Here is a 144,179-nt window from a genome sequence, read left to right on the forward strand (position 1 = left end):
CCAAGCTAATCCAAATTTTTTCAGGACAACCAGTAATGTTACATAAAGGCCTTCCAAAGAATAACAAGAGTGCAAGGCACAATATACTGGAATCTCCTGATAAGGGGGACAATTCTGCTGTTATTTACAACAGCATAAATCCACAGTCACTCTGCCAGTGGGTTGACCACGCAGGACCAGCCCCCTGGAAACCAATTTACTTCTCAGCTTTGCTGGGTTTAATCTATATTTGCTACTCAAACTGAGATTTAGGTTTAAAATGTTAATTTTTAATAAGGCAGCAGATTTTAGAAGCCTCCAGGAACTGGTTCTGGTTTGTGTTCATTGCAGATCTTTATAGCTTTCTCAGGATCTCTCTAGACCTTCCATATGCATTTTCGATGTACCTTTCTACTCAGTCTGTGCTGTATTATGTTTGACCTCCAAAGAGTGAAATTAGGGACTTCTTCTGATTCAAAAGAAGACACTGGATAAAAAAGAGGTGGAAAGACCCTTAAGTGGAAAGAAAGATCCATAAGTGGAAATGAATTTCTGGGTTGTGCTACCAATCCTTAAATATCACAAGTAAAAATCTGTTTAAGGCTGGCAGACAAAGCCCCCTGGCTTGAAGCCAAAGATGGAAAAATCAAAACTGGAAATAAGAGGTAAACTTTATTAACTGAACAGCTTCCCAAGGGACACGACAGTCTCCATTGCTTGAACTCTGGTCTTACTGCCTGTTAAAATTTTCCTCACATGACTTTCTTCTCCAGCTAACCCTCCAAAACGTTAGCTCTCCCACAGGGTTAAAATCTGATCACGTTCTTCAGCTCCTCAGATGTCAATCACTCTATTTGCTTAGACTAATAAGATGACTGACATAATTGCACCACGCAGAGAAGGTTTTCTCAGCGTGCCTTGGGCTTGATGTTGACTGCTTCTACAAGGGCTTTTGTGCCCCAAAACATCTCCATTGTTTTACAAGAATGTTTGATCTGATGAAGAAGCTTCTCCTCTCCTCACAGATGTGCCTCTTCAAATCATGTCTTCTGAAAAATACGTTCAGTGCCTCAGCCACGTGTTGTTGAGCTCGGTGCAGAAACGATTGACTTGAGTGAAGAGTAGGGCAGTCTCCTTTTTTCCTGTGTTCCCTGGGGCCTTCGAAATGGGCAACTCTTCACTGTGTGTCAGTACCGATCTGTAAGACTGAGTTGGGAAAGTCTTTATGGTAAGGTTTCCCCCAATGCCTTAAGCACTGGACTATGTTTCTGCTTCTTTGTCGTCAGAAAAACACCTGGGCAAAAGCGATGTCCAGTCTGAGCTGTTTCGGGTTTGGTTGTTGGGCTCTACGTTCCTGGATGGTGGATGCAGTGACACGTTATGCTTGTGAGCCAGCTTTTCTGAGCTGCAGCTGCTTTCCAGGACTTTCATTATGTGCTGCAGGTGTTCTGCATTATAACTCATTTTTCACTCTCACGGCTGTAAGAAGATAGGGCAGTCCTGCTTATTATTGTCTTTTTTTTTTTTTACAAATCATCTGTACTGGTGTTTGCTGTTCGCTGATGGCTCATTTGTACTGTGAATGGTCTGATATGTCTTGTAATATGACCCAGCAGATTTACTGCACGATTGGCAACATTAGAGCACCCTGAGACATCAGCCAAAAGCGTACGAGGTCCAGAATAGATTAGGTAGATTGCAATTGCAGATACAATATACTTCTACAACATCATTCTCAGGGTTCATTTGGATACTGTTAAGTGCGTTTGGCTATGAAACATAAATCTGCTTCCAACTGCATTTATTTACCTTGCAGCATGTATTTGCTGTTTGAGTGTGCATGTACATCTGTGCGTGCACATGTGCCTGTGTGTTCGTATATATGAGCTTATATACACATATATGTATGCATTTACCACCGAAATATTTTTCGGTTCAAGAACCTCTCCCATGTCATTCCATCTGTTCCCTTTTACTGATTTAAAAGACGTGTCTACTGAAAACAGTTAATTTTCCCTTACTCCCTTTCCTGAAGATGTGCTGTTGGTCTGCAAGAGTAAGAGAATGTAATAAAAATGACTATTTATATGATGGAGACACGACTGAAGAAATGTAGCATAGATTTTGCAAATGGGAATTAGTGATGTGTGGAGCTGATAAAACATTGGGCAAGATTTTTCTGCAGAAGATGTGATGAAAACAAAGTTTCCATTAAGAGCAACGTACTGGCAGGAACTAATACATAAAATTTGCACTTTTCAGCAGATGTATTTCAGTGCCCAGGTTTTCCTTTTTCCAGTGAAAAGACAAAGTTTTTAGCAGAAGGAAAGCACTGTCCATGAATTTCTTTTAGTTGGAACAACAATTTTCCACAGAAAAAAACAGGTTTGATTTTTTTTTTTTTTTTTAAAGAAGGCCTAGCTGTGTGGTTTTCTGGCTTCAGACAGTAATTCCAGAACTGGCTTAAACTAATATCTGGCGAGATGAACAAACCTCAGTTAGATTTAGGTCATATGTTGAACATTCATGTCCCAAATTATTGCCTTGTGGCCTGTATGACTTCATAATGTTTCACCAGCATAATCTGATCCCTTTGTCAGACTGCTAAACAACTCAGTAGGTCATGCTGCCATCTTCTTAGTGGGCTGATCCCTTTTTCTGGTCAAAAACCAGCTCCCCCCACTTGTGATAAGCAGAGGACTCACCTCATTGATTAGTTATGAAAGTAGTGAGTTTGTGCAGCCATCACATAACCCCTGTTCCAATGGTTGCACAATAACATGGCACAGTTATGATATGATTATAGGCTGAGAAACCCCATATTTTTGTCTGGGACTTGATTTTGCCAAGTACATTCCACAAGGTGATCTGTGCAAACCCAGTGGCTGCTGGTGCAGGTTTTTTGGGCAGCCAGTGGTTGCTGTAGTCCTGAAAAGACAGTGTAAATGCATTAAAGGAGGACAGGTTGAGGTCAAAAAAAAGAATTAAAATGCCCACATTCCCAGTGGTAAATATCTGTGTCATTGTCACTCCCTTCTCTAAACTGTACCCATGGGGAGGTTTTCCCAAAACCAAAATACCTACGGTTATGGGTTTCTTTTTTCCTGGCTGCAAAAGACCTGGCCTTGTGCAAAGAGCAGTGAAAGAGTTTCGGCAAAAGTAATTGCTCTGCCTTTTACCAGAGTTACATTTCCAAGAACACAGTCCCCAAGGAAAAGGAAAAGCAACTTATTCTTTTAATTTTAAACTGAAAACTGAGATTCTACTTCACGTTTCTGGATCTCCTGTGCCAAGAAAAAAAGTTAGAAAGGCCAGTGGCTTTGCAGACCTACAAAATTCACCCCGAGCTGTTCTGAAAATAAACAGCATCAAAACTAGATAGTTTTGCTGAAATATAACCCTGCAGTAATAAAACAAATGACTAACTTTCTATTCGTCTGTGTAGCATAGTACATGAAACATACATGTAAGCAAGTCGAGATGGATGAGTCATCTTGGCTTAATAAAGCTTACAAATACTTGCTAAATATTTGAGAAGTCACATGCCAGGAGCCTTCATCACTTGTTTTGTTAGACTCCTGCTTTGCCAAGTCAAAACAGTCAGAAATCATAAAAAATAATCCACGCAATCTGTCTGAAAATGCAGTTTTCTAGCATTGTTTTTCTTGGTTTACAGCACCAAGTTCTTCATTCTGCCATCAAAATTTTGCAATAGAGAGCATGACTTCCTCTTCTCATAAGGTAAGCAAATGTTTTGCATTTATCAAGTTCCCAGAGTCTAAGTGGAGATAGGGAGTCAGCAGACCTCACATGTTTATGTTTCTGTACTGGAAATGAGCCACGGGAAGTTGCAGTTAAAAGGCTGCGATGTCTCGGGGTTCAAGGGACACAACAAACTTCAATGACTTTGACATAACTGAACATCTGAAGCTCCATTTGCCTTAAATATGAGCTGTAAGTGCTCAGAACCTCCGTGAACAGGGCTAGAAACCAGAAACCTGCATTTATTTGTGAAGCCCACTGCTAGATCATGTTGGATTACAACCTTGTTTTCCTATTAAAAAAAATACTAATTGCCCCCACCCCTCCCAATCTAAACCCCATCCAATCTAGAGCTACTCCTACATCTGCATTTCCCTGGACACATTCTTCTTTTGCTCCTGGAAATTTTGTCTGAGTGTAATTTGGAGATGATTTTATTTTTTTTTTTTTAAATTTTAGGGGTGGATATCCAGATGTTTGGCAATCCAACTGGGTTATTGTGCCAGTTAAGCTGCTGGCCACCCTGAAATTTCAGCTCTGTCCATTGCCTGCAATTAGATCAAAGCACTCACAAATGTGCAGTGAGAGAAGTGCTTTGGGGATAGCCAGAGCTACTGCTCAGGAGCCGCGGGCACAGTCTGGGCTAGTGATAAACACGATGTGTTCAAGCCATGGTGAGCTTACTGTGCCAGCGCACCCGCAGGAGGACTGGGTCTTCTCAGAAAAGTCCTAAAACCCAAAAAAAAAACCCCTAAAATCGAAAACACTCAGCTGGTGTCTGGAAATAAATACTACAAGATAACCCAGCAGTGCACGAAAAGTCCACGCAGGCAATAAGAAAAACTTGTTACTTTGAACAAAAGCAGGAAACACAACTGGGCAGGTGGAGGGATGGAAGTTTCAGGTGCCAATTTCCCTCCAAGTTACTGGTGCAGGTTGAACCTGTTACTCACTAAACAGAAATGTAATAATCAACAGTCAAACAGGCTGCTCTTCCTTTGCAACTGTGCTCCATAAATCAGAACTCAGGTGTGGCCCCTTGGCAACAGAGATAAATAAGTGATTGAATGTCAGTGGAACAAAACAAGCGATGGAAAGGGCTAAATATTATTCACTGAGTTGCTGGGGAATTAAATTAGCTTAATTGACCACGGACGGATAAAATTTCTCTTGTTATCTGACAGTTGTGTTACATTTGCCATCTAAAGGCTTAATGCAGATTTAGCTCTCTGCTGTGCATATGCTCGGTGTCTGGGAGGAGTTGGTCCACCGCTGAGCCAGAGTTCTGCAGTTATAAACAGGAAGAAATATTGTATGGCTCTTACCGTAAAATTTGTGTCCCACAGCCTTCCTCCCATCAGAATTCATCATTTTTCTCCCACACAGAGAAGGAGCTGCAACATGACTGGATAAAGGACAAAAGTTGCTCCTTTTTGGACGTGGTCTCTCTCCTGTTCAGCCTTTGTACCTTGCATCAGCCGTTTGCTGAACTCCAAGTCAGTTGTAACTAGAAAAGTCAAATTTCTAACTGATGGGTCAGCTTTCCCACAAATGTACCTGACAATAATATGTTAATCACCTTTAAACATGCAGATGGTGGTTTGTCCCTCATGGTGCACCTTTTTTGCCTTCTGCAAGTGAAGGTGGCATGTGCTCTACAGACAACCTTGTGCAAAAAAATTCATTAGGAGTGTGGACGTATATTATTTTGGAGGGCTTGTCTGAGCAGTGTAGAGGGCAATACTGGAGCCCTGATGAGAAATCATACTACCAAACCCCTTATCTGCAGAGAGCAAATTATATTTTTAACTATATTTATTTACTACTGAAGTGTTGCTGCACTCAACATCTTCTGTCCATTTGGTTTGGGTCCTAAAGGATGCCGCTGATTGTGAATTATAATAATTATAATTCCCTGTGTCCAGCTCTTCCTGGTGCACACACAGAGAAGATGCACAAAGTTAAACAGCTTCTACCTGGAAGAAAATGTAGTGACCAACTGAAATATTTTTTAGCGTATTTTTAGCACATTAGGGCCACGTTTTCCTGTGGAGCTACAGGGTTGCTTTGACTGCTGTCCATGACTGTTCTGATCTGCTCCAGCAGTTCAAAGGCTGTTTTCAAACATATTTTCTTTAAACAGTCAATGACCACTATACACAAAGCCACTTCATTATTTACATTTTGATACGTTTTAGACTCTGAAGGAAGAAATATAAATTTGTGGACATTTTTTTTCTTTTTTTTTTTTAATTTTTGGTCAAACCCAGAGTATTAGGGATGCAAAGAGGACAGCCCTTTCCGGATGGTCTTTTTCCGTTGCAGAACCTCAGTCCCCAGCACCTTGCACCTTTCAGTGCATACAAGGTCTTTAGTGCACAAATTAGCTTTTTATTGAGGGGTTGCTGACTGTCTTCTTTGGAAGAGATGGCTAATGATACAGAGATCTCTATTAGTCGCACCTATACAAAAAACAATGGTATTGGAGGCAATTCTGTCTGGTGTATCTGTGGAAAATGCACAGTTTTAAACATAATTCTTGGGAAAGGAATGCAAATGCACAGTACACATTAAAAACCACCTTTGCCTTAATTGGTGGTTGGCTCTTAAGTGAAGTCTTTTTCCCTGCTAGTGTCTGAGTTACTGCTACCTTCCCAAATCATTGCCTCAGGTCCTTTAAAAATTCATGTTTCTGTATCAGCGGCTGAATGTTGTATCATCTCCTTTTAGTTGTAAAATTTCATAGGTGGGAACGCAAAGGAAATGGAAACCTAGCAGTTAAGCACTTTTGCTTCCTCCAGTGGAGGAAGGTGATTTAAACGATTGTGTATGTGAAATGAAAACAGCACAAAGCTCTTTCACAACCTATTAAAACGACTGAGTTTTAATTTTAATTAAAACAGATCTTGGGGAGGAGGGGAAATAGGCATCATTAAATCACCGCTGTACTGTAAATATCTGTGGTGGCAACACTGGTTGATTTTTCACAAAGTTTGCAAAAAATATTATGATGTAAAGGTTGCTTGTGTATCGGTGCACGTTCACGAAACGTCTAGAAGAGGTAGAGATTTCATTACCTGTACAAAATTCATATGAGCACGAACAGGGATTTTAGCAGCAGACAGAGAAAAAAAGGACAGATTTTGTATAAGATCTACCAGCTAACTGGGATCAGCTGGAACACGCATAGGGCACTTTTGGAACAGAAAGACTTGCCATTGAAGTATTTCTATTTGTCCTCAGGAAAATTTGTATTTCCCAACAAAACGGTACTGCTTGTGTGAGGAAAGGAAAAAACCCAACGATTTGACCTCTTGGAGAGAAAAGAAAGTGTAAAATGTGTTCTTACTTATTCCAGTCTCTGCTGTTCAACAGTTAGGGATACCAATTCCACTAACTTTGTCAGTTATTTTTAAAAAGCTGATGTGGAGAATACGCAGACAGTTATTAAGTCATTTGTCTGTTGCAACAGAAGATTAGGGAGGGTTTGATCTTCACCCGTGTAAGGGCATTGTCTTTACTCATAAAAGCTTTCCTTTGAACATGCAGGGGTTCCCCCCCTGGGGCTGGCTCGCACCCCCACCTTTCCCCTATTAAATCCTGGGGGAGGTTTTCCCTGCGGATTTTCCCATACATCATCCAGCCAAGAGGACTGGATCCACCTCCATCATTTTTTCCTCCCTCATCGACTAAGCTATGGTTCAGAAGCTCCAGGGAGCCCCTGGGATCCAGAAAGACCTGGTTGCTCCCAGGGGAGATCTTTTCCTCCAGATCACCTCCAGAGATTTGACACTGTTGCTGCCCAACATCATCTCCCTTTGGAGCTGACTGCCAGAGACTGCTCCCTGGTCCACCTGGAGGATTCTCTTTCCACCCTGGAGATGGACAGACAATAGATGCCCATGTGGTAAGGTGGAAATGCACACCTCCTCTTGGGAATTCCGTCTGGGAATTTTTCAGGAATACCAAATAGCTAAACAGTTGTGAAAAACAAGCAATATAACCCTATAGCAAAGCAAACTCAACACAGGGATTTATAAACATAGGTTTTGGATTTTTTTTGTATTCTTTGGCTGCTTTCAAGGAAATCACTCGGTAACAGATATCAATGACAATAACTTGAGTCAATTTATTATGTTTTCAACTACTGAAATTCAGTGGCCAAACCACGGAGAGTGAGTTTAACACAATTAGTTATTTATTAGTGCTGGAATTTTAATGAATAAGGCTCTCCTTCTGTTACTGGAATACTAAAATGGAATGATGTTTTCCCTTTTTGATTGTATCGCCTTAGTGTCTCCTTCACTTCATAAATTGGGACACATCAAAGATTTTATACTACCGTAAAATAGTCTGAATTGTATTAATGCACAGTGCTCCTATACGCCTGCTTTCCTACGATTTTCAGAATGTGGAACTTATTTTCATTTCTGAGTATCTTAAAGGACTTTGCACCCCTTCCTTTTTAGTGATCTTCTTTGTGTTTGCTATGCACTATGTTCCCCCTAATAAAACAAAATATTCAGACTCCCATTTTACAAGCTTTTAAAAGAACACCAGACTCCAGTGACTTGGTAAAATCTCTTTTCTACCAAAGCTTAAAAAAAAAAAAAAAAAGGAGTAGATAACTTGGGAATGTGTGGCATTCTTATTTGCTTTGAAAGCCTTTGATTTGACAGTATTTGCAACCACGTTTTGTACATGCAGTTGTTCAAGACAAGCAGTAACTGGGTTTGCTTATCTTGGGTCTGAGGCTCCTTGGTGGGAATAACCCTCTTTACATACAATTTAAGACATTTCTTTAGCAAAATGAGCCTTTGCTCCTATTGTTTAATTGCACTCCAAAAGCTAAGTAACTCTGGCACTTTTTATATAACAGTGGTGGGAACGGTATATTTTTAATTCAGTGTTAATGTTTTCGTGGTGTGTGTTTGTGAGAAAGATCTTTAGTCGGGCCTGAAGGGAGAACATTTTGTCAGTACAGCATTATTCCTTGTAATAGCAGAGATTCAGTTTTTTACTTCAAATTCATTTAAGTCTAACCTACTTACAGCTTTGCAAGTCTTTAAGATGACCTCGGAGCATTCTGAATCAGACCCCTAAAATGCTTCAAAGTAACTGGAAATACAATATCAAGCAAAAAGAGACACAACGGAAGGCTAGCCAGAAAATTCTGCAAAACCCCATGACTACATGACACTGAAAGTACATTTCCCATTTTCAAAAATCCTTTTCAGCCGTTTCTAAAATCTTTGTTTTATTTTCTTCTTTGAGTGTTTGATTTCTACAAACTAAAATGAGCAATTTCAAAATATGGGAGTCATTGATTATTTTCCCACAGAGATTTCCTCAGATTCTACATTTCTTAAGTCAGTAAAAATAAAAAGATCGAGCTTTGCTGATTACTTTTATCTTATTTATTCTGCATGTAGAAACCCCCTACAAACAAATAGGCTTTATTTTTATAACAAAAAAAAAATGGAAAGCGGTTTTGAGCTAAGGAAATGTGTTTTGTATGCATCAGCAGAAATAACAGACAGGGAAACAGCTTAAATATCAGTGGTGGATCATAAAACCCTTCTCATGTTAATCTGCGCAGCTGAACTATATGATAGCAGCTTGTTAGGCTACAGGTTTTTATTGAAATGCCTATTGAGTAAAACATAATTCATGCTGCTGTTCACCCTTAAAACAGGAAATAATATACCCATTTAACTTAATCACAATTTATATTACATGTGCATATTTCTAAACAAGTGCTGTAGATGGAGAGTTTGGTAGCAATAATATTTATGAATTACACTTTTAGTTAGCAAAGGAAAATGTGTGACCTCTTACATTTTGTTTGACATTTGAATTTGGTATCCCGTATATGTGACACGGGTGATGGATGCTTATTAACACAGTGTATAAACAGGAAATGCTTCTAAGCTGACCATTTATTAGCACAGTATGTGTTCAAACTAAAATTTGAATTTTAGCTGCAGTATTCTTCTCTGGTGACTGCAGAGCTGAAATATAAGGCGGGTTTCTTTTTTTTTTTCTTGCTTGCTTTCCTGTACCGAATGGACGGATTTAATGGAGTATAATTTTTATATCTAAATCAGTCTTCCATATGGAGCCTGAGTAAGTATATGAACACAAAGGCTTTCCTACGAATTGTACAAAAATAGAGTCATAGAAAATGTAGCCAGTGGAAGGATTTTGTAGAATTCATAGTTAATTTTCCTGGGTTAAATACATAAATATATGCACCCACATTCCCCTTCGCATCCTGACGTATGCAGTGAGCCATTTCCCTCTTTACTTCATTACTGCAGAAATGAGGGAAGATGTATCATTGACTTCACCAGAGCTTTGACAGCTGATCCACTTTTGATCTGTCTTTGCAGGACTGGAGACACAATAATTTTTCATTCATGCTTAATTGCTTTTTTTAAAAAAAAACAACTTTAAATTCCTGACAAATATCTGAAAAGCTTTTTCAGTGAAAGTTTCAACACTCCATCTTATCAAAGCAGAAGTGAAAACCTCCACGTATTTAGAAGGATTCTTCCAGCAGAGAACAAGAATATATTTTCTCTAAAAAGCAACCCCTCCTCTCCAGTTTTCCTGATAGTTTACTGGGGAAAATACAGAACAATACAGAGAATCTCTTTCCCTTTCTGCACCACACTTAAAGCCGTCCCTCAGGAGAGACAACGGGAATCTGCTTTTCCTAAGCACAGGCTTAATATTCCAAAGCATTTGGATAAAAATTATTTGTTTAACAGAAGAACTGAGATGACCTGGAAAGCATCTCGAAGGGAATATTTTAATTTAAATATCTCTTTCCAAAGAGTTCTACTATATTGTACAGTGTAGGTCAAGGAAATTATTCTTTATTTAAAAAGTCAGTAGAGAACCTCCATCTAGCTATTATAAGTAGCAGGTATAAAACCATCCTGACTGTTGCTATTAATATTAAATACCTTTACTAAGTACACAGCTTTCCACATTTCAGGACCCAATCACAGGAAGGTTAGCAACCTGGAAATTGAAACTGGCAGATCTTTAATCTAACATTCTGCTTTTCAGTGGAAAAAAAAGTAACGTCTTTATAGATGAGAGTCAAAGGTTAAATTTAGTTTGTATCAAATTACAAAAATATGCTTTTGGTGAGGTTAGATTCTCATGCTCAGAGCAATTCGAACTGTAATGAAAGCAAACATTGAAAGAGATAATCCCATTAAAGATGAACTATTCACTTTAACCTCAAATATTTGGTAACTAAAATAAAACTATCCTAGTAGGAGGATGAAGTTCAGCTCTTAAGGGAAAGTGGAACTCAATATTATACCTCAGACTGCAGGAGAAAAATAATAGCGCTCCTGTTTCTAAAAGAAAACCTTATTTCGGGAGAACAAATTAATTCATGTTCTTCTCTTGAGGTCTACACAAACCAGCGGTGACCCTTTTGATGGTGGGTGCTTGTACACTGCAGGGTAAATCATGCTTTTCTCCAAACAGTAGCTCTTCCAGAAATAGTGAAACCCTCGTGGTGCTGTCGTACAGCGGAAAGTCAGGAGCAGGGGATGAATGTCTGCAGCTGCGAGCTGGCTCAGGCTCACGCGTGACATCCCATAGTGAAGGTCTGTGCCTACTCTTCCTCCACGCCTTCCAACACCAGCAACATTAGGATGTCTTTCTGTTGTGTCAGTCCCCTCGGTCATGCATCTGGTTTCTGAGAGGGAACTAGTTCTGCTAAAAACCTCAAGTCTGAGCTCAGAATAAAATCTCAAACAAACCTGCTCTCAGTTATCCCAGTCTGTCCCCTGTGCCAGCGCAGGCTGGCACAAGGAGGGAGTGTAGTGGGACTGCTTACTGGGGCTTCGTCAAGGTACTGAGTGTGGTTGGGAGGTCCTGGCAGTTTAAAATTATCCACTTTTCTGAACAAAAAGGAGAGCAAGAAATATTTTTAAAGCCCCATTGCTAAAGAATTGAGCTCTTTCATATAACATGACAAAGCTTTTGGCTTTCAAGAAATACCAGAAAGTGTCTTTAATCCCTGAACTTCTGATACCCCAATGAAAACTCACCCCTAAACGCAGCCACAGCCGGAGTCTTTCTTCGTTCCCAGAGGCCTCGATGCTGATTTAAAGAATTTGGGAAGAGTCTCATATTCTTCCGTTTTACAACTGAAAATAGACTGAAGAGATTGGGTTTTTTTTTAACGCTTAAGAAAAAAAAAAAGAAAAGAAAAAAACAATCATCATAGACTGATATTTCTTTTTTATGCCAAGTTTCAGCCTGGAGAAAATTTTATGGCTGAGTTCTAATCCACCCCAAACCCTGGTTTATAACAGAAATGCTGACACAATGATAACTACAGCGTTACGAATGCTGGCGCTATGATATTTATTGCTCCCTAGTGCCAGCAGGGGTTAATCCTTATTAAATGCATTCATTTTCTGGCCTTGTGGAGAACAGATCATTTAGTGATCAGGCGGAGTGTGGGTCCTTGGTAGCGTTAATGGAAGATATCACACAGGACACGGTAAGTGAGGAGTCTTTAAGGGGGCTACTGTAGGTGTTTCTGAGGATTAAGTGGCCTTCTCTGGGGGCTCGAGTTCAAATCCAGAGTGTCTATATCCAAGAAGTGGCTTTGCTGCAACAGCACAGCTCACACGGAGAATTTTGTTCTTCCTTTCAGCTTCCAGGAAGAGCACGAAAGGAAACGTGACATTATCATGTATTTCCGCAATCAGCAGTGGAGCAGATCCCACAGATGAGGAATTATCAATCTCTCTCACATGTGGATATCCAAAATCCTCTTCTCCGTTGAGCTGTCCTGTTTAATAACGTTGGAAGAGTGAAGGAATAACAAGATCCTTGTTAAATGTCTCCCAGCTGATCCTTCTATTATTACCAGAGAAAGTGAAATTTACAGTTTAATTGCATTCAAGTTTTTTGCATCCTGTCCTCATAAACATGTATTTTAGCAACACTAGGAACTGAAAATCTCACAAAATTTTCTCCATAAAGCTAGGTGGGATGATGGGTAGGTTTTTTCCAGACTTTCACATGCCAACGTGGTGCTTGCTGTATTGATATGATACACTGGACAAACTTGAAGGAAAGTTTCAGATTTGGTTTAGAAAAGAGTAGGATGCAGCAGGCATTTTTGCATTTTTCTCTTGCTCTGGGTTCTCCAGAACGAGCCTGATATCACCTGCCAAGCTCTCAGCCTTAGAAGTCAGACTGCAGGCTTTAAGCAAGGGGGTTGCTTGCTATGAAAAAAAATCTCAGGACAAAAGGAGTGAGCATGCGTGCAAAGTTCACGACAAGTTCAGTGAATGATCATATTTTCCCCACAATAATAAATACTTCTATAATTTATAAATGCCTTGAAAGGCTGAGATATGTGGGGGATGCAGAATCAAAGTGTCTTGACAGGAGAGAGACAAAGGAATGAGCCAGAGAGTGGACTGACTACTAAAATTCCTCGTCTCTGATTTGTTTCTTTTAGAACTTGTCCCCAGAGAAAAAGCTGCACTTTCTAGAGAGGCTTAAAAAATAAAAATAAATCCTCTGGGCTTGTGAACAGCCAAGGAGAATTTAAAAAACCTTCAATCTGAGACAGAGCTGAAGAGCAATATTCAAGATTTTCTCCTCTTCTATTTGATAATTGTTTTTTAAAATATGAGCAATGAGACAGAGAAAAAAGTAAGGCTTTTTATAAAAAGATTAAAAGCAGAGACTAGTTTTCTTCATTTCAAGGCAATGTTCTGCCTTGCTACATGGAAGCTCTCTAGTAAAAGAGAACCAAGGTAATTTTCATCAGAACTACTCAAAAACAAGAGTGTTCGAGAGAACAGAAAGCCATGTCTTCAGCATTGAGAAAAACGTGTTTTAATTAAAAAGTAATTTTGAAAGCAAGAGGGCTAATATACATTCCCTTGACATTCAGAGAAACTGGAAATGAAAATAAAAATAGCTTTATTTTTGTTTGAAATTTCCACAGGGCAAAATACAATGTCATGACCTCCTCTAGGAGACAGAAAATAGAAAAACGCTCATGTAAAGGAAACAGTCACTGGAACAATCAGAAAGGTACCTTCAACAAGGAGGCAGAAAAGTCTCATTTCTGTTTGTCCTTCTGTCAGGTACAAAGGTTTTGTGTCGAACCACGGACTCCAGGGACGCAGGGCAGACCGAGCACAGGACTGCAAGGTCCTGAGCATCCCCAAAGCCTACTGATTTTTAATGGGAGAAGGGAGGGGCGAGTGCATGGCAGGACTATTTAGAATCAGCAGGATGGAGCTGTGGAAGGACAGCCAGGGTCAGACACTGTCGCTTCACATCTGGCCTGTCCACAGCACCATCCAAAGGAAAAGATGGTTTGAACAAAGACGGGCACTATGCAGTTGACTTGAGTTTGGTAGCCCGCTTCCAGGAGTTCATGAAACTTCTGGCACAAAGTAATTATTAAAAGGCGAAAAGAACAATATTAAATCCCATTGAAATATTTGCAGGGATGCCAAGAGCTTTCATGGCCTTCTCTGCACGGTGGTGGAGAAAATTCAGAGGTTCGATCCTTACTTCGAGGGTTTCTTAGCCTCACTTGGCCGCTAACTTGTTCTCTGCCTTCATTTTGTAGAAAGATTGAGCTCTACAACTGGCAGAAATGTTTTCTCACCCATTAGCCATTTGACACAGAGATAGATTCTCACAGAAATCAGACACAGCCTCTTATTATCTGCCCCACCAGCATAGACTGGTCCAACGCAGCTTTGTACATCTTTGAAGTCAGCAGCGTAAGTGAGCCAGGTCTTTTATAAGGTTGCATGTGAAATTGTCAGAAGAATGAAACCATTTGCAGATGGTGGAGTGATAAAGATGGTACAGTATCTCACTTGTATTTGCCCCTCATTTCCTTGGGAAGAGAAGAAAGGAAAAGAGAAGGAGGGGGGGGGGGAAAGGTGGAAGGAAAGAGAAACTCCAACAAATGAAATTCTTTTGACAACACAGTGTTGAAGGAGTAAGTGAGATTTCTGGCAAAACCACCAGGACTCTGAAGACAAGCTGACTGCTGCAAAATTTATTACTTTACTTTGATGAAACCTCTGACATCAAGGACTTTCTTAGTGACTGATTTTTGTCAGAATAATGCTGCAGGAACTGGAAGTGACAGATGATTTTTTTGGACATGAAGCCTGTACATAATGGCATGAGAAAGAGGACATAAAAAAGTCTGCCCTGAAGCAGCTTAATGCGGCCCTGGAGAAAAGAGCTGTTATCACTGCTTACTGATGCAGTCACAGCAGGAGAAACTGTTACCAAAAAAACGGATCCTGAAGTCAGACAGTTCAGCATGGGGCAGATTTTCAAAGAGTTGCACTCCCCTATCACAGCCTCGTGGAGGCTGGGACTGGCAGGAGGAAATGGGGCCGAGGAATGTACCTCCAGAAACAAAATAGTGATTGGTTTTGTTGTGCCAGGTCTGTCCCCTGCGTTGCAGTGCTGCAGGACCACATGCAGCAATTATAGATGTGTTGAGCTTGATGCATGCTACTGGAGCTTGTGACACCTCCTGTTGCAGAATGCAACATCCCTCTGCTTCCTCTGCTGTATTTCTGAGCACAGGGCGTGGAGCACTGTGATGTGCCTGCAGTGCAGTCACTTTGAATCTTCACAGAAACACGAAACTTCTAGAAAAAATATTTCTGGAGTAGCCATAGTATCATATAAGCTTGTGTGCAGCCAACTTTCCAAATAGTAGTTAGTATCTAATTATTACAGAGCATCGAGGACTATGTGAATATAGAAAAGTTGGAGAATAATTTAAGATATAGTCTAGAGTAGTGGAGGATATTTTCAAAGTAAGTAATTGATTAAAATATTAACCACCCTTTTCTCAAGTTCACAGGTCTTTGAGACGGTAGTCTTGGAGGAACCTGCAGGTTAATCTTTGGCTTAGGGGAGATACCTGTTCTGCTTTTCTTCCCATCTGAAGGTTCCCATCTGAAGGTTCCATCTGAAAATCAGAGTCACAGCGCTCTGGAGCAGAACTGCTATTTTTAAACCTAGCGGCCAGTGTGGCAGCAAGATACCATAATCTTCTCTGGCTGTCCCAGTCCATTTCGCTGTGCTGTACAAACATACCTTTCTGCTTTGATTACGCCTCGTGCAGTGTAATCATGCTTGCTTTCAGTGGGAATATTGTGAGCTGGATAGTGGGTGTTTAAATATTTCGGTGGAAAAAAAGGCAAAATCTTTTCAGACCCCAAAGTATGTATTTATTAAAATCAGATTTTGTTTTGACTTGCCTAATATTGGCTGTACATTGAGATGTGAGCTTTATTCATGGAATAAATCTGCCTGAATAAAAACCAGATCAAATGCTTTATATTTACTTACATTGGAAGTGTAGAAGAATATCTTCCCGAATGGCAAACACAACTCTTACTGACACAGGGAAGTACCGTCACTATCGGGCAAGAGATTCTTTGTGAATGTGCTGCAACTCCTTTTGTCTTTTTCGTTACAGAAAAAAGGGAAAATAAGCAACTACCAACCCTCGAAACATCTGTATGTGTGAGGCCTTTAGTGGGAATTTATAATTCATACATTCTCAAAGAATGTGACAGGATTTCCAAGCACTGAAATGGCTGGCAGAGATGCTGTAAATTAACCCACATGTGAAACCGCCGACTCTGTCATTTCTGTTCATTGACTCATTTCAGCTGAACTGGCAAGGCAGGATTTCTCCCTGGATCTTGGAACATTACATTCACCTGTCAAGCAGAAGCTTCAAGCCAGCCCTGGGGGAACATCTTTACAAGACACTCCTGCAATACCAATGAACTCTCCATCCGTTGGCAGTCTGTTTCCTTCAAGGGGTCATCGATTCGAGAACGCACCGACCAAACCACTGCGATTTGCACAGACCGCTCTCTAGGGCAGAGCATGATGATATCCAGGTTTGGATCTGCACTTCTTCTTGCACCCCCACAAGTGAGGGTAGGTCTCAGCAGAAGCCAACGGGCACTGCCCTGGAGCAGAAGTGGTGTGAAGAGAGGGCAAGGTCCCCTCGCCAGGTGAGTGTGTTCGCACCAGTACGTTGGCCTGAGGGAAGCGGTAAGAGCGCTCTGAAGGAACTCTGGCTTTCAGTTATACAAAGCTCTGAGTCACTAAGATTTTACAGCAACTCTCCCGAGTGTTGCTCGTACCTCCTGGACAAGGCTGTGGTGTTCTGGCCCCACGGCTCGGCTAAGACCTGGCTGTACAGAGCGCAGCTGCAAGCCCCGTTCCCCTGAGCTGCCATGAACAGCCTGCAGGTTGCTCCAAGCAACTGGTCCCCTGACATCTTTCTCCCAGAGAACCCTTTAGGGTCTGGCAACTTTTCAGATGTGAACTTGCCTGACCCATAGCAGGGGATACACCAGGGTTCCAGGGACTCCATTTCATAACTGCTGCTTCGAGTCAGGCCAGCTTTTCCTGGGCATGGTGTGAGTAACGAGGGCACAGGGAGCTCCTGCAAGAGGTTGGCATGTTCAGCAGGGTCCAGGGGAGACCTGCTCCTCTCCTCCAGAGATGTGGAGTCACTGGGTCTGCACATGTACCTCTCTAAATCCCGTATGCCTGTTCAGGAATGTGGATACCAGCTCAGCTGTGGGCTAATAAAGCAGACAAATTGTTGCCCTGCGCTTCAGAAAGAACATCTTAACCCCAGCAGGACTTTGCTGACTGCTTTTATGCAAAACCTCTTGTTTTGCTTTGTACAAGATGGGAGGATTCGGCTAACAGTTTAAACTAGGCTAAAATGTGTCACTGAATTTTTTTCTTTTTTATTGTATTTTTGCAGTGTATGCTGGCTCATAAATTTCAGAACTATTTTTAAAGGACTCCTTACAAAAATAAGCATATTTGGGCAGTTCAAATTTGTTCTTAATAAGTGGAAAGATTTACTAAAACAGGCCTGATGTGATGACTTGGGAGGGATTATTCACCATTGATGCCAATATATTCCAGACAGCCTGAAGAATTAAGCACTCTGTGTGTCGAAAGCAATTTGAATATCACTTAAAACTCGTGCTGAACGGAGCTCTTGTCTGCAAGGGGTGAAGGTGTCAGGAATCCAGTGCGAGTCAAGGGACTGCACGGCGGGTGAAGGCAGGTGAGATCTAACTTTGCATTTTTATGTGAGCTTCTTAGATGGTGATGTAGCCAAACTCTGCAAAGAAATCTGTCCTATAAAGCTATGAGGCAAAGCATAGCTTTGATAAATGGTGTGCTTCACAATTGCATTCCTACCAAGTGCTGCTGTCACTCACTAAGCAAATTTATCGTATTTTATTCCAAAGTGTGTCGGACTCCAGGTGTTAGGAATTTTCCCCTGACCCTCTTATCCTGCTTGTGGTTTCACTTTCCTTTAAGGAAACAGATTTAACTACTTATAAACAGAATTTGCTAACAGTTTTTAATGACAGTCTCTTAGAGGGGAAAAGAATCCCAAGGAATCGCAGGGTGTCCCAATGGATCAGCGCATGCAGGTAGCACTGGCGTAAGTCGAAGCAGAGTCCTGGCAGGATGGCACATCCTGTGAGAAGGGCTCTCCAGTGAGATTGTTCAGGCATTGGCGTGGTGAGAAGTAGACAAAGGGAACGCCAGAAATTATTCCACAGGATGAAGTATGGCCAAAGATAACGTTGGTGTAGGATGTTTTTTTTTGTAAAATAGGCAGGCTCAGCTCCATTTGCTGTATCTGCTTGTACAAGTCTCGGTGTTCTGCAGAAGGCAGATGTGTCAACTTATAACATGTCCATGTTCTGTCTCTGATAGATTTTTTCTGAGTATTTTCCCAGATCACAGTCCATGGACAGCTGGCAAGCAGCAGGAAGCTTATTGTCCAGTCATGCTGGCTTTCTTCCTCATGTCCACCTGTTATAATGGAATATAGACTGTTAAATACCTATTTAAAGGTGAGCTTGATGTATTGCTTTTGCTGTAATAGCTACAAGGATGTTATATTATTGTGAATGGAAAGAGAAAAAGCTCGTTTAATTGAAAATGAATAGACTCATGTAATGACAGAGCCTTGAACATCCTTTTTAGACCCAGTGTGGATGTGAGTTTATTTTATTTGTGCTGGAAATAATCCTGTACATACCCAACTCTTTGTCTACACATGAGCTTGTGTGGGTTTCTGGTTAATGTCTTTGATTAAGTGGTGTTGCCATTCCAGACCACGAATGACCTCCACTATGAGAGCAATGGCACAAATTGCACTAATCCTTCAGTTCATCCCACTTGTGCTAAAGTCATTACCAAAAATTACAGACGCTCTGCTGGCAGTATAAAGGTGCCTGGATTCACTTTTTTTACTGTAGCATTTTGCATGTTTTGCTAATAAGCAGGTGAAAGCCTATGCTTCAGGAACCAGACTTGGATGATCACTAAAATATTTGTCTCCCAATAAATGAGTGGGCAATAACAGGCTGCAGAAATGTGAGTTGGAGCATTACCTGGACTTACAACCAAGGCCACTCCAATTGACTGCACCATGAACAGGCTATGTGATGAGACTGAGGTACCAAACATCTCCAACAGAGCTTCTAGTCACATTGTTTCTTTTTTTTTATTTTCTTAACTACAGAAATCAGCAAGTCTGAAATGTGCCAGACTGAGGTCCAGATCCTTATGTCATCTGTAGAAGGGTGTTTGCTAAGGAGACTGTGGAAAATTCCACTTGGCATGTCTTCTTGTATGACATAGTTTGTGATCAAAGCACAAATTCCCAAATCAGTTTAACATCTTTTCTTCCACAGTTATAAAAAGTGAGAACAGCATGAGGTGCTAGAGGTCTTACCCCAGGAAAGAAGATAAGTTCTTTAAACCAAAAGCATGGATTATTGGTTTTGGTTTGTTTCTTTGTTTGTTTTTTTGGCTAGTGAGCTTGTGAGGAGTAATTCAAAGACAGCTTGACTACAATGCCCAAGAGCTAACTGCAAGACAGAAAGCACTTTGATATAATGTGTTTTATTTCTGGTTTTCCCTATCAGATAGTCACCTTTGAAACCAAGACCTGGAAAGTTTCAGCTAGAGAAATGGTGCCATTTCCAAGTCTGGAATCTCCCTTTTGCTACACACACAGTTCCACCTGTTCTAAGTTAGGGGCTTGCTTGGACTTCCCTACAGCTAAACGCTAGCCAGGAAAGTAGGGATCCAGACACCCATTGGTATTACACACAGTTATTGTCATCGCTATACAGCATACAAGGATGTTGAGATCCCAATTTACAGTCTGGAGGGCAGGTACAGCTGATATAAGCCCCCATTCCCAGTGCTCCCCATTGGCAATGCAGTCTCATGTTGCATGGTGGAAGACAGGCTGTTGGGGTCAGGACCTTTGTGCGTAGGTGTGTAAGGACTCCTGCTTTGGGAACTAAACACTGCAATGGGAGCTGGGTCTGGCCGGAATCCTTGGATCTTCGTCTCTCATTCTCTTGTGAACATTAAAAATCTTTATTAGCTTTTCTTACCAGCCAAATTACTTTATCCTACATTATTTCTTCATAAGAAGTTATTCCACTTAGAAGATCTGATTCACATTTGTCCAGTATGTAAAGCATCTCAAAAGGGAAGTAAATTGTACAGCTATTTTAAAGCCCCTGGTGGTAAGAGATGATCAGTCTCTGCCCTCTGCCCCAGTCCTTAGGTATTCCTGCAACCATTTCGTTGCAGGAAAATGAATTGGCTAGATCCACATGAAGCAATTCTAGCAGGGGAAACCACACTCAGCTGAAAGACACATTTTAGTCTTTTGGAAATAGTTTCAACCTTCAAGATAACTATTCCTTTGAGGGGCTCTAACTATAAATCCCAAAGTGCCTGCAAGCAGTTGGGTAGCAGCCAAAAATGCCAAGTCAGGGGAAAATAATTGTTTTCAAATGGTGACAAACCTGCAAGGTCGGCAGAGAACAGAGGAACCGTGTTGCTCAACGGAGATAGCCATGTAACCCAGGACTGTGAGCTCTGTACACTAAACAGAGCCTGACATCTCCACAGGGTGTTTAGCTGCTGCAAAGGCAGAAGGCAACTGGTCTGCACTGGTCTACCTCACAGGGCAGAAATGATATTGAAAGAGAATCTAAAGACATCAGGCTTAGACAGAGCGTGCACTACTAATGCTTTGGCTTGTTCTGGTTTTGTTTCCCAGAGGTGAAGAAATGACAGGTTTTGTATTTTTAAAATTATTGCAATGAAAACAATTTGACAGCTTGGTCTGGAGATTCCTGCGTCATTATGAAACGTTGTTTGAAATTGTGCAAGACAATACAATAATTATGCAGTCAAGCATGTCTAAGGATGAACGATACTTCGAGTGGAGGCTGGGAGCTTGCCACTGGTGTCAGTCTGGGTTCCTTTGCAGCCTGGACAGATGCCTGTGCAGTGTGGGAACACGCTGCGAGGGGTGCCGAAGCTTCAGGAACAGCATTGCTTTTGAAAACACGGTTGCAAGTCGTCCGGAGTCAGCTTGAGGGAGCCTGGTGATTACTTTCTAAGGATATCCACGTATGAAAAAAGAATGCCTGGTGGTATAAATCAGCATAGCTCTGCTGACTGCAGCGTAGCTGCATCCGTCTACTCCAGCTGAGGATCTGGACGAAAGTACTTAGGCAACACTGAGGGCTGAAAACTACCAGAACACCTTTAAAGCTAATGTGCCAGCAAGCAAGAGAGGCATTCAGCTGTGTGGAGTAGACTTCTTTCATCTGGGGTAGTTAAAGCAGAAAAGTGAACTTTAGATTCTCACAATTTTACTACATCTGTTAAAGCAGTATTGGCTTTCAACAATGAAATGAGTATTCAGGCCAAGTGTCTCTGCAGAATTTCGGGCACTCCATGAACGGATAAAATTTCAATTGCAGAAACAAGAGAAAGTACCAGACACAAATGCACCACGTATTACATTTAAGGAAAGACAGTGGAGCAGGCAGGTTATACCGTGGGAATAGGCAGCAGCTGGTGGCTGACCCCGGTGTTATGACTAAGTCACCGACGAGGCCACAAAAAATTAAGAAAATTAGTAAGTAAGGGCAGCCTGCCTTAAAGGAATCCAGAAGGGCTGGTCTGCGGGCTAGCAGCAGGGAATGGCTACGATCTGGGCTCGGGCTCCAAGCCGGGTCCCTTGTTCCCAGGCAGACAGAGTTGGCAACAGCCAGTATCACTCTCTGGTGGCCCCTCGGGCCAGAAAAAGGAGGTATGTTGGCAGCCCAGCGAGGGAACGGCCGCCAGCTCCCCTTGCCAGAAATCAGGTTGCTACATCGACGGTGAGAAAAAGGCTAAAACGGGGCCCCTTCGGTGCAAGGGGCACGGGGCTTGCACGGAGACACGTGGAAAAGACCAGTGACCGTGCCATTGGGATGCACAGCTTGCAAAGCCCAGGCCAGGTGGGACTCACCGGTCAGATGCCCGCACCGTCCTGCGGCGAGCGGTCCCGGGCGCCGGGCGCTGCCGGGCGGTCCTCGCTGGCTGGCGTGCGGCAGAGCCGGGCTCTGGCGTGGCCTCGGAAGTGACTCACTCTCCCACCTGGCCAAAGCTCTTGGAGGCTCAGCGTGGAGATTTCCTGGAGACATCTGTGCTTCGGCAGCTCCTGCGGCTGGAACAGGCAGCGGCTCTGGTTTCCCCATGCACGGGGCTCTCTGCATGTGTCTTTTCTCTTTCCACTGCTGCTCTGGACAGGCCTCCCGCTCATCCTTTCACTTCATTAAAAGGGTTTTGGCCCCTCCTCCAGCATCTTAAAAATCAGTACTGGGAAAGTCAGCAGTGACAGGCAGAACTGGAGTAACTACTGCACCCTTTTACTTAAAACCCCTGCAATTACCTTCTTTCTAGGTGGGAATCTCTCCCAGTGATTATCTGGCTCTTCTGATTTTCATCAGCTGGAGAGCTGCATCTCTGGGATTATCCTCTCAGCATCCTTGCCTACCCCTTAATGTCACAGGCTTTGGCCAGTTAGTCCAGTTATAGCTTCTCTCAATTCCAGCCTCATCCTCCTGCAAGAGTAACTCACAAATAAAGCAAAGTGGGAGTTTCCATGTTAATGTGCTTTCCTCGAGCCCTCAGGGAAAGGTCCTGAACATGATTCTTCCGCTTGGATGGAAAGAAGAATTTCTGTTAGAGCCTCCACGAAATTACAGTCATCTTTTTTTTTTTTTTTATGAAATGTAAAACGAAGTAAATATTACCTTAGAGTCTCTTATTCGTGTTGCAATAAAATGAGACACTTCCTTGGAAATAAGTTTTAAGACACAAGTCTTGTAATGTTCATATTTATTGGAGTGGAGTTCACAGCTGACCTGAGGTCTGGAGGGTTTGGAAGCAATAGTCTATGTGAACTTCCAATTCTTTCTCTCCTTCTCCAGCACGAGGTGCAAAACTGGTCAGTTATTCAGAGACTTCCCCACCCTTCGTAAGCTCGTGTGCTCATATATCTCTCCTGGTACATAAAGAATGACATATTGCAGTGAATCTGCTGAGAATAGCTTGTAAAATACATCATTATATGAATCAGCCTCATTAGAAGTCTCCTTCTCTTGTGATTTAAAACAGACACAGTACTTGCAGGAGTGGAAACCACTTCATTTTTTTTTCTTTCCTGCTGGCATGTTGTGCTCAATGAAATGTTGAACCAGAAGAAAATCATTCTCTGAACTCAAGGCCAGAAGTAGAAAGCAAGTAGTGCATTACTCCAATGCCTCTCTGGCATAATTAAGGTCTTGGGTGTTTCCCTGCTTATATGACTTTCCAGCTTCATTAATAAAAGATTATTTTGCTCTTCTAAAAAGCACAAAGCTGCATTCTTTGTGTACTCCAAATTCCCTGACTCAGGACCCTATAACACCTCACATTCAGCATCCTTAGCCATTCCAGGCTTTTCTCCCACAGCTGCTGCTGTGTCTGTGAAGGGGATTATACGACATGGTGCCTGTGATAGCAGGAGACAAGGCTCAGTGGCCCAGGAGGCCTCTCTCAGTCCTATTTTATGCAAGGACTGGTGCACCAGGTGCCACGGCTGCATGACTCAGACCTTGTTCCAGTTGCTTGTACGTTGGTGCAACCACTTGCCAATGAACTCAATGAAGTTAGTGTTTTACCTTGGACAAGACTACAGCAGATGCAATCCGAATGACACACCACGGCTCGCAGCAGCTCTGGGCTAGGGGCCATGTCATGCAGGACTCATGGTAGAAAAGGGCTGGCTCTTTGCTCCAAGACAATGAAGTAAACTCTTTCACCCCATTTCCTCTTGGCATATTGTAGAGCTCACTGACAAACTGCAGGTACAGCAACTATTTACTGTTCCTCTCTTGTCACTTCAGCATCAGAGAATGTAGTGTTTCTTGCTGTTATTTCTTTTAAACCATCCCAACACACACCCTCCACACCATGTTTTGGATTATAAGCCTCTGGCTGCACTCTTCTGAAACACTGAATTTTTAATCAACTGTGATAAGCACAATTACTCAGCTATCCTGGTTGTTCTGGTCTCCTAATGCTTCCAGTCATTCACTTTTTTTATCCATAACTAACTATTTTACAAGACCTATTGCGTTTTAGCCGTGCTTTACGCCTCGGGACCGGGCATCCCTTGCACTGCAAGTCTTGCCTCCTGCCCCTCGGATTTGATGGGGAGGATCTGGTTCCCAAAGCTGGGATTTCACAGCTGTGGTCTGACTGGCTTCCTACCGGAGCATACAAAAGAAGGGAGCACACAGAAACAGCTAAATACCCACTTCAAACTTCAGACTTCTCAGCTGGAACAACTGTTGCGGTTCGAAGTTGTTTTGTTAACTTCTTTGGCTAATTAATAGCATCTGCATCTCACCACCCTTCCTTGCATCTCGAGCTACTTCCAAATAGATCGAATAGATAATACTGGGGCAGACCTCAGTTTCTGTATTGGTGATATACCATTACGCTTTCGGAAAATTGTATGAGGACTGGGGGGTGTCTTCAAATAATGCCTCCTTTATCAAGGTTTCTTTCACACAGTAGCAGAAGCAAACACAGAGACACTACCAAAACCTCATGTTATTTATTTGGCTTTTCTCTTGTGATCATGTTCAGATAAAAGAACTTTTGATTTCACACTTCTTCCTCTGTTTTTTCCCTACCAAACTTTCTAAGTTTGAAATTCATATTTGGTCTTTAAAATATTAGAATTAGTTTTTATTTTTGATTACTTTTCATTTTCTTTGTGTTACAATAGGTGGATCAGGAACTGGTATACGTGATATTTTAGTAAATAAAATCCATGTATTCAGGATCACCAAGTCTGGTAATACACAGTGACACCATATAGGTCCCAAGGAGACATTATGGTTGTAATGGAAATATCATATATCTCATATCCCAGGTCTGATATATCAGCTCAGCAATAAAAAGAAACAGGATATTTGCAACTATACTTTAACAGGGATTTTGCTGTTACCATGAGAACATGGATTACCTCGAAATTTTGGTGAGAAAACTCTTTAATGGTTTCATCAATGCCTAACCCCAGGAGATTTCAGTTCTTTCACTGCTATTGAAATAGCTGTTAATGCAGTGAAAATCAGAAACGTGTGTTTCATCAGTATCTTACTGTACATCTCAGACACAAGTCTCAGTACAGGTCAGATGGTCCCTTCCATGATTTTCCAGGCTTCCCAAGATCAGATCTGTGTTATGTTGAGAGACATGTGTCCACTATGAACTCTCCACAGCTTGACATCTTTCCAGTTTTGGCTGGGGAGAGGTTCCCTCCTGCACCTCCCTCTTGCTGTTGGGATGGTTGGTGCTGTTACTGAGCAAGGCCTAGAGACCTCTGCAGCCCCTGTGATGTGCAGGGAACTGACGTAAGTCAAGACTCAAAGGCTTGACGTTGCTCAGCCAGCCAGGAGAACCTCATGAATTTCCTTGTAAAAAGAATTTCTTAGGATTCAGGGAGACTTGTGTTACATAATCCTTTGAAAACAGTATTTTGACACAGGATAGGGTTATCCCCTTTATGAAGTCCCCAACAGAACCTGCAAGATGCCATGAGCACTATTATTATTGCAATGCTTTTATTTTGTGCCATTTCAGCACCACTAGCATCTACAAAAGAAGTCAGATAAAATCCCAAATACAGATCTCTCATAACTTCACCTAACGCAAGCTCAACACATTTGGTCTTAATCTGAGTGCCTGGACTGGGATGAGTTCTGCAGGGCTGTAATAAAATAAATATTTTGCTGCACTGAGAATGGCTCAGTGAAAGGTTCAGTGTCAGGTCAGCACAGCGAGCTCTTTAACCATGTTTTGCTAGACATGGACCATGTCTTCACCTAAGAAATTGTCACAGCTCCATAGGGACTGGTGGAGTGGAAGTGATTTAAATTGTTCACCTCTTGCTCCTTTTAAATGTTGGCTTTGGTCACCATCTGAGGAAAGCTGGCTAGTGGCTACAGTTCTATCTTCCAGAAATAAAAATGTTTCTAACAGAAAAATAAATAAGAAAAATGAATGAGGGACTTTGTGCAGCATTCCCGCTCCTGCTCTGCCCTGCTCAAATTGGATTACTTACAGAAACAAAGGGAACAAGCAGCCCTGTTGCAGCAGACTAGTCCCAGGTGAGTAAGTGTGAGCTACTTAACAATTGGCAATGTAGTGAGAGCTCTTTTAATTGTTTTTTCAAATAAACCTGAACCACCTGTTCTGTCATTTTCTTACAGGAACCACAGGAAATGTGATTCACAGGTGCATTATAAAAGGGAAGGCAGAGATGCTGGGGAAGGAAACTTGCCTCTTTGCTGCAGTGTGACACAGAGCTTGAAAAATTCAGTGGTTGAATGTTTTGTGTCATTGCACAATTAAGGCAGGAATAGCCTGAACATCAGAAGAATTTGCCAAGGTTAGTAGCTTTCTATTCCTTTGCAATCATGTTGTCTATCAGTTTACCGTAGATGAGCAAGCCAGCCTATATCCCTGCCAGGTTGTTCCAAAAGCTGTTCCTAAAGAGAATGTCACTGTACTGAAACTGTTAGTAACCATATATTTATTTTTGTCACCTTTCTTACAGCTGGGTGCTGCTGCAGAATCAACAGAGTTCCCTTTCAATTTAGTGGGAATTGATTATGAACTCTAGAGATAAAATTCAGCTGTCTAGATGGTGAATCCTTAAATGAAACTGATTTATTGCGTAACTTTTCTAAAACCTGATACTTTCCTAGTTTCAGAAGTGGGTAATGTTCTGCCTAACTGTGCATTTAGTTATTTAATGCTAGCTCTGTTGTACCAGACAGAAGCATTTTTCTCATTTCCAGACTCATACCAGCCCATACAAAGAACTCAAAGGCTTGATCAAATTCATAAAGAGGACTATGAAGAGAGCTGGAAACGAATGCAGGAGTTCTGGTTCCAGGTCTTGTACCTCTGACTAATTAATTATTCACTGATGTGAATCAGTCTTCAGAAAGATCAGCCATATGTGCCACAGATTATCTAAGCTTAAAGCAAAGGTATCGGATGCACACTTGCAGACCTGGGTCAGCAAGAAAACCATCATGTGGTCATAACAGAATTGGATGATGCTCTGCACCTGGGCCTAGAAGTTTTACTACTCGTTTAAATTCAGCAGATGCATTTGATGTAATCTCATACCTCTTGGTAGAACCTAGCTCTCCTTGTTCAATGAAATAGTTCTTTACTGAGATATTGCAGAGGCCACTCTAGGAAGAGATGATGTCTCTCTTGGTTAGACTTACTGCAAAAGTCTTTGTGATGTACTTTCAGGAGATGACTTTTAAGGAAAGGTTGATCCAAGTATGTGATGTTTGTTCACTGGCTGCCAGTAGAGAGGTTGATATGTTCTGTCTTTCTAGAAGCTGGTTAAGTGAAAGTATTTCTTTATGGCCATTGCCATTTAGCCTTTCATTTTGGAGCAGCACTAATCTCTCTCCTTTTAGGGTATGTCAGTACATTTACAGACTATAATATGTTGCCCTGTATTGAAGGGTTTACAACCCTATGTATATTTTTTGATTTTTTGGGACGCATATAGATCATGTTAAAAACCAGAAGTCCATTGTTCAATCAATCAAGTTAATCCTAGTGCTCCTTGATAACTATAGCTATCACGTTTCAGAGTGATTTTACTGGATATTACTGGGATTACTTGTAGTAGCCACTCAGTCTAGACAGGGGTTTCTATTACAGTGAACACAGACAAAAGGGTAAGAAATATTAATGCCCAACATCCATTAACCATGCACAAACTGCATATCAGAGAGTGGATCCTGTTCACTAGGCTGTGGTTCCCCTTCTCTTTCGTTTATCTCTCAGGAGGGCACTGACTTTTTTAATTAAAAAGAAACAGGTTGTCTTGATGAAGAGGGGATGGGGTGATGGTGGTGAAGAAAAGAGCTGCTTGAAAACTTTGCCGTTTAAAGGGAAGTTAGAGATCTTTTGAACTGTTTCAACATGGAAAGGTCCAAGTATTTTGGCCCATTAGCTGTCTTCAGGATGGCTTTGTCTTCTGATCTTTCTGCAAGATGGTAGCAGTCATGGTGATCTTGCTGAAGTGAACGGCTTAGAAACTTGGAACTCTGAGAATCCGTCATCATGAGAAATATGGCAACGTGGATCTCAAGACTGTCCTCAGGGCTGGATGAAACTATACTACCCGTTGTTTTTGAAACAAAGCCATTTAGAATGACAAGCGCTCCAGGAATGCTGCTTCTTGAATAAATGTAATGTGGCAGTGACATGTAGTTCCCACCATCCTCTAGAAGACAATTCTGCTGCAACTAAATTAGTTGGCTGATCAAAATCATGCCTAGTTAACAAGGCACTGAGCGAGGTAATAAAGTTAAACTCTAAAGCATTTCAAATTCTCATTTTATGCTGCTCCACATGTTGAAACTCATAACACATGGGCAAACGTTGTGTTTGCTGCCTGGACCGTTTGCTGCATCACAGATTTTATTTTGGATATGTCATATTTCAGATTGCTGTCAAATTGCCCATCACAACTGAAGCTCCACCAGGTCTTCCAAAGCATGTTAGGAATTAGGGTAACAGTAGAAATGCGTAAACGCTTTGCATGTTTGTCTTGCTGTCCTGTATTCATTCACCTAAAGACCCTGATATCCTTTTATTCTTGACATGCTTTTAAGACTTTGGGAATCAAAAGCTAATTAACCTGCTGTTGGAAGGGTGTGCAGATCCCGTGGAAGCAGAAATTTCCAAAACAATTTTTTTTTTTTGAGGGGTGGAGAGAAGGAGGAACTAAAAACCAAACAAAACAACAACCCCAATTATATAAGAAGTTTGCAGTTATTTCAAGATTCCCTTAATCACTGGGTGGCGAGGTCAATTTGACACTATATGGACACATAAATCAAGATTTCCCTGCTAAACTCTAGCTTGGTATAGACTTGGAGAACATACTCTGCATGCCAATGCTCTGAAACCCCTTTTATATCTGACAGCTGATTTGGTATGTTTGAACATGATATGGAAGGTGTTGGGAGTCTGCATCACTGCTGCTCTCGCAATACCTGTCGCTCGGTTTCTAAGGCTGGGCACTGTCCATCTCCAATCTTCCACAGCAAATTTGCTCATGACCAGAAGTCTTGTCTGTTGGTTGGCACAGCTCGACAGTGGGTTTGGTGGCTCCCAGGCCTTCCCTCCAGGCACAGGGGAATAAGTAATATGGTGGGGTTTCTTCTTTTTTTTTTTTCTGTGAGGCAAGAGTTGTGTTTATATCCCTATTTTACAAAATGGAAACGCAGGTCTGTGTGCCTTGATACGTCTCCTTCCTTGAATTATCATTTCATGGTAATAAAATAGGAGTTTTTAGGGTATTTCTCACTTCAGTGTCAGAAAGAAGAGGACAGCATAAATTTCTGCCCTTATTTCCAGGAAGATCATCATGGCTGGTGTTTTTTTGTACCCATATTTTGAAAGCGAAGCCTTTCACATAAGCCCTTTTGAAGCAGTCCATGGATAGGCATAGACTATTGCTTGAAGAGTAAACCCCATTCCTCCTTGGAATATGTTTCCTTATTTTCTTGCAGGTGTGTGGATGAGAAGTGGTGATTCTCGCCATATTCTGGTGTAAGGAAGGTGTAGGGTGATCCAAGAAAGCATATGGTATGCTGATAGAGTCTGAGAAAAACAAGATCAGAAAATCTCCCCTATGGAAACATTGCCTTTGTCGGGGTGTTTTGCCAGGCAGCACAACCTGACTCTATTGAAAGGGTTGAATTATTGTTATACAGCTTTAAAAACACAGTATCAAACTGCTCACATAATTTGAGGCTGTTTTTAATAAGCATTTTCTGCAGCCTGTGGTTCCCTCCGGTTTAAATGTTCTCAACCTTTTGGTCAAATAAATAACAGCCTAGAGAACAGTATTTTTAGGAAAAGATGATGCTTGGTGATGGCTGGGGATTCTGTGGCTTTCACCACCCCTCAAAAAGTTTGGGCTAATTTGTATGCTTTCCAGGAAAAGGAAAAAATCCAATAACTTGGGAAAGTTTTAGCTGACACACCATTGAAGACAACTTGCAACTTTTCCTTTGATTGTGTTAGCTGATGTGGGGGGTTTTCTGTGTTTTTCTGAATGTAACTGGACTGTCTGAATCTCTGTACACCTACCCCTAGTTTTTCTTTCCTTCTTTATTTTTTCATGTTTTCCTCTGTTTTTTTCTTCCTCCTTGTTGCTCATTCATTCTTTCAATTCTCTGTGTGTCTCCCACTATTTATTCCTATTTTGCTGCTTCCCTTCCCAGTTGTTCTGCAGTTCAAAATTACCTTGTCTTGAACTGTTCCAACCAGTCCTGGCAAAAGTTATCCCCTTGTCAAGGTCAAATTATGCTCTTAATCTAATGTTGGGACCACATCTAATCCCAAATATGCATAGATTAAAAACCGGAAACTTTATAGGAAGACTGGAGAATAGGAGGTGGCACGAAAGCTTGGAGAAGTGTGCCATGGGAAGTCCCAGGCTTTAGTTTATTTTGATTCAGGCTCCTTTCCACAGGGTTATCAACAGCCAACGAAGGCTGACGAGGTGTGAACAAGAGCTGGAAGAAACTGTGCAGAAAACAGCCCGATGACTCAAATCTAGAAACAGAAGATGAGTTTGCATGCTTTGATCTTGTAGAATGTACCAACTCAAGGCCTGGATTTTATTACTTGAATTTTCTTAAGACATAGCTTGGGGTGGGGAATTGACTGTCCTGCTGAAGGTAGTACCAAAGAGGTCCTTACCAAGGAGTATCTGAAAGTTTTTGACTGATTCTCACTGGCTTGTGGATGAGATACTGTGGTTCCAGTGCCTGATAAGAACTACTCACAGGGATGTAGGATTAACCGTTGTGAAGGATGTCTAAAGTCCTGAGACTGCCTCTTTGCCTGTTCTGCCCAATTTATGGTTCTTAACAAATCCACCACTTGACTGTGCTGTCACCTCCCCTCAGTCCCCACTTCCTGGCTGCATCGCACAGGCCTGGAGTTTTGGGAAGCAAAATGTCCTTCACTGTCTTTAGGTCTGAAGAGCTGCATTGGCTTATGTGGGCTGAGATAATGGCCTCAGGCTGTCCTTTGGGCTCTTCTGTATTTCTTTCATTACTTTCCAAATGCCACTCAGGTTCCTGCAAACGGAGCAATCGATGGTACTATACCAACGCCATTAACTTTGGGTTAAACCTTTTTTCTTAAACTTTGTCAGTGATGTGGACGTTTTAGAAGTTCCAGGCTATGAAGGAGATAATTGTCTGTGGGAAGGACTGGCCGATGCTATTTCAATAACCATCTGGCTGGGGGATCCTGATTGTACTACTTCAGATGGTTTTTGAAAGACTGTTGAAGATGTAGATATTTAAATGATAATTAATAACAGTATTCATCTCGGTCATTCTCTTGGCAAAACTCTTGCTTTAACATTAGCTTTCAATAAAGCTCTGCCGTTTTAAACTTTCATTTTAAACAGAAAAATGCTTTTAAAGTTTCAGTTTTAGAAGCTTTTACAGAGCTTAATAAAAATTCACTTTTTGGGCAAAGTGCAGTTGACAGCTGTATTGGTACTGGTGGTTTCTATTTAAAACCATGTTCCTTTTGTTGGCTGTATCTTGCAGCTGCTGAGGTTCTTTGTCTTCCTCTAAGTGTCTCTTACTGTCTCACAGGCATCAGAGAAGGGGGCCAAGTGCCTTCAACACCACCAATGGAGAGAACTTGATTTTAATCTCTCACATTACTTGGCTCTTTGTATTGATGTGAGAAGGATTTGAACAAGTACCAGAGATGTGGGGAGAAGATGTACTGTAACACACAGTAGGTGGGATGGTCAAACTCTCCACCATGCTTTACAAACTGTGTAACTACTAGATATGTAGGTGGCAGGATGGCCAAGTGCACACAAGAGAAATACACCCTTATGCCTCACCCCTGCTCTCTGACCATCCTACCAGGTAACTGGGCAAAGTATTCCAATATAAACTTGGTGGGATAGAGGTGACTTGTGATTTTTATTGTATTGAACAAGAAGATCTTATAGAAACAGTGATGACTGAGCTGTGAGATTCCTCCTAAATGCTGTTGGTTTTGGACATACAAGCAGCACCAGAACAATAACCAGAGTAAGATGGACTATTCCAAGAGAATAATTTGGGGAAAAAAAATGCATATAGGTATCTAATGGGTAAAACATCTGCGTGGAGGGTCTGTGATCTGGCTCATCCTGCTGTCACGTTCCTGGATGCCCCTTGCTTCTAGGAAGAAGTTAGCAAAGTGAAGAACAGGAAATCAAAAAGTTCATCTCTTGCCTAACTAGTAGCTGTATCTCTTTACCAGCTTAGCACTTCTGGGCCGTATATCCATGTAGGAACCCCAGTTGTACTTCTTTTTATGTGTATTGACTTAGTGGAGTGCAAACATGTTAAAAAGTTCACTTTCTCCTTTATACGAGTCTATAAAAAAGCTCTTAAAATGGAGTCATAGGGTTTCAATGAGACAAATGAATGATCAGCTGAGACCTAACAGTCCTTCCCGATGGATTAGGTGCTTTAGTGTGAGAAATTTTAAGGTGCTAATCAGCCTGGAGAGTTTTCATGTCTCCAGCACTATGCAAGGACACAAAATATTGTGATGCCTTAAAGTTATAATGGAAAAGGCGAGCAGGATGCAGTAATAGGTATCACTCATGATATTTGATTCCAGTTAAAAGTATGTTTTCAAACGTCTCTGGGCAGCAGAGATTTTTTTTGTGCATTTATGGGAATTTGAATAAAACTGAACATATACACACGAGCTTGGAAATTTTTCTAACAGTTATTTGGACACAGTAATGCGCAGAAATAATCATAAACACATGCACAGTGTGTGTTTTCAGTGTCTGCTTTTAGGAGAAATAACACATTAACATATTTTCTGAATTTTGCAAATGCACTGCAAAACTGCAGCTCAATAAACTTAACTTTATATGTTCTTCTAAACTGATGACACCAGTATAATATCAAGCTGTTTTCCAGTTGGGATTTGGGAAGCTGTAAGACATGACAGAAGTGTTCATAATAGGACATTTCAGCACAAATTTTAACTCACACGGAGTTGATAAAAAAAAAAAAAAAATCAGCTCTCCAGCAAGGAATGTATCTGTTTACAACAGTTTCTGTGGAAGGGATCGATCCCACTACCAGAGTAGTAAAACACATTTGCTGCAATAGCACAGAAGCAGGTCGCAGTTTACCAGAAGGAATCGTTTACTGTGCAGAGCTGTTGTGTTTTATTTCTGTACATTTGGAAATTGGGAGTTATGTCCTGTCACTTCCATTTGCAGACAAGAAAGTGCTGTGTCTGTATTCCATGTTGATCACTGAGATCACAAACATCAGTCACTGAGGAAAAAAAAAAAAATTGAGCAGGATATTTCATCTGCTTTTTTTTTATCTAGGAGTGGTGGTATTGTTTTGGGAGAGAGAGAGCAAAACTGAAGTGTTTGAAAACAGTTCCCGGAATAGCTCTTTCTATGGGTTCACTGAACATCAAAAGGATGCACCTGAGCTAGTGCTGAAATGGTTAACTGATAGCACGAGGCTAGGAAATCAGCATTCATCCCTGGCACAACTGCTTCAGGAATTGTGCCAGGAACCAGTAGCTGAAGGCCTTACTAAAAACAACAGGACAAAACTATTAAATGCCTGGGGTCTTAAATGCTTAGTAGCTTGTCAAGGTGACACGCTCGTGGTCTTTACTGAAGTGAAAGCTGGGAGATGTCTCTGTTATTTATAGAAATGTGTAACCAATGCAGTTTGTGAGCATTTATGTTGCCATTACAAGAACAAAACGTTATCTGCATAATTACAAAGTTATATTCTGATAGGGATTCTTATTTAAGCCTTTTACATGCTCCAGCAAAGCAGAAAATCCCTTACTGAGCACCGTTAATAATGGAGCATTAAGAATACGCTGTTTTCTTTTCTTGCTTTATGTACATACATTTATTTTTAAAACAACTGTTTTTTGGTGCTTTCTAGGATTTCTCCCTGGGTGCTGGAGAGATCTTTTCCCTGGACCTGGCTACAAGAAGGAATGTCTCTACAACCATTCTGGTAATGTTCCCTATGCCATGCTGGGACCAGCCCTCTCCCTCCCACTGCAGTCTGCAGCAGGGCCTGGGACAAGGATGATGGAGGGGAGCTTCCCAGCTCTTGGGAAAGCACATGGCCCAGGAGAGGCTGACAACATTCAGAGATTCCTTTCTGTAAGGATTAAACTGAACTTTTTTTGTGAACATTCATTATATGATGCCAGAGAACTAAAATACCCCTAATTTCCCCCCAACGATCTTATTACTAGAGTTCAGTGGGGTGGGCATGTCCCAAGCATAGACTCCCACTTAGGCAGTGATGGTGGGGATCTCCTGGGAGGAGCTGAGAGGGCTTTGCAGGCTGTGCTGATGTGAGCAGTCCTTGCTGCTGATGGTGAGCAGCTGCTTGAGGGGCTTCTCCAGCAATATCTGATGGCCTCAGCCACCGGAGCTTGTGCTGGGCTGCTGGGCTGCAGGCCTGCCCTCTCCAAACCCAGGGAGTAAAGGGGCAGTAGCCTCGTGTACAGACCTGCAAGGAGTTTGGGAAATACGTAATAACACCTTGAAATGAAAAGGGAAGGGAAGGAATGTGAGCCCCAGAAAAGACAGTAGGTGAGAAGGGCAGATGGAGTTATCTCCTGGCAGTTCTACTCAGGCAGAACCTGCCCTGCTGTTTCTTCTGCTGCTTGTCCACAACAGATGCACTGGCAGAACAAACAGCCAATGATGATAAAGATGGCCACTATCAATCAGGCTTTGCTTGTTCAGCCACTGGGAATTGGTATCTGGAAAGGTTGTGGAACTGGTCCTCCATTTACCGCTGTGTCTGGCTGAGATGCCATGGTTGGACAGCTAAGAGGGGAGCATTCCGAGGAACCTGGTTTCCTACACTGCAGAGCCCTGTAGCTGGAGGATAGTTTAGCAGGCTAACTCGTACCTACTCCACTTTGTATAATTTGCTGCTAGGATTCATGGATGCATCTCCACATGCTGTGGGAAATGAGCTTCTCTCTCCAGCTTCTTAAGACACAGCAGTAAACCAAGCAGTGGAAAAAGAACAGAGAATCAAACCCTTTTCTGGGCTGGGCACTTGCCGAACCGGTAAGTGTAACATGAGCATTATGTGGCTTTATCATGCACACGTGCACGCTTGGATTTAAAGGCCAGTGGCTAGACTGAGCAAACATTTAGTGTGGATGGGAGGAGGGAAAGCACCTATTTTCTTGTGCCAGTACAAAGGATGACTAATTACCCCAGGAACAGCTGCAGTGCACTTGAAACTATAGAAGACCAGCTGATTCCTACCATGCTTCCCCAGCCAACTGGCAACACCTGAGACCTGCCAGGTAAAAACCAGGCTCTGTGCTTTGTCCAAGTCATTAGAGCTCCACTTGGAGAGAAGTGAGCAAGGAACAGGCTTTGCTTCACTGCTTACAGAGTTACTAAAAAAGAAAAAAACAATACCTGGAAGAAATATTTCAGTCCAAAGTAATATTTACTTGGGTGCTTAAAACTTTGTAAAATGCCCCGAAGGTCACAAGCCATTCATCCTGCTGTGTATTTCTCTTTAAGAAGGTGCTTGTAAGTACTACTGGAACACATGTGTGATGAGGGGTTGCCATGGCAAACAGGTTTTGGCACTATTTAAGACAGAGTTTTATTGCACAGCAGAATAAATAAGCATGTTAAAGCCACATACAGTAACTTGTTGGCACATACATTAATGCTCCCAAGGGCTGCAATAACTTAAGCACCCTCCCTTTAAACATTTTTCAGCGTTTTTTCTCTTTTATTGACTACATGCATTTAGTATTAGGGCTAGGAATGTCCCATTTCCACCCCCTTTTGAAGTGAGTAATTGAGGCAAAAAAGGAGGACTGTCTAATAAATCATAAAGGGGCATTGTGCACAGACAAGAGGGGCAATTTTCCCTTTCCTAACGTACATGAGGACAAGCCAGCGTGAGACCTGGCTGTGTACTAAATCCTGACTCGCTCCCTTTAGACATGGGAGTAGATTGATGTGTTTATATTTCTGATGGAGCCTGAATAATCAGGAATAGTTTCACACCACTTTCTGCTGTTTCTGTCTTGCTCTGTTGTGCCAAGCCAGTCTTCTACCACATCGCAGCAGCAAGCTAGTTACTGCAGCCTTAGTCATTTATGAACCACCTGTTCTGTTTCCAGTTTGGCTCCCAGTTCACACCAGTGAGTCCCTTCAGGTCTGGAAACGCTCCCAGCTTCGAGGAAGTGCTGCAGGGAGGCAAGAGGCAAATCTGTGCCTATAAGAGGGCTCAGGTTTGCGGTGCTCTTAAAGGTGAACATAAATTACACTTTATAATGAAAGCTCTGGTTTAAGAAGAGTTATTAGTGTATTAGGCTGGGCTTTATTAGCTCAGAGGTTTCGAGCCATGTGGGAGGTGTGACACTGGCTCCCTCTTCTGTGGGAAGCAGTAACTTTTCTGGTTTGGAGAACTATGAAGCTGCCCAAAGCGGGGGAAGCCCACAAAATCTCCTGTCCCCTCCCACCGGAGACATAACAGCCCAATTAGTGCAGAGGTGATCAAGTAACGCCCGGCTCTGAGGCAAGTGGCACAGTTGTCTCCTTCCCTGGGGGGTGAAGGATGGCCGAGGTGTTCAGCCACAGCTGGCAGTAGTTTTTTCTTGTTAAAACCTGGGGAATTGGTGTGTGCGATGGACCCAATTCTCTTTATTTTATCGATGTGTATGGAAGTTAGTGGGGAAGAGAACAGAAAGTACATCTCACCCTAAAAGAAGACTGCAGTCAGTGCTGGTTCCTGTAATAGAAGAAAAATCTGCTTTACGTATTCCCTATGATTTTAGGATGAAAGCTGTGATGTATTTTACTCTTAGGGCCCTTTTAGCCTCTTGCCCCGTTGCTAAGATGACCTCACAGCCTTCAGCAAGGCTTGGGCCCATCATCAGAGCTACTTTTCTCTCCTAAACTTTCCTGTACGCTCAGCAATTGCTGAAGCGTGCTCAAGCCTCATGAAATGGGAGAGGAAAGAGTTGATTATTTTATGGAACGTACATGTGTGTAATATCGCATACTGATAGGTTCATTATGAATTACAATTTGCTGAATAAGAGAATTCATGAGGGAGGAATAGTGCACGGAGAGAGAAGCAAGTAAAAAGGAGAGGGGTGATTTTTATGCCTGTAAAGGTGTCTCCTGGGCATAACCAGAGTTGGAGACCTACCATTTCCTTTTAGCCTTTTGAATTTGCTTGCAATTAAAGGCTAGTGAAGCTGTCAGGGGCTGTTGACAAATATATTATAACCAACTCAGGGTAAGCGAAAGTTACTTAAAACTAATCCATCCCTGCACAATACTCCTGTTTCACTTCAGAAGAATGTGCCAGGAGGAAGAAGTACAATCCTGACCATGTTCGGAGAACCTCCTCAAGGTGGAAATTTGCAAATAGGGCTACTGTAGTATGTAATGAGAAGCTGCAGGGCTTTCAATTATCCCACATAGTCTGTCTCTTTGCAACTTGACTGACAGCTAATTATGCTGGTGCCATTTTTTTGGCAGTGGAATTTAATCTCCCAGATGGAAAGCAAATCAATCTGCCCATCGCTGCAGCTGAGGCATACTTTGGCTCAACTTTAATTTATTCTCCTAAGCCTGAGAAGGCTAGTCATTTCAAGGTACAAAAATATCAAATTTCTTCTGTTAACCAGGCTGGTGGAAAAAGTGTGGAAGAGTTGGGATTTCATGGGCTATGCTGTGAAACGTTGTCGGTCCTTCCTTTGTATTAGGAAACAGCAGCATCATCTCCCCGTGATTCCTGTTCGTGGAATCTGACAAGGAAGAAGCATTTATGAGTGGGTTGCTAGTGATAATGGTTAAACATGAGTTGTGGAGGCATTAAGTAGGATTCTATGGAGGAATGAACTAAATCTCTGAAGAACTCAACACAGAAAGGAATCGGTGGCAATTTTCAAGCACTTTAGCCAGTGTGCAATAGCCCGGTTCCCACTGGGTTTCACACCAGGGATATAAATACAATCCTTCTACTTACCTGCACTCTTCAGGCCTATCAATTATGCTGCTTCCTCTGAGTTGCTGGTACAACTTTTTAGGTATTACTGTCCTCTGGAAAACCATGGGAGAGCAGAGTATGTGACTAGTTACCACAGGCTATGGACCTGATCTTCAAGCACCCAGGCACCTGCAGCTCCTGTCAAGGCTGTTTTTCAATTTTAGCGAGGCTCAAGGGGAAGGGAGCTCACAAACCTTGTGTTAATGGATACTGGAAAACCAGAGCCCTGTTTTTCTGCAAACTTTCTCCTGTTTGGCCAACACTGTTTCAGCCTGCGTATGGTACCTATGTTTTGTCTGTGTTGTGTTATCTTCCTTTTTGGGGGTACTTTTTCTGAATTCTTAATCTCTTAGATTATTGGATGTGTGTACTCTGTTTTTGGAAAGTTTACAAATGGAAAGGTTCTTGATTCCCCTTTTTACTAAAAAAAACATTTCTAAAAGTGCTTTGCTTACACCTAATGAGTCCAATTCGTCTTCCTCCCACTTGTACAAACATGTTTGACTCTTCCTTAGTATGTTTGAAGGCTGAAAGATTACAAGCTCTCCTATCCAGCTATTAATACCTATCTTTCTGTGCTTTCATATTATGCTTACAGTTATATTGATGCTGCTCCTAATGAGCCCTTGAATGACATTTCGGAATTATGAAATCTTGTACATGGAAGCATTTGTTCCTGACAAATCTCTGGAAAACAGATGTTCTGACCCTGTCCCATCAGTGCATTTGTTACCGTGCTGCACGTTGTATTTCTGCAATGTGATGGTTAAGAGAGGGCCTATGCGGAGAAGAGATACTGTTCAATAGATGATCAGAGTGCTAATTAATCTAATCTGTGGGAAGAATGATCAATACCTGAGGAAAAACAGTGCAGGAGCAACTCAGCATGAGCTTGGGAAGTAACATCCTGTGTGTCTTGTAGCTGATGTTTGAGTTGTAATGCCAGTTAAAAGCGCTAGCTGCAGGCGATTCTTTGAAAATGTACATGTAGCAAATGGAAATCCAACATAATCTGGAAATAACCAGCTAAATGGAGCATTACGAGGAAGCCCACCATTCTCATGAGATGTCAGACCTCTCTTTGTAAAGTGCTGTAAAATATTGATGGGTCCTAATGGCCAGAAAATGAGATCTTTTCCTGTGTAACCTTTCCAGCAGTTTGCTTTACCCCGGGGAGGGGTTTCGGAGCACAGTTGTAACAGCAAGGTGGAAGGATGGACACCTCGGGGCTGGGGTGTGGGGCAGCCAGCGAGGCTCTTGGGACTCTTTAGCTGGAAGCGATGGTCTGAACCCAGTACCTGCTGACAACCAGCACGGCCCACAGGGCAATGGAGAAGTACGCTAGTGGGGAGGGACCGTAGTTGGTACACAGGCAGCTGCTGCAGTAGAGGTCAGCTTCCAGGTGGTTCATTAATCGAAAATTATTTTTAAAAATAAACCCGTAATTTATTAGTCTTAAACAATTAGAACAATTACTTGTTTGTAATTATCCTAGAAGTTTAAATGCTGATGATAAAATGCACAGTGGAAGACCAAAGACCTTGGAGCCAAATGCAAGGGCTGTAGAGCAATCCTGTCACTTGCCTGCAAGTGGGGGGCACGGGGGTCCCTGGGCTGCACAGAGGGATCAGAATGGGCAAAATCTTAATGATATTTCCATACTTCCCATCAGGGCTGGTCCTTGCTGGGCCACTTTACTTCTACTGATGCCTCAATCACCGTTGCAGGGTGATGTACCTCTGAATTTGCCAAAACGCTAAATCCAAACTTCCAGAAAGCTGACATCCAGAATGGAGCTGGAGGAAATGCTGGAAGGTTTGCTACCGAATCTGAAATGAATTGTGAAGCATGGAGGGCTGACTTCAGCAGAATGTAACATGAGACTGAAAGTCTAACCTGTCCAGCAGTGCACTGATCATCCAGAAGAGACATCCGCAGTAAAGGTTATACAAACATTGTCATTTATTGCTCCCATTTTTCAGGACTCAAAAAAAAATGGGCTTCAGGAAACAAAGATTCAAAGAGGTGGATGAGCTCCAGTGTGGCTATGAATTCGTCCTCTTCAAGGCAAAAAAATGACCCCAAACTTGCATTTTTGCTTACGTTCTCTCCGGGGCACAGCAACACTTCATCAACAGCTACTGGCAGCTCTAACCCAGCCTGGTGCCCTGACCACGAATGGGGTGGGATGACTGTGCCAGCTCAACGAATCCCACAGGCTGACAACTCCGAACGAGGAAGGCTTTGGGAGGATGACAAGCTGTAAAACTAGAGGGAACTTGTGAAGTTAGGTGGTTTGGTGCACCCTGAGGACAGTATTACAGTGAATTTTCTACTGTGGCAGAAGTCAGTCGAAGCAGAAAAGTAGTGGAGAGCAGCATCTGAAACAACGAACTGAAAACGTTAGTGGCTACAAAATGCTTTTAACCTTTGAAATTATCGAAACATTTAAAGGGAGAATGTCTATTTTAACCAGTTTTCAGGTAAGATCCATAATGGACTTTTCAATAAGAGAACAAGCTGCCAAAGCATTCACTGAGATTTTGTCATATGTGGCCTTCCCAAAGTGTGATTAATTTATTTTTTTTTGCAAATGGAGCTTGTGCATTTAGCTATAACAAGCAAAATGCCAGGGAGATTCCCAAAGTAATGTTCTGGCTGCAGCGCATGTGTTAGCAGGAATTTCTTCTCCTGTTTTTCCTGTCAGGCTGTAACCTGATACTTTACTTTTTAGGTTTTTGAATATGTACCATAACCTACTCGGGCTGCCCCAAGTGGCTGAGTTCAAGCTTATTCTGGGGTCTCTGGCTTTCTTGACAGATCCTGCTGGATTTCAGGACCAGGGAGCATTCTTCAGGCTGTGGGAAATGTGAGTGAAGGCTGATGGAGAGGCAGCGCCGTGTTAGAGATGGGCTCACTCCTCCTCCAGGCAGACTCACATCCCTACAAGTGCAGTGGGGACCAGCTGTGCAGTGGTTCAAGGCCACTTGTGGAACAGGCTGGGCCAAAGCCATTGGACCATGGTATTCACTGGGCACACGGAGGGTTTATGGGCTTTCCAGTGAAGGCTGGGAAAGAAGAGGCTGCTCTGGTGTTTGTAAGGAGGAGAACACAGCGATGCAGCCTGTGGAAACCAGCTTCAGCACTGCAAGTGATTTTTACATAGGAGCAAAACATGGCCCAAAGTTATCAGTTAGAATCCAAACAGACTTTCTGGAAGCTCACTAGGAAGCAGAGCATTTTCCTTGTTCAAGGCAATGCAAAAAGTCCTTGGTAACTGTTTTTGGTCACACTGGGACATGCTGCTGAGAGCTCAGAATCTCACCAGCTGGGAGCTGTTCATGGCCCTTTTTTTTTTTTTTGCAAAAGGACCTGGATCTGAAGGAAGCAACTGGCACATCACAAGCCATCCCAAGGAAATCAACAGAGCTGCTTATGGAGCCAGCAGCTGAATAAGCAGATGAGATGTGAGGCCAGAAGAAGTAAGTTTGTGATTTGAATTACAGCACAGTTTGCTCTGGGATTTTCTAGTTGAAAGGCCAAAGTTGGCCATCCCAGCATGGTATAACTGTAAAAGATTTATTAAATGCTATTAGAGGCTGTACTTCTAACCACTTTGAAAATACTTGTGGACAAACACATTTTTTTCTGTTGCTGACATTCACTTTTTGCAAGTCTCAAAATTGTAGCGTTGATACAGTATAGTAAATTGTACAGTGTAGAGAGGGACCAAGAGGCTGTAATCCATACACTCATTTTGAGATGCACATTCCTTCTGTGTTAAAAATCCTCATCTGTCCTGAAAAAATCAGGGCCCTTCTCATACCACGGGTTTCCTCAGGTACCCGATAATGCTTTTTCCTGTTTTTCAGTCCTTTTAGTGACACCTAGTGAAACTGGCAGAAAGTGCAGTTTCAGGTTAATGAAGAACAAATGCTACTGCAGTAACACACACTTACAATGAAATGTCATTCATTTCTGGCCACTTGAACCGCTGCCTTGGAAGAACGGAATCAGATACATTTGGCCATTTGAAAATGCTAAGTTTGAGCCCACAGTATGGTCAAACACCTTATCTATTTGAGGCACAAAACTAATCTACTCTTTCTTGCTTTTTACTTTGTGTATGTGTTTAGAATAATGCTGCTGGTTTTAAAATTTTATCTTCTGTGGCTGCTGTTCCTCCTCAGCAGTCCACTTGAAAGCTGCAAGTATCTGGACTTCTACACAAGAGACTAAACTCTTGCAGGAGCTGAACTTATACATTTTTAGAATTTGGTATTCCTGAGCTTACTGAAAAGTAAGTCAGACTTGGGCCGCTCATTGCTCTGGATCCTTGCTTTCCTCAGCAAACCAAGTTTTCAACAGAGATGGAAAACGTATGCCTGCTATCTAGAAAGGAGGCTGAAGACTTCAAAGGAAGAGCTTCCTCTCCAGAGCAAGCATTCATATGCAAGAGCTTTTGAACATGTAACCTCTTCTTTGCTCAGAGTACAAAACCAAGTGGCTTCCGTAAAGGTTTATGTTGGGATGGATTTCAGCTGTGCAAAGGATATAGCAACCAATACAAACCAGGCTCATAAATATTTGGAAAAAACACAAAATGGCTTCAAACAGGCCAATGTTCAATGACTGGAACTAGTTCAAAAAATCCTAGGCCTTGCTTGATCTAAAAGGCTTCAACCTCCTAAAATAAACAGCCAATTAAGTCAGACTCTGAACAGGAAAATCTGAAGCACCAACTGGAAAGTCTGAACTCTCAGTGGAAAAAGAGCTGACTGAGTGTCACTGGGTGCACGCACATCCAGCCAGCACAGGTAAGAGGCTCAGCACCTCCAAACATGTCTCCAGGCCACTGGCTCAGGTCTGGTGTCTTATCATCTCTCTCACAGCTAACTTCTCAGAATTTAGAAAATGAAGGCTTAAGAGAAAAATTAATCCAAGTACACCAACAGCAACAGTTCAAACATTTTACTAAATCAATTCACACAATTTCAAAATTGTAAATATAATTAAGGACAACAGGGTTTTTGTATTTTTTTCTTCCAGATTTATCATTAAGACAACAAACACAAATTAGGTTTATAGCATCTGTTCTTTTAAAAAATGAAAGGAACGCCACTCGATGTATTGATAAAGCACCACAACACAGTTACAAAATAGGGTCGGTCTGTTTCTTTCACAAGTAAAAGACTACATACTCCTAACAGCTTTCTGCTTCAATTCATACTTCATTAAAATAAAACTATAAAATCTCCTAGATTACACTAAGTTCAGACGATGCCTGGTATACAGTGCATTAACAGCAGTAATGCCAACTATCAGTGCCAACATAAAACATTTTAGAAAGTAAAAACAAACAAAAAACTCAAAACAAAACAAAAACAACAAAAACCCCACCTTTATTCCCCTAGATGAGCAAAATTTAAAATAAGGGATGCTCTGCTTCACAATGAGTTAAGTATTCGGGGAGGCCGATGGGCAGGAGAGGGGGCTGGTACTGTAGCTTTCTAGGCTTAGTTGGCATCTAGTTTGGCCATTTCCTGCACGTATATCCCTATACTCTCACTGTCAAAGAGCACGAAGTACACCGTCTTGATCGAAGAGGACATTGTTGACACAAAATAGCTGGAGATGGCTTTCAGGATGAGCTGAGCAGCCGTTTGCTTTGGGAAGCCGTTTCTAGAAGGAGAGACAAAAAAAGAAAGAAAATGAAGAGTTGTTGAACAAGCTCTTGATGGTACAACCTTGCAGGGAATGCTCACTCCTTTCTCTACCCCAGCACGGTAAATAAAGCTACAAAGCCAGTGTTTGCAGTCTGAATTACAAGCTACAAACTTGTTTGTTTAGGCAAGACTTAAAAACGTTTCAACAGAAGAACTGCATTCCCAAAATATGAATACAGAGCCCACACACACTAACAGGTTGAACCTTACAATATCTGATGGGTCAATTATTCTCATTTAGCAGACAAGTAAACCAACAGCCAGTCAGCCTGAAGTGTTCAGGATAGCAGCATATACGTTCAGAGTTGCAGAGTCAAACTCATCCTGAAAGCAAACCAATCATTAAAGAAAAATACAAAGGGCTTGAGAACTTGATACAGAAAATGAAGCATGAAAAGACACAAAGTACAAAATAGTTTTACCACTAGTAATGGTTAATAATACAGCACAAAATTTTAAAAGTTACTTGTACAGCCTTGCTGCAGACTGAAAAGAAAGGAAGAATGAGCTCCAGTAGTTCTGTAGTGAGAAACACCACTGGCAAGACCCTGACCATTTCAAATGCAGCAGAAAAAAACGCAGCAGGCTGAGCCAAGGTGAGTACATCTGCTCTCCTGGCTCACAGGAACAGTCAGTCTTGTCCAGGAACAGTCAGTCCAACTTCACTGGGCTTGGGAAGCCCGAGTAGCTGTGTCAGGTCTGAGGACACACTTAAGGGACTTGATGGCTTTTCTAAGCCAACCACAGCAACACTTCCAACACTTCTTACCTCCTTTGTAGTCACAGGCTGATTCAATGCAAGTACAGTCCTAAGAAAAAGATCTTGAAAGACATCTGCTTGGTATCAACAGGAGAGATCTAAAAACCAGAAGCTTTTCTACTCCTCTAGTAATGCCTACAGAAGAGGCTCCTGCCTCCTTCTCAGAAGCCACAAACAGAACAAACCTCACTGCTCTCTCAGATGATAAAACTGTGCGTGACTGAATTTAGAAGCTCAGTGCTTAATCTGGGAACCCTTCTCAGAAGCTTTTTCACATTTTTATCTAGCAGCCCGTGTCTAAAATGTTTCACCTAATCTTAAAACAGGTCAAACACAAGTAGAATGGGCTGAACAAAGCCACGACCTGAACTGTGAGTTTTACAGGTCATGGCAAACTCCTGAAATTACACCTGGTAACTGCTTCGATGTGGCCTAAGCACTGCTGCAGTATTACTGCGATGATCTGAGGGCTGAGGCACCTCTCCTATGAAGACTGGCTGACAGAGTTGGAGTTGTTCAGCCTGGAGAAAGCTCTGGGAAGACCTTCCAGCAGTCTTCTAGTACCTAAAGAGGCTACAAGAAAGTTGGAAAGGGACTTTTTACAAAGGCATGTAGTGATAGGACAAGCGGCAATGGCTTTATACTGAAAGAGGGCAGATTTACATTAGATCTAAGGAAGAAATTCTTCCATCTGAGGGTGGTGAGGCGCTGGAACACGTTGCCCTGAGAAGTTGTGGCTGCCCCATGCCTGGAAGCGTTCAAGGCCAGGTTGGATCAGGCTTTGAGCAACCTGGTGTAGTGGAAGGTGTCCCTGCCCATGGCAGGGGGTTGGAATTAGATGATCTCTGAGGTCCCTTCCAACTCAAACCATTCTGTGATTCTACGACTCCTCATGAAGCACTGCTACCCACCCAGACTGTGGTTTTGCCCTAGTCAAAGTCTCCAAAGCGCTCCCCAAGCCGCAGTGAAGTGCATTGCAGTCATCATTCTGAAGGTGATGGGACATGATCACTCTGTTACAAGTGGGACTCCAACAGAATTTGAAAGAGCCCATTGAACATCACCTGGTTGCCTGACATGCACTTACAGACATATGATGGTCCACACTCCCTGTTAAAAAGTGTGTACTATTAATATTACTAATCATTTACAGACTACAGAGAGGGCTGAGTTTCTCAGCTTCCTCAGCAATTCGAAGAAGCTGGGCCATATTCACCTCTGGCACTAACAGGTGCAACATCACTGAAGCACCAAACTCTGATAATAAAACGCTGCTATACTCTCCCTCTTATTACACACTGCAAGACACAAAATGAGAAAGGCAACCGCCTGTGTCACGGCCCACTTACTGCACATTACCTTACCATAAAATATACTCCAAGAGCAATTCTGTGGTAGTGCTGCCTGTACTCTGATATTATCCATGCTGCCTGAAGATAATGCTTATGATATTTCAAAAAAGATGACATGAAATAGCTCATGCTGTTTCTTTTGTATTCTGAAAATGCCCAATTTTTTCTTTTATTGAAGAAGGAAAAAAAGTAAAAAGCATTGTGAAAAAACCTTGTACTCTTCCAAAGCCAAATGAGCTGGTCAGGGCCAATCAGTTGTGTGACAAGTTAATCAACTGAGAGCATAGTTTTGACATAGAAGCTACTTCCTACCGTCAGCTTACACAGAGAAAAAGGCACAGACTCAGCATGCCTCACATCTGATCACTTGCTACTTATGAATGCTGCATCCTGGCCTATATTGAACACATCTTGGAGAAATTTGCTCCTGAGCAAGAATTGTCATGCAAGCCAGCATCAAAATCAGGGTATACACCACTTCTGAATTGCTCGCAGGGGACTCTGAAGTCACCCAACTTCCACTTCAGTAGTGTTCCAGCAAGGTGGTCACAACAGGGCAAATGAACGAAGAGCAGCCTGGTCAAAGGCAGGCATGCACAAAGGGAAGCCCATTAAAGTAAATTGTTTAGGACCACTCTCCCAGAAAAAAGGAAAGAGACAGAGCAGAAAAATCAGAAGAAAGGTGCTGACCCAATAGCCATGTGTGGGCTGCAAGAAACAGAAGCCTCTTGTGTCGATCTACTGGCCTGAGTCAAATTCTTGTGAAAATGCAGTTTGAGACTTTCGCCAAGCTGATGTCAATGCAGATCAAAGTGAGGGCCTCGGAATGAAACCTCTACTCCGAAATGATTTTATGTTCAATCCCTCACTCTCCTTTCCCTGTTCTCCTGCTGGCCCTACCAGACTGAACTCCAGGCTACCTCTGTACAGCACCCAGCTTGTGCTTTCCACAAGTTCGCTGTAGCTGAGCATCTGGCCCACTGAATGCTACGAGTATGCTATTTTATTTCCCCCCATGATTTATTTGAACTGCCCTCATGTAATCCCATTCCTCAACTATAAAAGAGAATGAAACTGTTTATGTGGGTTTATTGGGTGATGTCTGCTTGACAGATGTCTGTACTATAACAGCTGCATACATGTGGTGTCTTTGGCATTTGTTGTCTTTAAAAGCTTTACTTTTATTTTTTTTAACACTTCTAACTTCATAAAAAACAAGTAGAGTATTGTCAGAATATAGTTTGCTCTCTCCAAAATTAATTCATGCTTGAATATCTCTAATCAAGAGAAATAAAGGGAAAATACACAACCTCATATATTTCTTAAGGCCTGTTGATTCCTCTCCATCTTTTAAAAGCACCACTTCAACTGGCTTAAGTGAGAATGACGTGTACATGCCAAGGAGAGAACTTAGCCACAGATCTTGTCTGTCAGTAACCAGATTTCGTAACAGAATGTGAATCTCATGATTATTCAGGGTTTCACCACCGTCCAACAGCAATCAACTACTTCACAACAAGGCTTGGGAATGGTTCTTTGCTGGGAGCTATCCAGAAAAGAAAGGGCTCTGGGGAAGATACTTTACATAGTCTCACTTTAGGTACCTACATAACCAATTCCATAGTCACTCCACAGTCCCTTCACTGTATTTCTCTACCGTTCCACAAAGTTTGCTCATGTTACGTCCTTAAAACAACACCCATGCAAACCAACCTTATTTGGAGCTTTGTCTGATGCAAGTCACTTAAGTTTATTATCCTAGTGAAACTTTTATTTCATTATTCTCATTCACTCAAAGCTCAAACAGCACTTCCTGCCCTAACCCAGAGAATATGCAGGGATTAATCTAGTGTTGCAACACAGCACAATGGGAAGAATATTCTCGCTGTGCATCAGCCAACTTCTTTCATGGCAAATTCAAAAGGGGCACTTGTCCAGGGTTAAATACACAACTGTGTAATTCAGCCTAGATTTGGCCCTCGGTCTTCATACTGAGCCATCCTTACGGGCCAAGTGTTCCAAATCTCCCTCCCCATGCCTAACCCAAGAGCCTCAGATTAAAAGTGTAGTCCAAATTTAGACCTTAAGAACATGATCCAACTTTCAAAGGCACTAAGCATCCTGTACAAAGCCAAAGGACCTTAACTCTAGACTTTGGCTTTCAAAAACCTTGGCAAAGGCTTTTAAGGCCTCTTTTTTTTCTGAAAGAGCCCCATGGTGTAAACTGTGTGGAACTGAGCTTATGATGTGGGGTGAAAGCTTGAAGCGACTCCGCAAATCCTGAGAATCAAGGCACTTTGAGTTTGCTGCGTAAACGATCACTAAGCCATGTCTTCTGGCCATCCTAAGACATGTATTCAATGTTTAATTATGCACTAAAGCTGGGTATAACACATCCCTTTGCTTCACGTTCTCCTCTACATGCCAAATCTATATGGACAAATTGATAGTCTGAAGAAAGGCTTTTAATATCCTCTTAAAGAGTTCATTTTATGCTCTTCAACCTATTTGCATGCTTTAAGATTCTGCAGGGATCACTACTAGACCTGCCAGAGTTGAACTAGGATTCAGGAGAACACTGCAGGCTCCATGCACAGCTCGAATGAACCTAGGAGAAACATTTCCTTCAGGGAGCTGATCTAAATGAACAAGAATAAAGTCAGCATCGTAGCAATGGGCTACGTACACGAGAAGGGACTGGAACATACGAAATGGCACTTCGAAAACTTGACCTGTTGGACGCTGGGTCTAACAGCCTTACCTGCCACTGCCAATTGAAGGAAACGCAATTGATTTCAGCTTCTTTTCATCAGCCAGGGCCAAGCAGTTCTTCACCGTCTTTTCCAGCAGCTCCTCGCATTTGTCTGAGCCCCAACCTGGGCTGTTACAGTGGATCACAAATTTCGCGGGCAATCCGTGGCCGGCACTGACAACAGCTAGCAAGAACCAAAAGTGAAACATCATTGCTTTCCTCTCCTTAGGATTAAAAGAGTACATATGTGATTAAAATAGCAAACAATCAGCAGACATTCCTTTAGCCCCTGTGACTGTTTTAGATTACAAATCACACAGCCTTAAAACATAACAACATGATTACAGCGACTTTGTATTTTCCATTTCCAGCTGCACTACGCTGTGGTAATTTATAAATCATAGCTATAATTGAGCTTATTTTAGAGAGAGCAAGAATTCACATCAAAGGCAACACATTTATTTTGGGGATTGTGCAAACTTGTGTGACGTGTAAGGAGAAAGGCAAGTAATCTGTTAGAATGTAAACCCATTGAGGGGATGATCTCACTTTGGTTCTGTTTACGGCAGAGCTACGGTGAGCATCAGATGCTTGCACAGAGTTATGACTTGTGTGACCGTCAGCTACTCTTGCTAAATACACAGTTTGTTCAGTAGCTTCTGATCATGCTGCCACCCAGACTGGGTCAGTTCAGAGCTATCAGTGCTCTGCACACTGGTAAAGAAGGCTAGAAAAGAGGTGAATTAAGATTTTTGTTTTATTTCCAGCTTTGTTTCTGAGTAACTGTAAAGAAGGCATTTCAAAGCTTTGGGCCTGGTCTTACTTTTTTTTGTGTGTACGGGTCATCCAAGACCACTTAACAATGCTGGTTTTAGTTTATCTCTTTCATCCATTCTTGACAGCCAGTTGGAAAACGTGCATTTATAGATTCACAATGTTTGATTCACGCTGTTTCTATACCAACAGGCAAGGCCTTTATGTACAAAGAAATGGAGAAGAATTTTTACCATGCTAAATGTATATTTTCACCACGATACCACCACGGATGTGTGGGCACTAAGAAGATGCCTGCCTACAAACTACTGACAGCCAGGGATTCTCCAGGCAAGAGGCCTTCTCACAGCAGGAGAAGACATTCTGGGTTCACCACTTCCCATCACAGAGCAACAACAGAACAGACCGTGCTCTGGCTGCCAGAAAACAAGGTAAGAGGATCACTGCCATTTCTGAACACACAGGTCTGTGGTTGCAACTGAAAACTTGTAACTTTGGTTCGTTAATTCAAAAAAAAAAAAAAAGAGAGAAGAAAAACACCCTAATGACAAGCTAAGGGAAGAAAACCAGCAAGTCAAAATCTCGCAAGAACATACACTGAACCTTCATAAAGACTCAGCCCCCTAACACGCACACTTTGGGATATAATTATACGCAGCCACAAAAGTGTAGGTATAAAATGGCAGCTTATGTCTTCAAATCAATAATAAAAATACCAATAATTAAAACAAACAAAAAACCAAACAGGTTTGTAAAGGTGCTTAGAGGCCAGAAATCCTCTAGTCCATACTGGAACGTTTATGAGGCATTTTGTTATTTAAGTATAGTAGAAATAACTCTTGGAGCACAATCATCACATATGGATGCTATCCTGTAGCTGCTGCAGGAAAGAGAAAATAGACTTTGTCGTGTGGCATTCTGACTGGAGGTTAATCAGAGAGCACATTCTGAAGGACAATGGAAACACAAGCATTTATGTTCTATGGGTTTGTAGATTCCCAACACGTTGAAGAGCCTCAGTGTTAGGCAATGCTAATTTGTCATATGTGCAACTAAAATGTTGTCAGATTCAGAATACATCATAAATCCAAGAAAAATCTATTAAAAGCAGCTGACATATCTCTAGTCAGATGTGAAATGTGGATAAGATCTTCATCCTGAAAGAATAAAATACTATATTGATATGCATCACCAATTTTTAGCTTTTCTCAGGGAGTGTTTTCTAGGGTAGTCATTAATTAACTCATTAGGATTCTGTTGAGGACAACTGTTAATTACCAAGAGCAGTTGCCCATTACTTCAAATGCAAGTGCTCTGGAAGAGGAAGTAAATTATGCTTTTGCTGTAGAAACAGAGAGAACCATGGACATGTTCTGTGCTAGTCACAATTATATTCCAGGTAGGGATCCCGGTTATGGGTAGATTAAAGGGATACCCATATAAATGAGAAACCTGAAAACTGGATATCTGTATGATTGAGAATTGATGTGTACCAATTCTTCTCTAGAGTCCTCCAACAAGTCCCTAACAGCCAGTTTCTGCCCGTGCAGCGTAGAGCTCCCCACTAGGTAAGGCTGGCAAGATCTACGGGATGCACTGATGGCTAAGAAAAAAGATCTTTCCTCTCCAACTTGCAACCTATTTGTGAGCAGTTTGCTTTGGGCTGATAAGGAATACTGCATAGAAGTAAGCAAAAAAAAAAAAAAGTGAGTCATTGATTCTATGTATTTTCGCAGAACAAGGATTCCAAGAAAAACTTATTAAAAATTTTAAAAAGCAAGGAAAAAAGAAAACTTATTAAGCACCAGAAGTAAACAGTTGTAATTTTTCCTGTCAGAGCTGAAGCCTTACATCTCCTCTTCAGCTTTAGTCAGAATTCGTTTACAAAACTGTGCACACTATATTTATTTTTATAGCATAAACACAGATGGCCGAATCAGCCTTCTATATGAACAACGTGTATCAGCAATTTCACAGATGGAGTAAAATTATATCATCATTACCAAACTTTATTACTCATATAGTAGATTTTTCTCAGATATTACATAAATTTTGATAACTAGGCATCAAAAAGTTGTAAGCTTTTATAGTGATGATTTTGGCACTGATTAAACAAAGTACCCAAGCAGATGCTTAACTTTAAGCATGTGCTTAAGTTCAGTGAAAGTCAGCGGCACTTCAGCAAAGCAGATGTTTAACAGAGTGGGACTTCACTGTTCTGAAAAACAAGCATCTAATTAATTGCTTTTCTGAACCGTGCCCTTAATAATCAGCACTGATGGTGTATGTGTGTACCTGTGAACAGACTGGTTTTACTTCCAGTATTGCATCACTACACCACTTCCCAGATGCTTTGGTAAAGGTTACTTAAGATGCAACACGTGTGTGTTTAACTTTGGAGAACACCAATACCGTCTGACCCACAAAAGCTGCCTGCAGACAGCGTGACTCCCAGTGCTGTACTGGGAGGAGCTCGGCGGGCTGATGCAGCACGAACCGCCGCCGACAGCGACGCCGGGCCCGCCGGTTCTGTTCGCAGGGTTCCGAACGCAGGACCTCACCTCCAGCTATGTCCAACGGCCCGTTCTTTTTGCGAAGCTCAATGACAGCTTCCACAAACTCCTTGCCGCCTTTCTTTTCCAAAGTGCTCCCTGAACAGAGAATTGTTAGTTTACTCCTCTGATCCCAGGTTTCCACAGCAGACATGCGACTCATCGTTATCTTTCATGACATCATTCTAGAGTTTTCTGCCCAAATGTTTTTTTTTTGGGGACTGCAAAGTAAGATCTAAACCTTTTGGGACTTCAGAATTAGCTAGTCATTAAAAACAACAACAACGACAACAAAAAGAAAGAACCAAAAAAGACAACCCTAACAACCCAAAAACCTCACCTCGGTATCCCTTGCTAACAGCCTCAGACTCCGATTTTAAAGTCAAAACATCTGACATGACATCCCTACCTCCTTCCTTATCACGAGCACCTGTTAGTGTGAAATGTTCCAGAAGAAAGTGCTAGCTCAAGAGTGGTTGAAGGTTCATAATTCCTTCCCCTGAGATTCATTTCCCCTCTCTCTTACAAATTGTTTTAAAGAGCCATTTGCCACAATAAGAATTTGAAACTCACCTGATCTTGGTCCCTGACCCCAACAGGTGGCACCAGGAATGAAACAGTCTCGTGAGTGCAGCGGGCTGCTTTACTTGGTAACTGCCCAGCTTGTTGAGCCACCTTTAACCAAGAGGAAGAGCCTCAGAAATAAGGAGAATCTCTAAGGAACACATTCCTCCAATGAACTTCTCTAACTACAGCTAAGGAGCTGGACAAAGTCATTCTGGGAGAAGAGCTGTGCGGTGTTTCAGGGCAACCAAAAGGTATGCCGTTTACAAAGGCAGTCCATCACTAAATGGTTTAGATCTTATTTTGCAGCTCTAGTTTTAAATATTAACATAAATAAACAGCCCAAGAAAGCATTTTCCTAACTACATAAGCATCCCACATAATTTTGCACTGTGCATATTATTTAAAAAGGTAGATAAGTAAAAAGCAGTGATATCACAAAGGCTCTGATTTGAGATATTACTTTGAAAATTGATTTCCAAAAATGCAGAACTAGGATCTCTAAAGATCTAGACATTTATCTGGTGAAACCCCTTACTTTCACTGATGAAGAAAGAAAAAACACATTTTCTGATGGAAGTGCACATACTGTATGCTCAAGGAAGCAGAGCCTCTCCTCCAAGATTCAGTTTACTAAATACAGTTATTGCTCTAAGAACTAAGAGGACTGCAAGATCCTTTTGTTTTGACACCATTGCTCAATTTCTTCCAAAATGAAGATTAAAAGTTGAAAAGAATGCATTTGTTTGTTCGTTCTAAATATCACACTGTGACCCTGCCTCTCTTTTGCTATTGGCAGTTTACAGCCTGTGGGGTACAAAAGCCAAGGACAATTACAAAAATGTATGCCTTTTCCTTTTGCTTTTTTCATAACCAATTCACCATGGGTGTTTGCCAAAAGCTGGACTGCAAGGTCAGACTGTAAATTGCTCTTTGTGCTCATTTACGCTTTTTTATATAAATACTTTGGTCTAAGTTTATTCAGACAAACTCCTCGTTGAGAATTTTCGGAAACTCAGAAGTCACCTATCCCTGTGCAGCTGAGTGGAAGGCACCATCTTATAAATCTCTTAGTAAAGACAGTTAATGACTTCATTTGTAGCAGCAAGGTGCCTTAGGAGAGTGTGCTAGGAAAGGAGATCCACCCCGGAACCGAGGGGCATGGAAACATGCCAGACGGCACGACACACAGTGCCCTTTGCTGAACCCGTCCAGCAGACAGGGCTGACACCAGAGTCTTATAAAATCAGTCTGATAGAGAAGGGATGGGCAGGGAAAGAAAGTCTTCCATTCTAGTTATAGTCTTGTTGTAAGTAATTTCCATATCATTCCTATTTATATTTGTAAGTATTCCAGTTATATCCTCTGGAGTCCAGGAACTCAGATCAGTCCTAAAACCCAAGACATCCATAATCCTTAATTTCTTGTTTCAAGGGGAAACACAATTAAGGCTTGTGCAGGAACCTAGGAACAGAAAAGATCTATTAAGTGGGTCATTTCTTTGCCATTGCAAAGCTGTTGTACATTTAATGGAATTTAGTCTAGCTTGGTTTAATTCAATCCAGAAGGATCAGCTTTTTCCCTTCTACTGGGAATTAATTTATAATTAAAAGCAATGAACAATCCTGCCAGTTTATTTCACCGAGCTCTCTCCTTGCAGATACGGTACAAAGAAGAGCAAAAGTAGTATTTGGTACGAATCTGTGAGGTTTTCTACATTTACTCTTCAATTACATTCTTTTTCTGATTAATAGTGAGGGTTTATTTTGAAATTATATTTCAGAACTATGTCGTAAATTAGCTTCTTCTGGGAAAGGACATACTGTATTTAACCATTTTCCACTACATTAGCAAGTTTCTTGATGGAAGTCTTGCTTCACAGCTTCAAGGTTAGTAGCTTATTTGCTCACAGGCATAAATATGTGTCACTCCCATGAGAATAAGATCATTATCTCATGCTTTCCAAGCAGGCATTGGTATCAGTGTTGAAAACAGCGTTAGCAGAAATTTAGGCTCTAAAATTCTCAGGATAAGCCCCCAGTACATTTAAATTGTTAGGGAAAAAACCAACAAAAATTAAAAAAAAATAAATTTAGATGGGTAAAAGTTAATCATTGGAAGCTAAGCATTTGTGCACTTCTATTCTTTCTTACAGCAGTCAGAGGCAACAGGAACCTACACTAAGGAATGAGCTGTGCAGCTTTGAGACACAATTCTCTTTGTAGGGTAGCAAAGTATTTCTTTCTCAAAGGGTAGGAGACAAGCACGTTTGCTAAACAAGTCTGCCAGACTTTAGAAGCATATTCTTCTCTGCACAATGTTTAGCCAGCCAAGTCACAACTGTTCCTGCTCCAACAGGCTACACGGAGCCACGTTCGCCTGCATGTTACTCAGGAGCCACTGCAGAAGCAGCAGGGGGTGTAGGACGTGCCAGCTCTGCAGCAGGACGCGTGTCCCTCCAAGTCAGGACTGAAACACGGCCTCAGGCATGCAGGGAGACCACACAGCCATGATGTGGATAAGATGAGAGGCTGAGATCGCGTGACTTTTTTTTTTTTAAGCATGGTGGGTCATCACCCTTACCAGTAACTTCTGTATTCAGCCCAAATTTCAATTTGCCTTCTCAAATTACCAAGGCAGTTCAGTTAAAATACTGCTACCCTTTTATGAAATCCTTCAAAACACTGTACGCAGAGAGGGGTATTACTAAGGTAAGAGTTACTTGGGGGACACTTGAGATACTGAATTAAGACGTCTGTCATGTTTTCTATCACGCCTTCTCTCATCGGTGTAGCTCAGATGACTGACAGAAAAACATCACCCTGCTGGTGGCGTGCCTGTGGGCACGGGGACCAGTGAGCAGGGTGTGAAGATAATCGGTCCACAAGGTAAAATAACTAACCAGTCTTAAGAGTTCAGTAAATACAGGTGGGCTAGATCCAGCAGGTCAGATTGGAGAGGGCGTACTGGAACTGGTTAGAAATCTAAAGATCAAGACTCAAACCGTATTCAAACCAGGCATTTAACATGTCAAACAAACAATGTGGTAATTCTTTTTCCTTGGTCACATGCCTGCATCGAACGTACTGTTCCTGCACTTCAAATTTTGGGCTGTGCATTCTATTGTAACTTCTGAAAGTCTGATTTGGTGATTAAAAAAAAAAAATCAGAAATGCCTACTGAGTTTGCAATTATTCATTTCTTTTTACTATCAGGCAGGACTGCTGGAAGTGAGAAATGAATGCAAATCTGCATAGCTACAACAAGCTTGTGGCTGCTGATCGACCATGCACACACATACAAACTCCGCAGCACTGAACTTTCCATTACCTACTTCACCACCGGTGTAGAAGTCAGAGTTTGTCGGGTGAACGACAGCATCACTGTCGATCGTGGCAATGTCAGCCTGTACAACTTGCAACTACAACAGGTAAACAGATGTATATCAACCACGTTGGACAGAGACCCAGCACAGGCTCTACATTTACACAGGTACCAACGTCCATATTTTCCTACCTTTACATCTCCAAACCTTGCGCCAAAGGAGTATGCTGAGTTGTGTGTGCAGGTGTGTGTAGAGAAAGGGGTGTAGGGAACAGGAGGAGGAATCTTGAGTATGACATGATCAAATAAATGTTAAAATTACAAGTCAGAGCAATCACACGAGATCATTTCCAAAGTTTTAATATCAGCTAATACCCCATTTCACTTTGCAGAAACCTAGAACAACCAGTTCCCCACAGAGCATGACACTAAAATATGGAATCTGTTTAAAAAAAGAAATTCAGGATCATCAAGCCAAACAAAATAACTAGTTTCTCCATTCTGTCAGCACCAATAAGCTGACAGGCACTAATCTTCATATGTAGAGCGATTAATCATTCTGTTTCTAAAAGTGACAGTCTCCTTCATATGGAGGAAACCATGGATTTGCAGGCAAGGTTGTAATGAATTTCCTTTAAAATATATAAATGATCAATCTTATATTTTAAAGGTAAGGCGTGTTTGCTAATTATGTGTTGGGATGGCTGAGACACATGTAAAAAATATATATTTCTGAGAAAGGTTGATTTAAAAATCAGCCTTCTTAAATCTTTTTCCTGTTAAATTATGTATGTACATTCCCATAGGAAATGCAGTAGTAGAAGAATTATGGGTTGTATTCCATTAAGGAAGTTTAAAAAAAAGACAGCAGTAGGTATAATCAAACAAGAAGGGAGGCAGTACATAATGCATAAAAGTTAATTTTTCTTTTACTTTTGGTGAAGAATAGATTTTCTTGAAGAAGGACTTTTTTTTTTTTAAATCCAGAAAAAGACAGAAGTTTTAAAAGCAATACACCATGTATGATAGTATCTACAAGTTCATTGTTGGCATAATACAAATATTTGTTTTCAGCTGAATGTGAAAATGACAGTAATTGAAGCATAATGGAAACAAATTATTTGACTGAATTAAACATGAAATCAAGGTAGGAAAGATTTGGTGATAGTTAATTATTTAATCACTCCTCTTTAAAAAATTTTATGCCTACTCTGAGTATCAGAAAAAACCCCAAGGTTGCAGTTAGAATGGAGAAACTGCTTATTTTGAAAACAACCTGACAAAAAAGTATTTTAGTCCTCAAAGTATCCAAATAATAAACCCCCCAAAATATCTAACAGTCACATATGATCATTATGGAAAAGAATTTAAATTTTTTGCTTTAACTGAAATCAACTTGAAGACTAGCAATAGCTGCAAGTATTCCGATTTGGCAAAAAAGTCTTTTGAATCTAGTTCTTCAACAAAACAGACCCTGCAAGATTTGAATTTCTGCTCTTATTAAATCCATGAAGCCCTAGAGAGTAAATTCTGGGTTCCATAATTTCCATGTGACCGTTAGTTGTGTCAACCCATGCCCCATTTACCTAGGTCATCTTTAAGGTCAATGTCAGCATTGGTAGGATTGATAATGGCCTCCACCTCGAAGCCGGCTAAATTACTGATTTCACTGTGAATAAGGTTCAGCTGAAAAGAAAAGCATGAGGTGGGAAATAACAGGACAGCTGGGAAATCACAGAGAAGCTGCAGAAAAGTGAGCTTTGCAACACAGATGGAGATAGCATCACTGCAAACAAATTCGCAAAATAAAAGGCAGGTCATAAAGGAGGGTTATTATCCAAAAAAATTTCAAACGCAAGACTCAAACACTGTTCACGCTGGCAGGACGTGATGGCACCTACTAACAAGCTCTAGTTCAGCTGTATGCCAGCCACTATGTGGGATTCTTGTTCTAGCATTAGAAGAAGCTATTTGCTCCTCCTCACAGTATAAATGAAGGACACCCTAATAATATCTTCAGCATCAATTACAGGAATGTGCCATGACTGTTCGGCACTGAAACTGGATAAAAGATGCTGTCCCTCCCTCTTCACGCCAGCCAACACCAGCATATCTCTGGGAAAGCACACACTTGTCTCCAGCGATTCCTCCATCCTACCAAGGGGACGTGTTCCCTTCTCTTTCTGTATTTGTGGTTGCCACGTTCTGGGGTGCAGGAATTTCAGTGTCAGTCGCACGGCTCTGCAGCCTTTGCGAGTGGCTGGTGATGGACTGGAAGCAGGCACTACCACGTGCTTATTGCTTCTTGTTTTTCTTTATTTGCTTTACTTCCTGTGTTATTTATGAAAACATGGATTTCAACCCCACTCATAAATGTCCATTAACATGTATTTCAAGACAGAAATGGAGAGGCGTGCTTAATTGTTACAAAATCAGAAGGATTTCTCAGGGGCACACTACACTGAGGAAGTCAGCACAGATAGAGACTAACCCCACATCTGCACTACATGTTCTTAAAAGAGCAAAAAATTCATGATATACGAGGAAGTGCAGATTGCAACTTCTAGCAACATGTTTTGAGCAAGACTTACAAACTATTCTATAAAATGTAAAAAAAAAATCAGACCAGCAATGGTAACGAACTGATCCTGCCATGTCATACTAGGGAGGATGTTTTTTTGGAAGTGCTTAGAGGTGTAAAGTGATCGCACCGCTTGCTGACTACTGACACTCCGGGTGTCTCATCACGGTCCGTGACCCACACCGCAGAAACGACTCCGTAATTTGAGGCAATCTGATGTGAATGCCAAACTCGGCAAAAGGCAAAACTGCAGCACGCCGACAGGTCCGTGAAGCAGCTCACAAGCAGGAGTTCATGACGCTGCTTTGTAGCCAGCGTTGGCAAGTCTGATTTCACATGCACCAAAAATTTACTGCTGCCAAAACTTAAAATACTTTGCAAAAAATTTCCCAGACTCTTTAATACAGGGAAATATATTATCTATATCATAGATTACGCTTTTATCTACGTTTACCTGTGCATTTAGAAGGATTGTTTCAGGAGCTGATTAGGCAATACGGAAAGCAACTACGAAAGAGAAAGTTCTCATTCATTTATGCAAGTCCTGAAGCCAGCTGCAGTTAAGCCAGGCTTTCCTTTTAATCCAAAGCCAGCTGGGTTCAACCTATGAAGCATAACATATACATTCAGGCATGGCAGTTTATCTCATCAATAACTGAATTTTGTCTCTTGGTTTGAAATCCACGTCTGCAAACTCTTTCGATCTTCACCTTGTGTATATTAGTTTATTAATAGGGAATACGAAGGAATTCGTGAAACCAATACAAGTGAATGGGTCATTTAAGAAGGCCAACATCCATATATTTAAGTTTTATGAAAAAATTATTTCCATTTCATTCATGTAATTATATGAATTGACCTTCTTTCTCTTTTTAAAAGCCTGCAATTTCATATAATTTGCATATGTTGCTTGAGTAAACTATGTTCCCTCAAAATAGGGTGATTTTGGCCAAAAATGAGTGTAATTCAGCCCTGTTTTAAGTACGAGTCTGTTCGGGAATTTGTAATAAAATCTAAGAAAGTTTGCTTTCCAAATAGCTTAGAATCTTTTAACACTTCACACGTGGTGAGTTATTCATACTTGAGTTTGAGTCTTGAGTTTGACTACAAGCAACTGCTGTTTAAAAAAAGTCAAATCAAATCAAACCAAAATGTTAAAGAAACTTTATGAATTTTGAAATTAAAAAAAAAAAAACAAAACAAAACAACAAAACACATGCACACACCAAAAGACTGTTTTGTGGAGATTTTAGTATGTTCCTAAACATATTTTGTTCATTTTATAGGTGACTTTGATCCCTAATTCTGTGTTCTACAAGTTTCTGCCTCAAGTCTGTTGGCTGCAGACTGTTTTGGTTTCGGACCTTTGATCCATCTCTGTGCCTACTCATACACGGGATTTACACAGCAACCAGCTGGTAATTAAAGTTTCAATTTTAACAGCATCAACAAAATGCTTAAAAAGCTGCTCGTCCCTGATAGCATGTGTTGCCAGCTAAGTATTATTTTGCTAAATTTTGCGTTCAACACGCTGTTAGCTGATTGCCAAAAACCATAAAAAAAAAAAATCAGACGTTTTCCCATAGAATTAAATCCTCCAATGAGTAATTGCTCTATTTTACTACTCAATAGTATGAAGCATGTAGTAGAGAAGATGTGATCCCCTAAAGGGCCACTCAGAACAAGTAAATAGGAACAACCTGCATACACATGTGCAATGAAGAACGGACATAACTTCAGGTAACATTTACTTTAAATGTTAGTTAGATAAAATGCAGGTGGCACTTAGCACACCCATGGGTATTTTCTGAGCCAAGCCTTGCATTTCTTATCTCAGACAAAATTACCTCTAAAGTCTTGGAACTTTTTCTGGTATGTTTCATACAGAAAACTAAAGATGTCTGCTGCAGACAACAGCAAAAGTCTCTCTGAAAGTCCAAACTCTAACGCTTGGGCCTGAGGTCTGACAACTCTGCCTCTACTCTCGAATTGTCTTGGGAAAAACAAACTAGTGAATGTGCAGAATACCACATTTTCATTGGGATGTCACTTGTAGGATGTGTGATTGTTTACATAATAACTACATAATCCTTAATTAGCGTAGCACTAATACATTTCTACGGGTATAACTGAAGGGTTCTTTGCCATTTCCTGTCTTCTAAAAATTTCTAGCTGAAAGTCAGCAGTTATCTAAAGATTTAATCGAATAACAGTACTTTAAAAAACTGAACAATACCCAGGTTTGCAAAATTCTCATTTGTGTTTTCAGTAATTAAATTGGGGAGTATTAGAAGGATCAAGAGCTGCTCTAGCAAACAAACCCCTCCCTTTTCCCTTCTGCAAACATGAAGCCAAGAAAAAGATTTTTCCCATTAAACACTTATGAATGGCGTGATACTAAGAACAGGATTATTTTCTTCCTCCTCTGCACCTGGTAAATTATTTCCTGATCTAACAGATCGTGGTTTTGCAGATCAAAGAGACAAGCTGCAACGGTGTTCAAGGATGTCACAGGATGTTCAAAAGATACGGATTGTTTGTCTGGATTTTTTGGTTTCAGCTATGTTTGCACTGTAGTTTATTAAGAACACAGAGTGTGAAAACATACTGAAAATCTGTATGTACAATTCAAGAAAAATCAAATAACTGCAATTAATACAAATATTTTTGCTTTTCAAATGGAAAAGCTGAAAGTTTTTTGACATATTAAGCTTTCCTACCACCCATGTGAAGAATGTAACTGTATCTCCCCTTTTCAAATGGGGAAGGCAACAGAGAAAGAGAAAATTTACAGTATTTCTGCATCAGCCAACTTCGGAAGCCAGGGGTCATGGTTTTCAGGCCTCCAGCTGAACCACCTAAACCCAGTTCTCCCTACCTCAGAGCCAAGCAGATTTTTCCTTCCCTTGAAATGCAGTTTAAGGAGAGTGAGGCTCTGCTGAATAGCAGAAGGGTCCTCCTCCAAGCAGGCAAGCACCTTCTGCCCTCACACGCATTGGAAAAAGCATCATGCACAAGTCTAACGAACCCAACTGCAACACTACTGCCCAGAATAGCTTTGACGAAAATTCTTAGGTTTTTTTTTATGAATGTCATGTGGCACTACTTTCAGACAACTATAACGAAACAGATTTTTTTCTGTTAAGCATCAGACTTAACCTTGATTCTTAAAATGTTTATCTAAGTTTATCTTTTTAAACAGCAATTGCCTGTAGAAATGGCTAAGGAGAAGCACTTAACTGATTCAAAGTCACTTGGGTTTTTATAGCTAACTGTTGTATTTAATTTGTAAATTTCCAAAATAAATGGCGATTATTTGAGACTTCCATGTGTCACTTAAATAATTAACAACCACCACTATCAAGGAGGTTGCAGTCTGCCAAACCTGCACGTAGCAGCAGACATCCTGCTGTACCCAGGAGCCCTCGGGCCCGTGCAAAACAGACCTCGAGTTTAGGAGAGAGGAAGCATTCAACTCCCCCCGATTCCCTGATTGAAAGTTTTACCTTTGCCTTTTCTATCGCAAGAAAAATCAAAATTATTTTGATAATTTTGAAAATAATTTCTGGGGAATGGTCTGAAAATATGTCTAGGAATACACTGGCATAATAAGCTTTTTTGTTTTTATGATAAGTAAAACATCTTTGATCACTACGGCACACAGGTTTTTTGCATTTTAAGCTTTCCACATTTTCAGTCTTAAGAGAATTTAGGTTGGTCTAAATGTGCTATTTTGGGGGTAAAATCAGAACAAAGACATTAATACATTATTTACCAGCTCAAACAAGGTAAGAATTTCATTTTTAACTCACACATAACAGGACACAGAAAATGCTTATATTTCTTAGACATAGCCTCATTTTCCTAGATTTTTACACTAACCATTTACTGCCTCTGAAGACAGTTTCTCACAGGGAATCAAAAGCAAAAATATAATCTGTGCTAGACACATCTCAACAGCACCTACACACTCTCTACCTCTCAGAAAAGAATCCAGTTCGTTTGGAGTGTTCTCTCCAAACAGGAGACAAACGGGGTTTTCGTTTTTATTTTAATTATGTGTGCTGTTACAAATAAAGGAGAACATCTGGCCCCTCTCACGCCCAGGGCTAACAAACAACGAACCAGCATGGGGATGAACATGTCATACCAGTAATTTTTTCAGGGGGCTGCACTCCAAGTGAATGAGAAAGCCAGAAAGTCCATTTCCCAGTGCAAAGTGCTCACAGGAAAGCTCTACAACAGACACTGGCTTTGCTCACCACAGCTTAAAGCAGTCCGGGAGTTCATGATTCTTCTCCACTGAGCCCAACAGCAAAGCTCCATTGATCTGCTGGGCCAGCCTTGCTGGAACACACCACTAGGTCTTACTACTGGTTTCCTATGGTAACTAAAAGGAGCTCAAAATCAGGTCCAAAAGTCTGACATTCTGACATTACTTGCTTTCTTGAAATAGTAATGTAGTTTATAAATTTTGGGTTCTAATTTAGTCATCAAAATGGTTTTTAAATATGTTCTTTCAAACCCACCCCCCTAGTAGTAGTCAAATAACAAAAAAACCCTACCAAACCACTAAAATGTGGAAAATCAGAGTCTTGCAAAAATAACGTTACTCTCATGCATGTTAAACTTAGCAAACAAACTGTGGAAGGATAAATGGAGAACAACCTCAGTATGAAATAAAAATGAGTCAGAGGAGACACATTCCACAATGGACAATGGCTCATCTTTTATGACATACAACACAATGATCTGATTACTGAATGATAGAAGAAAGATGCAGTTTTACTTAACAAAATTTTGTATCACGAACTAAAGGCAGGTTTCAAGATAAAAGACCAAATTAATTTAATGATTTGTCTCTTTAAATGGATCCTCTCTTTAAGCAGATATGTATTTCTTTTAAACCACCCCATGTCTCAAAGCATATTCACAGGGAAAAAAGGATCGTTGACATCTAGCTTTTCATAAAGGCATCATTCATTATTACACAGCATTAACTTTTGTAAATAACAAAGCGGAACAAAACGTGAAACCACTATTATGAACAAATGTCTAAAATAGGTTTTGATAAAACCCTGTAAATCATTTACATCAGCAATGAAGTGGACTGCCATTGGAAAAAGACATTTTTTTCTTAGAATAATCTCATCTTTGGCAGAAGCTTAGCTGTAACAATTTTGCTGTTTATGAATAAGGTGAGAGATTACAAGCACACAGGCTTTCCTTCTATTTGAGTATTTAACTATGTAGCCATATGAAGACTCATTTGTGTATTTTTAAAATGTTCTAAAAGTTGTTTCAGAGAATTTCTTTGTTCAAAAACTAGTATCATACACCTCCTCAAGTGCTCAGTGGGAAAACGTCCATTGAACCTAGACGTTTTGGGGAAAAGGGGGGTGGGTGGGAAGGGGTATTCCCTAAGCAGCACTGAAAAACAGGTAATCATTTATAAAAATGCAGAAGCATACCTTCTGGCCAAGAAACAGACTTTTGGTGGACAGGACTGTGAAACCATCTGCAGGAGTTCCCTCTGTTGTACTGTCAGCACTGGCTGATTTGCTCACTTCTCCCTGCTTCTTCTTCCAAAAATATAGTTAATTAGTTAACTCGAGGCTGAGAGAAAAACAGTTTAATAACACTTGGATATATGACATGCCATAAATGCTTACAAGGCAATAAAATCCCAGTACAGACACCGGTGTTTGGATTTTATCCTTTATTCTAACTAAAGTGACTGATTACAGCTGAAGCAAACAAAAGAAAAATGACCTCAACGTTTGCATATCTACATAAGCCTTTTCTTGCCTACGACGGTGCACAATTCAGATGAAAGTTGTCTTAAACGTTGCAGGAAAACACAGAAACAGCCCCAAACCTTTGACAGTTTTCTACTGGCTTGTGTGGAAAAAGGTAACGTATCTACCTACATGTGTGGGCAGACATTCATCCTAAGGTAAAAACTGACTTGTCAGTGCAAAGTATCTCCCTCTGTGAAGGGAGGTGCTCACAAACTTATTTTTAGAAATACTGCTTTGAAATCTGGAAGTCCTTCAAGCCAGTGTCAGAAGAATACATCTCCTTTCTAACTGCCTCATAGTAGGAAATGGGCTGAACAATTTTGTCTGTCTTGTTTAACATCACCTTCATCTCCAGTAAAATTGTAGGGGGACAGGGAGTTCCCCTCAACCACCATTCCATTTTTTCAACTGTATTACTGAAGTGAAATGACAGGTTTCAAGAATGAACTGATTAACTGAATAAAATTGGGAATTAGGAACATTTTGAAAACGATGCTTCATGAAGACAGTGAATTGACTGCTGTGGTTATAAACTCGACTGGTGTCAAAAATCAGTTCATATTTTCAATAAAATTACTACTTATTATTTCATATAAGTATTTGTGCCTCAGCCATACCTATGCTGAAGGTAAAAAGCACATCTGGAATAGTAAGCAAGCCACTGTTCTCCTATTGTCCCTTTCCAAAATATATAAACTAAATCTGTGGCTGAGCAACTAAAACGACTTTGATGCAGGGCTATATTGGTGCTTCTAGAAGCTGTAACCATGCTTTACTTTACACAAATGTTTTGAAAATTAGATTTTCATGGGTCCTATTTCAATTCCCCAGGAGTTTACTGTTAGCCAAATACCAATATAGTAAGCAGACAATACAGTTTATTGTATGGAAGAAAAACAGAACCCCACAACAGACTTCCTGCTTTTGTAATCAAGTAGGGGAAAAAAAATTCCAGATTTAGGGAAATTATTAGTGCATGGCTATTAGAAGCACTGCACTTGAAATGTCAGCTACTAGGTGTTCTGAAAGACACAACTACATTCAACAGTTCAAAAAACAAAAAAGTGAAATAACCAGAAGAGTGACCAAGTAAACAGTAACAGAGACATACAGGTTTGACAGGGAAGGCAACTTTCCACATGCACTGTCCATTTCATGTGAAATTTTTTTCTTCCTACTTTCATAATCTACTGCTTGACAGTAGCTGTTTTACAAAAAATAACCAAAAAACAAACATCCTTGGTTACACAAACACACATTAGAAAGACTCCTTACTCCTACAAACTGAAACTAAAAAAAAAAAAAATGAAGGATTCTTCTCCTTAGCTTAAATAAAAATGTTATTCTTAGTTTCCTAGCATAAAAAAAATAATCACATTTTGGTCCTCTTGTTCTTCCCCTCACCTCCACGATTCATTTTGAATGAGTTTAATTAATTACTAGGAATTAAAGAAAACCTCAAGTCTAAACATGGAAGAGTCTCATCCATAACACAGTAATAACAAAGGAGGATGTTTGTGGGTCTTCAGCTCAGCCAAAGAAATTCTCTGTAGCCACAGCCCAGTTTCTCTGATGCTGCAACAGACTCAGCTACCTGCTCTAGCAGAATTGCATCCTCCTTCAGAAGGAGTATTTAACATTCCTTAGATTTCATCAAATCAACTAAGAGGAATCTTATACTAAGGTGGAATAAACCAAAACTTGTTAAAAAAACCCAACAAACAACAGAAAAATACAACAATTGGCAACAGGACTCTGACACGCTAATGGCTGAGGATATTATTACAACACAGTTGACTTCGTTGTTTTTCTTCGATATTTAAAATTGCAAAACAGTGCTGTAGTGTGACTTCACATTTGAAAAAAAACAAACACTTTTGAACAAAATACCCAGCTTTCCTGTTTCTTGCAGACACATATCAATACTTGAACAAAGTCCAAGCAAGTTTACTCTGCCAAGCCCCACGTGGGCTCTGTGCAGCCACAGCCAAGCCACCCCTACGGCTGCCGTGACAGGTTGTGTCTGCTCACCCATACAGCGTAACTGGAACAGCCCCCCTACACCCTCATCTGCCTCCTGGTGCCTCCAGCTTGCACCCACCTACCGACTGTTTCATCCCAACAGCAGCATTTACAGCTCGCCCGCCCGTCCTGCAGACCTGTGCCACTTCTGAGGGTTTTCAGACTCCCAGACTAGGGAGAGGGCAGTGCTCCTCCTTCAGCATTTGCTCAACTGCTGCTGAAATCACTGTTGTTAACAACACATGGACTGGAAAGTCTCACCACGTGACGCTCTCTACAGCTACTACCAGCCAGCTTGTTTGGGTTTAAAATAAATGGATTACTCTACCTTGGATTTCCTTGCCCCTTTCTTGCCGCCTGTTTTCTTCGATACCGTTTTTTTCTGTGATGGAGACTTTGCCTTCTTTGCTGGAGGTGGCGTGATGATGGCTTCCAGTTTTCCTTTTGATCCTCGCTTCTTTGCCAGCAGCTCTGGGTGAATATTGGGTAACACTCCACCACTGGCTATGGTGACCCCTTTCAATAGCTAATAAAAAAACCAAAAGTTGTAAATGACCAATTTCAGCATTTACTCACCAATAAATAGAAAATGGCGTTTACTGCAAACTTTGTACATTGCCTTGAGTTTTAACTGGTTCTTGTACGTTTCTCAACACATTATCCTTGAGGAAGAGAGACACGAAATGTATGAAACGAAGCTGATCATGTACTAAATTTTAACTATAAAGGGAATATGTATTCTTCTTGCATATCTGCTTATCTCTTGGGCTCACACAAGATCTGTTTCTGGGAAACCATGCAATGAAGACTGTTACCCAGCTTCTAGAAGAGGACAGCCTCAGCCACAGACATGAGGGCTTTGGAGGGCAGCCTGCGTGAGGGAAGGGACCCCAGAGTCCACGGTACAGGACTGCAATGGGCACCACGCTGTGGAGAACCCAATATATGTCCCAATTGCTGAATTTTCTTGAAAAGGCATTTTTTTAAAACTGAAAATTTTTTTCTTAGAAAAAGAAACTTCAAATGGAGGGTAACATTTATACAAATCTCTATACCTGGAAGTCTTTCTTCAAAAAAATCTTTATGTAGTTGAAGAAAAGCAGATCAATATTCAAAAGTGTGCGGTTCATTCAAGCCTTTAAAAGCAGAGGTGAAATATATCATGTTCTGTATTTGAAACCACTTTAACCCATTTTTTTTACACATCTAACTGGGACTAATTCACTACTTGGGAGGATATAAATGCTGACATCAAATTCCCTCAGGTACTCCCACCTTCTGATTCACATTTACTGCTCCCCAGCCACAACTCAGCGAGGCTCCAAGCTTACAAAGGGATGAGGAATGGAAAGTATTATCAAACTTCAGACAAAGCCAGGAGGACGTTGGTTTGGGGATTATTTTTTTTCCCTGCTCCATCGTGATACACAGCTATGGAAAAAGTATCTTTTCAGATGTGTTTTTACAGCACCTCACACAAAGGTACATTAATCCTAGCCAGTGCCTCTGGCTGACACCACAACACCATAATAATAATGCCCTAGTTAAAGGCATCTTGAAATCTGCAAAAGACACAGACTTGTAAGAGTTCCAGAGCTCTTAATTCTGCGGTCACAACGACAGACTTCAATGGGAACAGGATAGGTCCCACTGAGTCCTAACCTGCTCAAGGAGGAAAACAAACAAACAAAACATCTACAAGATTTTCTCCGTGTCTCTGTAGAGTTTATGAGAATGTCCCACTCTAACAGAAGTGGTTGTAATAGTGCCAGCAAATGTCGTATTGCATCTCCATTGCATTTTTTACACATTTTTTAAGAGTCCTGAAATACATAATTAAGCTGAGTGCTGTAGCTAGTTACACAGGCAGTGTGCTAGGGAGAGAATGAGCTGTTTCCTGGTGGGCTACTCAATAAGCAGAGGTCTTGAGTTACAAGTCAGCTATATGGAAAGACAATTTTAAAAGCCCTAAAGGAAATCCTGGCCCTCACACGGCAGAGTTTTTTCTTACCTGATTTAATTCTTCATCATTTGCTACAGCCAAGAGGATGTGTCTAGGAGTGACTCGACCCTTCTTGTTGTCCCTTGCTGCATTTCCAGCCAATTCAAGAATTTCCGCTGGGGGAAAAAGGAAGTCCCTTTTAATTACTTTGCAAGCGTTAAGAAAAATCAATGTGTTACTCAGCATCCATGGAAAAAGACACCTGAATTATATCATGTTATTGCTAACTGCTACAGAGTACCCTCAACAGACATCTAACTCTAAAATTGTAATTTTCTTTTCATATGTCTAATCACTGAAGGGCGAATGCACGCTTGAAGTCCTGTGGTCTAAACTATATTTCCTTTTCTGTCCTTTTAAAGCAGTTCCCCTAGATTCTTGACTTTTCAGTGTTGTTCTCAAGGCTACTGTGATGTTCATCTCCTAGGATCCCTCTCGTATCAGGTGACAGAGTATTAGATGTACAAATGCTATAGTCATAAATGTGAGTTCTGGCTTGCATTGCTTCTACTTTTTTATTACTGGAAAAGATGCTATTCTCAGTTTCTCATTTTTAACATTATGGAAGCATGTAAGCACACATCCAAGTCACGACACTAAAAACACAAACTCTGCTGCTACGCTGACTTAATGATTTTTTTTTTCCTCAATCTGAGAAGAAGTTTCTGTCCAGAAAAAGTAATTGATGAATCATGTTTGTTTGCTCCTAGTAAGTTATCTTCTTAGAAGAAATTTCCAGTCCTGACAAAATATGTTTAATAGCTGTGCATATGATGGCTTTTATCGGAATTAGGAAAGATTAACTTGCTCCCCTGTAAGAATGTGTTACCTCCTAACTTACCTGTCTTCAACTCAAAAAGCCTTAGGCAAAGAATGCAATTAATTACAAGAAAGTCTGGGGAACAATTGAAAAAAAAAAAGACATTTATCTGACTTTGCAATTACGTGCTATTGCTGTCTCTACTACACACAGCCTTTCATCTCCCTCTGTGCAGACTGTTTCATTATTGCTTTTGGTATGTTTCTTTTTGCAAATCTGGTAACATTTGGAGAAAAAGAGAAAAAAGGAAAATGAAAATGCCTTTTTTTTTTTTTTTTTACATCTATTACACACTAATATATTAAAATTTAACATCAAAATAGAGTCTGACTTTGTGTTTAACAACTGACTATACCATGAAAGCTCTTCCATAAGCTCGCTTTAGAGGCCAATACAACTGAATTAAGACATTAATCTGGAAACGAAAAAGACTAAAATCAAAGCTCACATGACCACATGCCTTTACCATAACACATAGTAAATCTTAAGTAATACTATACAGCACAGACTATGGCTTTTCATTAGGCTGAATTTAACATGATTCTCTAATTATTTTTCATCGTAAGTCCCGTAATAAGCTAGTTACATCATCTACTGGAAAACTTACAGCTGCTTCTGGATGTTCTACAGTTAAGCTTTGTCAAGGATTTTGGTAGGCTTTTCGGTATTTTTGTGTTCTTCAAAGTGCACAATTAACTTTATTATAGGGTGAGATAGAATATTAAGTCTAAGCCCCCAAAAGTAACTCAACATTTCATGCTGACAACAATCGCTTTAATTTATTTTTAAAGCAGGATTAGCAGGCTAAGGTCAACCTGACCATGCTTTCCACACCTCCAAAGAACTGGATTAACCTGGCACAATCCTTTTCACATACTTCTCAAAAGCCCCAGCTCAGACACGCGAGGTTCAGCTTGCATCCAGCCGCCTGGTGGGACAGAAGACCATCACCTTCCACCGGACAAGCCGTGCTCTCGGTTACACCCCGTGCAGCCCCTCTGTAAGATTCTGTGTCACGGCACTAACGCCAGCATCGCCACCTCTCCAGATCAGCAATTGTTTTATTTGTAGCTCAGACTTTATTACCCGCTGAAAAGAAGCATGGGAAGGGTTTTTTGCTGCAAACAGCAGACGACTTTTTGGTTTGCCTCCGCTTCTTTACTGCATCAGGCACTGCTAAACAGTTGGGCCATGTTATTCTCTGCAACCCATCAGCGTAACTATGCAGACAGGTCATTTTGGAACTAAAGAGTCTAAGAAAGTGTTATGCCTGTAAAGCACAGAGGAATGTTTTATTTGTTCCTCATAAAACTAAAATGTCTGCCTCGTACAGTGGAGAACTGTTCTTGCAAGTGCTAAGCCCTCTTCCTTGGACAGGAAACTCATTTTGAAATTACAGTTTTCTAATGGTCCTTTAGGGAAGTTGAGGTACCCCACTTCCTTTTCAGGAACAGAATGCTTTGCTCTGGCCTTCAGGACCACAAAAGAGGAGCTGAGGGGGAGGGAGAGGGGAGGAAGAGGGCATGGAGGGTGGAATTTTTCTTCTGGGCCTTCTCCTCAGCTCTCCAATAACAATCAGGCACAGAGAACAGCAAAACACAGCTATGTACACAAGTCTGGGCAAAGAGGCACTCTCCCCCCTTTTTCAAAACAGAAGATTTGGAGGTATTTGAGCTGAAGCCAATATAGGCAACGATTTTTTGATTTGTCATAGAATCATTGAATACCAGGTTGGAAGGGACCCGAAGGATAATCTGGTCTAACCTTCCTTGGCAAAAGCGCAGTCGAGACAAGATGGCCCAGAACCCTGTCGAGCTGAATCTTAAAAGTTTCTAGTGTTGGGGAATCCACCACTTCCCTGGGGAGATGATTCCAATGGCAGATTTTTCTCATGGTGAGAAATTTTCCTCTTGTGTCCAACTGGAATCTCCCCAGGAGTAACCTGTACCCATTACCCCTTGTCTTTTCCACGTGACTCCTTGTAAAAAGGGATTCTCCATCATCTTTGTAGCCACGGGGTTACACTCACATTGAGCTGCTTCTTCACCAGGACTTCCAGGTCCCTTTCCACAGGGCTGCTTCCCAGCTGGGTAGATCTCAACCTGTGCTGCCCTCCTGGACTACGTTTTCCCAGGTGCAAAACCTTATACTTGTCCTTGTTGAACTTCATAAGGTTCTTGTTAGCCTGCTCTTCCAGCCTATCTATGTCTTCCTGCAGGGTGGCTCTCCCTTCCGAAGCGTCCACTTTCCTACACAGTTTGGTATTATCAGCAAACTCCATCAGGGTACGCTTGATCCCATCATGCAGATCACTTATGAAGATATAAACAGCACGGGGCCCAATATCAATCCCTGGAGGACCCTGCTTGTGACAGGTTACCAGTTTGAAAAAGAGCCATTGACCACCACCCTCGGGGTGCAGCCTGTCAGCCAGCTCCCCACCCACCGCACAGCCCTCTTGTCTAGACTGTAACATATCAGTTTCTCCAGGGAAGCCATACAGAAATCCAAGTAGACAACATCCACCGCTCACTCCACATCAACCAAGCAGGTTAGTTTGTCATAGAAGGCAATCATGTCATGAAGTGCAATTTGCCCTTGGTGAATCCATTTCCTGGATCCTCATATAACCCCTTCTTGTAGACGGGGGTGATGTTAGCCGCCTTCTAGTCTTCTGGGATGTCCTCTGATCTCCATGACTTCCCAAAGACTACGGAGAGTGCCCTTGCAACACCGTCAGCCAGCTCTCAACACCCTCGGGTGGATATTGTCAGGGGCCATTGATTTGTGCTGAACAGTGCTGGCAGAGAGAGAAGTGAAGAAAGTATTGAGAACCTCTGTCTTTTCAGCATTGTTGGTGGTGACTAATTCACCTCTCCTGTCTAACAGTGGGCCAATATTTTCCTTCTGTTTCTGCTTGTTGTTTACATACCTGAAGAATCCTTTCTCCTAGTTTTTGACATCTCTGGCCAACTTCAATTTGAGCTGAGCTTTTGCTAACTGCATCTCTGCATGCCCTGGCAATGCTCTTGTAGCTCTCAAGGGGTATTCGTCCACTCTTCCATCTCCAGTACACTTCTCTCTTGGTTTTGAGCAGACTCAGAAGGTCGCAGCTAAGCCAAGGAACTCCCTTGCTCCACCTACTTCTCTTACTTTTAAGGTGGATGAACTGTTTTTGTGCTTCCTGGAGAGTGTTCTTGAAAAACTCCCAGCACTTGCTAGCCCCTTTATCTTCCATGGAAGCTTCCCATGGAATCCCTCCCAACTGAGCTCTGAGTGAGCTGAAGTTTGCTCTTCTGAAATCTAAACCCTTTGTCTTAGTAATAACCTTTAGCTTGCTCAGCAGGATCCCAAACTCCCCAATCCTGTGACCACTGCAGCCAAGGCTATCGCTAACTGAGATAGGACAAAGCAGGTTTTCTTGGTTTGGGAGCAGCAAGTCCAGCAGTGCCTCATTCCTGGTTGGCACATTTAACATCTGTATGAGGAAGCAGCCCTCTATGCATGCCAGGAACTTGCACTGACAGAGACAAACCTAATCCAAACCCAACAGATCAGAGCACTTATGAATGCAAGAAATGAAGACTTTCTGGATCTGGACTACTTGCCTGGATTTTGCTTGCAGCCAGCCTTACTTTCATATCTGTTTTACGCTACTTTAATTCTAAACATTTAAACGGTGTTTCATCCATGTTTTATACCAATATTAAATTAGATTAAAATCCAGCTCTCTCTGTAAGGGAGCTAATTCAAATTTCCAGAATAATCACTCTGGATTTAGGTGTGGAGCTGGAAAAACTAGTAGGTGGGAAAAGGTATTTAAAATTGAGACTGGATCTGAATTCTTAGGTGAGACCCATCTTTGGAAGTGCCATTCTACCAGGTTCAAAGGTTTGAGTCATTGAAGAGTTGTGTTTCATTAAAGGTAATCTTCCAACAGTGGGGAAAAAACAGACATTCAAAAATCAACTCCTGCCACTGAGCAGGGTCAAGAGAGAAAGCTTTGCTTCCAAGAGCTGAGGCAAAAGAAAGTGTTAAGAGCTTCCATGACATCAGGATACATTCAGCTTGTATTTATCCAGCCAGAAGACCAAAACAAGAACATTTTACAAAAATGAGGCCTCACAAAAAGGATGGAAGTTGCATAATGTCTATTCCATTCCTTTCATATATTTACTCAAGGCATTTCCTCCCTAGAGAATGATTACAGCACCACTGCTCAGGCAAAAGGCAACTATGAGACACACTTTACAGAAGCACTGAACACCAAAATCTGTTTGGTTTGGTTTTTTTCTTTAATGAGGAAAATATACAAGTTATTCAATATTATAAACATGTGAAGAAATAATTCTTCAATTACTACATATTGAAATTTTAGGCTAATATGAAGAGATACTCTTTATATTTGTACAAAGAGCTTTTCTGTGCTTTTAAATAATTTTAAACAAAAAAAGCAAAACAACATGTGTTGCTTTAACTGCAGATACAAAACAATAGAGTGAAAAAGCTGTGAGAAGTATATAATTAGGAAAGAAAAAAAGTAAGTAGGAATGCTAAGTCAGCATGTGATATATTCATGTATGGAGAATAACATATATTCGTGTTATGTAGCACAAAAAGGGACGGATGCCTGACAGTCTGACTATAATATGAACACATTGATTAATTTTAAAGACATAGTTGGATTAATATTTTTCTTCTTTTCACTCATCTTTGAAGTAAATGGTTAAAGTGGAAAGAGAAAGTCCTAAAAGTTAAGAAATTTTCTCTTAGAAATTACCCTAAATATAGTTCTCATTTATATCAAATGAAAAAATCCTTCCGCAATGTTCAGAACTAGGCAGATGGACATGGTCAGTGAAAACTGGTCTCAGCCTGTTCTCAACACTTGAACCAAAATCGGATTTTTTTTTTCTGCTGAGGTTTCTAAAAGTTCAGTTAAATATTTTTAAAAGAGAAAAGAAAACAGGTTGTATATCTTTGTGCTTAAGCCTGAGATAAGACCACAGGAAAAGCTGTTCTCAAGGCATTTCCTACTCAAACACAACCAAAAAGCGTTAGATGTCTCCACAGAAACCTCATCCTGAAGCAAGCTTTCAGAGCAAGTTCCTCACCCTTTACTCGCAGAGATTCTGCTCTCTGGTTATCTCTTGGACATACAGCCAAGTTCCCAGTTTCATTACTTGCATTTCCCCGTTTCACAGCGATACTGCTCTCCCTGAATACCGTTGCTCCGGTATTTCACAACACTGCCACATTTTGGAACAAGGACTCAGCATGAGCTTAAAATGAAACAATTTGCTATTGGAATCACAGAATCACAGAACGGTTTGGGTTGGAAGGGACCTCAAAGATCATCCAGTTCCAACCCCCCTGCCATGGGCAGGGACACCCTCCACTACACCAGGTTGCTCAAAGCCTCATCTAACCTGGCCTTGAACACTTCCAGGGATGGGGCAACCACAACTTCTCTGGGGCAGTCACAACTTCCCTGGGCAACCTGTTCCAGTGCCTCACCACCCTCTGAGGGAAAAATTTCTTCCTTATATTCAATCTAAATCTGCCCTCATTCAGTTTAAAGCCATTGCCCCTTGTCCTATCGCTACATGGCCTTGTAAAAAGTCCCTTTCCAGCTTTCTTATAGCCCTCTTAGGTACTGGAAGGCTGCAATAAGATCACCCTGGAGCCTTCTCTTCTCCAGGCTGAACAGCCCCAACTCTCTCAGCCTGTCAAACGTAAACAAAGCAGGCACAGTAGCAACTGCAGACCTGGATGGAAACAAAAGCAAATGCATTCTTCTCCCTTTCTTGGAGAATGCTCTAGTTTATTCATCCTAATTTTCAAACAAATTATTACTGAATAAAACTCCTTTAAAGCCTAAACGACAAGGCTTTTAGCTTATCATGTATTCTGGGCTATAATACTTTCTAAATGTAAATATTCAATTCAATTTGGTCTGAGTTCATCCTCAAACACTTTTCTCTTTTTTTTTTTTTAATTTACAACTCAAGCTAAAACACTGCTGTTGCATTGAATCCCTTTGTCCACCTTCTCTTCAGGGAGATGAAATCATAGCTTTGAAAATTAAACTCTTAACAACTAACAGGTGATGTGTTGACACAAGGCCAGGTTCTGAACACACAAGCTCCAACAGGAATAAGTTAAGGGGTTTTAAGAAATTTTGAAGCCTCTCCTCAAAAGAAAATTGAGAACAATACCCAGAAATCAAAGAAAAATGAATGTTGATACAATTCCACTGAGAAAACACGTATTTGCTACAAAGCCAACTACATGACAAGGAGTCTGTTTATTGTAGTTTAAATTAATCATCTTTCCATCAGCTTTTTATTGACTTCAGAATCATTTTACATGATTCCGGAAGGTTTTAACCCAATCAATCCCCATCAACTAAGACTGTTAAGAGTTTCCTGCATTCTTCTCTCTGTGTATTCCACCCAATCCCCCCGGAATTTGCAGTTGTGAGAGTGAAGGTAGAATCTTTTAACACCACTTTCCCTCTCATGCATTCCAATAAAACAGTTCTCAGCCTTGGTTCAAAGTCATGGAAATCTGATGCAGTGAAAATCAATTCAAGAAATTAAACTGCTTTGAACAAGCCTGGATGAAACCTCAGCTCTCAATAGGGCAATCTTAGGATGCGATAAAAAAACCCCAACCCTTCAGTCTTTAGTGCCTGAGCTGTATCAAAACTAGGCCCCTTAAAGGAGAAACTGTCAACTTTGCCAAGTTACTGTAAGTTTTGCATTGCTGTGAGGCAGATGACAGACTGCTGTTTACATAAAAATCAAGTTCAGGCCACAAAAGCCACTTCCACTTAGAGCCTTCTGATCTGACTCACACCACTTTTCAGCTCTTTTCTACACTTTAATACCATCCATTATTGTTTTTTGTAAGAGATCCAGTGTTATTTAACTTCCTATTTTTTTAAATTTCTTGGCTTACTATTGATCAGTAAAAGGTATATGAGTTTACTTTTCACAGAAACCCAAAAGCAAATTTCATCTCAAATATTAGTTGTTACAACAGTCATACTCCAGGTATTAATTTAAAAAGTAACAGCCTCTTTCTTCTCTACTGACTTCAAGAATCCCAATCTAACTCAAATTAACCTTTTTCTCTCTTTCAGTAGAGCTTCCTCTAACCAGTAGTTTACATCTTGCTGTTATTCCTAACAGCTTACACATTTTAGAAATGCACTCAGGTGTGGTTAATACAACTGCTGCCAGATGTCACTCGGTCGAGTGGACACTACTCATACCTTAAGATTTGGTCCTGGCTTAGTCTCTGGCCTTTGCAGGCACATGTTAGGAACTTGAGTTTCTAAACATCAAAGAAGTCAAGTGGCAGACGCCAATCATCAACTGAAACTCAGTGAATGTTAAAAACATTATTAACAAAAGAAAAAGAGGACTTCATATTGAAATTTTGGATTTTACTGCAGTGACTTCAAACCCTGGCTTTGGAAGGGGAACTGGATATGTGTTTCAAGGGTGTGCACACCCATGCCTACAAAGAGAAGCAAGGAATGCACGTCAGCATCACAGACTAAATGAAGAATGACCAAAGCTGATGCAATCCATACATGCTTGTGCTCTCATTTTTGTAGTGTAGGCATCTCAACGTCAGCTGGCAGAGGGTGATCAACTAAGTAATTTTGTATCAACTTAGATAGTGTAACCCAGAGGATCCACTGAAGTTTATGGGACTACAAGTTAAGATAGGCACACACTTCAGTGTTTACAGGGCTGGAGCCAAGGAAAGGCTTATCAGTGAAAGAAAACTCTTCATTGATGTACATTTGAAGCAGACTGATTCATGCATTTATAAGCTCAGAGAGAGAGTTGGTCATTCAACTGATAACAATGCAAAGTTTTAACTCTAAAGAGGCACTTCTTGCAAGTAGAGCAATTTTAAATTGTGAGTTTCACTTCTGTTAAGAGAGTGACACCAGTCTTACGTAAAAGAGGAACGTTACAAAGGCACTTGGCTATAAAGATACTTTCAAAAGGTCTCTGCTTGCAAGGCTACTGCCATAAACCACCCTGCTGTAGTTTAGGTCCAGTATTAATCCATATTAAAATCACACTGGATCCAAAGAGGTAGTTTCATGCTTGCTCAAGTAAGGCACAGGTCCTACAAGCCCCTACTTTAGGTTTAAACCTCTTTTGGGACACAGTTTGTGGCATAAAACCATAATAGGGATTAGTGTTTCTAAAGCTGCCAGTTTAAGTAGAAGAAATGTATCTTGGTAGTGGACACATGATTCAATGGTATCAAAAAGATACTGTCAATTAATTCTTTTCTTAAATTTCATGACTCCCTAAGGACCATTGTTTATGGTATTCTCAGAATGTCTGGAACTTGAATTTGCATTTAACCTAATGCTTTTTTTACTGTGGACCTCTGAGCTAACCCTCTGCCTCCAAGCAGAAGTTCAGCAGTACATCTGCTTTGACAAACAGGGCAAATCAATGTCTCCCTCTGTGACCCTGTAAAAATTTCCAGCAGCAAGCAGAACACCAGAGGTGACCAGCAGTTCAAGCTGATCAGCTTGCACATCAGAAAGTGAGCATCTGAAGCGAGCAGTTAAACTTACTGCATTCAGGAAGGACTTTCATTTTGCAGCCACTCAGCAGCTGGCTTAAGAAAGTTTTCCACATCGAAAATTAATCAAGATGAAAACGCAACGAATGCTGAGCTCCAGCACATGAACCTCCATTAAGGGATTCTGGCGACATCAGAAAGCCTGAAAACAAAAACTCAGGTAAGCACCAGAATGCCTCAGATGCAATTCTAACCATGGGACTCAAAAGGTGCTTATTTACATTTTAACAAAATACATGATCAACAGTACATAACGGCCAATAAAAACCCAGTTGAGAAAAAATCTAATGGAGAAAACAGACATTTAACATTTTCCCCTACCTTACTTCAGTATGTACAGAACAAATATAAATCAAAGTCTCATTTCTTCTGTATTCCTGTTCTCCTGCTGTTTTATAAACTTCTCCTTCTCCTCATTTGCTATGACATTTTGGCAACTGAAAATTATTTACAGTGTAGGGAAGGCGATGAGGGGCAGGGGGAGAAGAAATCACTTGCAGGCCTCGTTCTTGCTGCCTTTAAATATGCTCAAGAGATTTCTATTTTTTAAGGGCAAAGGAGTATCTTTTTCAGTTAGTAAGGAAGTTTAGACTATATTGTAACTTATGCAGGCTATACATCTGAAGGAAATGCATCTGATTACATGCACGGCTGGACCAGTTCTGACAAATACAAACCATACAACTTCATCTGAGTGGCTGTAATGCCCCAAACCAAGTCTGTGATCATCCTCAACTGACCTAGTTTGGCTTTGGGGTTTTTTTGTGTTTTGTTTTTTTTTTTTTTACATAAACTGATACTGATGCACTACTTTGCAGAGAAAAGAAGCAGTGGATTGCCGTTTTCTGAAGTACATGTTAGGGAAGATAAACAGACAGTGAACCATTGCAAAACAAGTGCCACAATAAGAACAGACGACAAAAGGAATTACTAACACTGAACTTCTTGCCAGCTTAAAGCAGTTGATAATGCTTAAAATTAGTTCTGCAGCATAAGGAGAAATTAATCAAATATTCTGACTGCTCCCTGAAAGACAGGCAGCACTGCATGAACTGCTACCCCAAAGAAGGAAAAATAGTAAGAACCATGCATTACAGTTCTTCACCATCCACACTGTTATCTAGAGTAAAGAAAGGAAGTATACCCACTTGCTTCAATACTGGTAAAACTCAAAGGTACTGTCTGCACATTCATCCACAAACACACACTTCCATCCTGTTTACAGTGGACATTACACATTATTTCCTTGGATAAAAAGCAGGAAAGAATAAGCAGGTGCTGTGCTTAAGAAAGCAAGCTGCATACACTGGGTGTGCTGACAAGAGAATTACTTCGCAATATCACCTGTAGGCAACAAGAACCTTTAGTGAATAAGTAAGAGGAGGAGAATACTCGCTACGCAACCTGGTGATATATCAAGTATATCGAAATGTAAATAAGGAAAAACACTTTATTAGCTGAAGACCAGAAGACAAACTGTACATCTAATAATATAGTAGTTCTATTAATATTATTTTTAAAGTTACTATAACAGAAACACAGATCTAGTCCAGCCAGCCCCTACAGAGATTGTCAGAAGCCAAGAGAGTGAAAAGCAGCACAACAAAGAAGCAGTTCTTAGTTCACAGCAACTGAAGCAGCCAGACTAATTCCTGTGTGTTAAAACAGTGCACATTCCTGCTAGCAGGGCTGTGCCGTGTATAAACATGCTAATTCAGAAGGACGAGAACAACAAATGTAGCTTGAAAAGCACTTCATTGGGCACAGACTGAAGAAGGCTTAAATTACAAATAGGTCCACACACTACAAGGAATTACAGAACGTGTATTTTTAGTTTTTGATAAGTAGCAGCACATACATGGTAACAGTAAATTACCTTCAAAGGCCAAAGCAGATAAAGTTGTAACTACAGACGGATCCAGAACAGAACTCCAAATCTGAACAGCTGGAAGCATTACCCCAAACTGAACCAAACCAAAATCCAAGATCTGAGCACATTATGGGCTAATTTCAGATTTACATCAGAGTCAAAACTCAGCAAAGGCCAGAAACATTTAGCACCTCATCTTCTAAAGGATTAAAGTCAGCGCCACATTTTGCACACACGAACCAGTTTTCAGACCTTAGGAGGTTCCTTTCTGTTAGGTCATGTCTCCGTCATTTCCCCTCTTAGTCTTTCCTGAAGTTCTTCTTTCCTACAACTGCTTTTGATATTTTATGTTTCACCTCTCCTTCCTGGACGCACAGGATTGCTTTTTTGATTTAGCCAATTTATTAGCATGCCACTTCACATGGTCTCCTTCCTGTTATGTCACATTCCTGCTTTTATTTTGAAATGGTTGAAATGCTTTGATTTAGTCTCAGATCATGGGCTGACATAAGTATCTTTAAAAAACATCTTGTGGACAAAAAAAATCAGGATTTCTCTGGTTTTGTGAAGTACCAACTGCCAAAAGGTAAAAAGAACACAAACTAAAAATCTCCAAGCATCCCATTTTGAGGGACCGTTTCTGAATCACACTGAAAAAGATGAATGACCTGAAGTTCAGAAAACACACTGAGCATTAAAGGCTAAACAATTACACTATATAGAGTGTGAAAAACTTAAGGGGAAAAACACCCCACCAGACTGAAACAGCCATAAACTGTAAAACTATTACTAACAGTAAGGGAAAAAAAGAGTATCTGTGCTTTTGAGACACATCTTTGTATAAGAATGAAAGAAAATCCTGAGATACTGGATACCAGGTTATCTACTTAGTGTTCAGTGGAAGAATAAAAACAACAAACCAGTTTAAAATATTTAAAGGGAGAAAAAGAGAAGGTACATTTCCCCTTAGCTCTCCTTCCGCCTTCCTTTTTTTTTTTTTCTTAAAGAAGCCATGCATGCAAATTTTTGTGCGTTTTTTTGTTGTTGTTGTTGTTGTTAACCTCCTCAGATAGTTTCCCAAGATGCACAGCAGAAACACCTTTATTTCCCTGGACTATTCTTATGTGCCTAAACCATTAGGGCCTCAGTAAACACTTTAAATCAAACAGTTCACCAATAACATGTGCTGCTCATTAGCAGTGCCTTAAGCTCACCTGTATGGTCCTGCTCCTTTAAAAGGGCAGCATTCAAAGCACCCTTCACCCTAAGAAGCATTTTATTTGAGTTGTTATTGCTGTAAGCAGGAACCTAGCTGAAGGAAATGTTACTTTTTTTTTAAGGCCATCCATGAAGTTTAAAAGCATTCTTTCAAAGAAAAGGCCCAAATAAAGAAAACTATGAACATGAACAAGTGAAGAAAAAAAAGGATATTTGATGGCTGAGAAAATTCCATAATGTAATATGAATACCTTACAGAAAACAAGCACTCTATAAATTATTCTCTAATGTTACCAATCTTCATCTTTAGAGGAAGAAACTTTACAGAAAAATATCAGCCTATTTCTGTTCTTCATTGTCAACATCCATTCTAAGGTGCATCTAAGGACCATCTGCAGAGAGTCAGGCCACTTTGGATTTAAACACTCCCAGCAAAATTAAGCCACACGTTTTGCTACTTTGTGCTTGAGTTGAAGAAAGAATGAACTGTATCTCTCCCTCACAGACTCGGCGCACCATTATAGTTTGAAGACAACTGTCCCTTGAAACACTTGAACCTGCTGCAACCAGAACACTGACATAAGCAGATGCACCATATAAAGAAACCCTGCCAGGAGAAATGACATCCAGTTCAAGCTTTTCCTTAGTTATACTAACAGAATCTGGCTCCAAACACTAACCCATCTAGCACTTGCTCTTTTTGCTAGATCCCCAGCCTACAGGTATATACTTGTAAGTCAATCTGGCCACGTGAATGTGACTGAACTGGTGGTTTATTCTCATCCATTATTTTATTTATTTATTTTTATTTTAAGCAAACTAACATTGCAAAAAGCCTGTATGTTGACACTATTACAGCTGGGGTTAATTTCGCATTAGAAGACTACTTTTATAATGTTGTTTGTGGGGTAAACTTGCAAAGTTTTGAGAGTCCTTTGAGAAGAGAACTGCTATGTAAAGATTACTTGCATGCCTAGTTGTGTGTGTCTTTGGGCAAAGCATTTTATTCCTCTGAAGCTTCTTTCTAGATGGAGGAAAAAATACTACTTTCGTCCTCCAAGACGGTGCTGTGAGGATGAGATAATTATTTCAGGTGTTCTCATTTTGATGTGATGAGAGAAACAGAGCAAGGACTACAAATGTAAGCAGATAAGCTGTGTTGATCTGGGGCAGATGAACAGAGTGTGCATTTATATACTCAACCAAATAGCAAACAGCATATGTAGTCTCAAAAATAATCTGTAAATTGAACAAAAATGTTTAAACAATGCTGTAAGCAATCTCAGCCCTGTGTAAACACTAAGAAGCTCTCTATTTAAAAGGAATGCTTAACAGGCAATTATAACCCAAACAAAGCCATCAAGCACAAAGTGGGAGCAGGCAGGACTGCAACACTGAAGGCCCAGTCCACACACACCGATGTCAGCAGGAGTCCTCCCGACTGCCTACCTGGATGGGTGTTTACAACAGCTCAAAGCAAATCCAGTGCTGGAATACTCAGAAGCCATCAAAGCTGTGAGGCAAGGGTGGGGCTACCTTGATTTTGGCTTAGATGTGTGACCAGCATAGCTAGCACTTAGGTCAGCTGTAACTTTTCTAGTCATCTATAAATCAGAGGATCTTTTTCAGTTTTTTTTTTCCTGTGCAAATTCAGTTTGTATTATTACTTTCACATTGTTCAGCAAAACCTACCAGTCAGATATTCCAGTACAGCAGCCATATACACTGGAGCACCAACCCCAATTCGGTACTTCGGGTGGCCTTTCTTAATGTAACGCAGCATTCTTCCAACAGGGAATATGACCCCAGCCTTTGCGGAACGGGAAGTCTTGGTTGACTTCTTCTTTCCACCCCTGCTGGACATTTTGTCTGTACTGGGTCTGGAACAGCAGTCTATATGTTAGGAAGAAAAAAAAAAAAAGGTTATCAATAAGGACCAATGCTGTGTTACCATATACTAAATTTCAAGGCAGATCAGTATTTTGGGGTAGGCAATGCATTAGAGTGCCTAAAACATACAGACAAGTTGCCTTTTTGGAGTGTATACAACAAGAACCTAAAATAATTTTGCACAGAATGTTCACTTGCCATTGTAATCTTGGCATAATTTCATACAGTAAATACATAAGCCAGAGAAATTATTTCCTTTAAATCTGCTTTGAAACGACTTTTCTGAGATTGCTAACAGATTAGACCCAGTACCACGAATGGTGCAAAGTGTGGTAACTACCTAACGTAAAATAGAGCTTCTGCATTAAAGCAGAGGATGCTTTCTGCAAGGAGACCAACACCACTCTCTGCTCTCCGGGAAAAACTCTTGATTGAGCATTTGAACAACTGCAGTAGGACTGTTATGGCCAGGAATAACTATGTTCCCAACCAGGAAAAACTGTATCCACTGAAGGTTTCATAAAGTGTATTCACCTTCCTTAAAGAATTAAAATTTCAAGCATGTGTGAATTTACAGAACAAAGGTGTATGCATGGCAAACTACACCTCCTGTACATTAAAAGTTCTATTTTTAGAAAGATTTGAGATAAATCCCTTGAGATTTGAACCTATCACAAACCAGCTATCTCCATATCAAAGACTGTACCACTTCAACATGCCCTCTAGGAATCTGATGAACTTCACTCTGCCACCTTTCTTTAACATGATCCTGGTCTAAACACCCAGCAGATATTCGACAACTGTATCTCAGTGTATGTTGGTGAAGAAACCTACTGCTGATACAGCTGTCAAACGTATTTTTTTTCTCTCTTTGATTTCTGCTCAGGCTGTAAATAGAAGCTGACAAATCCAAAGAGGTGGAGGGTTTGCAGGCTCTCAAGGTAGCTTTGAAGGTTTAGGTAAGGCACTGGGTTTGGAAATGAACTCTGAGGAAAGGAGCCTGTCTCCATCTCCCCCTCCCTCCCTCCTGCATGTCTGAACTCCAGGGAAACCAGCGGTATGCGTCAGTGGTACACACACCTCTGTGCACCCTAGTTCTTTTCTTGCTGCACAAATCCTACCTAATACAAATGCTCTCCCATCACACCATTTTTCTGCTTCTCTTTGTTTTTCTCTCATTTATTCTGAATTCCCTCCTTGTCCTTATGAACCTAACTGTATTAGCCACACGTTTGAATCCACAACAATTCAGTGAGCCCAGAATTAGGCAAAACAGGTTCACCAACCCCACTCCTAAATTCTGCAACTTCTGTTCTGTGCTGACATGTCCTGCAGTCTTTCAAATCTCAGTGAGTCACTGAGATTCAGACTACATTAACGATCAAATGGAGACCACTTGGGATAACTAAAGAAACATGAGTATCAAGCGCTTCTTTTCCTTTCCACTTCCACACTCCATTCATCAGAGTCTATACTTTCACGACACATTAAGTAAAATAAATGTAACAGGCTTACTGCTTGTTGAAGGTAAACAAAGTAATCCCATCTTCCCAGCTCAGATGAAAGTCACACTGCATTTATGAAACTGATGTCAAAAAGCAGATTGGAAACTTTGGAAAGGAGAAGTCACCAAAAAGGCTCCTTTCCTTTCCTCTGCTGTGAGCTCAGCTCTGCAACAATTGTTACTCTGCAAAGAGGAGGACAAAGCCAATTTTCTTGCCTTGACAAACTGCCTAACTGGAGCTCACAACTGATTTCAAAAGCCTTCCATTCAATTGTGTTTTGTCATCTACTTAGCTCTGTCTTTGTTGGTAGCAAGGCTGGGTGTGGCTTTGAGTCGGCTATGGACTTTCTGCCAGAAATTATTTTCATACTTCGTAATCCATTTTCGTCAATACTACAGATGTTTAATCTCACAAATGTTAAGAAATTCACTGAACCAAAGACCTGGGAAAGTGGTCATGAGAAATACCTGTGCTTCTAGCTTCCCTCATCATCTCTTTGATTTGTAACTGATAGGTGAATGATGAAAAACGTATTTTTTTCCAGAGAAAACCTTCAAGTCTTAAGCAGTAAACTGCTATTAATCATTTGGCTTATGAGTTTATAGGATAGTCAGAATAGCTGGAAGAGAATATGGATTTCCTGATGTTGGGATTTTGTCTTTGGGAGAGTGTCATCTAGCCATCAGCTGCTGTAACATTTGGATCAAAGTATGAGTAAAGTATGTACCAACACAGAATTACTGCCAAAGAGGCTTTGAAGGAGTTGGAGTAAATACAGCTCATCCAACCTAAAAATCCAAATGGAAGACACAGATGGATGGCCACGCTGCAGCTGGTAACAGAAATGCCCTTTCATTTTGAGTTGCAAGAAAATGATTATTCCTAGAGAAGGGAAGTGGTTCCTCCATGTGTGGAAACAAACAGGTACCGCACATCGCTGTCTCTGGACACACATCATCCGTCCAAAGCGCTGCTGAGTTTGTTGTTAACACACGGTCATTGGTCATCGGTTGCACTAAACTAACCTCTCACATCACCCCTGAGCAAAACCACTTTGCTCTTCGTCTCCAACCTGCTTCATCTGGTGTTCAGAAGATGTCCTTCCCTTTAACATACTGTTTGCTACTTAATACCTTCAAGTCTCCTGTTATCTGCAGCTATCTAACTCCTACCCATATATAAAATGATGTATTTTTTCTTTCATAATAAGCTTATTTTATCAATTCTGCAAACTCTAGAGGTTCATTTCCTCCTTTATTTTATACTCCTGGTCACACTTCTCTCATTAATATTTAGGATAACCCTGGACCTATCTTGACAATCAAACTGATCCTCTCATACTGTACACTAAAGAGCTTTCCAGCTGTAAGTTTATTCGTGAGGAAAAACTTTGCCTGAACCAGAAACGCAGGAGGGCTTGCATACTGAAACAAGCAAGAACTTCTGGAACTTTCAGTATTAAAAATGAAATGTGATAAAGATGAGCTTCAGACCTTCCTGTCTCAAGGATCCCTTTCCTACAACACATAGTGAATCACTATAATGTTAGATGTTGGGGAGGAGGGAGGGAAATTCCAATTAAGTTTCAAGTACCACTTTTAATTTTGCCAACCATGTAATTTGGAAGGGGAAAAAGAGAGCCTGGCATGGAAGACCTTTTTGGGGCTTAATTATGGATTGAGGATCATTACTTTGCAGAACTTGTTTGTCCAGCCTTTGACTTGAGGGATGGCCCAAGGAGCTCTCAAAGTCTTTTCTCTAGTTCTAGTTCTCTACGACAAAAGAGAAGGGAACAACAAGAGATTTCACTTGCAACAGCCACAGAAAAAGATTTACTGAAGCGAAATGTAAAGAGCATGGCAACAGATCAAAAACTGAAGAAAATTGCCTGCCCTTCAAGTTCTCAAATGGTTTATCTTTGTAACACCAGAAACTCTGGGATGCTGCCAACATTAATGAACCAGAGCTGTTTGCTGAGTCACTGCTAGCCAGCAGATGAGGGAGGAAACCAAAGGGAATCTTATCACATGTGCCATAGTTCAGCCAAGATTTGAGCAGGTAATTAAAAAAAAAAAAAAAAAAAATCAGTCAATGGACCAGTCCTTTCCTTTCTTTCCCCTCTCTTGCCTTCGCAATGGAATTACTGAGAAACTTTACCAAATACATTCCAAAATCTTCAAATATTTGACAACTAAATGATTTCATTTCAATGTGTGATCACTGTGATAATCAGGGGATATCGCTGAAAAGCCAATTTATCTAAGTCCACCTTTGACTTCCAATCAAATTTAATGCTATATTCTTCAGTGGCTCTGCTGTATGTGGACACAGATTGCTCTAGTCACAGAATTCATCACCTGATTCACAGCCTTTTGAAAACCCTTTAAAGACCACAGCAAGATTCATGCTGCTTTCTAACATCTCAAAATTAACAGAAATAAGAATTTAATGGTGTATTAATTTGGCTCACAGCAAAGATTCAAGCTACAAGGCTCCTCTGCCATCAGGTCTTTGCAAGTCAGAAATACAGTTTCTAAGAAACAAAATAATACTAAGGTATAGCAATGAAATCAGCATAATTGACATTTTTCTGTTTGAAATTGGCTGTAGTAACTCTGGTTGGCCATATTTCTCTGTGGGAAGAGAGATACTCCACTAAACCACACTTTCAAATACCATCTTCCCAAAATGTGTGTAGACATCTGTTTTTCTGAAAGGTTTAACATCACCTAATTCTGAAAGTACAGCCTGCGTATCCTGGTGAAGAGATACCTGATTTCCAAATATCAGTACTTCATTAGCTCAGTCAATTTGACACTTTCATCAAATAGCAGCAATAAAAAAAAACCCTGACATTACCAGTTTTTAGGTACTGGTTCTTAATGACTTAAATTACTATGAATGCTGCTGCTGTCAGGCAGGGACTGTCCTGATCTCGGGCTTCCACTGGTGTATTAACTGCACTCAGCAAAGAGATTAAATTAAATTTAGATCTACATGATCACATCAGTAATTGCAGTGGAATCCAAGAGACCATTACTACAAGAGGATAAATACTAAGATTCAGTAATTATTCTTCTCTGCTTTCCACTACAAAGACTAGGCTGGAAAGTTCATTTTTGTACCACAAGGGATTAACTGCAATGCCATTCTCTTTCCATTGTTTCAAAAGATTAACAATGTAAGTGCCACCATTCTCTCTTGAATCTATTTATGCACTACAATAACAGCCGCTCACTGAACTCTTTTTGAAAAGGTGCATCTGAATTTGCTTTGACAACTAACTTGCTCTGTCACTGGCTGACCAGAAGCTGGTCTGGCACATTTACAAGATGCGCTGTTTATAGAGTTGGTAGAAAATGGTCTCTAACAATGCCTGCCTGGCACAACAGTGTCCCAGTCTGTGACTGTGGTTTCCAGGTACAACAGTAATAAAAGAAGAGCTAATCACCCAGTTATCGTTTGACCTGATGTGATTTCGGATTTTATCTTCAATGTTTTATCAAAGCAGTAACTCTTTGTAGTCCGAGACAGACAGAGGAGCGAAGTCAGTTGTGAACCAGACGTTCCAGCACTACATTAATTTCTCATCTGAAAAGGTTGCGCCATACGTACATTTATTTTCCCTTGGAAAACTGAGAGAACATTTCTCATCTAGGAACGTCCAATAGATGTACTTCCTGCTGAAGATTAATAAAGACTAAGATATCCATAGTGATAACTTAAAGGATGGGAAAAGAGGAACACAATTTTCACAAAAATCTTTGTGCAAAACAAAACAGTGTTGCACAATTGTGTTCAACTGGCAGAAGTCCGTCCCTCCCACAATGGGTCTGAAACCCCGAAACAAACATCCCTTTAATGCTCAAACCTCCACTATGAGCAGTACTGGGAGCATGACAACGGTTCAGCTGGGCATTCTGCCACCAATAGTTAGGAAAACGTAAATACAATTGTCTTCACTGACCACTGCTGGGAGTACTCTCATGAAATCAAGCCCATTTGTGCATTACAGCTTTTTGCATACTAGGTAGGAAGCACAAAAATTTGATACAGGACCTTAAATCGCTGGACCATTTACGAATTCAACGTTCAGAAAAACTGTTTTCAAGAACATTTTAAAGACTTCTTTGCCCCTTGACGTTTTTGGAAGAACGCAAAAACGCAATAAAGAATTCATGCGGATGCTTCCAATGCAAAATCCAGATGTAGAATGAAATTTAAGATAGACGCTATACTGCTGAGGGAAGGGGATGCAAGAACTGGACCCGCTGAGAAGGCCATGAATGGTGCGATTCCAGCACCACTCCTTCTGGAACAAGGACCACGAGCTGAATCCTGCCTCCTTCCCTGACAAGCAAGCGAGCACAGTACTCCTTCCACAAACACTACGTGTTTCTTTTCCGATTTTACCTCTAGGAAGCACTGAGCTGACAAAACCTGTGAGCATTCTCACTGCGCTGCCCACTGGGTCAATATTCCCTCTCCCAAAGGAGGTTCTTTTTTCCTCTTGTGGCATCGCTTCCAAATTCCTGCTCCTTTATCCCTACTTTATAACCTCGCTGGGGCAGGACTACCTTTTATGTAGAACACACAACAGCCTGTGATCCTGGCTGGCAGAGTTGTACAAAAATACTTCTGAATTTCTTTGAGAGAGCAAGATTTTGACCGTTCTTCAGGAACGTGATTATATCACCCATCTTATCCAGAGAATATTTGTTCTCAAAGCTCATTGCTGTGTATTGGAATTTTACCTGCAGAACCAGGCAACTCCTGAGGACAAATTTAAACATGCTTATTTATTTTAAGAATAAGTTTGCAGCAGGGGATTTTTCCTTTTGCTAAAGTTGATCTATAAAATAAGCAGTGCTTAAGCACTCTTCCTATATTTTTGTCGTTAGGCCAAATTCTAGTCTTACTACTAGTTTTTAGGTAAACTATACAGCTTAAACCACACTGTCAACATTTGGCTTTACTGGCAATCAGAAGGGTACGCCTTACACACAACAAAACAAAGTTACTCTTTAGGAACCCAGAAGGCCTAGAAGATTTCGGTGGGATAGCTTATGACACCTGCAATCGTTACTAAGTAAACAAGGGTGTAATTCCCTTCTTTCAGAACATTTTTTTTTTTTTAAAAAAAAACCCCACAAACACAAAACTGCCCAACACATCAGGGAGTTTTCTAGGGACCACTTGATACAAAATCTTTCATGCTTAATTGCATTAAAATATATTTTTCAAAGCAACTGTAATTGTCTTGTTCCCGCCTAAACCTTTTAACTCTGGGTTGTGCCTAAGAAGCCAGGTTCTGTTTTTATTAATTGCTCACTTACTCCTTAGCTCATTTATTTCTTCTACTCTTAGGAATGGGGGAGGTAGCGGATCTGCAAAGTTCTCTACAGACCTGTTGCTAAGTGACAGCCACACACAGTCCTGGGGAAAAAATGGTCGTTCCTCTGTATGGTCAAGAGATAAACAACAAGCCTCATCCAAATATATTTCAACAACAGTCTCCTTCCTTTAACAGAAATGCAGCAACCTCAGTTTTACACCACCCTACTTGCACGCGAGCTGGTTCCAACTGCTGGCTTCAGATACGAATTCATGGGCCTTCCTGCAACTTACTTTTCAAGATCGCAGAGGAAACAAAAGGATTTTAGGAAGACATAAGTTACAGAAACAGTTTGCTCCCATTACTGTCTCCTACACGCACAAACACATCAGTCTTGGGTCTAAATCCAGGCACTCCTGTGATATACCTCACATGGAGCCGCAGGAACTGGAATTCACCTGCATCTTGCAGTCTCCTACGAGAACACCCACACCCAGAGATGGTCCGTGCAGGTTGCTCAGATCCTGCAGGCAGACATATTGCGGGCTACATAAGAAGTGACAGTTCCAAAAGAACAAGAGGCCCCATTTCTAGCTGAACACTTATTTTTTACGGCTTTTAGAAGCCTTCGCTAATGGTTTAAAAAATGTCATTCAGCTTTTTTTTTTTCTAATTAAGTCATTCACATGCGGCAAGCAACTTTTACGCCGCGGTTTCTTCATCCTAAAGCAAAACCCAGCGAAAACGCGTTCTGCTGCTTTTCACTGGCGCTTCCCGCAGTCCCTCTGGATTATCCTCTCCTGCTCGATGACCCGCGGTCGGACAGGCGCCCATAAAGGCGGAGAGCCGTGAGGACGCGCGGCTCGGCCGCCCCGGCCGTTCCCCAAACCTCCGCGCAGGGCGAGCGTGTGCGGGGTGCCCACGGAACTCCTTCCAGCCTCCGGACCACAGCCCAGGCGCGGAAATAAACCCCCGCTGCCACCATTTCGCTGGGAGCGGGCTGCATCGCCCGCCTTCACCCGAGGCACCGCAACAAGACGCACAACCGGCAGACCGCCCGGCGCGGCCCGAGCCCCCGCTTTTCCTCACGGAAAGGCGGGAGGAGGCGGGCGGGGGGCCAGACCTCACCGCCCTCACAGCTCACGCCGGCCGGTTCGGGGCCGCTGGCACCCCGGGCCGGTGCCACCGCGCCGCCGCCACAGAGCCCCTCAGCGACCCCCCTCCCCCCCGCCCCTTCCCCACACGGCGGGCGGGCAGCCGCGCACAAAGCAGGCGGACACCGCACGGCAGTGACTTACGGCGCGGCCTCCGGCGGCAATATGTCTCCCGTCGGCCGGCGGCGGCCCCGCTCCCGCTGGCGCTGCCGCTGCCTCCGCTCCGCCCGCGGGGCCAACGGGAACGGCTCGACGGGCTGGCGGCGAACTCCCACAATCCCTTGCGCGCCCGCGCGTCGCGTCACATCCCTCCCGCCTCCCCGCGCGGCCCCGCCCCGCCCGGCGGCCGCCGCTGTGGCGGGTTCGCCTCACGGACCGGCGCCGCCCGCCCCCGGCCCCGCCTTCCCGCCGCAGCGGCGTCCCGGGGATCGCTCGCCCCGCCGCCTGGCAGCGGTGCGCGGCTTCCAGCCCTGCCGGCTGCCGGCCCGGGCCCGCGGCTCCCTCAGGAGCGGGCGCCCGGCCCGGCTGTGGAGCAACCCCGTCCCTGCGTGGGGCCGGGCCTTGGCACCGCGTCCTCCCAGCTGCTCCCGGCCCGCTTCTCCCTGCTCCTCGCCAGGCCGTTGTGTACAAACGCGTTCGCTCCTCACGCTTCGGCGAGGCGGCGGGGAGGACAGAGTGGGGGGGTTTATGGCGCCTTCCTCCCAAAATGAAGTTTCTTGTTTGGGGAGGGAGGAGAACGAGTGACTGGGTCGGTGGTGGTGGTGTCAGGCACACCGCTCTCTCTGCCTTCCTTGTGTTGTACAAAAATGGCTTGCTGCCATGTCACGGAGGCCCCAGATGGAGCTTTTGGAGGGGTTTCCGCATGGGAGGAGCGGTTGTGCTTGAGAGCACCTTGCTGGGTTGGGAGAGCTGGGTTGCTGCTGCCCCTCGCCCAGCTGGCCAGCTGACAAACGGAGGGTGCACTCCCTCACCATCTCCTCTCCAGTCTTCTTCCGGTTGCCTTGCCTGCGGGCTGCCAGTGGAAGAGGGTAACTGTCACAGTGAGCCGTTGCAGCCGGACAGGCGTGTTGTAACATTGCCTCTCCGTTTACAACGGTGGATCTAGAGGTAGCTGGAGTTTTGAATGCCATGGAAGACTCCTGGCGTGCTGATGCTCCCAGACCCTTCTGGTGCTCCCACCTGAACGGAGCATCTCCTTTCTGCAGTGCCTAAAGCAGGATGCCAGCCCATAGCCTCTTCCCCACTGTGCCTTGATGTTTTTTCGTGACAGGTCACAGTGGCATATCACTGGAGCTACCAACAGCTAGTAGAGGCAAAGAGTTTCCCTCTTCCCTGCTCTTCTCATCAGCCACCTTGAGTTCCAGCACCCCTTTTCTCCATATCAGCACGTGTTCACAGTACCTTTGTCATACAAAACAGAAAGCAGAAAGGAAGAAAATGGTTTAAAGGCAGAATGAAAAATGAAACTAGAGACAGTTTGTGGAAAACAGATGAGGCTTAATATTACCCCTGGACTGAGAAACATCCCTCAAAACTGTTTCTGAAGGAAGGGGTGAGAAGATGTGGCGCGCACAGGGCAGCGCGCAGTACACGTGGCCTGCAAAAGCCGTGCGGTGCGCGATCCCGCAGCCAAGCGCTGGCGTTGTAACTGTGGTGTTCTCATCCACACGAGCGGCCACACTCCGTCTGCTTTTCTGCGCAGCTACGCTGCGTCTCCCAAGACACCTCTCGTTACGTGTCCGTGCAGCACGTGGTCAAACACAGCCTTGGCCTGGCTGTGCTCCCCGAGTGCTAATTGTAACCTGCGTGCTGTTCAGACACACAGTTTTGCCCGACAGAATCCCTGCTGAGTAAAGTACCCTGTCGTCCCTGATCGCCCTTAACCCAAGGATATGGATACAGTGCTTACTCGGCCATCTGCCGTGGCTCATCTTACACAGCTGAGGACACACTCTACTTTCCCTGTGTTCCCATCCACGTGCACCATCTCCCTCCCACCTCTTCCTCCTCCGCGCTCACAGCGCAGTGCAGCTCCGCTCTCTTTTTCCTTGCGTGTAGTGCTACCCACACAGTAACCCTCCCCGCGTGCCATGCGCAGCGCTGAGCAGAACTGGTCCCCCAATGCTTGGCTCTTCCCACTCTGTTTTGCTGTCACCCACACAAGTTTTATTTAAAAAAACAAAAAACAACCCCCGAATATCTCTGTTGACATGATGAGCTGCAAAGGCCCGTGTGGAATTTAAAGAACCCACAATGTTGTCTAGTAGGGTTGATACAAGGTGAAGGGAGCTGATAGAATTACCTGGGAAACCAGTCTAGGTGGCTTTCTGTGCTCTTCCATCATCACTCATTTTGTCAAGTTTTTTAGGGGGAGTCTCTGCTAGGGATTTTGTGCTTTTGAAGAAAGCCTTCCAAACGCAATTGGCGAGAATTTTTGGAGTGAGAACTGCCTGAGTTTGCAGAGGGCCTGAACAATTTGTCCGTGGTGCTAGCATGGAGACTGCTGTTAATCATCTTAGCGTTAACATTGGCTGGCTCTCCTCCCACCAAAGCACGGATTTATCATGCTGAACATCTAGTGGGTCTACAAAGAGCACCCATTTTGAAAGCACACAGTGCGTGATGAATGTCTAGAAGGGAGTGTTGCTTACAAAAGTAAAAAATAAAAAAAAAAAAAACCACCCTAAAAATAATAATAAATAAATTACCTCACCAAAACAAACCTTGGCTTGGATTTTATTCCCTTTGCCAGTTTAGTGATGTATTTATTTATATATAGAATGATAGAAAGCACCTTTCCAGAGCTCTGCTGTCTTTATGATTCGTATAAACAGTTCTTATTCTTACATTCTTGTATTCTTACCTCATTTTGACACCCTGACTCTGTAATCAATTTTAGCAACCTCAGGGGACTGTTTTCAGAAGATAGTTCTGAGTGACTGGGAATATCAACACCTAACTCGTTTATGCAGCCCAGGTGGTGGAGAAGGAAATATCACCTGGGAGGGAGCAGAGCAGGGTTGTGGCTGGTGGTAATCCTCTTAAACTTAGATAAGCCTTTTTGCTTTGGGATAGCTATCTTAATTCTGAATGCCTCACCTCGTTTGTCATCGGTCTTTATTTGTCGTTGTTTGTGTATTTTATTGGATATTCGGAGTGCATGTCCCAGGTCACTTCGGTTTGCTCTTCGGGATGTGGTGTGCCCAGCCAGCAGGTCCCTGATGTGTTCCTTCCATCTTCACGTGGTCAAAAGAAAGGACGGATTCCTCAGGCATGACCTGCTTCTCTGAAGGGGCTATCTGAACCTCCTTCAGCTGCTTAGTCTCCTCTCTTTTTCGCAGGGTGTACCACTAACCCATACTTCAGTTAACTCCTTACAGTTGAGTTACAATCACACGTGTGTACCTGGAATGTGCGTAATGCTGTTGATGTTCTTGCCCTCTCCATCAGATGGGCATGGTGACCTCGTACCAAATCCAGTCAGTGCTCCTCACGCACTTGGTGCAGCCTAGAGACCCAGTATATGTCCCAGCAGAGCATTAACTGTGATTTCCAGAGGGCTGTCACTGGCCTTGCTGCAGATCGCTGTCATCTCCCGTGGTTGTTACGGTGTTGAGAAGTTCCTCCCTACAGTACTCAAACATGTTGGGGACAGGTCTTTTCTTTCACTTCACTCTGGTTTCCAGCCACCATAAAGATACACAGATTTTAAAATATTCAAAACTTTATTCAAAATTAGCCCATCAAGATCAGGACTTCTGCGAGGGAGATTGACCACAAACTGGTGCTGGAACCACAGTGTGTTTTGATACCTGTTTTGTGCAGGGTCGGAGCCATTGATCTTAATGATCCCTTTTTATCTCCATCGTGTAGATGGAGAACTGCAGTCTGGTTTCCAGCACACTTCAAAAACCGGCAGCTGGCTTTGTGGAAGTGAGCTGCTGTTTTACACTCAGCCCTTGTCAACCTCAGGTGAACAGGATTAATTCCATTTTCAAATAGTCACTCTTTGCTTTGACATCCAAGTCATGACAATTGTGAGGATATTCCCTCTCTTCTGAACACGGAACACAATTATTTGTCCCTGCCTCGACATTCTCAAGGCACTGTCAACCCTATATTATTGCCAGGCGTGTTGTTCTAGAGCAGAGGTGCCCATCGGTGCTAATACCTTATGGTGAGATTAATACTTTCAGGGCACAAGAAGTGGATGTCTGGGATTCATTTCCTAGGCTGAGAGACAGAGATAATTTATTACAGATAATTTACTTATTTAATTCAAAATTTTTGTAGGCAGACTACCTCTTTTTTTTTTTTTTCAAAAATGAAATTTATGCCAACCAACTTTTTCAAATATCTTTGCTATTTTAGTAATTGCTTTTTTCTGTAAAAATATCAAGTATGGAAAATTTTATCAATGCTTACAGCCCCTATCAAAAAATGCTTAATTCCTTCAAACATATTTTAATTAAAATGTCACTTTTTTTTTAAAGGAAGGCAAGCTTTTTCCATTTTAAATCTGGGAAATGAAAGCCACTATGACACTGGCACTTTTTAACCCAGGTTGCAAAGTCATTCATACAACTAATGGATGCTGTGACTCAAAAAAATGTCAAAATCTGTAAAAAAAAAAAAAAAAGGCACCCTCATCTGCCTCATCTGCCTCTCGTGTAGTCAGCCTTCTGCTCTGTGCACAGCCTGATCCCAGGTTGTGCATTAGGCAAAGCTGTTTGTTCTCTTCTGGTATTCAAAACAGCCTCTTGCACGACTGCATTTTTAATGTCAAGTGGCTGTGGAAAAATCTGTGTTATTGTGCAAAGGAAGTATTAAATCTAAGAGCTATGATTTATTTTATTAAGTCAGAGGATTCAAAATTACATCCCATGATGATGTGCTCAATGGTTCCTGGTAGCTGGTGAAAAGCTTGGTGGATAGTCAGGTAGTAATAACTCACATTTCTTATTTTTAGTTATTAAATCCCATTGCTTCCCCAACATTAATTTTCCATGTAAGCAATAGCTACAGTTGCCAGAGGGATTTTATGTAATTGCAGATGGTAGGAGACATAGTTGGTAATTGCAGAAATGCAGAGGGAGATGTCCAGGAGATGCTCTTCTATTAAGATGTGGCTGTTGCTATGGAATACTTTACTAGCTGCTGTTCTGCATGAGAGCACTATGATACATCATTTCAAATAAGAGGTTATTTTTAAAGCAGACCCATTTCTTTGCCTGCAAAAAGCAAAATCAGATCACCTCTCTGAGGAACATGAATTAAAAAAGCTCCTGTGCTGGACAACAGATATTGTATAGAATATAGTTCATGAAGGAGCCAAGAGAATTGGAGTCCACCGTAACACCAGGCAGCAATGAAATCGAGGGCTTTCATATCCATCTCATGAGACAAACCCTGCTCTTTAAATTAAACAAAACTTCTCTTGCAGATATGAAGATCACCAACTGTCATAGTGAACAAAAGCTTACTAGAAGCTAAGGTCCTCGGTTTAAACTGAACTTCATAAATTCGTTCATACTTCATTTTGAAGTGTGTTCTCTGTGCGGAGAGAGAGGTACAGAATGAAGAAATGATGGTGCTGGATGCTCGTTTGTGATGGACACAGAAATAGGAATTGTGCCTGTGTGTTCATGTCACAAGTAGTGCCAGGTGACGTGGTCACCCCGGGCTTTGCTGGCGGACCCAAAGAGCTCGGTAGCACTGGGAATGCAGTAGCTGTGTTGCTTCGTAAGAGCAGTTGCAGCCTCTGTCTCTCGTTAGGAAATGTTATAAGGACAGGTTAAGAAAACAGTTGGGAATTGTAAATTTAGTCATGCTGGCTCAACAAGATTTGCCAAGTCACTACTGTCACTCCGTAACAGTCTGGCACTTCATGGAGTAGAAAGCTAAAGAAAAGCTGCATATGAGGACAATGGAAAAAAAATGATTGAATAATAAACACGAATGACAAGTTCTGCTTCATGCTTTGCTCGTTTTAAAAATCTACATGTTGAGAAGTGTCTGCGCGGTGACTGGAGCACATGAAGTTTTTCCCATGGTGTGAACAGCTGGAAACTTTAAAATAAGGAGCAAACAAAGCAACATCTCCCTCTACGGGGCTCACCTGTACTGCACTCCCAGGCTGACAGCGAACAGATGCTGAGGGCACGAACCATAACTAAATATTCCTAATGAAAGTCTTGGTTTCTTGACAACTACTCAGAACTTGTGCTTTTAAAGAGTTTACATATGTTAATGAGAAACCCAGTGGTTATTGCTGGGCTTTGCTTTTTTTTTTTTCCTAAAAATTTTCTCATGGGCTTTGCAATATGGTTGTGCGTACATGTGCTGCTTTGGATGGGGTAACCAGCGTGCAACTAACTGCATTTCACCAGGCGAACAGGTCCATCCTTCTGTGCATCAACAGTCCAACCCTTCTGCATAGTCCCTGGAAGAAGAAGGAATCCCATTGTTTTCCCATTTACGGAGGGAGGAAAAACATCACCAAACCCAAGCAAAAGTCTAAAGCTGCAAGACAGACTTATCCTGTCATCTTCAGATTGTGTCACTAGACACAGTGAGAATAAGCAAGTGTCTGTAGCATAAAAATACATTTTCTTTTTTTTTTTTTTAAATGGAAAAATATTCCTTATTGCTTTATTTACATAAAGCCCTGCAATTCATTTTAGGATCTGTTATTCCCTTCTACTTGCTTCTTGTTACTTCATCCGATGACATTTTTGTCCATAAAAAATGGCTTATGGAAAGCACTGGGCTGAGTATCTGTGAGAAATATGCCAGGATATTTGTTTGGAAGTGCTTCGAGGGTCATTCTGAAGCTTGTGGATCAACCAGGCAAGTAGAATTAGTCTCAAGTGTCAGTTGACCTGTCCCACAATTTGAACTATGGAAGGTCAAGCGTTCTCTGGGTGATAGTTGTGGTGAATAGTTTCCGAACAATTCATACAGGAGAAATGTGGTCACATAAGCTGTTTACTGGATAATAAATGAATACGAAATATGAATATGAAACAAAATGAAATTCTGAATCTATGTACTATTTTGAGAAGAAAATAGTTGGTATTTGGTGACTTCCTGAGTGTACTGATTATTGTGAATAACCCCTATAGCTTGGAAATGTGCCTCTTAAATTAATTTTTTATTTCCCTATGTGCTGTGCACTGAATTCTCAGAGGTTTCCGTCTCATTAATATCATAACATTTTTCTAAGGGTTGGCCAGTTTTGTGAAAATAAAAGACATTTAGCTTTATGCTAAATTACCCTTATCACACATGGAAGCATTTACTAGCGTACAGCATTTCTCCTGAATGCACCTCATACTCTTAAACTGCTCTATAGGTTGTTTTGCCACTGAAGTTGCTTTTTAGGTACTAAGATAAAGAAGACAAAACAAAATCCTAATTTTCTTTCAATATATAGTTCCGTAAAAACATATGCAGGAATCCCAACGGAAGTAAATGTCAACTTTCTGCACCAATCCAGTGACCCTTGTTATCTTGCATGTGTGTCGTGCTCTGTATGTCTATGTAAAATAAAAGCCCGTTGTAGTACAATTCTTTGAAATATGTCTGTGTAAATTAGATTTGGCGAGCAAAGCAACCTCTGGTCATTCAGACCTCTATCTCAAGCTTTCTTCCTGAAATATATCCCTTTTTTTTTTGCACTAAGAGGACATTTGTTGCTTCTCCTTAGACCCATTTGCATTTCAGAATATTTCTGGGCTGTTGCAGCGTACGTTTCCACGTGTGATTAGTGGTTTTGCAAATCAGATCTATTAGCCATATCTCTGTTAAACAGAGCTATAGAGATCATTAATCACATTAGAAAGTCTCGCCTAGGATTTTTCTTAATGGGTTGTATCATGAGATCTTTCTTAAACCCCTTACCACTGAAAGGGGAGCATCCTTAAGCACCTTTGCCATCTGTATGTGACAATATGATGCCATTAAGGAGCTCAGCCAGCAGATGGAGTTTAAATTGCATTTGAACAGCAGAGCTTTAGACTGATTAAGGCTTAGTTGGAACCGTGCTAGTGGACATGCCTCTTACTGACAGTTCTGGAAGTTGGGTTGTTAAAGCTTCCGTTGGCTGTCAGACAATTTCTATGTAGGCCACGTCGCTAGTGCAAAAGTGGTACATACATTTTACACTCATGTTAACTTTGGAGTAATGTAGAGGAGTGCTAAATAATTGCCACTATGTGTAAATTAATTAAAAAAAAGTCAGCTGTCAATTTTATATATACCTGAAGAGACACAAAGGGAGGAGCACTGAGATGAACTGAACTCCCAATTTAAGCTTTTTTATTTTTTGTCTCAATGGCAAAAAAAATAGGATTAGGATGGGATTAGGGTAGAGTTTGATGGCAGTGCTTCACTAGAAGCTGAATTAAGCACTGAAAGGGATGAGAAGGTCAAGAAATATCTGTCAAAAAATCATAATGCTGCTTTGGTAGCAATGGGAGGTAGATGAGAGAAGGGTTTATTGCATCTGTCACTAAGCTTTATTATGAATCGAGCGCTGGACAACAGCCAAAGCAAGAGAAACTAGAGCTGGCCGACCCTTCTGAGCAGGATATGGCTATGGCTGGCATCTGCCCGGGAATGAAGCCAGACTCCGAGGCTTATATCTCCATCTTAGAGATGAACTGTGTGGTCTGGCACCACTTTATCTTACACTGTGAGTTCTGGCTTACGGTTAAAGACAAGACCTGATTTATAAATGCTGCTATGGCAAGCTATTCTGTTCTGGAGGCAGTTTTCTGCTGTGATCCAGAAATCAGTGTAAGAAGTGTGTAAGACCGCAAAGAAAAACAATGCTGGGATTTGCTTTGGCTAAAAGAGATGTCAGCAGCACTGGCATGCAGGGACGTCCTTGTGTCACGGTTTGCAGGGAGAAAAAAAAAAAAAAGGAAAAATAAAACGTTACCCCGTGCTGTGGTGATTTGAAGGGTGAAATTTTGCACCTTCCTGACAGGACTGGCTTGCAGAACCTCGCGGAGATGCAGTCTATAAAATCCAAAGTCACACTGGACACAAAACCCGACGGGAGCACGCAAAGAGGAAAGGGAAAGTGAACCAGATGGGCAGATCGGGGCCTGCCAGGTTACCCTGACTTCCTCCGAGCTATGCAGGAGCAGAAAGGGAATTGGCAGCCGTTAAAAGCCCATGATGCAACCCGACTGCTGCAGAGACAATGCGAATTACGGGCAAAAACGCTGAGGGAAAATACACAGGCTGAAATTTCAGCTGCAGAGGCTACAGAAAAACTGCTGCTTTAATCTAAACCAAGTCTGTTCCTGAACTGGTGACACTAAACCCGTGGCAAAGGACTCGGAGGTGCAAAGCACCACAAAAAGTGTGTTCGAAGCAGGTGACACAGGCTGCAGAAAAACTGCTGGAAAATGCCCAGGCGTTTGGAGGAACTGAAATGTCTTTCAGGTGCTTGCATCCGAAAACACGCTTGTATGCAGCAGAACGCCTTTGGAGAGGGAAGGAAACAACGGGAGCTGTGAAACGAGCACCCCAGCACCCATGGGTGATGCAGGAGCCACGGAGCAGATGGACAAACTGCACTAGACCCAAGTAACATTAAACAAAGCCCCAGCAAGAATTTACTACCAAATACCCTCAGTTCAGTCGAATGCGTTTCACCTGGCAGAATTGTCTCCATCCTAAGCGCCAAAAAAAAAGGAAAGTTGGCAGCTGGTGCTGGAGAAGGAGAGCTGCCGTGGCCGCCGAGGCTGTCGTAAATACCGCCGTGAGGCATTTCAGGAGGCAGGCCATCCCTCCTGGGTGGTCTCAGACAGCCCCAGTTTAGTCCTGCCGCCTCGCTGGCTGCAAAACATTAACAGTGTTTTGCTCGCCACCTTAGAAAACCTCAGTAATGGAGGGGCCTGGACGATGTGCTTTCGAGGTGCTTTCTGCTGCAGCAGAGGACTGGCTCTGCTGATCTAAGGATCTGTTCCAGTGGTGGGTCTAGTGTTTCAGTTTCACATCATCGCTCTCTTCGTAGCTCGCCAGGAGGCAATGCTGAATCAGCAGCTCACTCCACGAAGACTTCTTGAAGCGAGCTACAAAAAGCAAAGAAAATATATGGCGTTCCACTCTTGAAACGATACGCTACAAACGGCCTTTCCAGTCTCCTGGTGCAATGCTTCGTGCCTGATGTCAGCGTACTGGTGTACTTCGGTGCTTACAGTCCCGACGTTATTATACCTGCCAGCGTGGAAAGGAGTTGCAGACATAAGGGAAGAGAAATGGGCGAAGGAGGAAGGCTGCAACCAGTGGCAAGCAATAAACCTCCCTAAACTATAAGTGGGAAATTGTGCCAAGATCAGGCTATTTCTTTTTTTTTTTTTTTCAAATTAAATAACCTTTTCTCATCTTATTTTCTTCAGCTTCTAAAATCTAGCTGCCAATGTATGGGGTATGAGGTCAATGGGATGCACCTGAAATCAGATGGGATCCCACTAGTAAAGCGATGCTTGAATTCCCACATATTAACTGCAATATTTCCAGCACACTGATTTTTATTTCAGACATCAAAAGAAATGAACAGGCTTTAAAAAAAGAGAAGAGGGCAGGAATTCAAAGTCAAGGATGGTGATTTGCTGTATAAGATAAAAGAAGGGATGGTGAGGTAACACATCATTTTACCTTTTGAGTTACATCTGAACCTCAGTCAATTCTGCTATGAACTCCACTTTTACTCAGGTTTGCTGTATATTCTGTGTGATCTTGTCCTTTGCTGCCAGCATACAGCTGCTGAGAGAATTTACTGTTAGAGTGTTGCAAAACTGTCTCTATTGTGATGTTTTTCAGTGAGAGTCAAGCTGGGTTTGGGGATTTCACATTTACCAGGGTTGAGGAGTGTCTGGGCAGTCACCTTGTAGGGCTGAAATGCCACAGTCTGTCTGTGTGCCGTCGCTCCCGGGGACTGTGAGAAAATCATAGAACCATAGAATGGTTTGGGTTGGAAGGGACCTCAAAGATCATCCAGTTCCAACCCCCCTGCCATGGGCAGGAACACCCTCCACTACACCAGGTTGCTCAAAGCCTCATCCAACCTGGCCTTGAACACTTCCAGGGATGGGGCATCCACAACTTCTCTGGGCAACCTGTTCCTGTGCCTCACCATCCTCTGAGTGAAAAATTTCTTCCTTAGATCTAATCCAAATCTGCCCTCTTTCAGTTTAAAGCCATTGCCTCTCGTCCTATCACTACACGCCCTTGTCCAAAGCCCCTCTCCAGCTTTCTTGTAGCCCCTTTAGGTACTGGAAGGCTGCTAGAAGTTCTCCCCAGAGCCTTCTCTTCTCCAGGCTGAACAACCCCAACTCTCTCAGCCTGTCTTCATAGGAGAGGCCAGTGGCATTTTATATATGTGCCCAAAAACTGGCAAATTGCCATGAGGCTGAGGAGAGCAAGCCTTCACTTCATTCACCAGTAAATTACAACAGATGGTTTTAAAATTACTTCATGGGCAGTGAGTTTTTGTTTTCGGCACTGGGCTTCTGTTTTCTGCAGAGATCTGTGCCATGGCCTCAATCTGAAGACAAAGCAGACAGTGGGCGTTTCATTATTACCACGTCTTTGCCGACTTCTGCCAGTCAGAGGGAGTGAGGAGGGAGGAAAATAAGATGGGCAACTGGCCGTGGGAGAGGATTATAGAAGATCATCACCTTTGGTTTCTAGGAAACTTGATGTTTTTTTTTAAAGGGCCCTTGTTTCTGTGCAGGAGCTCCTGCTTCTGTATCATGTAGCTTTAAGTGTGCAGGAGACCTATGGTGGCTCGTCACCGAGGGTATTGCTTTTTTTAGGTTATTTTCGTGGAATGTTCACCTCCTGCTGCAAAGAGCAGCGTTTGTTGCTGTTGCTGCAGCGTGCACGTGTGCCGTTCCTTTGCAGATGGCCGTGCTGTGGTTGCTGGGGTACAAATGCAGCTCTGCTTTGCAGTGTTCCTTTCTCCAAATCCGGGAAATAGCTCAACGGCCATGAAAAGCAGTTGTTCAAGAGGCAAAGTGATCCCCCAGTTTGCTGCCTGACCAGGTTAACTCCTGAAGGTAAAACGAGGCGGTTGTGATCCGTTTGCAGTGCGTAAGAATTGCCATGGACAGTTTAGAAGAGGGGATTATAGCGTGAGAAGCAAATGGATGCAACGTTGCAGCTGGAATGATCACATTTAAGGTATTGAGGCTGCAAGAGGATTCGTCAGAAGGGAGTTTGCTGATTGTGTCGAACAGAGACCTCTGTCAGATGTACACCACCCTGACGAGGTGTGTTTTCTCGTTAGGCAGTACTGGCAGTGGATTGCATGAGGTGTTTATTATTTTGCTTTATATTGTTACTTGTCAGGGCTCTGGATTGTGTCAAACATGCTCGAGTACCATGTTCTCCTTGGCTCCTGGACTCCCGTTATCCAGGCAGCATTGGTTCCTTCGGAAGGCGTACAGGAGACATGGTGCTATATTAAAACACTTAAATGTACAACCCCAATGACCGTATTTTGGTTATCAGACAAACTATCAGCTATAAAAGCAGAATTAATGTAATTAAACTCAGTGTTAAAATAATACAGAAACTCGCAGGGAATGTGGCAGAATGTGAAGACAACCTCTGCGCAGGGCGGTGATGTACTGTGATTGTGTCTAGGACTTAGTCTGTACTTTCAAGAAGAAATAAATCCTGAATGTAGCTGCAGAGCTGCCAGGGAAATGGGAATGAAGAGATGCTGGAATGGTTTCCGCAGGATCTGGCAATAAATAGTAAGAGGATTAGAGAAATTATGAATAAGTCCAATATTTTACTGCAAGTTTAAGGGTGCAGGACGGGGAGAGTGGCGTGACAGAAGGTCATGTCCTGTGAAGAGCCAACATGGCAGGAGGTCTCTGATTTACTCAAGAGCTTAAAAGAGTTGAGTCCTACTCAGCTCTTTCTTTTTTTCTTCATGAGCACCAAATCCGAAGAGGCCTCACTGCAGGAGGTTTCGAGTTTCATCCATTTCATAGTCTGGTTGATGCCCATATATGAAAATTATTAGGAATACGAGCTGATGCTGTCCACATCCAGCTGGTGAGTAACAGAGGTGGGATTTTTATTTCTGGGAAGTATCAGCCTTTCCTCATGAGCCAACTCCATTCCAGCCTGTGCGTCTAATATTTTCATCAGAGGTTCAGACACGAGACGGAGCTGGTGCCTTTGGCATCCCAGAGACCTTCGTTCTGGTTTTAGGCAGCTGCTAGCAGGATAATGCACGTGCAGCAAACATTTTCATAGAGGTATCAGGAAAACACGGGGAGAAACCAATTTGTTAAAGAAGAAGATTTAATCCAAGTCTTGTCTTCATAAACCTCTCAGCAGTGCTGTCATTCAGAATGATGTCTAAAGCAAGGCTTTCTCTGATGCCAAGAGGGAAACCAAACTGCGTTTTCCTAATGAGAGAGTCATGTCCTTTGTGAATCTGTGAAGACATGTTGCAGTTCCACCCTTCGGGAAGTGATAGTTTCAAGACACAGCCTCTTTTTTCACTGCAGGTTGACAGCCTTGCCACACATTATGGTGTTTTTTCCAATTTGGACTCAGAAAGACTAAAGTAAACCAAAATAAATCTAGAGAACAAGGACGTTGTTTTCCTTTTTTCTTTTTTTTTTTTTTGGCTCGTTTCTTCCTAGGGGCATTCATCATGTCCTGTAGAAAAAGCAAGTTGTAGCAGAGAGCGTTGCTTCGGCTTCAAAAAATTAAAGGCCTTTTTGTGGCAAGCAGGTACTGCCATGCTGAGCACTCGTATGCAGCGGTTAACTGCCTCTGAAGGGCTTTTGAACATTAGCAGAAAAGTTTCTTCATGACATATTTCTGCAGATCGAATTTGACCCACCCAAAGAGACTATTAAAAAACTTAAACCCGAAACACGCCAAGGTTTCCAGTAAATAATGGAAAAAACTGAAAAGCAAAGCGGAAAAACACAAAGGTTTCCTCTACATGTCTGTAAATTGATGCTCCCCAATCCCAACGACTGACCAGATGTGCTGTCCAAGAGGTGGATCCCTGCACTTTGACTCCAAATTTTGAACGCATCAAAGTCTAAAGCTGTTGCACAAATGGCAATAAACCCAAATTACTTTCTGTGGTGTGGTCTCATTTTCAAGGCCGACAGCAAAGAGAATAAGCCGTGAAGAGTAAAGGATGAGTTTCAAACTGCCTTTGATTAATCTAAACTGGCTTCAAAAGTATAAGCAAGCAACTACGCTCATTGGAAATATATGGCACCGAGTTGTCCGTTGGGGTAAACTGGCACAGCTTCACCGAAACGGTGCTGCTGCACCCTTTGACACCAGAAGACCATGTGCTCATGGTGTTTTACCCCTGTGACACACTGAAGGTTGCCAGCCAGCCACGTGAAGATGTTCTGCGGTTGATGTGGTGCGGATGGTGCCTGCTGCCATCTTCGTGCATGACCTACAACCGCTGCAGATTCGGTCCCTGCTCATCACGTCTACGAGCCCATGGCCGTGGTGTGGAGGCACTGGTAGAGCTGTACGTTAGCTGGTAGGCACCGGGTCCGTGAGAAGAAAATTACAGCTGTGATTTTTATTATCACTTTACCACAACCTCTTTTCTTATGATTCATATTGCCTTAAGAGATTAGTTTTCTTTACCATTTAACCTTTCTCAATATTGCTGCCTGAACCAAATTTATGTCTAGGATAAAGCTATGTCCTCTTTTTATTGAATCCAGGTACTTTTCATAATGAAACTAAGGTCACGTGATCTTTGATTGTGGTACTTTGAATTCTTTATTGAAAATGTATATTATATATTTTTATGACATTAATTAAATGCCTCAAAATAAATGACAACATAAAAAATAATTAATGTCTCTGTTTGGCTCATTATCTCTTTGGATTTGATTTGTGTTCAGAGAGCTGGAAACTCATCTGACCCATATAGATTTAGATATTTGGGAACACTGCCTCATGGCAAAATTTAGGACTGAAAAGAGAGGGGCTCATTTCATGAGTATGGTACTGTATATTTTTTTTTATTTGCTTGCAAGTTCCTTGGGTAAATTACCTTCTCATCTATACAGGATGTTATTCCACCTTCATCACCGGAGAGTATGAGAGTGCCTTCCAGCTAAGCATTATGTGATCCAGCTAACATCTGCCATGCTCATTCTCTCTTTCATCCTTACCCAAACGTGTGCATGTTTTGTTGTTGGGTTTAGATCTACATGCTGCCATGTGTCAGTGTTGCAGAAAGTCATATGTGCATCAAACACTCTTCTAAATAACTTGCATATTGATCCTGCAGGACCCCTCTGGTTTATGGCCTGAGATTCAGAAAACTGAAATAGGGATATGAAGCTATGGTAATCTTGCAACACAGAAATAATTATAAAATCCATCAGGATTTCATTATCTTTACGTATATTTTTATATTATCCCAGCATCTTGGAGGTCTTTAACCATGAATTAGATAATTTGTACTAGAAGCTGTACAGTCTGTACTTTCAAATCAGTTACAATCTAATTATAAGACAACAGATCTTGTCTTTTGATACATTAAACAATCCTATTATAGAAAAAGGATGCAATTGCCAATTAAATCTCATAGCTAAGTTCTGAATGTCAGCAGAACTAGACTTCTGTTAAGTCTTACAAGTAATTCCTATCTGGGTATTATTAGCAGTATTGTTTTTATCATTCTTCAAAATAATAATGTGCTGTACAAACACACGGAGCTAACCCCAAAAGGTGTTTAAAACTCTTTCTGGTGCACAGCAGGGAGTTCAGGTGCTGTTCAGATTCCAGTTCAAGCCCTGCTCAGGGCTTCATCTGATGAGTATTTGCAGTGGAATATGGAAGCGCTTGAAAGACAAGTCCAGTGCTAGAGGATGATTGACATTTATTGACTTCCTGCACCATCTAGTGGGGATTAAAATTAATTGCTCTCGTTTTATGAAGACTCTAAGCTGTTCAGGATGCCTGTGGCTTCCTCTCCTGGGCGCTGAGGAGAGCACTGGAGGACCCAGATCTCATCATCCTTTGCACAACGGGACCAGGCTTCGTTGGGATCAGCAGTGCCACCCAAAGCAGCATATAACCGTTACTGGAGCACATTGCATCCAGCAACATGTAGGAGTCAATCCACTTGAATTTAGGCCAAGAGGACCACTGGGGAGGGCAGAGCTGAAGGAGCATTTCTGGTGTGTCATTGAGCCATGGGTGTATGCAGGACCTTGGAGTCAGGCAGGTCTCCTGGCCATGGGAAGCAGAGAGCACAATGAAGACCTTGAAAAAATAGCTATTGACTGTTCTGGTGGGCTCACGTTGTGGTTGGCGTGAATTTCAAGAGGTCTGAACATGATTTCTCCTCTCTCCTATGACCTAGTTGGAGTTACAGCTCCGAGGCTGTCCTGAGTGCCTAGAACTTGGGAGAAACACAGAGGAGGAGCCAAGATCCGATCCTGCAGGTAGAAGTAAAAATCACTGCTGTAACCTTAATATAAGGCATTTCCTTGAACATAATTTTCTTCATTATCAGTACCCAGGATGACATTAGGTGGTTACACTCCTAATTTTCTGTTCAGGAAACAGCAGCCAGCTTTTTTGTGTCGTTGGACAACACAGATATGCTTAGAAATTTGGTTGAAGTAGTGAGTTATAAACATTTTTAAATAGACATGATATTACTACAGAGGCAATCCTAATTGCTATAAACAGCCAAGGGGCTGGAAAATCCTACCTACAGAATATAGATCAGGAATAAAAAAATTGCCCAGACTAGCTGAAACAGAATAATATCCCCAAAAGCTTGAAGAAGGGGAAAAAGATCTTCTCGCCTGAGAAAGAGCATTAATTATTTTCATATGGTTGTGTTTTTTATTCCTAGCACAGTCCTGGTTCAGTCAACCCATTACCCTTCCCTTCTTCGAGTCTGTTTGGTGAACATGGTCATCCCAGTATACTTGTATCATTATAGCAATAATGAAAAGCACACTCCTCCTGGGAAATCGGCACGTCATAGGCTGGAAATTGGTCTGTGGAAATTGTTCTTCACTGCAGGTGGAAATTGTTCTTCACTGCAGATGTTCTCCCCTTCAATACCAGGGCTTATCCTGATCTGTCGTTTTGGCAGGTTTTGGTCTGACTAACGGGGACCAAATGGATTTGAAATGTTGCCCTTGTAGTTTGGCAGGTCTTTCTTTGGCTTCACTTGAACAAGGTCCTGAGGAGTTAGTTGATCCATGAGGAGTTGGGACCTACAGAGGCATCTGCTCAAGATCTTTGTCCTCCTTCAGAAGGTCCCAGCAGTAAGTATGAGATGTAATGGTGACACTGATTCTGGGAGCCTTTCCTGGCTGTGGTCAGCTTTGTAGCATGACAGAAATCAGAAAGGATAAAGACCTGAACGTGGTGTCTGCTTTGTTTTCTCCTAGTGAATGCAGGGTTCCAGTTTTCCAACATGAATTTCATGCTGGCAGAACATCCCTCACTTGTTGCTGTAACATCCCATGCTGTTTCCTAGTTTGCAACGGCAGAATTTCCTATGCCTTTGTTGTAAGGTGGGTTTTTTTTTTCCTTTTTCCGTTTAGTTTGATGCTGACTATCACTGCAGACACCGATACCTGCTTCCTTGCTGCAGCTCCGAGTTTGGAAAGATCTCAAAATGCACTGATCTTGATGTGAGAGGCAACTGGTGCATAAAGTTTGGTACCCAGCCACCGAAAATAGACGTTTCAGCTGCCACGCTGGTGCTCTTCAAACATGAACGATATGACTGTTTTAAAATAGTGTTTTCTTTAAAAAGCTCGAATTGCAACGTGCCAGGGCAAATGTCTTCCTTAAAAATGCATTCACATTGATAACCACAACACTTGTTAGCTCAAGATAATGATAAAGCTGATCGAGAAAGCTGTATTTCTCTCCTCCCCCAGAAGGCAAAGGGCCTCCTGCCGCAGAAGAGTACTGTTAACGTTTCTGGGTGGCTGGGATGCTGGAGCTGCAAAACGTGGTGTTGAAATACCTGTCTCGTGGGTCCTACCAGTAAAACCCAACAACATCTTGGCTGGGGAGGTCTTACTCATTTGGTATCGACAGTTAACACAACCGGTAAGGCTGTTGGCCCCTGCCTAGCAAGGACAGCCACCTCCCTGGTCTTAACAGTCTTCAAGCATCTCAGGAGGCTGCATAGCAAAGCATCTTCTTAGGATAAAAATTCTAGTTTTCATAAGCATTTGTGAATACTCATATTTAGATTTACTTAGAAGAAAAAAGGAATGTCAGCAATTTTGGGTGAGCCTTCTATGGAATTCACTTTTTATTTTTTTTTCCTCTTCAGCTTTTTTGCAGTAAATTTTGCCAAAACATCCTTTAATTGTGCGTGTGACTTTTGGCAGATCTGGCAGACTTGCAAACAGAAATGACTGCGGCTGCTGTGCTGAGCATGTAAAAATGGAAATTCCATGAGTATCTCTCTTAAAAATCTGGCTTTAAAAACTTGGTTTATTTTATTTAATTAATTAATTAACCCAGGTGATGAGAGGCTGGAAGTGCTGGTTTGAAATGCCCCCTCTTGCCTCAGATATTTTTGCTGCAAAGACTGTTGACCCAAAGAAGAGGTGACAAAGCTCATCTCTAGGTATGATCCCAGTAAGCAGCACTGTAACCACTTTCTAATCCAAAAATAAAAAAAAATAAAAGATCTCGAACCTGCTCTGTTTATACTTTGTGTTTGAACTTGAGAGATTTCTTGGCATTTTTGTTGTTCATTATTCATTTACTGTAGTAAGTCTGTCGGTGTAACCTTAATGTATCTGCCCAGCTGATATGTACAGACTTTGCTGCCTTTGCTTCTCATTTTGATTCTGATCACAACCACAGAAAAAATCCGTTCTGGAGCTCGGGTGGGTGTTAATAACTAATGGGACCCCAACAAATCGCCTGCAATACAAAGGTGGGTCAGATGAATGGTTCATATAAAAGTAACTCCCGGTGAACCATCAGGTGGGAATTAAAATTTAATTTAGAATGTACTATCACTGCTGCGGTGGTGGTGGTGGTGATTTACTTGATTGACTGCTGGTTTCTTTCACCTTTGCAAGCCTTAGGTTTTTACTATCTGAGGAAATTAAGGCTGAATTGCAGCAGGAAATTCCTTGTACCCAGGTGTTTCTGGTTATCCGACGAATAACTCGGCTGGTGGGGAGGCGAGGATTAGGATGGGATCGTTTGGAATCTAAATGATTCTCATTGCTCAGTACCACACATTGACATTCTGGCAGCCGCTGTATTTGTTCTCGGCAAAGGATGGGAAAATCCTGGTGAGCTGAGTAACAGGTCCAGCAAGCAGTGATAATTTCATTGTTCTTTTTCAATAGTTGTTAGGGTGAAAAGCTGGTTTTATTGACTTGTCCTGATTTAGTGGACTGAATTTAAAAAACACCATTGAATTCTGTTGGGTTGTGATTTGAGTCGCCTTAATAATGCAGCCGCGTATTCTACTGCTGCCATTCTCCAGCCTGACTTGTGCTGATTTTCCTTCCCAGATGAAAGCATGAAGGGCCCAACTTCAGTTCCACTGACTTGCTGGGAGATGGATCAGACTGGAAGGCCTCCAAATGGCTGAGCTGCTCTTTTGTGAATGAGCGCAATCAAAATCAGCCTTAATTCAGTGACTGATAACCCTGTGCTGCACCTAGGTGATGGTGGTAGACTTCATAATTTAACTAAGGAGGTGAACAGAGAAAAAAATATGCCTGGGTGAAAGTAGGGCTTTCTGACCTTAAAATTCATGATACAGTGGACATGCCTTGCAGTGGCAGGCCATCTCGGTTTGCACCGAAAATACAGACTAACTTCCCTTCCCTGCAAGGCTCTGGGAACTAGGTGATCTTTAAGGTTCCTTCCGACCCAAACCATTCTGTGATTCTGCGATTCTCCAGTGCCACGATGATCTGATGGATCTGGTCCATTAGCTGGTCCCGTGGCTGCTGTGACCTCTGGGTCCTGTGCTTTGCGTGGCCCATTCCTGGGGCAGGCAAAGGTTACCCAGACAAGGGCTTTGCCTTCTGCCCTGAGCTCCAGAGCCCTCCAAATTAGGAGGTGTTGGTCAAGAGATCCTTCAGCAAGAGTCGCAGAGTCAGGAATAAACCTCCCAGAGCTCCGATGCATTTCTCAAAACATAAATTATGTTTCGTTCCCACTTCAGCTGCTCATGAGAAATACAGGGATTAAAAGAGACAGAAATGTCCTTTCCTGTGCCCAAAGCTGAGGAAACCATATCTCATTTACTGCGGTGAAGCTGAACAGTTGGATGAGTGAGGCTGCCGTGGATGTGCAAGCTGGCAGCCTGGCTTCTAAAAGAAAGAGAGGGAGTAAGCGAGCGAGAGAATTATTTCCCCAAAGCTTCAAAGCTCTAATTCCTGCAGAGCCCTGGGCTTGGTTGCATTGTCAAAGCTAAGTGGATGGAAACAGGATCATTTCCCTTAAGCAGTCATTATGGAAAACGACTTCAGATTATTCAGGGTTTCAGGTATTGCTACAGGAGCTTAATGGAGTGATAACCAGTTACATCTTCCTGGACCGTACCAGCAGACACAACTCGAGTTTTGTAGAACACCGAAGGTATCAGCTCTCCTCCCCAGTGCCACAAACTGCAAATGAAATAGCCCTAGAATAGAGTAATGCTATGCAAACCGCCGTTGGTGCCAAATGGAAATGTAATTTGCAGGCATGTGTCAGCAGAGAAAGTCCTTTCCTACAGGAGAAGAAATTCAAGCAGCCACATGGAAATACTTCAATTTCAGCATCAACCATCAGAGGAGATGGCTGTTACAGATCATGGGAGCCAGGTAGTTTAGTTCTGAACTTTAAATATGTGCAACACCAAGAAATATTAGGGGATGTGGAATGTTTAATGCAGCCCTGCACCATCAGCGCTGCGGGGTCGGGAGGGGAACCGGAGCAAAGCTCTTCCTGAGCTGATTGATATCTTCACTGGAGCCGCAGCACAATATTCAAACTGAGAGCTGGCTTTGAAAAACCTGCCCTCCCTGCTGTTTACCTCTTAGTCATGAGATATAAAACGAGCCTGGAGGTTGGCACCTTCTCCGTGGCGTGATTTGGACAGTCAGCGAGGGGGTGAAGGATGGAGCCGATGCCCGTATCTGTGCCCTCTTCCAGTCTTCAGCCCTCCCTCCCTCCCTCCAACGTCCCTACTCTCAAACCTGTGAATCCAAATAGCTCCAGGGTAGGTGGATTTTTCCACCCTGTTCCAGGTCTAATTTCTCTTGCAAACTAGGACTGTATATCTTTCCCCACCTCCTGCTTGTCACTTTATGGCTTGCTGGATCTGTTTCCTTTAATGCTGGAAAATATACAGTTAAAATCACCTTAAAATTTACTAATATGCCTTTTTATTTGAAAGGCTTATTTCCCTGAAAGACTTTCCCAGTCTTATATGAGGGCATGCTCTCTAATATTAAACATTTTTTTTTAAAAAATGGGTGCACATCTGTTTGATATTTAACTTGAAACAAATGGTGAGAGTGGAGAACATGCGCAAAATTACGCTTTAGATAGCTGTAAAAGGTCGTTTTTGCTTTAAACTACAAAGGATGAATAGGGGCATATGACACACATAATAAAGGCAGAGATAGGTTTAAAACGTCCTCAGGCTATGCCGAGGTCAGCTGCTAGCCTACAAGAAAAGACACATTCTGCGCTTCTTTTTTTTTGCCACTCAAAGGCATGGAGTAGCAAGCTGGGATCTGAGTGCCAGGAAGGTCACTCAGTCTCTGCTTTAAAACCCATCACATTTCTCTCTATCGTTTTCCTAAGGGAATCTGAACTCTTCAGCCTAATAATTGAATAATTGGCTCAAAACTAACCCCCCTTTCTTCCTGGCTAAAAATTGGAGAAGGATTTGGCTCGTCTTGCTGAAGAAGCCATTGCTGATGCCCTGCCATATGATGAGAAATTTCTCACTATCAGTCATCTGCCCCGTCCCTGGAAGTGATCAAGGCCAGGTTGGATGGGGCTTTGAGCAACCTGGTGTAGTGGAGGGTGTCCCTGCCCATGGCAGGGGGGTTGGAACTGGATGATCTTTAAGGTCCTTTCTGACTCAAACCATTCCATGATTCTACGATTCTGATTCTATGATCTAGATGATCTGCAAAAAATATGCGTGCTCCTCTGGGGCATGGACAGGAGGGTTTCTGGTGGAGATGCTGAAAAGAAGCAAAGCTCAGCCCCCCCTACAGCGGTGCCAGTGCAGCAGCGATGCGCTGAATAACTGGGTTTTGCTTCTGGTTGCAGCTTTAGGCTGTGCTGGGCTTTTTGGGCAGGGCTTGATTTGAAAACTGCCAAGTACTCCCTGTGAATTTTGAAGGGGAAATGAAGCGGGAAATGGGCCATTTCTCATTTAGAGCTGGCACCGGACCAAACCAATGGGAGCAGATGAGGTTTCCAATAAAACCTTCCTGAAAGGCAAAGGAGAGACAAGATGCTGGTTGTAATCTGCCTCCAGCCATCTGCTCCAGAAGCACTGGAAATGCAGGGCAGGGTATGACTAGCACCTTGTCCATAAAAGTGAGATGGAAACATCAGCTCGAATTTGGTCATCAGGTGGCTTTTGCATCTGCCAGAACATCTTTTTTGCTATTAGAGACAGATTAGTGAAGAAATATGGAACAAGAAGGTCAAAACCTTACATGGAGCTCCATCCCTCTAAGGCTTATTTGAAGCCTTGTACTCATTTCTGTTTCGATGGGGCAAAATTTGAGTCTTCCTGTTTCTTTGCAAAGTAATGCAACTTTTCAGTTGATTTCCCCCTTTTCTCCCCCACAAAAACAAGTAAGTCCTTTATCCTGGCAGGAGTTCTTCAAATCCTGTCAGCAAATCGTGGGGTATTTCTATATTTTAGACATGAGATACGCATGCACATTTTAAACATTTGGAGCAGAAACTCCATGTATTTTCCGAGTATTTCTGAGCTTTGTACTCCAGTCTGCAATCACTAGAAAGCAAATTGTCCATAGCTCCATCCCATCACACGTAGGTTATTAATGGGAACCAGGTATCCTCCTTCAAAGGAACAGGAACATCAAGAATCATATCTGTTTCTCATGTTCTAGAAAACATTTCACAGTTTTAATGATTATCCAAAGGGGGAGGGGGGAAAGCTGAGCAATAAATCCAGGAGCTAGCTCGGTTACAGAGAGGTACAAACACATCCTCTGCCTGAAATGCCACTTGTTAAAGCCTGATACGCCGTGCTTTATCACACCAGGCACACGAGTTTTGAGCTGCCAACACGAGGGCATGCTGGCAAAGAGCTGACCCAGCTGCCGTGGTTACAGTGCCATTGTAAACTTTATTTTTGATGCTCAGCGTGTATGGAGAGCGATCCCTTTGTTCCATATGGCTTCCATATAGTGACACTGCATCCTGTGTGGGAGAGGTCAAGGAGTGGATTATCAGCAAGTGTTTCAAGTCAAGAATGAAGGGAGCTGGCAGGGCAAGTCTGCACAAAGCCTGTTCTGTGCTTCTCGTCGGTGCGGTGACCTCTGGGTTTCGGTGCCTGTACGGTCCCCCCCCTCTTCTCCCTTCATGTGCCGAGAGCAGCACTGGCTAACATGTTAGCACAGCATTTCCCTGGTAGGATTTTAGAGGCAAAAAAAAAAACGAACAAAAGCAACCCTGAAAGTCTGGCTGAAAAGTTCAGCTACAAGCGGAGAAGGAGGGAGCAGTACAGGGAAGGATCTGCTCCATCCCCACCGCCCTGCTGCCCAGCACCCTTGGAGCCAGACGTCAAGCTGCAATTGCCAAATACTCCCACGAGTGTATTAATCCTGCTCTGATTAATGGTGAGGAGAGGGAAAGGCTCATAATCCTCCATGCCACTTTTCATCATCCCGCTCTCCTCAGAGCATCCCTGATCCTTGTGATGGCACCAGGAGTGACCTCCACTCTGCAAGGAGAGCTTGGCTCCTCTTCCCACCACCTCTCACACTCCAGGTCCAGGACATAACAGCAGGGAGAGCAGCCAGGCTCATCCACATCAGCCACCGTGTTGCTTCTGCCCCTGCCACAGGGACAGCCAGGGACTGGGGTGAGCAGCAGCCAAGAGCTCCCTGGTTTCCCTTTCCAGCCCAACACTGCAGAGAACTTTCTCTGGATCATGAGAACAGGCAGCAGGTCCTGGTCCTGTTCAGCTTCTTCTGAAATTAATGGTCCCCACCAAAAATCACAATAGATAGTTTTGGGTCTGTTTCTCCCTGATTTAGAACAGTTTGAACATGAAATGAAGAGCAAGTTCTTCTCTCTGCCCCACAGTTGAGAGAACAGTTTGCAGAGCACAAGCTTGGGGCCGGTGTGAGAGAGGGGAGTTCTTGGGGCTGCTCAGCCACCGGCTCCTCCAGCCCATCCCACTCCCACCATCCCCACTGCTGCATCTCAGACAACAGCTTTGATTTCTTTTCCAATGACCAAAACATTTCGTTTCTCGGAGCGTTACACCAGACATTGGTAGGTATGCAAAATTAATAACTGCATTTTAATAACTCGCGACCCGTAAGACCTGAGCAATTATAAACCTCGTAGGATTATTACCGACCAAGTAAAAATCATATTCCATTTAAACATTCCTCACATAATATCCCCACTGCAGTCAGCATTTCGAGTAAAACAGTGTTACCACTGCTGTTTCTCTGGTACCTAATGAGTTAGCTTTGGCTGGCGATCAGGAGCTTTTGACGGGTGTAGTTTACATTGACCACTCGAAGACTTCAGATATTCTGGACTGTACCTTGTTGTTTAATGATCCAAAGTTAAATTGGGGCCGGGGGCAGTGTAGTCAGCTGGTTACAGCGATGCTGGAGAAAGTGCGTTGGAACCCTGTGCCCAGCCCAGGAGCAACACGGGTGCCTGGGGAAGGGATGGGGCTGGAGCAGGGCTGGGGACAGGGCTGTGTCCCCAACGGTGACAGCAGCCCTGGGGCAAGGACCCAGCCCCTGGCACCACCCAGGGCGCTGGGTGCCTCAGGGATGCTTGCGGGGGACTGCATGGTGACACCCTCCCTCTTCACCCTCGCAGCGTCTGTCAACAGGGAAAATCACTCCTCCTTCGGTCTGGAAGTCCTCTGAAGTTTGTAAAAGTATTTTACAAAGGTATTTATGAAGTCACCTCTTGGATGGGAGCCTGGGGTGGGCGGGCAAGGAGGGGCTGTTGCACTCCTCCTGTTTTAGCAGCTATGCCCAGGTTTGGAGGCTGGTAACCCCGCTCGAAGGAGACACTTCAGGCTGGGAATAGTCTGATGATCCAAAGAGTTGGGAATATGTGATCAGTGCCATAAAAAGAGAGGCTAAAGAGAACAGCGGGGATCAGTCAAACTGTGTGTGGACAAAGCGAGTAGAGGACAATTAGTCCTTTTTGCTGTAAGACAAAAGGAAGGAGCACTCAGGGAAATTACAGGGCAACAGCTTCTGAACACACAGAAACTGGTCCATGCGAAACGTGGTGTCTGGGCTGGAGCCTCAGGTCAGGGAGCCCTACGTGCCAGCTTGCCAGAACCAGGAGAGGATGATGCTGGAGGAGCATCCTCTTCCTCATTGTTTTTACAAGCCTGAGCACCAGCCTCTGTCAGCTGGTTCATCTTTGGTGTGACCTGTTACACGCACTCTTACATACTTCTGATTTTATTTCTGTTTCACCGGTGGTTCTTTGTTCGCCCAGGAAAAAAAATTATCATCCTCTGTAATTTTATGCATCAGGAGGAACAGATGCTAGCAGTGAAAACAAATCGAGAAAATTCTTCCCTTATGCTCTATTTACACTGGATTGTCTTCTGTCTGATTTGATTTCAGTATCAATATTTTTTCCTTTTTAACCTTGTGCCATGCAAAAAATAGAGATACTAAAAGGGCTGGCATGGTTGTGTTCCTGTAAAAAATGTTCTGTTGATTCTGTTGTGTGGTACAAATAATTTATTTGAGTTAAAAAGAAATGTTATTAACCATTTCTGCCTGGCGAGTCTGAAGCTTATTTAGAATAATAAAACCCACTTTTCAGACGAGTCTCCTGGTGTTCAACAGCATGGCAAATGGATCTCAGAAATCATGGATATTCCATGCCCAGGTGCTATAGAAAATCCTGCTGTGGACTGTGCCTTTCCAAGTGCCTGAGTGCCCAGGTGCCTTACACATCATTCAGCTTGGCAGGGGAATTAAGAGTAGAGGAAAAACCTTCCTTGTTAGCTTCTTTTTAAGGAATTATGGAAAATTCCTTAGCAAGTTGCATTTAACCCTATTGCTAAAATTTATGAAGTTGTTTTACCTTGACAGTGTTGGCTCCTTTCCTGTGAACAATGACATGCTGAGCTGGCTGAGGTCTATCCCATGTGATAACATGCAGAACTGGCTCATCCCGTTAAATTAAAAGGAGATGTTGGGAACCTTACACCGTGCAGGGGATTAGTGCTTCACCACCGTGCACATGCATACAAGCAAACACACAGGAGACATCAGTCCTGTGCAAAGTATTTGATTTGCTTAATTCACACAAAGACCTCAGATATTTGATTTAGACTTCCTGGGTGAAACTCTTCATGGATTTTTACTCAGAGATTCATGGCACTGGAAGCTGGAAGCACATTAGATTAGGTGCACCTCATCTATCACTGGCCAATAAATGTTGCCCAGCTCCTTTCTGTTTGGAACCTCATAACTTCTCCTTTGCCAAAACACATCTTCCAGGAAGGCATCCTGCCTTTCTCTGAAGACCTCAAGAGATAGAAAATCCAATTCTTCCTCTCGTAATGTGTTAATCACCTTCATTACTCGGAGCGTGTGCTTTGTTTCCCGTGCAATTTAGCTGACGTGCAAACAGCCATTAAGTCTTGTTAGTGCATTATAACAGGATTTGCTCTGAACTCGGTGGGACCAGACTCTCGTTTTCATTAAAGTATTGCCAGTATTTTAGCATCTCAACTTTGTGAGTATTCTGTGGCGACCCTAAAATGTTTACAAACTTCTGAAGAATGGTGAAAATCTGCTGTTTTGTCCGGGAACACATGATCAGTTAACTTTGTTCAGCCATACAACTTGTTTCTTGGTCATGGTGTAACTCAATCGTTAACGTTTCCAAATTATTCTGTATTGTGTCAGCATATTAAAATCTGCATGATCTGGAGCATTTCTTTATTATTATTTATGGTTATTTATTTTTTAACCTAAAAATGCCATCTGGATCCTGATGGTACTCTTGCTTGTTGATTCCAAAAGAACTTGATGCTTGTTTGCTATCTAAACCTCTGATTGTAAAACATAAGAATAAAAGGGGGGCAATTTATTTTCCAGATCAAATTTTCTCTCAGCAGGATTAAAACTGCCACAGCAGTAAAGAGTTTACAAACTCACTAAAGAACTGTAATAACTTCCCTTCTCACTGCCGGGTCAAGGAAAGGTAATACATGTTTCCAATCAGCTTTGAATTGAACTCAAATTGTAGGTTTTATTTCACTTTAATCCATATGTGAGTTCACGTTAAAGGTAAGAGAAATCACAGGACTGCAAACACGGAGTAAAGTTAATTAAATTCTGCAGCTCCTTTTGGAAGAAGCTCTGGATCTCCTTATGCATAAAGGCTTCCAAGGTGCTTCTGAGGGCAAGACCAAGTGGGAAATGGTTCTGCTGGTGCAGCAAGGACAACGGCAAATGAAGTTATAGACAGAAAGTGAAGTATATGGAGAAAAACCTTGTTTGGGAAATGTTTATTTTTGCTGAGCTAGCCACCAAAAAAAGAAGTTTCCTCTTGTCTCCTTCTCTTCCCTGCCCCAGGAAAAAAAGCAAATACGGCCCCACAGCTGACAGACACTGGGAGGACTCGAAGGAAACACGGCACGTTCTCGGCTCAGACCCAAACGAGATCTTTCTCCAAGGCAGTCGCCGCTGCAAACGCTGCTTTCAGAAATCATAAACTCTTATTAGTCCTCCTTCTCTGTTTCCCATCTATTATGGGAATTGGTGTTGGTTTTTTTTTTTTTGTATTTCTGGTTTTCTGTCCGATCTTGTTTTAAATGCATTCTGGAAAAGAGCTTCTACTAAGTGGGAGAGACTATTCACGTGCTTAAAGTTAAGTCTGCATTTCACTGTCTTGCAGAACTGGGACCTGAGCTCTGGCCACTTTGCAGAATCAAGTGCACTAAGCCCTTGCTTATCCTTTGGCAGGTCTCGTTTGGAGCCGCAGTGTGCAGACCTCAGCCCCTGGCTGCATGCACTTGGGAGGAGGTTCATCCTGAAGCAATAAATAAATGCTTATTTAATGTTCTTTTTTTTTTTTTTTTCCTTTTTTATTCCCCCACAACTGAGACGTGCTCTTGGAGCATCTCCAATATTGACAGCAGTGCTTGGTGCAAGTCAAAACGACGACTGTGGTTTACCCAAGATCTGCACATCACTGGAAACTTGGCTGGGGGACACGTCGGATGCACACAGCGGTGGGATCCGGGGACGAGGGATGTCTGGTTAGTCCAGGGAAAGCAATGCACATTTAATTCTGCATGTGGGTGTGAAGCCACGTCCTTACCAGTGTGCCAGGCTGACCAGCAAGGTACAAACCACAGGAAAAATGTGTTTTGAATATATTTTGTTGAACGGTGGATTGCACTCGTCGTGAATGGTTTGGAAAGTCGAATGTTCACCAAACCACCCAACAGACAGCTCTCTTGATGCTCTGGTTTCTGGTTGCCAGTGCTTCTATCTAGAGTAACAAAGTGGAAACTGGATCCAGGGAAACAAATTTTTCTTCCCACATGAAGCTGGCAGTGAAAGAGTTTTCTGTTTGAAAATGAGTCGTGTTCCAGAATGAATTACAGGCAATATGCGAGATTCTGGAAAAGCAAGCCTTCCTCAAGCACTAAAATGTGACATTTTAAAAATCTGAATTTTAAAATAATGTACCGTGCATTCATTTTGCCTCGTGCAATAAAATAAAAGTCTCCCTTAAACAAATTTATTATTCTTAAGCTTCTCGCAGCATATCAATGAGAATACGAGTCACTTAAGCATCAAATGCCAGATTCGATGCCTCCTGAAGTGTTTCCTGGTGGCTTTCATAGGCCTTGGATCAGGCTCTGAAAGATCATCTACTGGGAAACCAACAGCAACTGACCTTTCTGTGTAGGCTTGGAGCTTCCCCTTCTGCAACAACTCATCCACTCGACAAAGGAGTGCTTCAGACCTCGCTGCGAAGAGCTGAGCTCATGCCAGTGAGTTCTTCAGTTTGCCATAACCATTTTAATAGCAAATTCTCATTTTCCTCTATTCTGCTCAGATGCTTGCAAAAGCACTTGAAAGTTATTTGTCCTCAAGGCCACAGATATATGAAGAGGCTGTTTTCATAGATGTGCCTAACAGCCTTTCCCCATTTCTCGTCCTCGCTACTTAATTTCCCCTCTATACAGAAATGTCCTTGGCTATTCTGAGGTTCTGTTCCCTGAAGTTTCTTTGCTGACAAACTCAGATGCTCAAGTGCTCTGTCCTCAGTGTTTAGAGGTGATTTCAAAGCGGTTCGCCGCAATTCTCCTTTTTATATAAACACTTCAGAATTACTTCAGCAAACTGAAATACTTGCACGTCAGCAAAACAGGTCTTCAGAATGATGGTCTTGTCTTCTGTGCATCCAAGTACCTTTGACTCAGATGGTGTCCTTTTATATAACAAGCTTTTCTCTCTCAATCATTTCCTGACTGCACATTCAAGCTTTTCTTTTGGACAAATTAGAAGATAGGAACATGGTCCTCTGTTTTCTCTCTTAGCACTCAAGTGTGTTTAAACAACAATCCTTTTCTCATAAGCTCTCATCTTGGAATGAGCCTGGTGAGTTTTTATGTTGCTTTGATCTGTAGAATTATCCACTCATTGAAACAAAGTTAATTCAGCTCTTCCTAGTCCAGCTTTTATTCACACATACAATATTTTAATTCTTTTTACATCAGTCACCTCTGTTTTAGCTGCGTTGGTCTATCAGTCCAGGTTTGAGATAAATCAGTTCCAGGTTTGAAGCAAGATGACTCTTTTGTGAAAACATCCATAACTATATCCATCATCCTCGGACTGCACAAACGTGCAGTCCACCACCTAATTGCCATCACAGTCTCATCTCGTTATGCTGGTGACTTTCCTTGGTCACATTTCTGAGGTCAAATGCCAGGAGAAGGTTAATATCAAAAGGTTCAAGGCAAGGATGCTGACTCCACATCCTTCAGCCTGAATCTGTACGTGCTCTTGCAGTGAACAGATCATTAACTTTGCAATGCAGCTGCTGAGAAATGTCTCGAAATACTTCAGCTCTCCAGGCAGGGCGATAGCAGCTCGTTAAAGCACAGTATCTGAGCCCTCTGTTCAGAGAGGGTTTGGAGATCACTGCTGTTTCTTCTTTCTGTTCCGTCAGAACAAGGAAGGAAAGAGAGCTCGGCTGGTATTTTGTGTCCTTGTGCAGAATGGGGTGACCTCAGAGCTGAAGCACTTGCATGTCTTTTGTACACTTTCATGTACAAAAGCAATCAAGATCACATCACTCAACACCAGAACCTCAGTGCACATTGGGCTAGACTGAAAATGGACTTCCTTTCTGGGAGCTACATTAGAAAGATAAGCCTTGTACGTGTCTGTAAGAGCTATTTGATATTCTCTAACAAACTGAGATTTAAATTTAAGGAAGCAAAATCCATCCTTTTATTTCCTTCTTCCCCATCATCGCTGCAGCCTCCTGCAGTACAGGATGGAGGGAAGGGGTGGCACCCAAACTGCTGCTCCTGGACACGCCACTTTGCATCAGTCTCCCCATCCAGACGAGCCACATAAACAGCTGATGAAAGTCCTCTTTATGAGCTGATTATAAGCTTTTGTCATTACTCTGAGCTGAACATGTCCATATTTTTGGCATATGTTTGATCCAGGTTGGACCCGAATCTTTATAGATGAGAGTTGGATGCTGATGTCTGCAGCGCTTGCTCCTGGGCTGCCCCGTTGGGAGGAGAAGACTTTCTCCCATCAGTAATCCCATGTTTGTGCGTGCAGTGGCTTATCCCTCTTACTGGTTGTGAATAACAGGCAGATAGTGCCTTTAGAGGAGATTTGCCTAACGGTCACAACGGGGTTCCTGGAGGAAAACCTAAGAGGGAAATCCAGCAATTCTATGCAGAAATATGGCAGGATTATGTATATGTCCAATGAGTAAAGGAAAGCCGGCGAATGTGTTTCCCTGGGACGTCTGCAGGAGATAATTTCAGCCTTGCTCCTTCTCAGGAGCCCATGAATTATCTGGGATGCAGCAGGTACCTCTTGGACGCAGCTTCCAGTTGCCCTTGCTCAGAGATGTGAGCGTGGTCTTTTGTCTCTGAAGGGTCCCTGCTGCTGTTCCTGGGGGCTGAGCCGCTCGGGGGGGCAAGGGGAGCCCTTGCAGAGTGCAGCCGCCCCCTCATTAAGCCGAATTTCACACCCACAGCCCGTTAGAGCGGAGCTCTGGGATCAGCACGGCTGCCAGCAGGTTTCTGGGTGGAATTCCAGGTCTGGAGTAGAGCTTGCAAAGCCTTAACCATTTTTTTTGTGACCCAGGTAGTAAAGAGAGGGAATAGGAGAGGGAGGTCCTCTGCCCAGCACGGACCTGCAGCAGCCGCGAGTATCGGGGGGGCTCCAGCCGAAATCCGTGGCAAGTGGAGGGGGAGTAGCTGGCAGGGCGTCCTCATGGCAGTCCTCTCTTTCTGCAACGTGCTTCCTCTCATTTGGTGCACCAGATTTATTAAACTCGCAGGCGATCTGCAAGGACCATCTGTTTTCCAGGGACTTTAGGGACGAGTGGAGCAGGGAGGAGAAGGTGGCTTAAGGGGTAATTGAAGGTCTTGCAAGTGCATCTGGTTTTCTTTGAGGGAAGAGTGGTTTCAGGCAGGCTCTTTGTCTACAGCTACAGACTATAAGCGATGGGGTATATTTTAATGCGTTCTTGGGTGGTCGGATGACATGGTAAGACCCGACAAGGTTTATTCCACAGATCATGCAAAGACGCAGTGTCGCTCCTGCAGCGCGGGTCTGTCAGAAACAAGGGGGAGAAGGAGAGCCAGGAGAACAGCAGAAGGCTTGGCTGGGCACCAGGGAACTTGCCTTAAGTTGGACTTTTGCCTTCAGCAAAAATTCCCTCCCTTCCCTGCTCCCAGGCTGACGTGTGGTTAGAAGGAAGTAGAGCAAAAGCGGTTTAAAAGCAAAAAGGGTGACGCAGTGCTGAGTTGGAAGGATCATAATGGACAGAGGGAAACGAAGACCTGAAGAAATGATGAATTCAGAGGATGAAAACCTATTTTTTCTATCTAGTCTGCTGCCTCCAGAGACGACAGGAGCAGAATCTGAGCTGTACCTCTCTGTTTGATGAGACTATTGCCTTACGGAAGGTTGAAAGCATATATTGTATTCTTCTTCATTTCATTTTGTCTGAAATGACTTGAAATATGTTTCTGTAACCAACCAAGCTCATTCTTAACTCTCCTTGCTACACATTCAGCAAGAATTTATAGGCAGTGTTAGGAGTATTCATATCCTCGCCTATTGTTCACGCTGAAAGCCTCTGTCCTGGAAAAAGAATTGCATTTCCTAACGCTCATCCCCAGCGCTGTAAATCAGGATCCGGGGCGAGCACACCCGCACCCTCTCCTGCAGTGGCCATGATGCTCTGCGAATGTTTCTTTTCATGAATAAGAGCTACTTCTCCTATCTTGATCCCTCGATCGTCTGAGGAGAGATCTGGTTTGGTCCCTAGGTGGGAAGATCAGCAGAGTTGAGCAGGTGCTGTGGGATGTTTCCAGAGCGGGCAGCGTTCCGAGGCAGAAGCAGCAATCCCGACCCGTGCCCCCAGCCATGCAGACGGACACATCCCTACCACGAACAGGCTGTGATCACGTTGCTGGACTCCATGCAGACACCCTGCATCCGGCACATGGTGCTGAGGGCTGGGAAACAGCTGGGGAGCTGCTCTTGGTGGGCCTTGGAGCCCTCCTGGCATGGCGCAGGAGCATGGGGAGAAGCTCTCAGCACAGCCCACCATCTCTGCACCCCAACCTTGTGCTTGGGCTACCTCTTCTTCATTTCCTACAGTATCTCCCATCTCTGGGATGTGGAATGTAGCTGACAAGCTAATCGAAGAAGATCACAGTTAATGAAGCAAACCTCAGGACAAGTTAGAAGTGGAGGAGATCCAACCTGCGAGGGGAACATCAAAGCTGAGGTTCCCACCATTTTCATTCCATTGCACTGGACAGAAAGAGGGCAAATCTGCTCTCGGGGAAACTGGAGAAGCTCCACTGAAGTCTGCTCATTCCAAATTTACCTTGATGAATTTGAGAGCAGAAACTGGCCTGAAGTATGTATAAAAATTTATTAAAGCTTAGGGACAGATTGTGCTTTGCTTGAGTATGTGAGGGGGGAGGGAGCAGGAATTTCCCTTTTCCTTCCCGCAGGAAAGTGCTATAGTCTCTGGCATTAAAAAATACAGGACTTAGTACATTTATTTGCCCAAAATGACATCATCGAATGACTCAGGGAAGGTCAATTTGAGCGGGCTGGAAAAGGGAGAAGGCAGTGTTTAACCTCTGTTCCCCAGCTGCTACTTCCATGTGTCCCAGGGTCCCAAGGAGCATCTCGCCAAGGGCCAAAAGGTGCAGAGCTTCTATCTCCCCACATGTGGGTGTCACATCTCTCCCAGGAAAGCCAAGAGGTAGACGGCAAAAATGCATGTCTTGCTTATTTAAGCATACTTTAGTACATCCAGGCTGTGATCCTGCCTCAGGCACAAGCACAGTTCTCCCAACTCCAACAAGAGCTGCATCAGGTCCTTGGTCTTCTCCAGCCAGAAGGATAGTAAGAACTCATGGTCCTCTGGCCCTAATGGCTGGTACTGGTCATCCCACAAAGGGTAGGTGGGAGAACGCTGCTTTTCCAAATATGTAGAAAAGAACTTAAGCATAATACTGAAAAAAATATATAAAGACAAGGAAATTTTGGACATGACAAATAATTCTCCTGCCATCGTGGCACCCAGCCTTTTGGCTGATCCTTGTTCACACCAACATCCCCAGCACTAAAATCACAGGTGGTGTTTGGTGTCCCCAGTGGAAACACCCTGTGCTGTGCTTGGGGGCTCTTGCACGGGGACACGTGGGGGAGTGTCAGCCTGCAGCACCCCTGGGTGCTCGGGAGGGTGCTGCAACAGGATACACTTGGCTCCACAGATGCTTCAGGCAGCAGGATCTCCAGATCTGTGCAGAGGATAAGCTGAGCTGTAGGATTGCAAGAAAACATCGTCTGTCCGCAGAGGAAAACCATCTGTATCCCCACAGAGGGGTCTGCACACGCTGCTTGGTGCTGGGACACACTGTCTGATCCAAAATAGAGGCTGAGCTAGTTTTGCTAAGAGATTTGACATCTTCCTTTCGTTGCTGATTTACTTCCTGAGGAGTAAGTAACATAACACATGCTCCTCTCCTATTTCATGGTAATCCTCGCCCTTTGTTGTCAGAATACAAGCCAAAGGTTCACATTTTTCAAGGAATTGTTTGAATTACTTTCCTCATTGTGATTACTTTTCTTCACTTTTTCCTTCATCAATGGTCCTTTGGGTATTAACCTTGTATTTACGCTCACATTAACCAGGGTCAGCATCAGAAAATGTTCTTGCTCTTGCTGTTGCTCAGCCACCTGGAGAAACAGCGAAAGGAGACAGTACCAGACACACACTAATGTCTAACATGTGTTTCCTGCCAGTACTGGCCTCGGCAGCTCAACCATGTAAGTCACTGCGGGAATAATTGCTGCTGGAGTAGAGGCTTTGGATGTGCATGAGCTGGAGAAAGCTCTGCCATGGCGTGAGCGTCCTGTTGAACATCATCAGGCTGAGAGCGAGAAGGAAGTCAGCCTTGGTACAGGCAAGTCATCGCTGATGCTCAGAAGAGTCAAAGTTTGGCTTCGTCTGAGCTACTTCGGATCATAGGATCTTAGATTCTTGCGTAAGTCAGTTGAATAATAAAAGGAAACAGCTGTAAATTGGGACGAATATTTGTACCTGTGATAAAAATACCCTCAGTTTGAATTTTAGAAGAGAAGCTTGGGAGGCTGGGCTTCCTGCTGGCCACGCTGCTTCCAAAACCATCCAGCAGGATCAGGTTTGGGTTGCTTTCAGGATTTCCTTTGCATAGAAAGGACACATGAGGTTGGGCTTGTGGAATTCTGGCTCTTGCTGTGCCCCTGGGTGGGCTGGGGTGGTGGTGTGACCATGGCCCTGGGTAGACACAGCTTTTGGTGTCAATAGCCTAGTTCAGCTCAAGCGGTGAAGGCATCTGACCCCTGGTAGCTGGCACCGGTGGCCAGGGGTTGGGTGGCCGGGAAAAGATGCTGTCAAAGAATGAGACAATTCCGTGACTATTTATTTAGCCTTTGCCTGTGAGTGGATAAATGATACCTCATCTAAGAAAGCCACAGAGTCTCACCTCTTCTCTGTATGTCTGTAATTTTCATTGCCAGGTGTAATAATCCTAACGCTTAGATGGAGTGGGATTTTTCCAAAGTGTTTTGTTTTGGCCCAGCTTTTGCTCTCTCTGGAACAGATGGGAGTTTTGCTGTTGACTTCAGCGTGGACAGAGTTTGGATTTGGAAAAACCATGAGTCTCCTGTGACAATGATGTCAGGGCGTGTGGTGGAGGCTGTTTTCTGTCTGCAGAGAGAGGGACGTGTTTAAGGATGTGCCCGGTTCAAACTCGTTGGAAGTCCCAATGACTTCTGAGATAGACCTGGCCAGGAACACTGCTCACACATGAGACCATATTCCTTATAATCTTGGGAAGGATAATGCTGTGGAAACTTCTCTGCCATTCAGAAATGAAGGCAGACCAGCCCCAAACCTGAGTTCTCATGGAAGTGAGTTTCCTAACACTCGTGTCCCTCCCCGTGCCTGCCCTCTCCCACCTCTCCTGCCCTGCGGCTACTTGTGAATCTATTGATCAATTCTATTGAAATTGGATGAACAGTAAGAAAGTTCAGATATAATTAAATACTTCAAATTTTATGAGAATAGGAAGCAATGTATGGTTATATTGACTGAGAGACGTTACAGCACCAGCTCATGCAGAAGATACTGTGGAGTCCCCATGGGTGACCAGAAAAGACTACTCCTGCTTCGCCTTTAAAATCAATCACAAGAAAAAAAATGTGGAGAGATCCAAGCTTTATTAGTTTTGCCATTCACAGATTAAATCACTGTGTTAAAACTCACAAAGAAGTTAATATTCTTATTTCTAGCTTCTTTTTTGGGGGCAAGCTTTTTAGCAGTGGGAACCTGGTTTCTTCTAAAGGCTCTGCCAGATGACAGGGGCTGTAATGCCACAACCCTTTCCCATTGCCAGTCTGGAAAGCTGCTGCTTTCAGATCCATCCTGTGCAAGAACGACAAAGTCCTGGGCAGAGAATGCAGGAGCTGTGAGCGTCTGCCTGCCCCGAGGGCTCTCCTCGCACCAACATCTCTTCTGGAAATTTGCTGTGTGGACCAGGAAAACCAAGGGCTGAAATTCTGGGGCTCTGCAGGGGGAGCCAGCCTTGCCAGGTTTTCCATTACACTATTCATTACATCTTCTCTTATTTCAGTAGATCTGAAACCTTTTTCCGGAGGTAAAAGGATACTGTTGGAAATGTGGTGTTGGAGGGAAGCCCTTCCCCACCCAGCTCTGCTCCCCAACTCCCAGAGCAGAGAGGATCACGCATCACTTCTGACTCCATTTCTTCCATGCAGTAATTCCTAAAGAAGTGACTCTTCTCTAAGCCACCTTTCTTGCTTTCGGAGTTTCACTCCTCCTTGCTTCACTGCAGGGACTATGAAGCCATTTTATGGCTTTTGTTTTTCCTAATTTGAGTTTTGGCCAGTGCTGCTCGTGTGGCCTTCCCAAGGCAGCGGAGGTCTGCTGTGAGTTCTGCTGCAAGTTCTGCTGCAAGTTCTGCTGCGGGTCCATCCCAGCTGCCGTAACACAATTCCTTCATGTGTCGCTTCCTTTTCCTGGGGTTGCATGTCCGGAGGACTGATGGAACAAGGGACGTAGACTGGGAGAGGACATCAAGCCCATCAGATCTGCTCATGCTTTCCATCAGCTTGCAGGGCTTGCCCAGCCAGCACGGCTCCCAGAACAGCTTTTTTCTTTCCCTGTTCCAATAAGCTGGGAGCCGCAGCCATTTCCTTCGGTTTTCTTGCAATTATCGTATGTGCAGGGTGCCTCACAGGTGTGTGACACTAAAGGCTCCTTCTCGTGCAGCAGCCTCCACCAGCAGATCTCCGTGCGCTTTGCAAAAAGGGTTGACACCTTTGCTCTAGTTCTTGGTGGGGAAACTGAGGCACGGAGCAGGTCTGCATGGAGCAGAGGCTGATCTGGGGACAGAAGCAAGGTCTCCTGCATGCAGATGGCTTGTGCCCCTTAAGCCACACTGCCCAGAACGTGCGGTGCAGTCCCTGCTCGAACGCACAAGCCTCCTTTGCAGGTGGGCACGGAGCTGGCAGAGCTGCTGTCAGCCAAGGCTGGCTCTCGATTAACCTTGTGACCAAAGTTTGCTGTGCCCTGAAATCCTTGGCCTTTTTTTAAATCCTATCTGTTGATTATTCTTGATAGGCCACCAAGCAGGGCTTTCCCTCCTTGGGTCAGATCTTAATTAGCAAAGTTTAATAGGAGTTTTATCAGGCTTTGCTTTCAGCGCGGCGGATGCCCCATCTGTGCCCGTGGCCGTGCGGACGCACAGGGCAGCGACGGCCGGGGACGGCAGCGGGAGGCAAAGGCAGCAGCATTAACTATTCTTGAAATCCCTTCTCTTTTCACCTGCAGACCTATTCACGTCCCTCCTGAGCCCACTGTGTGCCCGCCTGTGCCCGCTGTGTGCCCGCTCCCCGGCTGGGGAAGGGCTGATGCAGCCGAACAGCTGAACTTTCCCGGCGAGGGTTTAAGCAGTGGCGGGTCAGGGGTTTAAACCCCTCATTTCGAGGCATAGTCAAACCTACAGTTATTCTTACATGTCCCAGCATCTGCCTGCGATACAGAAACATCGTTTATCATTTCCACAGCGCTCCGGTGCTGCCATCAATCCCCAGCACTTCAGCCCAGCTTTTTTCTGAAGGAGAGGTCACCTAGCCCTGGCTGTCCCACGGGGCAGTGCCAGGCTCCAGGGGCAGCCCCACACCCTGTATGTCTCCAGCTCTCCGAGGCTGTGGGTTTATTTCATTTGCATTCCTCCTACGACTCAGCCTTTAAAAATCTTCCTTCGTACTGAACTGAGTACGGGTGAGATGATTACGTTTTACTCCAATTCCTTTTTCGTGTTCCAGCTCTTTTTCATAGTAACACGGCTGCTGGCATGAGTGTCCTGCTGCCCACGTCTTCTTTGGGGACACTGTGCTGCGTCCGCTCGCTGACATCCACACTCCTTTCCCCCGCTGTGGACATACAACTCTGTTGCCCCGGGTTTTGTCTCACCTCCTCAGGCTGACCCCAGTAATGAGTAGTTAATTATTCCCACTGGGAAAATGTAGGGTCACAAGCTGCATCTCCCCCCAGGCGTGACATGGCTGTGCCTGTCACCCCACGGCACCCACGGGGTGCTGCCTGCCGACAGGTCTGTGTAGGTGCTGCTTGTGCCATTTAGTCATTTGTTGCTCCTAAAACCTACATAATGTAGGTTTTAGGAGCAACAAATATATGTTATATATAACATAATAACATATATATACACATATGTCCATGTTATATATAACACGTACGTGTGTGTTACATATATATATACATATATTTGTGCTATATATAAGAGATATAGAATATATACTATATATAACATATGCACACACATATATAGAGATGTTATGTGTAACATATATATATGTTCCTCAGTGTTTACCCAGGAGCAAGCAGATTTCTGCTGCTGGAAATTCAGCCCCTGGATTCCCACCGCAGCAATTCAGCACTGGGAGAGGAGGTGGGAGGTGGGAGAGGAACACTTTTTGCTAAAAATAAACGCTCGTTGGGGGAAACCGACTATCCAGACCCTCTCTGCCTCGCATTGCCAGCTTAAAAGGCTCCACCTCCCATCGTCCTTTCCCATCCAGGTGCTGGCAGCTGAGGGATGCTGCCTTCCTGCCCGCAGACCCGGCCAGCTCGCTGTGTCCATGCCAGCCTGGTGCCATCCCTGGACATCCCTCTTGCCTTCGTTAGTCCTCGACATCGCGGAGGGACTCAATCCCAGTGGGACCGGTTGCATTTTTTGGGCGGATAGAGGCACGAGACTGTACACGTGTGTTTTTCCAGCGCCGAGATCAGGAGCGCTGAAGTGATGACACAAAACTGGCAGCTGAAACGTCCTCACTCCAGAGGATCCCGGACTTTCTGCGCAGCCCGGGGATTTTCGTTTCATTTTTACTGTAACTACCTTCTATGGTCCATAAACTACATTGTTTTCATTTAATTCTGGGAACATAATGAATTTCTGTGGGCTTGTTTCCTGTTCGGTGTAATATCTTTGCTAGATGTGAGGTTTATTTCACAGGCTAGTTATAAATTTACTCAAACTCCCAATCGTTTCATCTCGGGAGCAATCAATAAAAAGAAACATGAGGGAGATTTTAGACCCTTCACATCCACTGAAATTCAGGGATGTAAATCCGTCGTCTGATTTTTTTTTTTTTTCCTTGAGTGCTGAGTAATGTTGGAAAAATCTTAAACCTCATACTAGTACCTCGACGTGCCTGTGTAATGGCCAAAGTGTGAAATTCTCCCTTCTTTACCCCCAAAAGAGTGGTCAGCGTAAAAAAGCACATTGGGTGTTGTGAAGAAGCAATGAAAAATGGCCAAAGGTGGGGAGGTATCAGTGTCAGGGTCCATTCCAGGTACAACTGCCCTTCATGTCATTCCCTTTCCTCCATCCACTCTGCCTCATCACAGCATCCAACGGGCAATCCCTATTTTTCCCTCAGTTCCCTGAAAACTCAAGGAAAGCCATAGGATAAAAGCTCATCTTCCTGGAGCTAATCTGGAGCTGGCCCTTCTGTGCCTCCTAGTTGAAATACCCAGATTAAAGCTAACATCTGGCTCTCAGCGAGTAGATTTAGAGCAGCAGATATATATTTAATTTTCTAGATTTATCCCCTTTATTTTTTGCCAATAGCGAGAACCCTCGGAGCTGCCGAGCGCTCTTTTGAAAAGCTTGCCAAAAAAGTGCCTAATTTCTCCTCTCACTTGTGCAAGCCAGTTGGAGATTGCTGGCGGTGTCAGTCTGGTATAAATAAAAGGGAAATCAGGAGCAGGCTCCCTGGGTCACCAAGAGCCGCCTGGGAGCCTCCCGACATCCTGATGATTTTACGCTCAGCCTGGGGTTGCTCCTTGTGCCATCAGGTGCTGCTCAACGGAGAGTAAAAAATAGCATCATCCAGCTCAGTTCTTGTCTTCTGCCCACATTTCCCTGGTTTTCTCCTCAGAATAATGTCTCTAAAGAAGTTCACAGCCCTGTTCCAAGTGCGAGTGTGTATCTGCTTAGGTGTCGGTGAGCGGGGCTGATGTTCGGGACAGGACCCAGGGGCTGGACTGGGGTGCAGCAGAACTCCAGCAGCCCACCCGCTGCCTGTAGGACCCACCGTGGTGGTAAGAGCCAGCTGGTCACTCCACCACTTTCGTGCCAGTTTTCTTGCCGCATTCATGCAGAGCTGCTAATAAGCAAGAATTACATTGTGCCTGGGCTCAATTTTATTCCGCCTGAAGGCCAGCCCCAAAAAGCTGGTGCTTGCTTTTTTTTTTTTTTTCCTGAAGGTGATTTTGTTCTGGCTGCTGTCTCCTTGGCTGACTTTGAGCATTTCTCTTTCCCTTTATTGCGGGGGGCTGAATGCAGAATTGCAGGACCTGCTCATGAGATACAAACACTGCCTTGTGAGACAGCAGCAAAAGTTTGGAAAGTCTCTGCTCCCACTCTCTTGACATGTCGTGATGACTGTTCGAGTGCTCTTCATCCGTTCCAGTGCAGAGTGAACTAAATTCATGTGAATCATTATTGAAGTATTATTGGGTGGGTGAGGAATTAATTCCCAGGAGCAAATGCTGCATCCAGGTGTGTTGCCAGCCCTGTGATGCTTCAACAATAAACCAGGTCTTGCCATTGAATTCAAGCATAATTTAGGAGATGGTGTTATTAGTTAAAAGTAGAGAGAAGGATTTTATTATATCCCTACACAGCAGATGAACAGATTTGTATTGATTTTGTACAGTTTTGCTGTCTACTTCTCCATTTAAACCTCCCAGCCCTAACCCTTGGTGATGGTGCCGCTATCTGAAGCTGCAGGAGCTGGATGAAACATGGATGTTCAGGGTCCAGTGTCTGTAAAATTTCCCAGTGCAGTTGAATCAACACCCTCAGGGTTTGAGCTGAAATACAGAAAGAAAGGTCAGAGAAAACCCAGCAGCTGGCATCTGCTTTCGACCTCTTCAAGCCACGTGTCCTCCGTGCTCACTCCTTGGCGAGATGCTGGGTGTGAGCACAGGTGTGGAAGCATTTCATTCTTATTTTCTTTTTCAAATTTAGTTTGAGCATCTGTTATCTCAAGGAGGGGAGGAGGAAGCAACAACAGCCTTACTCCTTCTTATTTCATCCGTGTTTAGGAGATGTCCCAGCACACAGGCTGTCACGGAAACGCGGTGGAACGTGAAGCAGAGCTGGCTCCTGAGCTGTGTCCCCAGCATCGTCCCACCCAGCCTCACAGAGCTGCCCAAGCCTCCCCTAGTTCCTTATGGTGAATCCAAGGAAATCAAAACTTTTAGGAAGCACATTTGGAGAATGATTCAAACCCGCCTTTGTGTTGGGCTCTGACCGTGCCGGCTCATCCTGCTCCATCGGCCAAAATGTGATGGAAATGCAGCGCAGTTCCGAGGGCTTTGTTCTTCCCAGCAGTCAAGGAAACTCCATGGAAAAGCTTGTCACTGGGTGTTTTGGTGCTTTCATTTTCAATTCTGTTCAAGACACACAGGAAGGAAGGTACATGACAAAATCACTGTGGGAACAGACCGGGGCTGGATCAGTTGGATGTTTCAGTGGAAATTTGGACCTGAATCCTTATTCCCCACTCTGATGTGAGCATGTCTTCTGGCTGCAGCCTTTTCTTTATTTTTTTCTTTTTAGCCTTTTCTGAGGAGGATTCTTTGTAACCTGAAATCCAAATCCCAGCCCACTGCTCCATGGAGATGCTCACACTTCACAGGCCAGGGGAACTGCTGCTCTGCATCACGTCTTCTGCCCGGGGCCGCCCATGGGATGCTCCTCCACCAGCATTGAGAAGGAGTTTGTTCATGGAGAAAGTAATAATTCGAGGTCAATTAATGCCCAGAAATGCAATGATGGGCACCATCCTTTCCTGCACACCAGGGTCGCATCCTCTCCTACTGACATCAGTGGCAAAATGCTCATACCCTGGGCACGGACACCCTGCTTTCATTTCTTACTGTTCCTCATTCGATCCATTAATTTCTTAATCCTCCTTACTCCCACTCAACTGCTTTCTGTTCTGACACCCAGTATGTTCGTTTTGTGCCTTTCTGCCCCTGATTTGGTTGTGCAAATGCCTCTTCTGTTTATAGCGGGTCCACAGTAAATCAAACGTCCAGCTGCGAACATGGGAAGCTTTGTGTGGCAGCGGGAAATTGGGGTCCCTTCTCCCTCCCCCAGCCTCTGCCTCATTTATATCTGCAAATCTGTGATCTTGCCTTGAAAGAATCTGTAATGACTCATTGCCTCTCTCGGACCTACTGCCAATAACACAGTCAGTTATAACCAGTTAATTAACTGGAAAGTCTAATTACTTAAAATTCAGCCTTTTCCTGGGATTTTGCTGTTGCAGGAGAATGCCAAATAATAACTGTGCTTTTCAGTATAACCTCGTTTTATTTTTCTTGGGGAACGTACAAAAGTTATGTGTAAATATTTCTTTCTCCAGCGAGCACACTTTATTATCCCTTTTCCTTTAGCTTTCATTAAAAACTGCTCCCACCCCTTCTTTAACTTCAACATATAAATAAATAACGCCTGATTCAAACAACCTCAGCCATAAAAACCTGCTTGAAAAGAATCTCAGGCAACTACCACATCTGGAATAATAGTCAACATATTTTAGAAAGAGACTTCATTTTTCTCACACAGGATACTAAATCATGATGGCTCCATGTGCCAAAAATAACACAGTGGGATATGACTATGGGAGGACGTGAACCTATAATGAGGTTCAATAAAGTACTAATCTTATGGGGTAATGCAATCTGGTTTGCTTTTGCTTAAAAAAAAAGCCTGTGTGTGTGTGAGTGCGTGTGTCCGTGTGCGCTCATACACGCTGGCGTGCTTTTTATACGGGATTCTGGTGTCTTCTTTCCAACTCTCTTCGCTGTTTTGCAACGCAAATCAATATTTCAAAGCTCATTAGTTTTGTCCCAGATTAGCCTCATTCCAGGAGGGATGACAGATTCCACCTGCCCCACCATTTCAATGCAGGAAAATCTAATGGGACGGTCTACTGTTGTGAGAGAGGAAGAACTTTACCATTTGCTGAGCATCTCCAGAGATGACCAGCAGTGCAGCACAATTTCTTCAGGTTTGACATGATCCCTTCTGCTCCAGTTCATCTCCAGTTAGAAAATTAACCCCTAATTACAGGGCTGGGTATTCAAATAATCCCTGAACTTGAGGATGTAGAAGATGAGTTCCTTTTTGCTCTGTACAGCACCACGGAGCTGGAGTGGAGACGGAAGGTGACAATGGGAATGAAAAATACAGGATAAAACTAACCAAAGGGCAACACTGAATTATGGAAAACTCTTTCTAATGCTGAAATCCCAAAGTCTAGATTGGCTAGAAGGAAAGGGGAAAAGTGATGCCTTCAGATATCTTTCTCTCCATAGCAGAGGAAGACTGAAGGGGTGGTTGTGCGCCCACCGCAGGGTGACAGGCTGTGTCCCCATTTTTCTAGAAGCCCATTTTCTTGGGAATATCCTCCACCATCCTACGTCCATGCCACTGGGCAGGGGCCGAAATGGGAACGAACCCCAAATCTCTTGAGCCTCATCTAATGCATTACTGGACACTTTTACCCCACAATATTCCTCCTTCCCTTCTCTGACTTTGTCCTCAGGAGCCTGGTGCAAATATTATCCATCACTTGGGTTTGTTGTGACACAAGAAGACATGACACACGGATGCTTTGGCTCGGGGAACGCTGTCCCAGGCGGCTTTTGTCAAGCATAACTCAACGTTTCCCCAGACATCTTGATCACCAATACAGTGCCAGCCCTTCTGAGCAGCCTATTTACTGCGCTGTAAATAAATCTAGCTTCAACCGATATATTTTTTGCCATGTAATCAGTCTGCTTTCATAAAAATTCACCTCTCTTGGCATTCATTCACATGTGCCTTACAAATGTGCACACTGGATTGAATCAGATGTGTGGCAAATATATATTTTTTCCATATGGATCCCAATATACCATAAAAGGTTTTCCCCTGCCCCCCTCTCCCCTCCTCACAATCTCTCGAGGGCATATATCATAACAATTGAAATCTGATGAGAAAATGAAAAAATGCTTGCTGTTCATATCTTCCAAGTAGTTTTCCAGAGTCCTGCTGCTGAAAGGGACATAAATCATTAGCAGCACTCAAGCGACGTCGTTACCTGAATATACAAAACAAAACACGCTGAGTTTCTTGCTACTGGAAAGAGGAAAGTATTGCAGTGCGGGAATATCTTGGAATTGTTCATCATTCAGGTTATGTTTAAGCGGAGGAGTTGTGATTGCTAGAGGAGATGGTAGCCCAAAAAGGGGGTGCAGCCCATCACAGGCATCTACCCAGGACGAGGACAGAAAGCTGGAATATTTTGAAGTTTTCCTACCAGTGATGTTCAAATCGGAGCTCATCCGAAACGGCATCTCCCAGCCCTGGATGTGCTTCCAGGTGTGCCGGTGCACCGGCACCATCCCGTGGGATAAAGCAGGAGCAAGACCCCCCGTTAGCAGGTGCCAAGGGCACTTGTCTCACTCTGAAGCTTTCCTGCAAGCGTCCTCCTAGCACTGGGCCTGGTCTAACCTGTCCTCTTGACAAAATAAAACTAGTAAACCCAAAAGAAGTAAAGCAGTAAGAAGTCTTTCACAAAAATGTCACCTTTTTTTTTTTTTTTAACGTTATTTTTTGTAAGTGAAACGTCTAAAAATGACAAACTCAAAGACCTCTGGATAGTTCTGCAGACAGTCAAAAAATAAGTGAGAACTGTTACGAAAATATTGTCCAAATCATTCACTTCCTGCCCCAAATTTTGAAATTATACTATTAATCAAAAACACTTAAGTGCCTTGAAAACATCCATCAGGTTACTGTGTGTAAGGAATACATTCCCAGAAACCACCCTCTGCTCCAGAATGTACCATCAGCTAGAAAATAGGCTGAAACCTGGCGCTGAATTATAAATTGTGAGTGACAGCAGTGTGCTCGGTGCAGCCCCTCTGCTTTCCATCACCGGCAGGTTTAATATCCCGAGCATCCCAATCCATCCCCTCCATTAAACACAGGGACACCGGCTCCTTCAAGGTCTTGCTGTGGTCTAGAAGAAGTCAGCAGCAGGAGTGGGAATAAAATCCGTGTCTCTCCCTCCCATCCTGACACTCTGACATGGTACAGGGGGTCGTGCAACAGAAAAGAGGAAAACCAGTCTCCTTCCAGCAACCGTGGGGCACCCACTGGTACCCCATGGCATCTCTTCTTCCACCTTCGCCGCCGTAGGGCAGCTCTTGAGAAGGACCAGGGTTTGTTTGCTCATGAGCAGGAGGATGAGGTGGCTTTCCCACGCTGCGGCAACTACTCCCGGCTTTCTGGCTCCATCTTCTGGAAGTGAGACAAAATATCGATTTTTTGAAGACTGAGCTTTTATAACGAGTTTATAACAACATCTGCGGGTTCTGTGGGCCCTGTGATACGTCTGGAGCAAACAAATCCCTTTCATAATGTACGGAAGTTGTCATTCACCTCTGTAAGTGCCTCTGCAAGAAAAAAAAAAAATATGAAAAAAGGAGATGGTAGTGGTTAAATGAAACCCAAGCAGCAGGTAAGGAGCAGGAGGTTAAGCATTTCAGGGCTAGATCACGCAGGGTGGCCATGGGTTTTTTGGATGGATTAGGCAACACGACCAACATGGAAACAGTGTTTTCCACCTCTTTTTGAGGTCATCCCCCATCCAGTATGGGAGAACAGGTGGATTCAATGCATAAAAGTGCTCTGGCCACTCAGTGGCCTTTCAGTTAGAAAAACAAAGATGAGAAATAGCTGAGAAAGGATTTCAGAGCTTGGCTGAGCAGGGTTTAGTGGAGGGACACGGTGGCACTGGGACAGGATTCTAACTCATCCTCTCTACACCAGCCAGTTTGGAAATCCCAACTTTCCCAAAGCCATCAGGCTGCTCAGCCTCAGCATGCGAAGAATGGGGCATCCTGTGTGCATAAATCATCATCCCAGGATTTTTGGTGGCATTTCCCCACCCAGTATGAAGATGCTGTGGTTCTTCCCGAGGTCAGGCTCTACTAGGGAGGTGCAGAGAACGAGGGACAGAGATTCTGGCCTTGCTGCAGGGCTTGAAGAGCAGCGACAAAACCTTTTCTCCCTGCTTTAATCCAGGGAGTTTCCTTTTTAGGGTGGCAGAGCTGGGATGTGGGGGGAGCAGAGGGACATAGGGAGTGATGTGCCCATGCTCCCACACACGTCCCAGGAGCAGCACTGCCTGCAGAAAACCATTTTGGATACAGAAATCTGCTTTTTCCACTGCTTTGTGCTCAGCGTCTGCAGAGCAGACTCCCCCTCCGCTACTTGCTTTTGGGTTTCTGCCACCAAATTTAGGTTCCTACACACTGGGCTCCCTTTGGCCATGGGTGCTGCTGGGGCTATGCTGGGCAGACACTCTCCTGGGATGCTCCAGCTCTGGTGAGACACTGAGGGCAGCCAAACAGGGGTTCCAGGAGCACAGGTTTAAAAGGTTCAGGATGCTCATTTGTTCTAGAAGAGCATCTTGCCTGTAAAACCTAGACTGCTCCAGGTCCTCTTAGATGTCCTAATTAATGTCACGTGGCCGCTGTCATTGCACAGGAGCATCTTCCTCCGGGCTGCAGCGCCGAGCACAGCCCGCCCCGCGGCACTCGGCAACGAAGAGTTTTCGCTCGTTTTCCTGGAGAAAAAGCTTTTCCCCGTTTCCCCTCCAGTTTAGCTTCGTGTCGGAGGGTGGTGCTCGAGACACGCTTTCCCGGCCTTCCTCCGGCTGCTGCTGCTGAGCTTTCGGGCCGGTCCCCGGGGGCAGAGGCGGGCGGGGGCAGGCTGAGCGCCCGGGGAGCGCAGGCGGGTCCGGCCGCTTGGCCGCAGGTCCGGCTCTTCCATCGGAAACACCAACAACCGCTCGGGATGGGGCGTTTTGGGGGATATTCAACCTAAACTACCTCTGATGGAATTGATTTTGAAAGAGCGCTGCGTTCCTCTGCCTTTAGCCCTGGAGATGGAGTCCACTAACAATTAAGGCACAAACAACCTTAAATATGTCTATTAATTTCCTTTACACCACCTGGAACGAGGCTACTTACCCAGAGCAGAGATTGCTGAGTTTGGACTGTAAAGCATTTCCAAAGTTTTTACTTAACTTTCTATAGTTTACTTGTCATGATCTTCCAGCTCACATTGAACAAAACTAAATTTAAGGATATATTAGGCATTAAATATCTTTAGGATTATTATTTGAGGTTTGTAAACTCTTACGTGGTTAAAAACCTATGGAATGGGTCAGCGGATGAGGCTGTTGTGGATCAGAAAGCTTTCCCGCCCTTCGTGCAGGAAGGGCGATGGTGTTTCCTGGCACGTGCGGGAGGTACTGGGAGCAGACAGGCTCCTTGGGGAACGCAGGATCTGCCGGATCTGTGGGATGCAAAGCTGCAGGGTGCAGGTCCCCCCTGCATTCCCCCTCTCCTTGCAGCCCTGCAGCATGCGCTGCTTCTGCAGGACCAAAGTCTTGAGCAAACCAGAATAACTTTGAGTGCAGAAGCACTTTTCAAAATTTCGACTGAGAGAAATGAAGATGTGCAGAGGGTCTGACTTTGGAGGCCAGGAGCCATTTATTTCCCTCACCAGCAGCAAGTTTCAGTGGCTCCAAGGACATTGTCATCACTCTCCAGCAGAGACAAAAGTTGCCACATGGTCATGCATCCTTATTATAGCTGTCAGAGGAATAATGCAGATTATTAACAGCTATCCTATTTAAAAAACAATTCTTACAGTGAAAGGATTGAGACTCTGAACAAGCAGAGGTAGATTTCCACTGCAAATTACCTAGATGTTGGTCCTGAGCCACCAGAAGAGACACATGAGTGAAGTAAAGCACATGAATGAGCACTGATGCTCACCGGAAAAGCTGCGGAATGAAATGCTGAAATTCCCAGAGATACCCCAAAACTGCGCACGTTGAATTCCCAACCGTTTTAAATGGCTGTGGAAATCTAATCCTTCAGACATCTTGAGAGTCTCACCTCCTTCCCCACTTCCTTGCCTCTTCACACATAAATCTTTGTCTCCGGGTTTCTGGTGTGTGACTTATGATTTTTAAATGCTTGTTTTGGCAATGTGCAGTGCTGGGATGCTTCAGCTTCGCCAGGAGCCTGGAGCAGGACTCCCTCCTTGGAGATAGGTTTAAATGTGAGGGACTTGGCCAAGAACTTCCTGGTAGAAATCACTATTCTCCAAAGCAGGAGTCTTAAAGAAAAAGCCAGGAGGCCAGTTTGGACATCTGTATGGGTTTTGACTGAGATAATTGTAAACCATGGGATAGCAACCTGAGCAAACAGCAAAGCAAACCACAGATGATCTGATTAGTTTTCTGCCATGGACGTTTTATCTGTACGTTCAACACAGAGTGAAAGGCCATTCCTCAAAGCCCCAAGCTCTTTGGGGAAATCTTCTGTCATTAGTACCCATGGTGATGTCAGTCAAGCCATACCCCAGCTCCTGGGCAGAGAAATCCATAGCCTAGCCCAGCCAGCCTCTTCCATGGACATGGGTGAGCAGCTTTCTGCAGGATGCTCCCAGCAGATATAATTATAGCACTGAGGAAATGTTCACTTGCTGCTGGAAGGCACTTTGAAAGCCTCTCTATCTCTTTCCTTCCTCAGGGGTAGGAGAGCTTCCTTCTTCTTCTTCTAATGGCAATCCTGGGCAGATTCGGGAGTCTTGTAGTCTTGGAGAGAGAAAGTTTTTGTTGATATTAAAATGCGAGTGTATTTAAACATTAATTCTGGTCATTATGAATAATAATGTGAGGTAGTGAAGTATGAATACCGCATGAAAATATGAAAATACCGTCTTTTCAGCGCTTAGAGATGTGAGTTTGACTATAGCAAAGAGTTTTTAATGTCTCTTAGGCATGGCCACGTAACCCAGCCCGACGTGACGTGGTGGGGCTGCAGCAAGGTTTGTGCATCGCATGGATACAGAGATGGAAGGTTAAGCTCTTTGAGCCCATCGTGGGATGGTCATCACTCCATTTACCGTTCATTGAATGAAAATATCTTTCTAAACTCCTTGCAACCCTATGGCCATGTGATAGTGGGCTTAGATTTAACATGGATGGCATTTGCAACATTCAAACATTTTTAACATTCAGGATCTGAAAATGACTGGGGATTACTTTGCTCCCCTGCCCTGCCCTGATTTTCATCCTCAAACCATGACTGCAAAGAAGGACAAGAGAGAAGGAAAAAGGCTGGGCTTTATGGTCTGGTAGTCACAGACTGCCTGGTCTTCTTCTAGCAGGGGCAGATCCTTCCCTGGACAGGTTTGTTTTCTCTTGAAGGGGCTTGTTTTGCTCTTTATCAGCACTAGCTTCACTTTTTCTCTCTAGTCTGCCTTCAGAGGCATCTATTACCAAATATTCAGGTTGGTGCATTTAACATCTTGTTGCACAACAGCCTAAAGACAGCAGCTTATTTCCAGCCGGCAGTTTTCCGCTCAAACTTTGCTCCCTTTGCTAGTGCCTCTCCTCCATCGTGAACCACAGCTTCTGAGGTCACCCATTTTTCCCATCCTAGGAAAAAGTTGGGCGAGAAATAAATTATAGACTCAAATTGCAGTGCCCTGAGAAGTCACTTGGTTCAAACTCAGCTCCAAAACCATGAGCCCATCTCCTTTGTATGCGAGGGCCGGCTAGAGTTTGGTGTGGCCCCGGGAAGATCCCATTCTGACGGGTGCCATGACAATAAACACGTTAATTAAATTAATTAATTTAAAGGGGCAAAGGTTCAGTGGGCGGGTGGTGCTTTTGTGTTTCCAAACCAGTTAACTCAGCTCAAATTCAAACCTGACCAAGACAGATCTGCTTTGACTAGCAGAACCCAGCGTACTGCGGAGCCTTAGCCACGCTCTTTGTACGAGCCCAGCCCCTGCCAAGCCTCGGTGGCTGGGACGAGGCACGTCCTTGGGTTAACAGAGACCCAAGAAGATACCAAATGAGTTGAGGCTCTCTGTTCTTTTTGAAATCATCGGGAGAATTGTGATGCACCAGGGTGCAGGGTGCTATTCTTCCTATCTCTTAGCTCCATTGTGCGGGGGTGAACAAAGCCAAGAGGTGTAATTTAAAGGTGCTGTGACCTCCCATGAGCAGCTCTCCCCATTGTGTTGCCGGTTTTGTTTTCTGTATGTGTTTTTTTTCTCCGCTGAGATCTACTGATCATAAATATGCATGAATAAAAGAGCCAGGGGAGAGGAGGGGAGGGGGGGGAAGGGGGCTCATAACCAGCTTGGATAAAGTCCTTTTCTGAATTTTCCACTCTCGGCTTCCTGACGTCGAATGAAATAAGGGACCACACCGCCGGATTAGCTCAGCCGGAGTTCCTATTTCCAATTGTAAAAGCAGAACCCCGGCATCATAACAATCATTATAATTATCACTTACAGAGGGGTCTTATCATATAACAGCTTCTTTTGATTCGGGATGGAAGGGGACCGAAGGGGGCTGGGAGAGATAATTCCAACCACAGGGGTTTGCGTCTTCATTCATCACTTTCCAAACGAGCCACTGGAAAATTGAAGTCCCTGAGCAATTTACAGATTACAGCTCTCTCCCAGAGCAGGGACACATGGGTCCACACAAACACACACACAGCCTCGTTCCAGACATCGGACAGAAACCAGGTATGCCTTGCGTGTCCATCGGAAAGAAAAAAAAAAAAGGAAAATTCCCCCCAGCCCTTCTTTTCTCCTCCAAACTCGGGCAGAAACGGACGTAACCTTCCCTTTTAAGCCTAGCAACTCCAGCCCGGCCGCACAGCTCCTCCTGGATTAATCTTTCTTTTTTTTGGCTCAGTGAATTGTGGTCAAGGCCATTGTAACGTGAGCGCTGCCGGGGCACGGATTGGCTGGAGGAGGCTCAGAGAGGCCCCTTTTCACAGGGGACTAATTGCTTTAGACCACCAGTATTTGGGAGCTACAGATGTCTTCCTTAATTTGCCTAGAGAGCACAATCGGCCCCATCTGTTGCATTTTTTTCCCCCCTCTGTCTCTCAAGTCGCCTTCTTCCCCCTGTCTGCAAAGACCTAAATTGAAAACTCATCAAAAAGTAATACAAGAGCAGTTTGGCTGGGAAGCTGCTGCCGTGGGGCTTTGCCTTTAATAAAGGCCCCCCTGCTACTTTTACACATGGGCTGGGGAGCAGAGAAAGGAGGAGGAGGAAAGCAGAAACAACCTAGAAGGGGGGGAAAAAAGAAGAAGAAGAAAAAAAAAAAAAGCTAAAAACTAACAGCCAGATGGGATATTTGGAGGCAGGATAATTTGATGTGTCATGGCTGGAGGAGAACAAGGGGCAGCCCCTTGTTTTCTGTGTGTACACACAACAAAATAGATGACTTCTGGAGAAGGAAAGGGAGAGGAGCCGGGGGCTGGCCAGGGGCTGTCGATCCCTGCATCTCGGTGTCGATGGCCAGGGGAGCAGTCGCTGACCTCCCCGGCGCGCACCTCTGGGCATGGAGGGAGATGGAGAGGGGTCAGAAGAAGGGAAAGGGAAAGAGAGAGGAGATGAGCCATTGCCCTCCATTGCCCTTCTGCAGAGCTGGGAAGTCGTCTTGGCCCAGAGGACCATATGTAGGGCTTGGACTGGGGATGCTGCTCTGCACCTACCCATACCCAGGGAATGAGAGGAGGGTGTTGCTTTCTCCTTGCTGGATCAGTGCTTTGACTCCAGAGCACGTAACAGAGCTGCATCACCCACAGGCTCTTCCTTGTGTGCCAGCTCCAGGTGAGCAGCACCGCTTCACCTCGAACTTAGCCCTGGGCAGAAAGAGAGGACAAGCCCAAAAAGTCATTTAAAATATGAATTGGGAAGGTTGTAGGGGAAAATATGCACCAGCTTTGTTCAAAATCCCCATCACAGCACAGCGTCAGCGACGAGAGGGTCGTAAAACCCCACATTGTTTAACACAAGTAGAAATGGCATTTCCTTACGGCGAATTTGGCGCTGGTGCTGTGCAGGGACACGGTGAAGGCACCAACCATCCCTGACCCACTGTGCGTACTTGGTCTGTGCCCTTGCAGGCAGCTGTGAACGTGCTCACAGCCCATTCTCACAGGGAGAGAATAAACATGACCCCATCCCACGCAGCCACAGTTTGCTTGAGCCCACTTCAGAAGCCATGAGTAAGATCATAGATTCATGGAATGGTTTGGGTTGGAAGGGATCTTCAAGATCATCCAGTTCCAAACCCCCTGCCATGGGCAGGGACACCTTCCACTACATCAGGTTGCTCAAAGCCTCATCCAACCTGGCCTTGAACACTTGCAGGGATGGGGCATTCACAACTTCTCTGGGCAATTTGATTGCTAACTGGGCAATCCACCACCAAGACGGGAATGGAGATCGCCTAGACCCAACCCTGCAGCATAGCCACAGGGACATCTCCTTCCAACAGCGACCATCTGAGCTGGACCAGCATGAAGAAACAGCCTGTTTTACCTCATCTGTGATGGAGAAAGCCCTAAG

The 144,179-nt window shown here is 43.0% G+C and overlaps 1 protein-coding gene across 7 annotated transcripts; it reads right to left on the minus strand.

Moving 5' to 3' along the window:
• Positions 1 to 43,436: 43,436 nt before the first annotated feature.
• On the minus strand, positions 43,437 to 91,197 carry MACROH2A1 (macroH2A.1 histone). Of its 7 annotated transcripts, XM_086621619.1 has the most exons (10): positions 91,180 to 91,197; positions 82,844 to 83,044; positions 68,628 to 68,734; positions 66,945 to 67,142; positions 64,265 to 64,375; positions 59,875 to 59,910; positions 57,799 to 57,898; positions 52,334 to 52,423; positions 49,008 to 49,182; positions 43,437 to 44,090 (listed from the first exon to the last, which is right to left on the minus strand). In XM_086621619.1, exons 2-10 carry the CDS (start codon positions 83,013 to 83,015, stop codon positions 43,925 to 43,927), a joined length of 1,155 nt encoding a protein of 384 aa, XP_086477745.1. In that variant the 5' UTR covers positions 83,016 to 83,044; positions 91,180 to 91,197; the 3' UTR covers positions 43,437 to 43,924. The 7 variants fall into 7 exon arrangements, with proteins under 7 accessions (XP_086477745.1, XP_086477747.1, XP_086477744.1 ...); XM_086621621.1 differs by lacking the exons at positions 57,799 to 57,898; positions 59,875 to 59,910 and adding an exon at positions 56,219 to 56,309 and having other exon boundaries at positions 64,265 to 64,372; XM_086621618.1 differs by lacking the exon at positions 59,875 to 59,910 and having other exon boundaries at positions 64,265 to 64,372.
• Between the last annotated feature and the right edge of the window lie 52,982 nt (positions 91,198 to 144,179).

This window comes from Tauraco erythrolophus, chromosome 16 (assembly GCF_009769465.1).
Source record: "Tauraco erythrolophus isolate bTauEry1 chromosome 16, bTauEry1.pri, whole genome shotgun sequence".
Taxonomy (NCBI): Eukaryota; Metazoa; Chordata; class Aves; order Musophagiformes; family Musophagidae; genus Tauraco; species Tauraco erythrolophus.

Excerpts from the sequence above, each read along its gene's own strand:
- MACROH2A1 (XM_086621619.1), bottom strand. The coding sequence starts at position 83,015 with ATGTCCAGCAGGGGTGGAAAGAAGAAGTCAACCAAGACTTCCCGTTCC. Across the intron at positions 64,376-66,944 it reads AAGGGGCAAGGAAATCCAAG|AAGAAGCAGGGAGAAGTGAG; the intron begins GTAGAGTAATCC and ends TATTTTTGGAAG. Across the intron at positions 59,911-64,264 it reads GTCTGTTTCTTGGCCAGAAG|CAGTTGCTTGTAGTCAAACT; the intron begins GTATGCTTCTGC and ends TTTTTTAAACAG.